The sequence below is a fragment of the Danio aesculapii genome, chromosome 5, assembly GCF_903798145.1.
Source record: "Danio aesculapii chromosome 5, fDanAes4.1, whole genome shotgun sequence".
Taxonomy (NCBI): Eukaryota; Metazoa; Chordata; class Actinopteri; order Cypriniformes; family Danionidae; genus Danio; species Danio aesculapii.
The window spans coordinates 23278025-23422203 of record NC_079439.1 but is presented as its reverse complement, the minus strand read 5'-3'; the positions used below and the strand labels follow the sequence as shown (position 1 = coordinate 23422203).

Sequence of the window (144179 nt, the reverse complement as noted above, 5' to 3'; positions counted from 1 at the left end):
AGATATTTACAAATTAGACATCTACGTTTAAAACAGGCAGTCGAGCTCCAGATAAGGACTGCAATTTATCAGTAATTCTTAGAGCATATGGCAGAGGGCACGAAGTTTCAGTGTATTATAAATGGTTAATGAAAAAGATGGGCTGTAGTTTCCATTCTGTGCTTAAAACTGTTTGGAGTAAAGTTCTAAATTGTACATTTAGCGATGAACGTTGAAAAAAATTTGCCAAAACTGTAAAGTAATGTCAAGAAATTTGAAAGACTCCACTGAAAGCTGGAGATGTGTGAGCGAAGAAGGAGACTTGATGCATGCCCTGTGGTCCTGTTCTAAAATACAGGAATTCTGGGTTAAAGAGCACAATTACATTCAGGATATTTCTGGATGCTGCTTTGCATTTTGTCCTAAAATATATGTACTGGGAGACCCGTTCATGTTGGGGTCTGGTGTGAAGATCTCTCAGTGGATTCAAATAAGTATTCTGATTGGAAGACAAATCATTATGAGGGGATGGCGTTCAGCAGGTCCACCATCATATCATTACAGAATTGGGAAAGGTGGCAGCATATGAAAAAAAATAACATATAGATTACTTGATAAATTGGATATTTACCAGAGAAGATGGGGAAATTATTTGGCATTTTTTGGAGGATGAATTAGGTCACCGTGGTGAGATGCTCGGTAAACATGCAATTATCTAAATTGATTTATATTTGTATTATTATTATTATTGAATTATTTATTTTTACTATTATTATTTTCTGTATGTGTGCTTTTTTTATTTTTTGAGTTTATATTATTTATCTGTATTTACTGCATTCACGATAGCAACATCTAATTACTGTAACTGCTGCTGTTGGAGAGGGGAGAGGAAAGGGTGGTGTTAAAAGGATGTAAATATGTGTAAACTGATGGTACTGTTAAATTATTTAAGAAAACAAAAAAAAAATTAATCATAAGAAAAGAAGCTGTGTACCTTTTTTGATGCTCATTTGAACTCTTATTATTATTATTGTGGCATAGTCAGAACTTCAAACAGCCGGAAGAAGGTTTTGACTCCATTTTAGCTTCCACAGGTCAAAGACTGTCTGACCAATGTAAAGCAGCAAATCCCAGTTCAATTTGTTAAGCTTCATGTTTAGGGGCTTGACAGGTCAAAATGTAAATGACAACAATAAACCAGTGGATAGATTTTCATTAACAGTACCTCATGCAAAACCCCCCGGAGTCTAAATAGATATAATTTTATTATGCTATTTGCCAAAGTCACTCATGTATTATAAAGTGTTTTCAAAGTTTTAAATACAGTGTATGGTCAATTAACATCACAATGAATTTTCTAAATTCTTATATTATTTATTATTTAAGCATAAAGGGGGAGGGGGGGTAACATATTTATACATGGTTATACATGGTGATCAACAAAGGAACAATTTTACTTAGGGCAAATAACACAGCAGTTTAATAAAAGCAGATATAGTTGTAAAGAACGGTCTGCTGTTGATCTATTAACAATGCATATTTAAAAGAGCACAGCTTATTTTCATAACAACCATCATAATCTACCATGAGCAGGTTTTATTTAATTATCATGAGCAGGTTTTAATTATAAATAATAGTGGTTTTTAATAATTGTGGCATAGTAATTAACACCATATGTATTAAATACTGTACATCCTACCAATAGTTTAGCATCAACAACATGTGTATTTAATACATCCAAACAATATTTTAGCACCAATAGAGAAGAAAAAATAGGGCTGGGCAATAAAATTGGTATCAATATTTATTGACCGAACACCATTGTCAACGATTAAACAGGACGTGCACAATGCACACACAGTGTGTAACCGGTGCACACGTGACCATTTCCAGGTACACCTAGTTAAAAAACATCTGAACTTTTCTGAATGCCAAGAGTGCACCGCGATTTATGCAAGTAGAACTAATCAATCTGCTTCACACTTGGTATGGAACATACACATTTCAGTAATAATGGCAGACTAATTACCTGAGAAAAACACAGCACATCCAAACACTTAAGCGCTTTTTACTTTTCTCCATAAACTTGCATTGGAGCTGCAGCAATGGTTTGTCTGTTTGTCATTCTCTGAGAAAATGGTTTATGGTTGCATAGTTACGAGAAATGCCATAGAAAATGGTGGAGGAATCCACAGGCTCGCGCTTGTCACTTCAGTTTATAATAATGAGGAGATTGTAAATTAAAAACGATGTAAGGATGATGCCAGAGTGGCTTTTTGGTTTCTTTTTTGTGCATCCCAGCCACTAGCTCCCCATCTAAAAGATTTCTTAGCCTAGAGCAGGGGTGGGCAAACTCGGTCCTAGAGGTCCGGTGTCCTGCATAGTTTAGCTTCAACTCTAATCAAACACACCTGAACATGCCAATCAGTGTCTCCAAGATCACTAATTATCTATAAGCAGGTGTGTTTAATCAGAGTTGGAGCTAAACTGTGCAGGACACCGGCCCTCCAGGACCGAGTTTGCCCACCCCTGGCCTAGAGGATAATATTGTCAACTTCACAATTTGTAATGTTGCAGTATGTATTTGAATAATGATGGCTGATTCCTTTACTTGAAAGCTCAGATTTGATTATCAATTTGTTTTGTTTACAGAGTTTGAGGTTTACTGTATCATTATTATTGATACTTTAGATGTTGATCTACCTTTACCATTGCACACACTTTGTAACATTTTATTCATCAAGTTTAAGAGTCTCTTTAACTCTTGTTGATTTTATTATAAAGAAATGAGATAATTTATTTAAATATTTTTGTTTTGACTATTAAAACTATTTGCCTTAGTAATGTTGGTAAATTAAAATAAAGTGGTTGAATAACAAAAAAATCCTCATGTTCCTAAATGTATTGTTAAAAATATTCAATAATTATCAACATTGAATGATATGAAACATGATATCATGATCATTTTTTTGCAATATCGCCCAGCTCTAGGAAAAACTAAAAAAATATTGAAGATAAAACGCAATTAAAACTGTTATTGGTATAATGTAGCTGTTGTTCTATTTTGTACCAGAACAGTGTATGAACACAACAGTTTTCAGTGCTACAGACTGACCTGGCAGATTTGTTCTACTGCTACATGAGCAGCAGAGGCCCATTCAGGTTTTGTCTAAATATAGCTAGAAAGTCCAGTGATGTGCTCATAATTGCACCTTTGTTTCACCAATAAATTGCAGGCATGACAGAATTTCTAGACCTGAAAAAAAATTCTCTACAAAATGGAAAGGTGACCAGAAATTGCTGATGGTAATGAACAGCCTGATGTTGTACTTGATGATCAAGACTATACATTTGACACAGAACTCTAATAGACACTGGCAGCCTGTTAAGGGAGCGAGAAAAAGGAAGGAAAGAATTTGACAGGTGGCCACACTGCAAGGGAACCAGGACTTTATCGAGGAGCTGAGAAAGGTAATTTCTCAAGGAAACAAGTCAAAAATCATAAAACTGTCAATAAAAAAAGAGATAGACAACTGGCACCTTCAGCTATTTTAGTATGCTTTACAAGAAGCAGTACACAAGCGAGATAATATTAAATATTTAATATTTTTTCAATGAAAGTCACATTTGTATTTTTTTCCATAATAATATTTAAAGCATGCAATTTATACAGCGCTTCTCTGAAAATCTCATTGTGAAACACACTATATAAATAAACATGAACTGAATGTCACATTAGGGCTAGGCGATAAATCGATTTTATCGATTAACTTGAGTCTGAAGTTCACATTGATTTGTTTAAAGGGCACCTATGATGAAAATCATCTTTTGTAAGCTGTTTGGACAGAACTGTGTGCATGTATAGTGTGTCCACAGTCATATTGCAGTAATAGAAACAAAATAAGTCTCTTTTTTAAATTTCCTGACATTAAAATAGGATTCAAATACCTCCCATTTTAAGGCCCATCGCAATGTGACGTAGGAGTGCGGTTTGCCCGGCCACTGAATTGATTGACAGCTGTGTATTAACATTTCTCCGTAGTAATGCATATAATCATATCAACAAGACAGGATATGCACAAAGTAACTGGGATTAAAAGTTCTGTTCAGTTCTCTGTGATCATCAATCATCATCAAATGTGATTAAAAATTAGTTTTACAAGTTTTAAAACCTTTTCAAAACAGCGCATGTTTGTTATGGATTACAGCAATTTTACCGTCTTTATCACCACAGCCACGTCAGTACAATTATAAAAGAAGACGCTTCAATCACGGTTTGTGGACGTTAAATCAGGTTTATCTTGTATAGGGATGCACCGATACCGATACTAGTATCGGGTAGATACTTGGTTAAAATACTCGTACTCGTATCGGATATGAAAGGCTGATACCACGCACAGATACTACTCAACAGTAATTCACTACATGGATGTGATTTGCTGTCCTACCTGACAATGCCTGAATGTATTAATTAGCCTAATGTATTATACATTAATAGCTTAGTCCTTATAAATGATCAGTTTATAAAATACATTATTAATAAATCTATAGGCTACTGAAGAATAAACCGAATATGAAATATGATCCTTGCACAATGATCACAGCTAAACAACCAGCACTCATTTTATATATAAACTCTAAATAAAAAATAAATAAGAAGTTTGAAATACATTGAACATTATGTAAAAAAATCTAAAGACTACAGGCTGAATAAAAGCATCTCATGAGAGCTGAACATCACTGCCGTCACCGCTTGCGTGTCAGTTTACAGCTTCTGAAAAGATCAGACAGCCTACAGATCACATAATCTCAATAAACACCATGTAAATGTATAAATATTTAGATAAGTATCGTTAATGAAATATTTATAACGATATGATCTTGCTTTTGGTGCGCGCGCTTTCTCTCTCTTGCCCAGGGGCAATTGACACGCGCTGATACACACTATGCAGCATACACTGGCAAGATGACAAGTGCTGAACTCCACGGGACCAGTTTTATTTGTTGCTGATTTGCGTGTCGTTCCTTTTTTGAAAATGGCTTTTATTTATAAAATCTCTCAAGTTAATATTGGCTATCGGGTAACACAATCTCCCTCAAAGATATTGGAGTTCAATAACGTGGTGCGCAGTATGACTATTGACCCGTACCTTCCTGTAAGTTTACACACTGCATACACTGGCCTACAGTGATCGATACATCAAATAATCATTGGGAAAGTTCTCACTGTAGTATTTCTCACTAACATTACGTGATATCTGCTTCCTTCAAGTCTGTCACTGTGCTGTTTATCTGGCACAACCGAGGTGGAGATTGAGGCACACTCTGACAGGCATGAGGGAACGGTGGGCGGGGAGAACTAGCATTAAAGGTGCATGCAACAAAAACAGCTACATTGTGTTTAGAGCAGAAAATCCCACATTCTGAAAGGTATAATAAATAATCTTATGGGTGTTTTGAGCTGAAACTTTACAGACGCATTCTGGAGACACAAAAGTCTTATCTTAAATCTTGCAAAAAGGGTAAAATAGGTGCCCTTTAAATGAAAATCAGTTTTTCACGCTAACGTGACGCTTCCCTCTGGGCTCCCGTAGTTCCCCCTGCATTGCCATAGAAACACACAAACAACATGCAGCGAGCAGAGGAGAACTCAGAGAAATGTTGCACACCTTGAAATTAAATTAAATAGAACATGGATGCACAAACATGTATAATTCAGGGCTCACAGTCACACATTCACGGCGAGACATGCATTTAAAACTGCACGCCACACCGTGAGAAGTCAATATGGGTAATATATATTGGTGCATTTGAACAAAACAGATTAATGAAACATATATATTTATTAATATAATATTTTAGTCACTAAAACAGATTTAGAAATGGAAAGATAATACAATTAAATTCAAGCTAAATATTTGAAAAAAAATTACAAACTATAACATTTCAACAAAGTTGTATATATTTTTAGTTTCTCTTGATTTTTGCTATTTTTTGAAAATTTGTATTAAATATTTTTCGCTAACATAAATGTCAGATAAGCTCCAGATTTGGCTTCAGTACTGACTAATCTAATCTATACTAACTAATCTAATGCACAAATATAACATTGTAAAGCATTCTATAGAAAATATTAAGTTAAATAAGAGATTTGTGAGGAGGGGTGTACTCATATATGCTGAGCACTGTAGCTGCAAAGACTTCATTGCTGTAAATATCAACACTGACAAAACTCACTTAGTGCATTAGACTAATCTACAAGACCCCACGGACATAAAAGCAATAAAATGCAACCCACAAGCCTAATGTGAGTAATGTACATGAACTGATAACACACAAAATAAAAATGAATAAACCTTTGAATGCATGTTCATTGAAAAAAATAAATCTTGAAAAAAAGTCCAGTTTAGCAATCATTATGAGTTTTACTTTCACTCTAATTGTACAAAATGGAGAAATTTATATTATTATTTTTATAAAAGTATTGTATGCAATTATAAATAGAGCTTGTGAAATTAGATTTTTAAATGGTGACCTTTTCTTTAGCATTTTTATATCCTATAATAATAATAATGATAAGGTTATATAGGTTATAGGTGCAGTAGGTGATTGTCTTCAGAAACATTTTTGTTGTGCTGGTTCAAAGTCTCTTCACATTCTAATAGTATTGATTAAAGTAAATGATCTAAATGTATTTATATGTATTTAATATTCTGGGTAAGGCATAAGACAAAAAAATGTCCATCCAATTAAAATTTGTCAGGCCGATAATTCCCTTAATTCTGATAATTAGCCCAAACAGCCCAAAATTATTTTAGTTAATCAATTTAATTTGTAACTCAATTGTTTTGTAGGGAAAAATCAGGGAGGCTGTATCGCCCAGCCCTATGTCACATCTCAATTTCACAACTGATGTTTTCTATTTTTTCCCCCCCTAAGTATACGATTGTTTCTGCCCCCTCATATTTTATTTTTACTGAGTAATATTGAATGTGTACCCTGACTAAACCCCATGTGGGAACTAACATTTACTGATGGAATAAATTAATTATGGTACTTTCCGGTGATGCTGCCCATCACTGAGTGACAGACTGTCTCTGTATAATTCAGCAGATTGAGTGTGACTTTACAAATGTTTTTGGAGATCAAAAGAAATTTGATGAAGAGAGGTCTTCTCTGGGAGGAAAAAGACAAGAGCTTAAGCCGAAAGTATTCAGTATTTATCCAGTCCATTAAGTTGAGGCATGCAGAGATCTTATCTAAAATTACTGATGCAGTGGCAGATGGGGGGGATGAGTTTATGTTATGAGTGCAGCAATGATAAGCGATCAGGCGTAGGTGGAGAAGTGGAGAAGAAAAGCACTTCTGATCCCGGTGGTAACCCAGTGGGTTGATAAGAATGGGTCTTTTCATCTTGTTTAGTTCATTGAGCGCAAACTACTAAAGTGGATATGACATGCATGCACTACACTGCTGATGAACGAAAGCTTAAATTGCTTTTCCTGTAAAATGAACACATACGGTCTAAGAATATAATGATCTAAGGTCATTGAATGTTCTGAAACCAAGTAAATACTGTGCAAGTGATTCAAAGAGATGATATGAGTAAAACAATTCAATAGAGCTGATTTAAACCTCATTTAAAATCCATTACACTATTGTTATTTGTAGGTTAGTTCACCCAAAGCCTAATATCCTATCATAATTTTTCACCCTCTTGCCGATCCAAAACACACACACACAAAACTATTAGTTACTAAGAGTTAATAGAATTACTGGTCACACTTTATTTTAACCCCTTTGGAGCCACAATTGACATCACATGTCAGCCCATGTTTTTTGTGGCTCCTGATAGGCTTTGGCGGTAATACAATATGGTATACCACAGGATTTAAAATTACCAAAGGTATCCGTTTCAATACCATTATACCATCATAAAAAACAATGCACCTACATAAAAGTCAAGGAGTAAATATTAAATATAATTTATTTAAGGCCTAAAAAATGTATGCGTGGTTGTCATTACGGGACAGTGTGGATGAGAAAGAGAGAGGTGGGGAAAGATGGTGACTGGTCGCGCACTAAGTGACTTACGAGAAGGGAGAGGCAGTAAATACGGACAAGACAATTTAAAAAAATTGTGCAACAAAAAGATGACCGCGAGAGATGGAAATACCTCGAACATAAGGTCGCATAAATGGTATTCAGTTTCTGAATGGTTTAGGCACCAGCCAACAGTGTGATGACGCTGCCAGAGTCTTACGTCATATTTTTCTTTATTATGCACGGTAATACCGTTTACCGAGGTAAAATAGGGAGGAGGTTTGATGGTATCAAAACTTGGATACCACCCAAGCCTTGCTCCTGAGCATTTCATCTAATTTAAAGCCTGCGGTCCATGATGGTGGATGACTGTCATCCAATCAAATGGCAGTAAGGTTTGGCATGTTCCACTACACTGAAAAGCAGCATGGCATCACTTCACTCTAGACACATTTACAATGTTTTTATTCAGATTTATTGACATGTTTCCTAATATTTCAAATATTGTATGTAAAAAAAGGAGGGATTGCACTTTCTAATTAAAGTTTAAAATGTTTTGTAACATTGCAAGTTTTAGATCAGAAAGGGGGGGGGGGGGTGTTACATATTTATACATGGTAGGATATCAACAAAGTAACCACTTCACTAATAAGGGCAAATTGCTATAACACAGCAGTTTAATAAAAGCAGATATAGTGGTAAATAAATGTCTGCTGTTGATCTACTGACAATGCTCATTTAAAAGAACACAGCTTATTTTCATAATAACCATCACAATCTACCTTGAGCAGGTTTTAATTAATTATCATGAACAGGTTATAATTATAAATAATTGAGTTTTATAAAAATTGTGGCATAGTAATTATCACCATATGTATTTACTACATCCTATCAATAGTTTAGCATCCACAACATGTGTATTTAATACATCCTAATAATATTTTAGCTCCAATAGAGACGAAAAATTAGGGCTGGGCAATAAAATCGGTATCGATATTTATTGACCGAACACCATTGTCAATATCGATAAAAAAAGTTCAGTATGAAGTTTTACTATGAAGCGCTATAGTTATAATAAAATGTGGCAGCTGAGCGCACCTTGAAAGCAATGCCAATATGCTTAGGGTATAGGTTTGTCATTTCCAATGGAGGTGCGTGACTTGCACAACGTGCACATGGGAGCAGCACGCACATGGTGTGCATTTTTCCAGTCGTGACAAATCAAAAACATCGAACTTTTTTGAATGCCGCGAGCACACTGCGATTCACGCAAGTAGAACTAACCAAACTGCTGCACAATTTGTATGGAATATACACATTTCAGTACTAACAGCAGACTAATTACCTCAGACAAACACAGCGCATCCAAACACTGCAGCGCTTTTTACTTTTCTCCATAAACTTGCATCGGAGCTGCAGCACTGATTTGTCTGTTTGCCATCCTCTGAGAAAATGGTTGATGGTCGCCTAGTTTCAAGAGACGCCAGGGGAGCACGAGCGCAGTCCATTGTAAATGGTCCAGGAATCCACGCAGACGTCACTTCAGGTCAGAATAACAACACATGCAAAATGAGTGCTGTATAGCAGCAGTGAGGAGATTGTAAATTAAAAAGGATGTAAGGATGTCGCCAGAGTGGCTTTTTGGTTTCTTTTCTTGTGCATCCCAGCCACTAGCTCCCCATCTGAACGATTTTTAGCATTGGGGTAATGTAGTCATTCAACTTCACAATCTGTAATGTTGCAGTATGTATTTGAATAATGATAGCTGCTTCCTTTACGTGAAAGCTCAGATTTGATTATCATAATTTGTGTTGTTGACAGAGTTTGAGGTTTACTGTATTATTATTTACAGCTTAAAGTTTGCTTTGATTGTTCAGTATTTTAGCTTTACCATTGCACGCGCTTTGTAACATTTTATTTATAAAGTTTAAGAGTCTTTAACACTTATGTTTATTTTATTATAAAGAGAACAGATATTTTGTTTAAATATTGGCTATTAAAACTATTTGTAATTTAAAACTATTTTGTATTTGGAAAACAATTAGTAATGTTGGTAAATTAAAATAAAGTGGTTAAATAACAAAAAATCCTAATATTCGGAAATGTATTGTTAAAAAGTAATCAATAATCGGTCAATTATCGATATCGAATGATATAAAACATGATATCATGATAGTTTTTTTGCAAGATCGCCCAGCCCTAATGTGGAGTGATGAGGAATATGAAGATAAAGTTGGTTATAAACAAGGTGCAGTCTATACAACAAAAATCTCAAATAAGTAAAAATATTGCAATGTTAATGTTTAGGATTTTGAAAATAAATTTCAAGACTATACCAGGAATCATGTACGAGTTTTTTTATATATTATGTTGGTATAATGTTCGGGAAGTACAACTGTTCTGACCTGATGACCATTGAAATGGACAAAAATATAGATGCTTAAAGGGTGTTGAATTTTAATTATTATAATTTGGTCTGATATATAGGAGCCTCAAGAACTGTGAAAACATACATTTTTCAGGAACTTAAAACATAATTCAGGTCTGAAGATTCTCGCTATTAATAAACTATTAATTAATACGTTTAGCTCAATAAAATACAAATTTGCTACTTGCTAATAGTTAGTAAAGATGTAGTTGGGTTTAGTGGGAATTGGTACTTAAATTAAAGTGTTACTAAATTACTTTATGTCCCCAGATTTTCTATTTTTGAGCAGAGAAAGACTGAATAGACCAAGAATTATATAATAAGAGTGTGATAATCTAAAGTGTGTTAAAAAGGACAAGAAAAAGAGCAAGAGATCACTGATCATATAGAGCTTGTGAGAAGTGTTTCATTTTCACTCAAGAGAACCTGACATCAGCCACAACATATTGCCCCACAGAGGTGCTGCAAGATCTATCGTCATGAAATCATTTTTCAGTGACCTGCACCTTCAGGTTAATAATACTGTGAGGCTGTGTGCAATTAGGCTAGAGGTGTGCACATTATTATTTTCCAGTCACTCGATTGAAAAAAAGAAGGAAATAAAAAACATGAACACAGCTTCACAATAAAAAATCTAATCTAACGCTTCACACGTGTTTATAAATCACCCAATAAAATGGGTTATTTATACATAAAATAAGAAATTAATTTTTTTCACATAAGATAATTGCTTGAGTTAAGGTCAGTCAGCATAGCTGATGTTGTGCTGCATTAATGTTCATAAGGATCACAGCTATGCTATATTTATTTATTAAAAGTTGGTAACAAGAAAGAACTTTGATGGTTTAACTTCTATCATGCAACAAAATAATAAATAGCATATTTGATACTTACCCATTCTGCTCGGATTGACTACAGAGACTGGGAACTGTGTGATGAAATTGTGCATGGCTCCTTACGGATCCTGGGTGGCACGCGAGAAGTGAACTGGAACGGAGCAACACTCGCACACACATACGATATGCCATGCTGTCCTGCTGTGCAAGTGTTAGTGCATGCGTGCCTTTGAATGAAGAGAATCTGCATGCAATTTTAGGATGTCATTTGCTTCAAGGACAAAGCAGCAAGCTCCAAGGAGAAGGCCGACCCTAGGGCGAGCAAGGTTGAACACACAGAGAACAGGATTGAGAGAGACCTTGGTCTTAAAAATTCATCAAGATTTAACCAAATAAACCTGCCTGCCAGGAACCACAAGCAAAAACACACATACATACTAGGACTGAAGTAGAATTGAAGTAAGGTCTAGAAACATTAACTTATAAAAGACGTTCGCACTCTGTTAAACATTTTAAGGATGCTTTAAAAATATCTATTATATTAAATTGTATAAAAAAGGTCACCTTGACTTGACGGATGCAGGATCAGGGTGCAGACAAGATGATGATCTTGGGATCAGATCAAATTATCCACCAGGAGAGTCAGATCAGAGCTCAGAGAAAAGGCCTCAATACTTTATGCAAATATCTTGGTTTTCTAGCATATGCAAATATTCTGACACTGCTCCGTGAACTGTGAACGCCAGATATAAAACGTAATTCAGGCAATCTGTCACCGTACCTTGCGTTCTTGCTCTCTTCTCCTACCATGCATTACAGATTACCTCTTTTTACCTGTTTTTATTTGCAGTCACAGGAGCACCAGTCATTTCTGCTAATTCTTTCCACCTGCCTGTTATTCCCTTTTCCCCCTATTTATAGCACGTCATTTCCCTTCATGTTTGTCAGTATGTTGTCATTTGTGTGTCTGTGCGAAGCACTCCGTTACTCACCTTGTGTTTGTGTCCAGGACTGCCATTGAGGGAGCATCCCGTTGTTCTGGGTTTTGTCCCTGACGCACCCTCAGAACATACTGACCTCCTGTCACGAGCAATGAAGAGGTGAACTCAAATGCAGAAGAAATAATGTCTTTATTTAAGGAGCGAGTCTCAGGGAAAGTACAAAACCAAATTAACCCAGTTGGGTGAACACTGAGGGTGCGTCAGGGACAAAACCCAGAACAACGGGATGCTCCCTCAATGGCAGTCCTGGACACAAACACAAGGTGAGTAACGGAGTGCTTCGCACAGACACACAAATGACAACATACTGACAAACATGAAGGGAAATGACGTGCTATAAATAGGGGGAAAAGGGAATAACAGGCAGGTGGAAAGAATTAGCAGAAATGACTGGTGCTCCTGTGACTGCAAATAAAAACAGGTAAAAAGAGGTAATCTGTAATGCATGGTAGGAGAAGAGAGCAAGAACGCAAGGTACGGTGACACAATCATCTCAAAAACCCAACACCCAGCAAAAACAACAGAACTGAAGGAAGCTCAACACTCCAGTGCATTTGTGTTTTTTATCATATCTGAATTATATGAAGATAATTATCAGATAATACTTCTAGGTTAGAAAAAAAACGTAATCCTAAAGGACAGGTAAGAGTTTGAATGGGTTTAGATTATTGAGTAAAAAATAGCCATCTCAAAAAACAAGATTTTGCCTGAAATTACATCATACACCTGCCAAGAAAATGTCATTCTGTCATATGCCTATGCGAGAATTTTTCTAGGAGGGGTAGTCACAAAAATCAGGGTGTGAATGTGCACTATGTATATGCAATTACAAAATCTGGTGTCACAATACTATACACAAACTCTCCCATTTGCAATGGGAAACACTAGTTCAAACACTATGAGATCAAGATCATTTGGTTTAAACCTTAAAATTAGTATAATTGGTGGTGGTATAGATTAGGGCTGCAAGATAATGGAAAAATTTAACATTGCGATATCTTGTTAGTCTGCATTATATATTGCAATGTGAAAACAATTTCACCAGATGACTTGAATATCTCTATTTGGAAAGATCTTATCATTTTAGATTGATTGGAACGATTCTGTAGGCTTAGACATCTGCATAAAATCTAATAAACAAATTTAAAGCTTGGATAAATACAATAAAGCAAAACACACAATTGAAATAAACAGTGTTTTATCATTTTCTGTGTCTAACAGAATGATAACATACCAATGATTATTTATAATGCAGACAAAACACTGCACATCCTGCGATGGAACTATTGCGAATGTTCACATTGCGGTATCAATGCTGAAATGTTATATTGTGCAGCCCTAGTGTTGATAGATACATGTCATTGGAAACAGTTCTGAACAAAACCAAAGCAGAATGAACTGTTCATTTCATGAGCAACACACAAAACTGATGTTGTAAATGAATAATCGTTTAAATAACTAAATGATTAACTGGTATATCAATGATACCTACAGAAAGAACTGAAAATTCCCCCCAGTAATGCACAGATGGACAAACATACATTGCACAAACTAAAAGTATTGTATAAAACCCTTTCAGAGGGCAAAAATAATAAGAATAAGGACTTTTTTATCTGAAAACATACTTCCCCAACAATGTTTCTTGGCAATTCTCATCCCCTATTTTGCAAAGAAGCTCTTTTCTGGGAGTTTGTTAGACTTCTGATTAGGCATGGGACGTTAACCGTTTTCAAGGTATACCGCGGTTTGGAAAAGTCAACGTTTTAAAACCGCCAACATTTTCTCTAATACATTTTTTTGGTTTGTTTTATTGGACAACAGAATCTTCAGCAGAAAAAAAAATATCCAAATAAGCCGTTTTAAATTGTAAAGATATCTGTGTTTTAACTACTGTAAAGATTTGTTTTAACTACTTAGCCTGATATTTACTGCTCCAAAATATTTTAAATGTTTCACAAAATAAAATATATTGTTTTCACAGGGGAAAAAACTTTTTGTTTTTTACCCAGACATTTAAAAAGAATATATTTTAGAGCAGTGATCACAATACCGTGATACCACGAAACTAATATTTTTATCCAAGGTTATCATACCATCAGAATCTTATACCGGCCCCTGCCTAGTTTTGAATCATTTGATTCATTCATTAAAAAATTGGAACAAATGACAGTAATGACAGTAAAATAACAACAAGTTGATTTGTACGTCTAAAATTTGAGGTTATAGTTACAATAGTGTCCACTTTTACATGAAAAATTAAGTTGGATAAGCTTAGACTGTAAAAATGGCCGTGATTTCAACAGTAAAAACTGTAAAAATGCTACTGTAAAAATGCTACAGTAAAAATCCGTAACCTGGTTAACAGTATGTATCCTTAATATATACAGCAATTAGCCATAAATTGGCACATCACTTTTAATGCTTTTTGTTGACTTTACTATGGATCTTTTTAGTTGTTCCCCATCATCTAATGTTGATAAACAATGTTTATTTCATGACTTTAATTTTATGCGTGTTACCATACAGGTGTTTAGTAGCTGTGTGAATGACGCTGAGCACCTTCAATAAACTGATATACTTTTCTGCTTGCGGGAAAAGCTGCTTGTGATGAGCTTTGGGTTCATTATGTAACTTTCTCATCATCACCTGTATATGGCTGTGCTGACGTGTTTAACTGTGCAACAAAAGTTGCGTAGATGTTGGTAATTAAAAATTCAGACATAATAACTCTATAAATTAATGAAATACGGTAGTTTACTGTAAAAATGATAAATTACTTTTACGGTTTGTACCATATTCTTAACGGTGAAATACTGGCAACCACAGCTGCCGTATTTTTACCGTAAATTTTACGGATTTATTTTTTACAGTGTGGCAACACTTTAAAATAAGGTTTCATTAGTTAATGTTAGTTCATGCATTTACTAAAATGAACTAAGAACGAGCAATACTAGCACAGCATTTATTGATCATAGTGTAACATGCATTTTTAAAAAATAAAGAAGGGCTGCTCGATTAAGGGAAAAATCATAATCACGATTATTTTGGTCATAATTGTAATCATGATTATTCAAAACGATTATCAGTTAAAGTCAAAATTATTCGTCCTCCTGTGAATTTTTTTTTATAAATATTGCCCAAATTATGTTAAACAGAGCAAGGAATTTTTCACAGTATTTCCTATAATACTTTTTCTTCTGGAGAAACGCTTATTTGTTTTTTGGCTAGAATAAAAGCAGGTTTAAATATTTTGAAACCTATTTTAAGGTCAATATATTGACCCTAAAGACAGCAGAATTCATTTTTGTTCTAACCAACACCTGAAATTTATATTTTAGAAACAGCTTCTATTTCTTGCAGCTTTACCTCAGGTACACTTTGCGTGCTTTATTCAGTGTTAAATGCTAATAATGTGAGTTTGAATGCCATTTTACCTGACATTTATTGCCATATACTGAAAGCGGCAGCAGATCACCTCAGATCTTGAAAATAAAATAAACCGTTTGAAATTTAACTTTAGAACTTTGACTCAATGTAAACTAACACATAACAGTGATTCAGCATGTACATGTAATAATGGTAAAGAAGTTTAATACGTATTAATGAGATTATAGACCTTACCATTTCCTTGGAATGCAGTAAGTGCACTTTTTTTGTGCTTCTGAGCTTTATTTTAATTTCTGTCGTGTTTCGTCTGGTCCAAACAGCCAAATTGCTTATCACCGCAAATCTCCTCATGTAGTGTGTTGTTATGACACAGGGTTACACAATTTAACCTGCTCACCCAATGTTTACGTTTGTAATATTTATATTATTTGCTAATTAATAACCTCATGTGGAACTCTGAATCTGCGTCTCACAGACGCACAGTTAAGAGAGCCTTTCTGACTGAATGAGTGAAATACAAATTTTTTATTAATATTTAATAATAATAACAATAATAAAAAATAATAATAATAATAATATAATTGGCTAAACTGGCAGTGGGTGGGTTAAAAGCTACAAAAACAAAGACAGCTGTTCCGGCACAAAACGGCCATTTTTAAAGCAGTATATCTGACTTTAGCATTGTTTTTCAGCTAAGCAAGTATGTTCACTGAGCAGGTTTCTTAAATATCTGCAAACATATTAAGGTATTTTTATGCTTTAGTCAAAAACGTACATACAGCATCTTTAAGGGCTCTTAGTTCTCACCACTTTGGATCAGCAGGAACATGACATTATGAAAGGGCTCAGCAGCTAATTGGTACTGATAAAAAGGAAAAAGCCCATTCACAAATTCTTCACTAGCAACTATCAACAGCCGTGACATTGAATACACAGGATAGGAAAAGTCTATTTTATAAATTACAACAGCTCTCCAAAATATACCATTGGTGAGATTATTACAGCTTGCAAAAATAGACAGCAGTGCCATTAGCATTATTAACACACCCATTTTGATTCAACTTGACCTGCTCAGAGCAAGACTAAAACCTGCATTTTCAGCATGGGAGATGGTGCACGTAAAACCACTTTAGCTAAATACTGTAATTTTGGGTTTAGTGTAATTGCTTGCAGAAAACCACTTCACAGATTACTTCCTCATTGTATGTTTGATATTTTTGGAGATCATTTATGCGGTTATTGTTCATCTAGGTCTGACAAAACAAAAAAAAAAACCTATCTAGGCTAACCAGTGAGCACAAAGTAATGGATGCAGCCTATTATTTATAAAGAATCAAATGGCATATTACATTACAAGGACAAACTAAAAAAAAAAATTAACATATTTTTGAATACTTTGGGATACTGAATCAATATTTTCATTTATTGTTTGTGTTTTATATATCCAATTATAATGTGATATACAGTTGAAGTCAGTATAATTAGCCCCCCTGAATTTTTAGCCCCTGTTTATTTCTGTTTAACGAAGAGAAGATTTTTTTCAACACATTTCTAAACATAATAGTTTTAATAACTCATTTCTAATAACTGATTTATTTTATCTTTGCCATGATGACAGTAAATAATATTTGACTAGATATTTTTCAAGACATTTCTATACAGCTTAAAGTGACATTCAAAGGCTTAACTAGGTCATTTAGGTTAACTAGGCAGGTCATGGTAATTGGGCAAGTTATTGTATAATGATGGTTTGTTCTGTAGACTATTGAAAAAATATATAGCTTAAAGGGGCTAATAATATTGACCATAAAATGTTTTTTTAAAAATTAAAAGCTGCTTTTATTCTAGCTGAAATAAAACAAATAAGACTTTCTCCAGAAGAAAAAATATTATCAGACATACTGTGAAAATTTCCTTACTCTGTTAAACATCATTTGGAAAACAATTTAAAAAGAAAAATTAATTCAAAGGGGGGCTACAAATTCTGTCTTCAACTGTATATAAATGTATTGATAATCCCTTCAACCTGCCAAAATAAGATCTGTTAAAATGAACCTGCTAACTTATCTGAAATACATGGAGCTTGTTTTTCTCAGCAATATCATTAAACAGCATTCAGTTTGAACAATTTCGTGTTAAAGAACACACATGTGGATTGAAATTAACTGGCTTTCTAAAATATAAAAAGAGCAGCTTTCTTATTAAAGGTCAGGCATTTTTGAGAGAGCAATACAGACTGGCAAGAAGATACACACAAAAAACACTAGTGTTTTACCATGTACAGTTCATTACTGATTCCAAATGTGTGATTCTGAGTAACATTGATCCATTCCTGGATAATTTACATAAAATCTGTTTTCCTTGTGATCTTTCTAAGAATACTGATCGATTTTAAAGAACATCTGATATTGAACATTTTGACCATCAGGTCATTCAGGTCATCGACCTTTAACCACGTAAATATCCTGGATTACATATGCGCATTAACAATACTGCAGTTTTCCTCTTTGTGATATTCATTCATTCATTTAGTATTTGGCTTTGTCCCTTTATTAATCTGGGGTTGCCACAGTGGGATGAACTGCCAATTTATCCAGCATATGTTTTACGCAGCGGATGCCCTTCCAGCAGCAACCCATCACTGGGAAACATCCATACACACTCATTCACACACACACACACACACACACACACACACACACACACACACACACTACAGACAATTTAGCTTATCCAATTCACCTATACCACATGTCATTAGACTTGTGGGGGAAAACCCGGAGAAAACCCACGTGAACACGTGGAGAACATGCAAACTCCACACAGAAATGCCACCTGACCCAGCCGGAGCTCGAACCAGCGACCTTCTTGCTGTGAGGCAACGGTGTGACACCGCTGAGCCACCGTGACGCCCTTCCTTTTGATATTTTTGTAAAAAATGAATCAATTTTAATTTAAATTAAATAAATAATAAATATTCTGAAACCTTTTTTAACTGAATCCTTGAAACATTTTCCCAGTGACTCAGTCAGGTAAACTGGACATGAACCAATGTGTTTCTCATTGTGTTTCTGACTAAAAGATGCCTGACCCCACATGAAAGGTTCAAGGAGAGTTGGTTCACTCTGAATAAAAGTGCTTCTAAGAAATACAGAACTTTATGAGGGGTCTTGCAGACACAATTGCAGATACACTCCTTTTTCAAAACCAGAAAAATGCCCCTCAGATATCGCATAAAAAGCCTTGCGTTGGCGCTGAGAATAAGGGTGCTTTCACACCTGTGGTTCTATTCATTTGAACTAGACCAAAAGCAAAAAATGCTTCACTGTAATATTGTTCTGCTGTTTTCTTTACTATTCACACCACACAGATTGCTTTGGTCCAAACCAGTTGAAACAAACCAAAATGGAGTAATGTCTGTGACAACATCAATTGCTGGCCAGATGTGTAACTGAATGCATTTCCTAAACTGCTTTTCGATTGGACAGAATAAAACATCCTAAGAGGCAAATGGAACTACCAATGTAATTTTAAGAAAACATATTACTATTACAAAGTGCACAAGAGACAGACAAATCCAAAGAAGGTTTAGGCTTATAAATAAAAAGGTCTCCAAACAGGTGAATAGCAAAGTAAACCCTTACTACAATCTGTGTATAGGGGTGTAATGGGTTTATCCTTGATTCATACGGATTACAACACACAGTTCGGAACACACGTGACCCACGGATTAATCAATTTTTTGGACTTGTAGATTAATCCTAAATTTGTAACGATCACAGAGAGATCGCCTCTCGTGTCATTCAAATCACATGTATGAAAGCATTTAGGCTTTCCTGTAAAATATAATGATGACGGAAGAAGTTTTGGTAGGTTATTTGAGATGTGGTGGGTTTCATTAAAGATGATTTCTGTCACTACTTGTTTAGCCTGCATCAATAAATTCAGTGTAAGTTACATGATAATCATTAAAAGATCAGGGTCTCAACAACCACACAACATATACATATAAATGAGAAGCAAATACATTTGTCTCCTCCCCTTTTTGGCTGATCCAAAAAAATGATCCGATCCGTGACTAAAAAACCCATTACGTGACCCGAACCCTGAAAATTGTGATCTGTTACACTACTAGTGTACAATTCTTCAATAATAACCGAACAGAAAGAGAACTGGGGTGGCGTGGTGGCACAGTGGTTAGCACTGTCAAGTCCCGGGCCAGGTGGTATTTCTATGTTGAGATTACATGTTCTCCCAATGACAATAAAACCTAAACATCCATACAAAAAAAACATATGGTGGTTCATTCCACTGTGGTGACCCTAAAGAATCAGGGACTAAGGCAAAGAAAAGCGAGTCAGAAAGCGAGTAAGTGAAAGCAAATGGAGGGAACTGGAATACACCGGTTGTTAAACGACTTATATTGAAAACAGGTGATAATGATAAAGGCATGTCATTGAATAGAGAAAAAAATCAAACAGAAATTAATGAAACCAAATCAATAACTGACAGTTCTGATGTAAGCTAATAGCACTGCTTCAGTCCAAATTTTCTCTCTCCAAAATTTGAGGAAATCCTCAACAAATTCCAAAATGTACATAAGTGACGATTGTGTGTTTTTTTTTTTTTTACCAAAGTTCCAATTTGAGAGAAGCATCAACGATTTGCTGTTGAAAGAGTGACATTTGAAAGAGAGATATTTGGCATGCTAAACGTCCAAACGCAACAGCAATGTAAAATGTGTTTTGACTGGAAATTACTTTAGCAAAGACCTGGGGCCTCATGTATCAATGTTGTGTACGCACATAAACTTTGCGTATGCCAGATTTCACGCTCACATTTGGATTTACTAACTTTATTAACATGAAATTAATGTGAGAATGTCCATTGGTCCACACCAACTTCATGTCTGGCATCTGTGTATTTCTTTTGTGTGTTGGTTTTATTTCCATTGGCGACTCCTAGAGGCAATTGTGTTAAATTGCACACTACAAAGTATCTTTGAGCCGTGCAATGCCAGCTATATGGGATGGGATCATCCGCATGTCTAGCAGGTATATAAGGTTTTCATATTTGCAGCGATTGCCGGTATTCCCAATGTAATCTGAGCGATCGACTGCACGCACATTGCTATAGAGGCGCCATCTGAAGATGAATTTGCATACGTGAATCGGAAACATTTCCATTCAATAAATGTGCAAATAATATGTGATGCTCAAATGTGATTGGGCAGCTGAAATGCCGGTGGCGCTGCCTTGATAAGAGCGGAGGGGTGCTGCTATACTGCGCTAACAAAGTGTTCCTCTAATACATCTGTGTCTCCCACAGACACGGATACTACTCCAGACAATAAAGTGTCGCCCACAATTGAGGCAACTCTCTCCTCAAAGGGTGTTAGTTCAGCATCCCCTGTTCCCCGCCTCTTCGGTCCACACTTTGACGGTGCGCCACTGTTCTCCTCTTAACCTGCACCGTTACATGGGACCATTTAATTTTTTAATTCACTCACAGTGCGATGTTCAGACCCCACTGCGTTAACCGTGTCAGCTAAATTCTCCCACTCTATTTTTTTTCTTTTGTTATTAATTCTGGAGGACAAACTTGCAAATAACACAGTTTTTCTCTGGTCTACCTACAAAAGGAGCACCTCCAATTCACATTCTGTGAAGTCTCTTTTCTTGCTTTGCCATTGCTTTTTCGTTTGGTTTTGCCAAAGTGGAGTCATTACCATATTTATTAGGGGGAGGAGGCAGGAAGGGGTTTTGCACTTGTGCATGTGCACTGTTTCACGTTAATTCAGATGTACAAAGAGAATATGAGTGGGATTCTGCGTATGCAGTGTTTCATACATCTGAATTTTTTACTGCGTACGCACATTTACAGCTTTGTCCATATGCAATGTTTTAGTATGAATTCAACGCAAGTCTTTGTACATGAGGCCCCTGAACACTTGTAATTTGCTTAAACCTTTTATTTGCTTGTTATCAATTTAAACATTGCTTAAACCTTATTATCTTATTTATAATTATTTAAGGTTCACGTGTTGTATGAAATTGGATGAAAGCAAAATATGGCTATTAGTAAAGCCTAATGATTTCTAACACGATTTTTCACCACAGCTAATTTATTTTTTGCATGAATTATATAGCAAAGGACAGCATCACTTCTTTGGTTGTTTGGTTGTGAAATATTCTCTGCAAATCAGGCAGAGATGTTTGTAATTCAATACAATTAAAATTCTCAAGATTTTGAAATTGAAAGCTCAAAACAGAGAAGAGCGATGATTCAAAACTCTGAAAATCATGCAGTGTTTTCCCACGTTCCTGGATAACAGTAACAGATTTTTAATAAGTAGGAGGACAAAATGGTTTAAAAAATATTTTCAGTCCTTTTGAGAGACACACTAACAGAAACATTTCATGTTTTACATCAGTCAGCTTTCTGAAGGCCGGTGTGAAGGATTTTAACCTTCAGTTGATAACGTGTTCATTACCATGAACTCAATGGCCTTGAGTAAACAGAGCAGTTCTTTAACCAAACATCTAAGACTCACTATTTAAAAAAATAACCACTCCAAACTCAAAAAACAAGCAGCAACACCAATAAAAATGTACACAAGATTCATAAGTTATCAGTAAGAGCACAACTTTCAGTCATTGGTCTGATTTGGATTCTGTACAGGTTCATTGTATCTGCATGAATAAAATTAGGGATACAAAATATTGGATTCTGGCTAATATCCGACACCAATACAGATATTACTGGTAGTCTACATATATTTTATATTTCAGCTTGTGTACTGTAATCATTTTGGCCTTCTTAAAGCAAAAGCTGTATTTGTTTATATATTTTGCTTCAGTCTTTTTGCTTCAGTCTTTTTCAAAAAGAATATGGATGTAATAAAATAAATATTAAATGTTTTTTAAAGAGAGAACACATTTCAAAATAACACTAAATTAGCCCTTACTGAATTTTAGGATCAGATTTATTATAATCTGATGTGCTATTAAACAGTTTAAATGCTACACTGCAACAGAGCTGTACACACGGGAAGCACGGCCACACATACAGCCTTTGCATGGATCAGGGACAGCATTTCCTTATGTCAGAGTAAATCAGTTGCCATGCCCTAGCCCAACAAATTATATGGTTTTACACATATTTATCCAAAGATAAGCATTGAAAAGAGCTTGTCACTAAAACTTTATGATGCTAATAGATCTTCAAACTGTAAGCGAAACTTCACCTCCATTGATATGCAGACCTCCGCGTTTTCGCATTGCAGGGGTAAATAATAAAAACTGGTGTTCGAATAGTTCAGTTTAATTAGAAAAGTCATTTGCATATAGCCCTTCACCTTTTATGTAATGACATTTTGTCCAAGTCATATAAACAAGAATAACTAAGCACCCATATAGCTACAACAAATAAGCCAATACTTTATAAATATTGATGAAAGCTTTGCCTAATGCAATGACTTGACGCCTCAGATACAGTCATTATATTGAGGACTACCAAACCAATCTGGAGGATTCTTTCTATCCTAAAGGCAGTGTCATGTATCATGTATGGATAATTAACCAATACACACAGCCAGACTTGTGACAGAGTGGTTTGATAAAAATGAAAGGGAAGTTAAGCATCTCCCATGGCCTGCACAGTCACCAGAACTAAATATAATTGAGCCACTTTTGGGTATTTTGGAGGAGCGAGTCAGGAAACTTAGTGACCTGGCTACTATGCAAGAAGATAGTATGAAGAATGGACCCCTGGAGTCTGTTCTTCATACCTCACTTAAATGAAGATGATTTGACAGATTCTGGATCTTTTAATCTTGATAACTGATCTCTGGCTAAGTTGGTTCTTCAAACAAGTTTGTGAATCAGATAAAAAAAAATGTCTGAATGAACTGATCTGAGATCGCTCCGCGTGTTGTGAAGGACAGATCGATCCTCGAAATCATGATCAACAATACAATACTGATGGAACAGCGGTGTAAATGACATCATCTGAATAATATTCAATTATTCATCTGAGCAAAATTAGATAAAATTCATAGTAAACTGTTAAATAGGATACACAATAACTTTCCACATTTGTTGTGGGCTGCATGTTTTACACTTTCATGCATCAAGAGTATTTAGCAATTTATTTAGTTGTGCTTTTAGAGTGGATTTTCTTTATTATTTTAGGCCTATTCAGTTTATTAATAAATGGCTGTTTAAATCAATTTTGCATAAAAAAAAGTTGATATTGGGATTTTTTGACTGATTGGGAACTTTTGACTGCATAATTTATAATTCCTATCCTTAGAAAAAAAAAAAAATAGAATATTGGCAATGTCTGTTATCATACAAAAATTGTATTAAAGCCAAGTTTGTAGCCTACCTTAACAGTATGCGTTTGTATCTAAAAAGTCCATATTAATAAATGATCTCTTTGAACCACCCCTGTGACAGTTTTTGTACTTTAATTTTGCAGTGTAGATTGCATAACAAATTTATTTATAATTTTTTAAGCTATTATATGTAATTTTTAAAAACTATTTTATTTTTTTTTTTGTATATAATCTATTTTTACTATAAGAAAATATCAGCATTCGGTACATACACTGTAAAATGCAGGGTTCCACATAATTCATTCATGTTTACACAACACAAATCAATTAGGTTAACACTTTTAACAAATTTATGCGGATTAAACATAAAAAATTAAGTTGTCCCAATGAAATCTCAAGAATAGTGTTGTTTCAGCTCATTTTAATTAAGTCGTTTGAACAAGCTAAAATGAATCTTTTTTTTGAGTGTACTTTCAGTATCACCTTTTGCTTGACTAAATTAAATGAACACAAATAGACTACATTAAATGCACACAGACAAAGAGTAAACAAAGCAGTGTTTAGTACCATTATCACAGTAATTGTTACTCACCTCAGAGGGATTCGCTCATGCAAATATGTCTGATAATGTAATAATCCATATTACTTGCTAATGTTTGAGAAATGTAGCCACAACTAGCCTCTTTGTGTTCCTTTTCTACTTGAATTGTTTACATCAAAGTTTTTGTTTCTCACATTGATTTGTTGCTGAAATATCAATCAGAGGACTCTCTTCAGCCAACAGCTGACACCCACACTACATGCTGAATCCGATCAACTTGATGTGACAATAACCCAACAAGTGGTGATGAGTGGAACACACCAAACCAGCTAGCCAGACTGACGCTGACCGACAGCCCAACAAAGCCGCGGTCAACCATCAGCTTGGTGTAGCCCTGCTCTAACAGGAATCGTCTTTAAATAATACAAGTTATTAGTTTTTAGAGATGTAACTTTTTAAGATTGTGTTAACTAATTCTAAAACTTTCATTATTTAGAAAAAAAATACCTGCTTAATATGTTGCTGGTACATGCTTATGTACTCTTGAAAAATTTACACTTCTGAGGTGACAAGTCTTAAAAGTACTGTTTTTCAGATGTTTCTAATGTTGTCAAAAATATACAGTGCATCTGGAAAGTATTCATAGTGCTTCACTTTCTCCACACTTTTTTATATTACAGCCTTATTCCAAAATGGATTAAATGTATTTATTTCCTCAAAACTCTACACACAATAACTCATAATGACAATGTGAAAAAGGATTTTTTTAAATTGTTGCAAATTTATTAAAAATAAAAAACCTGAAAAATCACATGTACAGAAGTATTCACAGCCTTTGCTCTAAGCTCTAAATTGAGCTCAGGTACATTCTGTTTCCACTGATTATTCTTGATATGTTTCAGCAGCTTAATTGGAGTTCACCTGTGGTAAATTCAGTTGATTGGACATGATTTGAAAAGGCATACACCTGTCTGTATAAGGTCCCAGGGTTGACAGTGCATGTCAAAGCACAAACCAAGCATGAAGACAAAGGAATTGTCTGTAGACCTTTGAGACAGGATTGTCTCGAGGCACAAGGCTGGGGAAGGTTACAGAAAAATTTCTGCTGCTCTGAAAGTTCCAATGAGCACAGTGGCCTCCATTATCCGTAAGTGAAAGATGTTTGGAACCACTAGAACTGGCTGGCCATCTAAGCTGAGTGATCGGGGGAGAAGAGCCTTAGTCAAGGAAGGGATCAATAACCTGATGGTCACTCTGTCTGAGCTCCAGAGTTCTTTTGTGGAGAGAGGAGAACCTTACAGAAAGACAACCATCTGTGCAGCAATCCACCAATCAGGCCTGTATGGTAGAGTGGCCAGACAGAAGCCACTCCCTGCATGGAATTTGCCAAAAGGCATCTGAAGGACTCTCAGACTATAAGAAACAAAATTCTCTGGTCTGATGAGACTAAAATTAAACTCTTTGGAGTGAATGCCAGGCGCACATTTGGAGAAAACCAGGCACCACTCATCACCAGGCTAATACCATCCCTACAGTGAAGCATTGTGGTGGCAGCATCATGCTGTGGGGATGTTTTTCAGCAGCAGGAACTGGAAGACTAGTCAGGATAGAGGGAAAGATGAATGCAGCAATGTACAGAGACATCCTGAATGAAAACCTGCTTCAGAGTGCTCTTGACCTCAGACTGGGGCGACGGTTCATCTTCCAGCAAGACAATGACCCAAAGCACACCGCCAAAATATCAAAGGAGTGGATTCACAACAACTCTGTGAATGTCCTTGAGTGGCCCAGCCAGAGCCCAGACCTAAATCCTATTGAACATCTCTGGAGAGACCTGAAAATGGCTGTATACCGTCACTTCCCATCCAACCTAATGGAGCTTGAGAGGTACTGCAAAGAGGAACAGGCAAAACTTCCCAAAGACAGGTGTGTCAAGCTTGTGGCACCATATTCATAAAGACTTGAGGCTGTAATTGCTGCCAAAGGTGCATCAACGAAGTATTGAGCAAAGGCTGTGAATACTTATGAACATGTGATTTTTCAGTTTTTTTTATTATTATTTTTTTTTTTATAAATTTGCAACAATTAAAAAAAATCTTTTTTCACATTGTCATTATGGGGTATTGTGTGTAGAATTTTGAGGAAATAAATGAATTTACTGCATAAAAAAATGTGGAAAAAGTGAAACATTGTGAATACTTTCTGGTTGCACTGTATTTATATGTCGATAAGTATTAATACTGGAATATTTCAAACGATACAATATTGCTTTTGGTTAGTATTGATAGCGGCTCTATCATGCTATCTCTTCTAAAGTAGCAGCAGTGGATGCGCTGCATGTGAAAGCACTAGTACATTACACTACACACCACAGCCCCCTCTCCTCAGTATATCCAGTGACAAAATGGCAAGTGCTGAACCTCTCCGACAAGCTTTGGTTGAGAAGGTTTTCAGTTTGTGAATAAACTAACAAATAAACAAGGAAGCACACAAACAGGCCAATATGCAAGCATTGCTATAGAGCAGTGCTAAGTAAATGCACTATTACAAGCAATTTATCTAAACACTTGAATGACCAACATGCAGAGTTGTATGAACAGTTTTTAGAGGTTGGTAACTGCTTCCATTTTAATGTCAACAATGCATTAAATAAGCACTGCCGATATGCATGTTAACCCTTTTTTAAAACCTGCTATTTTTCTTTCAAGTTAACATAGGTAGGCTAACATGATCTCCCTCAGAGTTATTTGTGTTCAATAGCACGACGTGCGGTATAGTACTACTGACAAACACGCCCATATATAAAGTTTACGTGCTGAAAAAAAAGGCCTACAGCTCTGGTTTGTTATGGGTTGCATATTTGAAATGACAGTGAGACACGCTGCATTTATTTTTTATGTAAAAAAATATATATAACGCAGGCAGTGCAGTGGCGCAGTGAGTAGTTCTGTCATTTCACAGTAAGAAAGTCGCTGGTTCGAGTGTAGGCTTGGTCAGTTGGCATTTTTGCGTGGAGTTTGCATGTTCTACCTGTGTTTGAGTGGGTTTCCCCCAAGGTCTAAAGACATGCGCTATAGGTGAATTGGGTAGGCTAAATTATCCATAGTGCATGTGTGTGAATGAGAGTGTATGGGTGTTTCCCAGTGTTGGGTTGCAGCTGGAAGAGTATCCGCTGTGTAAAACATATGCTGGATAAGTTGGCGGTTCATTCTGCTGTGGTGACGCCTGATTATTAAAGGGACTAAGCTGAAAAGAAAATTAATGAATGAAATTATAACGCAGCACAGCAAAATAATATTGATTAAATGGCTAAACGGTTATGCTGCCAGTGAAGCTGAAATAGGCAAAGCATGTATTTTTTTAATAATAATAAAATAAAGAAAGAAAGAAAAAACAAACTAGCCACCTTTTGAAGTTTTTTCCTTTTGGTATAGTTTTTCTTAAATGAAAAATGCAATTAATTGTATTTTGGTTTTAGATTTATTAGAAATTGAATAGCCTATTAGGCTACAACTTGTACATAAAAATTGGCTCTGCTTTTAATTTTTCACGATCTCCTTAACTTGATAGCATTTTTGGCTAAAATACATATATACCTGTTACTTTGAGTGCTGTATTTTGACAATTTTCGCAAAGGCTTCAGCTATTCTACCTGTCGGCTGTTCAACCTCAGTTTGACCACTTGACACTTTGTGCTTCAATGACTGGATGGCAGCGAGAGCGAGATGAGGTGAGATCTCATTTGATGTATGACTGTGTGTCACAGCAGGGACCTTTCAAAATATCCAACTGAATATTGGCTCTTCTAAATTGGCTTTTCATTCGGTTGAAAGCTGAAATATTGCTTTTGACAGATGACATCAGTTTCAGTTTTGGAAGAGAGCGGACACAATGGACACAAACATTCAGTGCACAATAATAAAGTGCAAAAAAGCAAGGCATAACTTCAAAAACAGTAATCACTAGTTTACACTATTTCTGTGGTGGCTTTGTTTCTCTACGGTAGGCTTAAAAATCTGAAAAAAAGATTAGGCCTATATCATTCATTCAGCGGAATGAACCACCAACTTATCCAGCACATGTTTTACACAGCGGATGCCCTTCCAGCTGGAACCCATCACTGGGATACATCCATGCACTCCCATTCACACCGATACACCATGGACAATTTAGCTTACCCATTCACCTGTACCGCATGCTTTGGATTTGTGGGGAAAACTGGAGCACCCAGAGGAAACCCATGCCAACACAGGGAAAACATGCAAAGTCCACACAGAAATGCCAACTGACCCAGCCGAGGCTCGAACCAGCAACCTTATTGCTGTGAGACGATCGTGCAACCCACTGCGCCACCGTGAGAAGATTAGGCCTATATGATTAGTGTATTAAACTTTGGGGGACTGGGGTAGGGTTCCTACTAGTATTGAAAAGGGTATAGTATATCGATATTCTTCTTGGTATCATATATCGACGTTAGAAATTCCAGTATCAACAAAAGACGTTACTAACTAGTATGTTAGATTTAAAGAGATAAGCTCCTGTACTCCAAAACAGTGGCAAATCAGCTTATCACCAAAAGTGACAGTTTATCACTTCCGCTTAAATGAATTATTGTTTTTTTTTTTTTTGACATCACCTCATACTTCAGTTTCTCATCAAATCTTCTGACCAATCAAATGCTTTATAGTATGACATGTCACGCCCCCTTCAAGATGCTTCTTATTTGGTTTCAATTTGATGGGCTGGATCTTAACTTTCACAGGCAGATCTGTGATAAAAACAAAATGATATTGCCTGCTTATTTTAAAGGGGGGTGCTACTATACGCCTTGTCCTGTTATCATGTTTAAGTTGATATCATGTCAAATTTAAAAACAAAATGCACTTGATGGGACCTTTAATTTTGACATCAGCTAGATTCAAGTCAGCTTTCATTGGCACAAGATACGTTCTTTTGTTAAATTGCAAGTAAACTCAACATGGCTTGTTACCTCTGCTTATAAAAAATGAAAAGTAAATAACTTGACACTCACACGCGCCAACCAGAAACTGAGTTTCTTTCACTAACGCTATTATACTATCTAATAATGACGTGTATAATGTATGAGAAATACTCATGCAGCCACAAAGTGCTTCGGTGTATTTCAGCTCCATTATACAGTAATGTCACGCTTTTTTTGGTTAACTTAGTCATCTTAGTATTTAATGACAGTAACCTTCGAGATCAGAGTTAATGTTGCAAGGCAACAGGTCTCCAAGGCTGTCTTTAGATTCATGTCACGTACATGTAATGTTTACTTACGCTCATACATATTCATTTTCATGTTTTATATTAAACATTCACCTACCTTGAATCAGAGTTAAAACAAAACAGGAAAACCGGCTTGCTGTTTTGGTTTTATGAACACATCCAGAGTTTTTTTAATCCATATAACCACGTGGAGTAATTTACGTTAAACTATCGCCCTCTGCTGTTTGGTGAAGGCGTATTTGCTGGGTTTCTGCGTTCATGGGCCAAATGCATAGGCTACTGCTTAACTGAATATTGCCATTTATGTAAATAATAATAAATAAATAAAAACTCGCTGTCAGGTTGTTTTTGTAATATCAGGCATAAAACGTTCCTGTTCGCTGAATATATGTGTACAGGTGTCCTCACCTCAGAACGCAAAACGCATGCGCATACAAGAGACAGGTTAAACAGTCCAATTTGGCGCCTGAGTTTGACGTATTGCCATGGCGGGGTCTTAGCACAGGTCATGGGCTAAACATTAACTGTAATATAATTGGATAATTTTCTCACGACTTTAGAAACATGTTTAGACGAGTCTCTGCTGTAATCTATATAATAACATGTAATGGCAAATTTGCAATATCTGTACAAAAAGAAAAAACTAAACTTTTTTGTTATTTTTTGTTAAACAAGTCAAAATAACATGAAAGAATAACTTCAGTTTAAAATGTGGGGTTCAACTGAGTCTCAGCAAACTTTTACTAAACTAAATTTTATATAGCTAAACTGTATGCCATGTTTATAAATATTAGTATATAATATGTAATACATATACAGATTTAGTGATTTGGGGTCCTAAGAAACAATGGGCTATATGCACAGCTAGTGTTTTTCAGCCAATAGTAAACTTTCAGTGAAAGGTTTCTGTGACTGTTTTAACTTTTAAAAGGTTCCTTTTACAGCACAGACATCACAATGTCATTAAAATACAATCAGTTAAATAAACTTAAGCATTCATTTAGTTGTTCAGGCATAAAATGAGATGATAGACTGCGTAACCACTAGCCCCATCAGTACCAGCAGGAACGCCATTCAAAATACTGAGGTAAAATAAATTTTCATATTTTAAAGAGATGGTTGTGAAAAATGTAATGTAATGCAGTGATTCTTGTCCGGTCGGAGACACACTTTATATCAATTATCTATTAGGTATTAGTAGGACACACAGAATTCCGCAGATTTTTAGCCCATCATTATTTCTGTTTATTTACTTGAGTAAATGTGTGTAAATCTATATTTATTCAGTTTATTAATTACAGTAATATTATTGACTAAAATGAAAATGTTCATCTAATTTATGTACAATGCAGTTTGTACAGTAATATTTTCTGTCTTTTAGTAGAGATATTATATAAGAGACTTGCTTTGTTTACCAAATAAAGTGAATATATTTACATTTGCATTTTAAACATTAAAGTTAAAAACATTATTTTTTTATTTCACATATTTGGGTTTTAGTTATGACACTCCCAAAATAATTCCGCAGAAATCTGCAGATTTTTAGTAAAATTCTCCGCAGATTCTGTCTGGCCCTAGGTATTAGGCAGTGAAGAGCACTTATTTTTAAAGAAAACAGATCTTAAATGTGGCGATATTTGTAATAGGCTGCCTGGCTAAAAGTTAAAAGTCTGCGTGCATATACCCCTTTCCAGCCATGGGGCCGACCAGTCCTAGACCCTGTGTATTTTTTTAAAATGTATTTATTTTTGGCTGTCTTTTTCTCAGAATCCATATTTTCTACATTTTTATCTTAATGCAATATCTACATATTAAATTATTTGTTTTCTCAATGAGAAATTCTAATAAATTCCCTGCGAAATAAACCATTTTGTTTTTAAAACTAAATCTACATCTGATTTGACTGCTGGATGGGGCCACTCAACTGCTGCTAATGCAGAGGCTTTACTAATGGCATGTACGGTTGATCCATGATTGGGGAGGGGACACACTCACACGCTTGTAATAATTGCATTGACATTTTATTTCTTGGGCTTACATCATAAAGCATTTGATAGAAAACTATGTTATATATAATTTTCAGAAATGTCTAAAGTGGCTGCTTACCTCGCTTATTGGTTAAGTCCATCCCAGCATATTAGCACTCGTAAACAAGCCACCAAAACATTAATACCAGGAGGTACACAGTGTGAAATTATCAATACATCTACTTTATATGGTTATACTTTTTCTAAATATTGATGCAGATGTATTATTAGTAATACAGCGATCCGTGTTGTACAGCCAGTTTTTCACTCATTACGTGCAAGGACATGTTAGTTTGGTTATTTAGCTCATAAGAGACAAACCACAAATCAATTTGCATCTCTGAGGGCAGAATAATGCTGCAAGAACAACACTAGCCAACGCACTGATGTTTTTGATTATTTTATTGACAGTTGGAATGGGGGGGAAAAAAATAAAGCAGCAATCTTTTCTGATTGGTTGACAAAAAAACCCACCTGCAGCCTTAGGACAAGAAACTGCCCAGTTAACAAGAACGCTCTATGTGATAAAAACAAGCTTCATATTTTAAGATCAGGTTCTGAATGAAGAATTCTTCCAAAGCAGCGTGGAAACATGTCATATTGCTTCTGTGCAGCATATTGCCACAGGAATAAAAAATAAAATGGATATAGATCATAAAAACAACAACTAAGGCACTGCCTACGAGTGCAGGGCTATTCAAAAGTGTGTACACTCTGGGTAAATACTGCTCAGAAATAAAAGGAGAAATGTAACCCCAGATGATGTTGTTTAACTCTCGTTCTATTTAAGGATTCTTTAAAATAATACTGAGAAAAATGTTCAAATGTCTCAAAAAAAACAACAACAAAACAGTCTCTTCTTTAAAAATAAAAACAGCTTAAAATAATAATAGGATTAAAAACTACACTAAAAATACAGTTTGATATTTTCTCTTCTTTTTTCCTTCAGTGAAAAGGCACAAACAGGGAGCGGCCACCAACCTGCAGATTTGAGAAACTATAACTAAGGGAATTATCAACAGATCTCTCTCTTTCTCTCGGTCTCACACACACGCATTCACACACACACACACACACACACAGAGTTCTGGGGAGTGGTTGAAGAGGAGCAGGTAACCATGATCCTAGGCATGTGTTTTAATCTATACTGTAATTGTTTTATTAGAAAGGCACATCGATACAATGTTAAACAATAGCTAGGCTATTAGACCATCACAACGGCACTGTGAAGTTTCATAATTCAACTATACCCTTTTGAAATACAGTCTTGGCACACTGACGTGTCTCTGGAGCGCTTTTATGGAGTCAATCTAGGGCCATATATACTTGCAAAATAAAAGAAAGTTATGCAAACAAAAAATTTAGTATTGAGGAAAAAATAAATAAATAAAATGTAAATCTCCTAAAAAAAATAATAAATTTGTGAAAAACATGAGTTTAATAGTTTTTTTATTGCAAATATATATATATATATATATATTTGTTAGCAAAATAATAATTTTTTGCTTTGTGATTTTTGGAGATTTGAATTTATTTATTTTTTTGCTCAATACTTTATTTTTTGTTTGTAAAACTTACTTTTATTTTGCAAGTATAAATGGCCCTAGATTGACTCCATAGGCTTTCTATCTTAATACTGGAATGTTTTATTCTTATACTTCAAATCCTACAGAATTCCCAGTTGTACTGAAGTTAAAACCCTTTAATTCGGTTAAATCAGTAAACCGTTAATGTTTTCCTTTTTTTTAAAAAAAGCAACACCTAGATCAAAACACAAATCCAACAAAAGAAAAAAAAACTCCCTTATCATAATGAAGTAACCCAAACAACACTCATGAATTAAAGGGATTTTTGAATTGTGCAGCATTATTTCTATTTTTGGCTTTATTTTCGGTTTAAGTGGTGCATTGTGGGTACTGTAGTTCCTCTGCAGGCATGATGCAAAAAGCGGGCTGTAGCTCCCCCTGCTGGCTGACGCTGGTACATTACATGCACTCAAACTCGTCGATTCGCTGTTTGGTGTTTCCGGAGCGGATCTGGCGAAGCGTCTTGTATTTGTCGCGTCCTGCTCGTACATTCTCTGCATGAATCATGTCATTCTGGGTCTTCTTGGTCTCATCACGAGCATTGGCAAGCTCAGAAGTAAGAGCCTGTAGGGGAAAAAAAGACATTTACTTATTTTGCAGTGGTGGAAAGAGTACTGAAAAATTATACTCAAGTACTTTTAATTGCCCAAAAATGTAGTGCAAGTACAGTAAAAGTATCTGTTGTAAATATTACTCTAAGCATGGGCAAAAAGTAGCCCTTTTAAAAGTACCCAAGAGTAGGGAGTAGTAAGTATTAAACTATGAAAGGTTGATGTTTACACGCATTTTGTGCATGTGTGTGAAAACGTAACATTCTGTAGTGCATTTAGTTATTGTTTAAGGCAGTGGTTCTCAAACTGTGGGCTTCCTTCTAGTGGTATGCAGAGGAATCGCTGAATAATTAAAGTAATAAAATGAACACACTTTTAGCCCTTTGATGCATACGATAACACCAATGTGATCAGTAAATTGATTTTAATAGGCTAAACCTGTTATTTTACTTTCAATTTTCTAATGTTTGTAATGTATTCTATTATTTGAAGCTAATTTCCTCTCGATATTTGTAACGGTTGCTGGGGGTATCCTGTATTTTTATATCCCAGTGTTGACAGGTATGGTTTAATCCTTTGCTTTTCTGACACACAAAGCCTACCCCAACGCTCAGTAAGCAGATCTAATTTCTAATTTAAGTATGTAAATTCAATTCATATATTTAAAATACAATATATATGTTGCATGTACAGTTGAAGTCAGAATTATTAGCCCCCTGTTTATTTTTTCCCCAATTTCTGATTAACAGAGAAGATTTACTTTCAACACATTTCTAAACATAACAGTTTTAATAACTCATTTCTAAAAACTGATTTCTTTTATCTTTGCCATGATGACGTTAAATAATATGTTATTAGATATTTTTCAAGACACTTCTATACAGCTTAAAGTGACATTTAAAGCCTTGACTAGGTTAATTAGGTTACCTAGGCAGGTTAGGGTAATTAGGCAAGTTATTTTATAATGATGGTTTGTTCTGTAGACTATCAAAAAAATATAGCTTAAAGGGGCTAATAATTTTGACTTTAAAATGGGTTTTAAAAATTTTAAAACTGCTTTTATTCTAGCCAAAATAAAACAAATAAGACCTTCTCCAGAAGAAAAAATATTATCAGACATACTGTGAACATTTCCGTGCTCTGTTAAACATCATTTCGGAAATATTTTAAAAGAAAAAAAATTCAAAGGGGGGCTAATAATTCTGACTTCAACTGTATATATGACTTGTTTGTATATTTAAAATTTTATTAAAAAGAGTTTATACTTGAATATGATGACATATAGCCTATATAGATAGCCTTGACTATAAAGTGATGCGTGTGAAGATTTTGGACATCTTCTTGGACACTTTCAAACATGTCTTGAAATTTTTCTTTAGGATGCAAAATTATTATTATTTGATTGGACTGTAATCGCAGCACTTTTTTTCTACTTCAGCCAATCCCCATAGACAAGACAAAAGTAGTGACTGCAAGTTGGAGGAAAATAGTGGAGTAAAAATACAGATACAGCACTAAAAATGTTAAAAAAATGTTACACATTTTTAAAACTACTTTAAATTACAATTCATAGGAAAAACTACTCAATTGCAGTAATTTGAGGATTTGTAATTTGTTGCTTTTTTGCTTTTACTGCATGCCAACCATTTCTGCCCATTGTATTAAAAAAGAGCAGCTTGACCATTCTGAAAAAGAACGCTCAATCCAACATAAACGTGTTACATGCTGTGAAGTAACTCTCACCAGCAGATGCTTCTGCACTCGTTCGTTCTTCTCAGCCTCCGTCATGCGCTCCTCCTCGCTCCTGTCCTTATAGGCGGCTGCGGAGGTCAGTTCTGCAGAGGCTTCTGCACTGCTCTCGTCGCCCTCATCGTTGTCATTTTCTCCATGCACTGGCTCTGTGACATGGGATGACATGACTTTGTTCTTCAGCTCCTCTTTAGTCTTCTCCAGGTCCTCCTGCACCATAGTGGCCTGGAAGAGACACAAAACATTATATCAACTCAGAAATGTATACGTTGTGAAGTTTATTTATAAACTAATTTCGAGAAGATCACGTGGTTATGATTGCTTACGGCTGGTCCCGCATTATTCAATTTATGATTCACCAATCAGACGATTCCTAAGCCACTTAAATTACCCTAAGTTCCTTATAGCAGTCATCTTCATTTTGAAGAATCCCCCCCTTCCACCCCTACTCCTCCTCCTTTCCTAGATGAGTGGCACCATGGTCCAGTGGTTAGCACTGTTGCCTCACAGCAAGACTGTCACTGGTTCTAGACCTTACAAAGCCAGCCAACATTTCTGTGCGGAGTTTACACATTCTCCCTGTGCTCACGTGGGTTTAACCCGGGTTACCCGGTTTCCTCCCACGGTCCAAAAACATGCAACCTAAGTTAATTGATTAATCCAACTCAGCACCATAGACATGCACCTAGTAAATAGTTATCTCTTAAGAGCAATCACTATCTGTTCATTAGCTACTAAAGCAGGGGAGTTCTCGAGATCTACCTGAGCTCAAACTCCCCTCTCGCCCTGCAAACGGGAGGGAGGCCTGGGCTCAAGGATCTTATGAGCTCAGGGCTCTCTCTCGGGACAGCCAGCCAAACAAGCTTTATAATCAATAATCAGCTAAGTGTGAACTATTGAAAATGCTAATTAAAGAAAAAACTGAAGTTATTGCATTTGGGAACAGAGATGAAGTTCTCAAGGTGCATGTGTACCTTTGCTCTAAGGGTCAAACAACAAAAAATAAGGTCAAGAATCTTGATGTTATTCTGGAGTCAGGTGTGGGTTTCAGTAGTCATGTAAAAGCAAGTAAATCAGCATACTATCATCTCAAAAACATTGCAAGAAATAGACACTTTGTTTCCAGTGAGGACTTAGAGAAACTTGTTCATGCTTTTATCAGCAGCAGAGTGGATTAATGTAATGGACTCTTCACCAGCCTTCCCAAAAAGACAGTCAGACAGTTGCAGCTCATCCAGAATGCTGCTGCCAGGATTCTGACCAGAACCAGAAAATCAGAGCACATCACACCTGTCCTCAGGTCTTTGCACTGGCTCCAAGTTACATTCAGAATAGATTTTAAAAGTATTATTACTTGTCTATAAATTACTAAATGGCCTAGGACCTCAATACATTACATATATGCTCACTGAATACAAACCTAACAGATCACTCAGATCTTTAGGATCAAGTAAATTAGAAATTCCATAAGTTCAGTCAAAGCAGGGTGAATCCGCCTTCAGCTACTGCGCTCCTCATTGCTGTAATCAGCTTCCATGAATGATCAGATATGCTCCAGCATTAGGTACATTCATGTCAAGACCTTAACCTTTCTAGTATTTCATTATTAGGAATCACTAATATAATTATTAAACAACTGTGCTACCTAATATTTTTGTGAAAACAATGTTAAAGTATATCTCAAGACTTATTGATGAATAAACATCTACAGCATTTATTTGAAATGTAAATCTTTTGTAAGATTAAAAATGTCTGATCAATGTAATCTGTATTTTTAAGAATGTTCCAAACTGTTCTTTTGGCCACGCCTAATATTTTTGCTATCACTCTGATGGGTTGGATTTGTTTTTTCAGCCTAATGATGGCTTGCTTGACAGCTCTTTGGATCTCATCTTGAGAGTTGACAGCAACAGATTGCAAATGCATATAGCACACTTGAAATGAGCTCTGGACCTTTTATCTGCTCATTATAATTGGGAAAATGAGGCAATAACACACACCTGGCCATGGAACAGCTGAGAAGCCAATTGTCCAATTATTTTTGGACCCTTGACAAGTGGGAAGCACATATGCAAACTGTTATAATTCCTACACAGTTCAACTAATTTGATGTAAATACCCTCAAATTAAAGCCGACAGTCTACAGTTAAAGCGCATCTTGATCATTTCAAATCCATCGTGTTGGTGTATAGAGCCAAAAATAAATATATGTTCATTTTCATTTCTGTTTAGTCCCTTTATTAATCTGGGGTTGCCACAGTGGAATGAACCGCCAACTTATCCAGCATACGTTTCATGCAGCGGATGCCCTTCCAGCTGCAACCCATCACTGGGAAACACCATACACTTCCATTCACACAGACACTATGGCCAATTTAGCTTACCCAATTCACCTATGCCGCATGTCTTTGGACTTGTGGGTGAAACCGAAGCACCTGGAGAAAACCCACACCAACACAAGGAGAACATGCAAAATCCACACAGAAATGCCCCAGCCAAGGCTCGAACCAGCGACCTTCTTGCTGTGAGGTGAGAGCGCTACCCACTGCGCTAAACCCACTATGTAAATATTTGTTCTTTAAAAACAAAACGTAAAATTATAACAATTAATATATAATAATAAAATCCAGTTATGTTTTATTTATTTACTTTAATGTTATTTTATTTATTATTTAGATCTACATCCATTTGAATAGTAGGTGGTGGTAGAAGCCTCAATAAATCTCATCCCATCCATTTTTGTCCCAACACACTAGAGCTTGTTAGAGTCACATGACAAGCTTTTCTGCTCAGTTTTGCGGTTTCTATTTTTGCACATCACACTGGTGAGTCCCATTTATAATGGTGTGGATGGATGGGTCTGACATTAGCTAGCTTGTTCTACAGTAAGCTGCGGTGAGTCACCTGTTGACAAGTAACTGTTTACCTTTGTCTGCCACTCTAATGCTTCATCCTCTTTCTTCTTTTTGGCATCTTCAAGCAGGGAGATCTTAGAGGTCAACTCTGCCAGTTCAGTTGCCTGTAGACACATACACACACACTCAGAATTGCATGGGAACAGATGTAATTGTGGGTTTCCTGCTGTGGTGGAATGATGGCAACTTCATGATTGTCCATAACCTACTGCATGTGGTTGTATTAGTGTTGTTGTAAGGCTGTCATAGTGACTAGAAATGTGCTGCCATGGTAACTTGTAGATTGTTTGTCATGTGAACTGACCAGATGCTCCTGGTTCTTCATCTGGCTCTCTGACTGCTGCAGCAGAGCCGATTTGGCCTCTTCTGCCAGACGGCGCTCTCGCTCCAGACGCTCAGCCTCCTCCTGAGCACGTTTTCGCTCCTGCTCCAACTCCAGTGCCTTGCGGGTCTGCTCCTCCAGCTCTGCACACACAAAATAATAACGGATTAACATCAGCGATCATTAAAGGGGTCCTGTTAGATGCAACAAGTCTCAGATGTACTCTGAATATTTCTGTATAACTTCAGCTTAAAATGCCTTAAGATTATTTATTATATCATGCTGGAAATTAAGCTTTTAACCTGAAGGAAAAGGCTGTTTTGTATGCTAAGTGCAAATGAGCAGCAAGAGTAGCGTGTGTCATTACAGCTCGCGCCTCAGTTACTCCAGCAGCAAACATACATCTGCATGTGTTATAAAGCCTTGAGTTTAAACTTCTCATGGTTTTCGGAGTCATGAAGCACACGTAATTCAGACGGCATGTCACATGAGTATTAAAATAATGTCACATGAGCATTAAAATAATTCTCTTTTAGGTCAGCTGTCAGATATAGTTAAGGCATTTGAGGGAATTCAGAAGCCTACTGTGCTTGCTGTTAGTAAATGTGGAGAACTCAAACATTTGTAACCTGTTTCTACAGAGACACCTAGTGGTCATTTTCTATTACTAGTCATTTATTCATTCATTTTCCTTTGGCTTAGCCTCCCTTTTAAAGGTTGCCACAGCGGAATGAACCGCCAACTATTCCACCGTATGTTTTACACAGCGGATGCCCTTCCAACTGCAACCCAGTACTGGGAAACATCCATACACAATCAATCACACACACACACTCCAATTTGGAAACTATGGCCAATTTAGTTAATTCAATTCACCTATAGGGCATGCCTTTGGACTGTGGGGAAAACTGAAGCACCCAGAGATAACCCACGCAAATGGGGGGGCATGCAAACTCCACACAGAAACGCCAACTGTCCCAACCAGGACTCGAGCCAGCGACCTTCTTGCTGTGAGGTGACAGTGCTAACCACTGAGCCACTGTTTCTAGTAGAAAATGGTGGTGAACAGTTAAGCAAAACATCAAGTGATTACTCAGAATGGATGGTGTTCCTGACTGGAATGCTGTCACCTTGGGTTTAAATTCAGGGTTTAGGTATTACAGTTGCATATTAAACATTAAAAATTTGTGTGCTTTTTTTGTTCTTGTAATGTGACTAATGTGGACATCAGTCTGAACTGAAATTGTGAATGTGTGTGTGTGTTACTTTGGTTCTGAAAAATTAACATTATTAAAAGACAAAGCCACGTTGTCTGACTAATTTTTTTTTTTAAGATTTACTTTTGGCAGATTTGGCATGTATGAAACTTGTGTGATGTGAAATGCCCCAATGCTGAATCGCCTTGAGCCTCAATCAGATCACATGACTTTTCTTGTCGGTTACGAAAGTCACCATGTCAGATTAAAATCTTGACTTGCCGTGGGTAACAAATGTTCCAGACTACACTTTCCTTCACAATCGTGATGTCTACAATGAGCATCATTTCCCAAAGTGGTCCCAAACTTATGTAAATCTTAATAACCACTAATGCTTGCAGACAAACTAATAACTACATTATTTAAGGGCATTCGTTACGACATGGATAGGATCAAACATATGATTCCCTTTTAATATCAAGATATTTTCTTTGAAATGTATATTTCCTGCCAGGGTTGGTTATTAAACACTCCCTTGCCTAAACTTGCCGCGAATAAGATGGAAAAAATGAAAGCATATCAGCACCAAGCAAAAATCAGATGCTCAAGACAAAAATATTATATATAAAAAAATTAGGAAATATACAAGAGAGGTTTGTGATACAACAATTACAGTGAAGAATTAAATCCTTATTTTCCACGGAGCGAAACAAATTATCCACCCGCACAGTTGAGTAGTGGACAGGCACAAACAAAAATATAATTCATATCTTTCTGAAATGAATTAAGTTTGCTATAATTTTATTTATCTTAATTTTAATGTCTCTTTTGTTGGTCAGTCATCTATAAACAAGAATAATGAATAACATTTGACGTGAAGCGCTTCAAAACAAGTTTGCTATATGCGCCAAAACACGAATTGTCTTGAGATTGTGTTGGTTTGTTAAATAAAATAATAATCTAGCCTAAATTAAATGAAAGTGAAATATTCACAGTTTCAGAGAAGCATATATTAAACTGTTTTCACTATTAATGACAAATTTGAATAAGCAGGAAATGCTTTTACAATGTATTCACAGCACCAAACATGTTCCCAGATTACAGATAAGAACACACCCTGTTGGAAGGATAAGAGAACTCAGAAACTTGTTGTGAGAATGGAGATGTTGCATATTTGTGACAGTCTGTCAGATAAAATTACTTTAACTACTTTTTCTAAAATATTAAAGTATTTTAAGTTTGCATAACCAATGATTAATGTTATTCAGCCTATTTGTTGATTTCCTGACCAGCGCAATAACGGCAGCACCTGCTGATATAACCGAGAAATTATGTGCTCCTATTGCTCAGTCTCACCCACGTGACGAAACTCATTGTGAAGAATGAGAAAAAAATGACATGACAATAAACATGCTAGACTTCCTGCGATGTTGTCATGAGGCATCGTAGACATGGTATCGGTTGTCGTGAACTATGCCACATTACACAAGAAGAAACAATTTAATCTTGTGTCACGACTCCCCTTTGTCGTTTACGAATACCCAAGACACCCCATGTAAAGGAAATTGTGACAACATCGTTTGATCTGACTAGGGCTTCAGTCAGGATCTCGACACGTCAGTTTTGCATCAGCTATCCCTACTATTGAGTGAACTTTGAATTTAGAACATTAGCATGCGCATATACCCGCTAAATTTGTTTAAAAACAAAAGGTATACATTAAGATTCCATTAATAAACAAATGAATCATTTTAAATCTCACCTTGCTGAGCTTTTCTTGTCTGCTCCTCGATCACTCTGAGTCTCTCCATCAGCTCTTCTTTTTCTTTTTCAATCTTCTCTTTCTCCTTTTCAGCCTGCTCTCTCTTTTTACGTTCATCCTCCAACAATGCCCTGTAACATTAAAGTGCATGTTTGTGTCAGAGAGAGAGAAAGAGGGGGAGAAACACACAAACAGACAGATGTACCAGAAGATGAATGTGTCCTTCCTGGCATTGTTCAGAGATTGCTGCTTCACAATGAACTAATCTAAACATCCAGCAATACATTTATCAACTTAACACACATGAACAGGCAAACACAAGTATAAGCATTTGACATGATATGCCTGATAAGAGCCTTCAAAAAATTGGCCTTTTCAAACAATTCGTTGATGAAGAAATGTTTTAATTGAACAGATAATTATTTTCTGCTTTTATTTGCTGGACATAACGAAAAAATAAAGCCTTCACCAAATGATTTTGCACAGGTCTTAAATAGTATTAAACATTCATGAACATAAAATGAATGGAGTGTGTTAATTAAAGAAGCCAACAATGAATCTGTGCTCATTTGGTTTAAAGAGTCAGTCTTTTTCAATTAGGTGATAAATGGGCCAGAATGGTTCTAGTTTGATTTAGAATGACATTATCAGGTCGCCATCTATTGGTGTAACAAATGTAACACACAAGAAAAATCACATCTGAATGAATACTTCTGAAGAGCATAAATCAAAATATAGTCACTTGAATGAATCCAAATCACCCCCAATAAAATCCAGGGGCGTAGCGGACATTTTAAAAGTGGGGGGACAGCTGAATGAGATCCAAGTTTACGTTCATATTATTATTATTATAATTAATCACCTGTTCCTAAATGGTCTGTCTCTAAAAGTGAGGGGGACGTATGCCTCCATGTCCCCCGGTTGCTACGCCCCTGATAAAAATCACAATCTTGTGTTAATTTAGCACCATTTCTTCACCTTTCCATCTTCTTGTGGTTCTTTTCCTCCTTGGCCTGTGCCTTCATCTGCTGGACCTCGATGGTGTCTGGTTTACGGCGTCTCATATAAAGCTCATGGTTCCCCATGCACAGAGCCAGAATCCTCTTATTAATGCGTAAACGCTGGGCATAGAACACAAAGTCCTAATGGGAAAGAGGGAGAACGGTAAAAACCTACTTCCAGTGATGCCTTAAAATACTACCTACATATGAAAACCCAGAGTTTTGGAGCCAAGCCAAAACATATAGTTAAGAAAGTGAGGGATAAAATGGAAAGAAAAAAAGCAGACGTGTCCACATCCAGACTCATATTTGTCTTTGATAAAATGTCAGAAAGAGAAACGTGTTTCTTCAATGGAAAGTCTGGTGTATACTTCAATTTCAACATCCTCAGATGACATCATGAAACATTACACCACTCCGGTGCTTCACAATTACAGCCTTTCCCTTCTCTAAAGTCTGTTTACAGAGAAATTGGGCTCAAACTGTGATAAGTCAGACAGCTGGAAAATCTAGCTTGACATACCGGGGCTTTTTTATCAATGGGTTTGATGACAAATTTCTTATCGTTGAAAGAAATGTTCCTGATCTCACTCCAGGGGAAACCAATTTTAGGTGTCATCCTGAAAAAGAGAGGAGAGGTGAGTCAATATTTTTGGCGCAGTATTAAATGCCAACATTTTTGTTGTGGTTGCTTTTTTTTTTTTTTTTTTAAACAAAATGAGAGCAGCTGCTAAACCTGCAAAAATAGGTTTCTGCTTTATGTGGACTCATTCAATAATTGTGCATTTTAAATAATTGTTTTGTATTAAAAAGGTTCTGCTAAACATGATCACATTACTAATATTCAAGAAATATCTTATTCAGGTTTATACTATGATATATGATTGAGTATTAATCAAAATATTTAAATCAAACCATATTCAATAATTGTTATGAATAAGAAAAGCTATACTTCTCAATTAAATTATTTATGCAGCCATTCAAAATATTGGGTCTGTAATGTTATTTTTTTGTCACTCAAGCTTCATTCACACAACAAGCGACTCGACTTTAAATGGAGAGCGAGTAACTTCAGGCGACCTCAGTCTACGTGAGCGACAATGACCATTGGCAACCAGGTGGAAATGTTGTGCGACGCGACAAAGTTGAGACAACTTTATGCAAATGAAGAGCAACTTTCTTGAGCAACAGCCAATAGGAGCACTAGTAGAATGATCCTTTCTCAGCTCGCTCAGAGTCCAGTTGCATTCATGCTGTGTATAGCTACACAGACCTGCGTTTGCAGCAGGTCGCCACCCAAAGCGACAGGCAGCTACAACGTCACTGCTAGTCTGACTGACGCATTATGCTTATGAAGGCTGCATTTACTTGATTAAAACGCATTAATATTTTACTTTTACTGAACTTTTACACTGCAATAGAAGAGTTAATATTATGAAAATGCATAAAACTTTAGGTCAGTTATTGGTGAAGAATAGGGTGATTGTTTCTCTGCTGTGCTTCATAAGAAATATTTCTGTGACAAGAGTTCCAAGTGTATTGTACTGTCAACATTTGTATAGTAATGCTAGTCATCATTTTAACACCAGGCACGCATTAAAAGGAAATGCAAAGCAACGGACTGTAATGTATAGGGGAATGAAAACATGGAATGAATTGCCATCAGACATTACATGCCTTGTAACAAGTAAAATGAGGTTAAAAAAATCGTTTAAGAAATATTTAATGGAACAATATTAAGTGGATTGTTGATCTGGATGTTATGTATGAATTTTGTATTTTAATGTTTTTATTGGTCTTGTTGTTATGTATTAATGTAATTTTGTGTTATGTTCGATGGACCCCAGGAAGAATAGCCACTACCTTGGTAGTAGCTAATGGGGATCCTAATAAATCAATTAAAAAAATATTGCATTTAAAATAACTATATTACATCTTTACATATTAAAAACTATTTATACATGCAAACTAAAAACATGAATTCTCAGAAAACCTTGTTGAAAACAGTGGTTTGTAGAAATATTGATAGTTTTTTTATTATTGAATATAAAGTAATACCATCGACTGTAGGCCTGTGAACAGATCCAACACCAGCATCAAATTTGCAGATGACACCACAGTGATTGGTCTAATCAGCAACAATGATGAGACTGCCTACAAGGAGGAGATACAGCATCTGGCCACTTGGTGCACTGACAATAATCTGCTCCTTAACACCAACAAGACCAAGGAGCTCATTGTGGACTTTAGAAAGGGACGAACAGGCTCACATGATCTCATCCACATTAATGGGATGGCCGTTGAGCCTGTCTCATCCTTCAAGTTTCTGGAGACCCACATCTCAAAGGACCTTTCCCGGACCACCAACGCCTCCAGCCTGGTCAAAAAGGCTCACCAGTGCCTATTTTTCTAAAGGCAACTTAAGAAGAACCAGCTTTCATTAGCAGTCTTGGTGAACTTGCACAACAGAAAGCATCCTGACCAACTGCGTCACAGTCTGGTATTGAAGCTGCTCTGTTTCTGAGCGCAAGGCACTGCAGCGGGTGGTGAAAACTCCCCAACGCATCACAGGGACCACACTGCCAGCTATAGAGGACATTTAGAGGAAACACTGCGCAGAGCATGCAGTATTCTTAAGGACACCTCTCACCCTGCTCACAGACTGATTTCTCTACTGCCAGAGGAACAGCTTTTTCCCCAGAGTTGTCTGCCTTTTGAACTCTGCTCTCCACTGACTCTTGCCTAATTACCCTTACCTGCCTAGTTAACCTAATTAACCTAGTTAAACCTTTAAATGTGACTTTAAGCTGTATAGAAGTGTCTTGAAATAAATATCTAGTAAAATATTATTTACTTTTATTATGGCAAAGAGAAAATAAATCAGTTATTAGAAATGAATTATTAAAACTATTATGCTTAGAAATGTGTTGAAACAATCTTATTAACAGGGGGGCTAATAATTCTTAATTAATTAACTGTATATGTTAGTTTAATAAGATATGCTAGCAAATACATTTGTGATGTGCTTTGTTTTATGCCCATTCATATCAGGTTAATAAATATAAAATGCATCAGTACTTGTCATTCTGCTCGTAGATGTTGAGTCCCAGAGCGTCCACACCGAGCCACAGCTCTGATCCCTTCTTATTCTTAATACTGAAGTAATTCACACCATACATCTCCAGATCCTGAGCTATCTTCAGATACTCCATCATTGAGTCCTCTCTGAAACACACAGATATGCATTATCAGGTTGTCTGCTTTGTGTGTGTGTGTGTGTGAGTGCATGTGTGTGTGTCTGCGTGTGCGTGTGTGTGTGTGTGTGTGTGTGTGTGAGATTGACAGGGTCACTGCAGTCAGCGATAAAAAAGAAAAATAGCAAGAGCACATTCCATTGTCTGTACCTCAACATGCCCTTGTGCTCCTCGTGCCAGACCTGAATTCTTTCCTCCCATTGCTCCTTATTCAGCTTGTGCTGCTCTAGAACTCTGCAGAGAAGAGATTACACACATGCACACAGGTCCAAATTAAACATCATCTTAGACTGATACTTTCCTTAAAAATGACTGAATAATAGAAAATGATGTTAACTGATATAAAACTACACCTCTAAACTGATACAAGTCTTTTAGCATTGTTCAGGGACATCACTGAGAAAAGTTATTCATATAAAACTAAAAACCAAATGATAATAATTATTTAACAGCAATAATTGTCTGACATTTTCAATGATTTCAAATACAGCTCTTGTATCAATTGGTAACACTTTTCATTTCACATGAACAAATAAACTTCTACAATATCTGTTTAATGGGCTCTATGCACGGCTAGTGTTTTTTAGCCAATGATAAACTTCCGGTGAAAGCTTAATGTGACTATTTTTTAATTTCATAATGTTCCTTTTTTATATTATCGATGTTGTAATGTAATTACAATAGATTCAGTTAAATAAACTTTAGCATTCATTTAGTTGTTCAAGCGTAAAACGAGATAAAAGACCGTGTAACCGCTAGTGCCGTCAGGATCAGCAGGCGAGCGCAGAAACTCCATTGAAAATACTGGGGTAAAATAAACTGTCATATTTTAAAGACATGGCAGGGGAAATTTTAATTTAATGCAGTGCTTCTTGTCCGGTCTGAGGCCAACTTCATATTCTAGATCTATCAGGCAGTGGAGATTATTGATTTTTAAAGAAATCAGACCTTTAAAGTGGCGATTTCATTATGGAAAGACAGTTCACTGAAAGCGATGGGCTGGCTGGCTGAAATTAAAAGTCTGTGTGCATATACCCCATTGTAGTTTGTTTCAAATCCGCTTGCCAAGCCGCTACTCACTTGAATTGAGAAAATATTCGTTTATGACCACTTTGTAGTCATACCACACATTAAAGTGAATTTTATATAAAATCATGCTGTACACAACAGTCAGTCTCTGGACTTGCTGCATCACAGACATTAATATTTTAACAATTTATTAAAAAAAATACCACTTTCTGGCCATCTAATATTAGGCAAGGACATATACATATACTGCGATCATGATTTTCAAAAGTATTACATCGCTTTGTAAACATATAATTATTATTAACATTTGTTGCGTCGTCCCATACAGTTTGATATAGCGCTTGGTCCCTAAAGCCACATCACATGATCATTCTTAACATGCGGATAATTAGAAATAATAATAAACGCTATGAAAATAATTTCATAAATTAAGTGCATGTGAGGCAATGCTTTACTAAATGTTAACAAGAAATCACATTGCACATTTTGCATATTCAAACACATTAGCTAATAAACATTATAACACAATATTAGTTTGTTATAAGCAGAGGATTTTATTATTATTATTAATTTTTTTTTTTTTTTTAATAAGAGTACGCAAATTTGTAGGCCAGTACGAAATAATGCACGTAAGTGACAGGGCTGGATATTTAAGAAACAACAACAACACTTTTCTTGAATGTTAAAAACACTCATATTAATATTATTCATATTTTTAATAATATCTAGAGTTCTCAGCATAATAGAGTACATCTCATTTTGAAAATGAATATTTTTTTTCCATTTCTCAGTGAATATAGGCAATGTATTTTGGTGCATTTAAACAAAACAGATTTATTAAACAGATATATTTATTCAAATAATATTTTAGTCACCAAACACATTTAGAAATTGAAAGATTAATTAAATTCATGCTAAATATTATAAAAAAAATTATAACATACTACATTTCAACTAAATTTGTACATTTTGCTTCTGCTGATTTTCTCTTTTTTAAATTAGTATGTAATATTTTTCTCTAACATATAAATTTGGGTGTACTAGTTTTTGGACCGTCATTGCAAGTTATTTTGTTAGATAAGCTCCAGATTAGTCTTTAGTACCGAATAATCTTATGTACTGTATATGCACAAATATAATAATGTATAGCCTATTAAAAATATCAATTTAAAAGCGAGATTTGTGAGGGGTGTTCTCATATATGCTGAGCACTGAACGCATTTTACTCTAATGGTCTGTCTATTTTTAGCTTTTCATGATCTAATTTACACAATTAAAATGTTGTGTTTAATCCTACACAAAAATGTGTCGTGTTTTACTTCAGCAACCACAACACTGTCCATTACGATTTCTAACTATCACAATTTTCAATCGTTTCCTTTCACGTTTAATGATACTTTTGAAAAATAAAATCTAATTATAAGGAGAAACACTACATATAGGAAAACAATCATCCATGCTCCCCCAATATTTCCACTGCTACAACAATATCTGCGTATACACACCTCTGTGGGAGCAGTTTCTCATTGGACAAGTATCCAGGAGTGTGAGCATCTTTGTTATAGTCTGCATATTTGGCCTGTACAGCATAAGAGGCCAGCAACACTGCAGTCTCAGGAGGGCAGTAGATATCATCATTCAGGATGCCCTCTTTAACCTGAAACAAACCAATAATGCAAATACTGTACAATTCCTTCACTATCCACCAGATAAATCACTCTACAAGACCCTGCATTCATTTCCATCTGCTTTCATTTGACCTGCGCTCTTTGATAATATATCGGAGACAGCATATGCAAACACACCTGAAGGAAGAAGAGTCTTTGAGTCGCCTCCTGGATCAGTTCCTCTGAAACGTCCTCTGGGTAAAACTTTGCTCTGAATTTAAACAGCAAAGGACTCTCCTTGCGGACGTCTTGAGCTGTAACCTGAATGAGGAACCAACGAGAATCACTTTCAGTTTGACGTTCATTCATTCCTCCTGCCTGTCAGCATCCATCTTTTGTTTCTTTAGCACAAATTAAAAAGGCCTTTCATCACATTTGCCGGTCAGATTTTATTTATCTCACTTTCTTTGAGACCATTTCCAAAGCATTTCCAAACTACATTAAATATTTCGGTAACACTTTATAATAACTGCACACTATGAATCATTTACTAAGCATTAGCATCTAGTGAATTTATAATTTAGCATCAACGCTACATTAATAAGCGTTAGTAAGCAGTTTATAACTGCCGCTACAAATGCTGTAATCTTGACTTACAACCACATTCATAATGTGCTTAATAATTGTATTTTCATACTTTGTTATTGACTTATTTTTCATTAGTAAATTAAGTATTGCATCATTTACAAACCATTTGTATTTAAGAGCAGTTGGAGGTTTTTAAGATTATTCAGAATGAGATATATATATATATATATATATATATATATATATATATATATATATATATATATATATATATATATATATATATATATATATATACACATATAGTAATGGTTAGTTACTATGTATGTTAATAAATGCTTAATTAACTCAACTTCATGCAGTTTTGTGACCTAAAGTGTGGACTATTTATACTTTATAAATCCCTTATAAAAGACAATTAAAGGCTCATTCTCAAATGAACAATAATCTTTGCAATCTTATCTAAAAAGTAAAATTACTGTAAAGTTCAAACATTACCAAATAACGGGAGTGGCAAAATATAACATAAAACTGGATAAAACAACAACAATATAATAATTTAACAATATAATAGGATGCAATGATTAAACTGTACAGTGATTTTACTTTAGATAAGGTTACAAAGATCTAATTTTCATTTGAAGTACAGTTTCATTTGTGTATCTTCAAACGAAAAGGAATGAATAATGTCTTTTTTTTTTTTTTTCCGGTTTAGAATTTAACTGAGCCTTAATTGTCATTTATAAGGGATTAATAAAGCATAAATAGTCCACACTTTAGATTAAGTCACAAAACTGGATGAGGTTGAGTTAATAAAGTGTTTATTAACATGCAAATTAACTATGACTATATGCCTGAATAATAAGATATAAAAGTTGATTTAAATAGTTTATTAATCATTTACTAACTCATTCTGAATGATCTTAAAAAATAAATAAATAATGCAATACTTAATTTAGTAATGATAAGTATATCATTAAAGTATGAAAATACATTTATTAAGCACATTATAAATGTGGCTGTAAGTCAAGAATAGAGCATTTGTAGCGGCGGTTATAAACTGCTTACTAACATTTATTAATGTAGAGTTAATGCTTGACAGTTAATAAATTTCCTATTTGCTAATGCTTTATAAATGGTTCATAGTGTGTAGTTATGATAAAGTGTTACCCTTTGCGATGCACATGATTCTACATCCAGTAATGAAAAAACTGTCTAAAAGGAATGACACTGAAAATTAATAACCGTTTCGAAAGGATTTAAATTACATTCACGTCTTTAAAAATAATTAATTTGCCTTTTCATCACTTTATTACTTTCTTTAAGACTTGCTGGGTAAAATAATTGTGCCATGCTAAGAAAACTGTAAACCTGAAAACTAATACCAATATAATATAATATAATATAATATAATATAATATAATATAATATAATATAATATAATATAATATAATATAATATAATATAATGCAAAACAGTGTCTGAAAGATATAATATATAATCAGTTTTGTTTTTTTAAGATTCCCATTAAAATCTTAAAACAAACTTTTCTGTTTTGACACCATCATCTGTCTGTCAGCATCAGTTTCTGCAGCACAAATACACAGAGCTTTCATTGCCTTTCCCTGTCATTTTGCATCACTTTCTATCACTCAACACTATTTCTGACACACGCTGGGTAAAATTATTGTGACGTGCTCAGAAAATCTAATTCATGTGTCGATCAATTGCAATGAAGAAATGACAAACAAGCTGGCATGATAAATAAACTCATATATAAATTGTATTTACAACACATTAACCTCGTTTCATCAGCACAACTTAACAGACAATGCCTTTCTTTCAAAAGTGCACTGATTAAAATAAAATAAAAAGACTTTCTCTGTCTCTATCCTTTATTGATGACAGTCTTTAAGACTCACTTGGTAAAATTATTATAGTATTTAAACATATTACTATTATTATTATTATTATTATTATTAATATAAGTGTTTATTGATAGGTTTTGTTGTCTATTATAATGAAGAAGAGATTAAAGAGGTGGCAAAGTTTCATTAAAAAGGTAATGATCAAACCTTTAATGAATTAACACTGAAATAAGATTACATTCCTAATAATGCAGTTTCTTTTAACTCAAAATAACCTCTAAGATATTAATATACAATTGAAGTCCCCATTTGAATTTTTTCTTCTTTTTTTTAATATTTCCCAAATGATGTTTAACAGATCAAGGAAATTTTCAAAGCATGTCTGATCATATTTTTTCTTCTAAAGAAAGTCTTATTTGTTTTATTTTGGCAAGAATAAAAGCAGTTTTAAATTTTTCAAAAAACATTTTAAGGTCAAAATTATTAGCCCCTTTAAGCTATATATTTTTTTCGACTGACTACAAAACAAACCATCATTATATAATAACTTGCCTAATTACCCTAACCTGCCTAGTTAACCTAATTAGGCCTTTAAATGTCACTAAGCTGTATAGAAGTGTCTTGAAAAAGATCTAGTCAAATATTATTTACGGTCATCATAGCAAAGATGAAATAAATCACTTTTTAGAAAGGAGTTATTAAAACTATTATGTTTAGAAATGTGATTAAAAAAATCTTCTGTTCAATAAACAGAAATTGGGTTGAAAAAAATAAACAGGAGGGCTATTAATTCAGGGGGGCTAATAATTCTGACTTTAACTGTATATTTTAGTTTAATAAGATATGCTACCAAATACATTTGTGACGTGCTTTGTTTCATGCCCATTCATATCAGGTTTATAAATATAAAATGCATCAGTACTTGTTATTCTGCTCGTAGATGTTGAGTCCCAGACCGTCCACACCGAGAAATTGGGGGGGGGGGGAAACAGGGGGGCTAATAATTCAGGGGCGCTAATAATTCTGACTTCAACTGTACATAAAGATTATGTATTGATGTTATTTTAAGTGGAAAATACATTTTCCCATTAGCTAATGTTGATCAATCATAATATTTTAAACTAATAAATTGTTAAACTTTTTTTTTTTTTTTTGAAGTACATCAAGATTGCAGCGGTCAAACAAATTTTCACTATTTCGCATATTATCATGAACAATGATATTTTTTCAATTTATTGAAATGTCAATATTATTACAAAAAGAAATAATAAGTTTTACATGAAGAACCACTGAAATTAAACAAAAAAAAAAATAGTACAAAAATAGATACCGAGTGGATACTAAAAAGCAACTATATGAATGCATGCACAAACCTTCTTGTTGAGTTTAAGCCAGGTGGAAAAGCCTTTGGTGTCCTGATACTGAAGTCCAAAAAACCACACCTCCCTCAGCCCAATGGTTTTCACCACCTATAAAACAGACATACATTCCTTACATAATGAAATAAACAGAATATATATAATATATTTGAAAGTTTAGTGCACTGTTGCTCAACTTTCTGCCCTCTGCAATGTATTTATGCATGTGTTTATGTCAAGCTTTCGATTTAGGAAAGCTTCCTAAAAAAAATAACTGTCTATCTATCTATATGGTGACATTAACACAAAAAATAATAATAGTTTTAAAATAAAATAAAAATAAATAAATAAATATATAAAAATTATATATATATATATATATATATATATATTTTTTTTTTATTTATTTTTTTTTTTTTTGGTGAACAATCCCTTAATAAACATTCGGGAAAAAAAGCAGCAGTTGACAGTGCCACCTGGAGGCCACTTGTTCAGTAAATAAACCACTTCTGTGTGCATTTAGCTTTAAAAAGCAGGTATACAAGCAAATTAGAGAGATGCTGTGAAAGGGTTGAAAGACACAGAAAAGACACTCATTACTCCCGGTCAAGAGCAGAGGGTGTGTGTGTGTGTGTGTGTGAGAGAGAGACAGAGCAGTGGAAAATGTTGTGAAATATTGGCACATAACTACTAAACCAGTCAGAGCGTATAGTCTCTGAAAATGGCGTAAGCAGAGACAGAAAGGAAATGAGAAAGTGATGATGAGAAAATGTGGAAAAAGACTAAATACAACACGTAAAACTCTTTTAGTCATGCTGTGTGATCAGGACAATTGCCAGGAAGTTGGACACACTACCAGGACACACATTCGACTGTATTCAAAACAACCACACACTAAAAGTACAACAGAGGCTGGGGTTTTCAGAAATTACTGGTCATTCATTTAAGACAATAATAGTGTCAAATGTTTCAGTATTAGCACTGACGAATGCAATTTTGGACTTACTTATGTTCTGACTGATAACTGCTTTAACTCAAACTCTCAAGCCAGACTTTGTGGGAATATACACACATTAGTGCCAAATCAATAAAAACATGCTAAAGATCAAGGAGTGAAAGGATGAAAGGATTGTTTTTCCTCATAAAAACAGTTAAAATATGAATTGAAATGTTATTCTGAACTATTTTAAAATGTAAAAGATTCCTGTGATGTAAAGCAGATTTAACAACATTCATTACTCACTGTTCACTGCCCCTTCACAATTCACTCTGCTGATTTGCACTCTGATAATATGCTAAGCTGCTTTAAAAAACCTATTCTGAAAACAGCTGTGCAGCTTAATATTTTGATCAAATTACTTGCGATTGCTTCATCTCATGCTAGACGATTCATCACTCTCCTTATCAATCAACCAAAGAAGGATTCTGTCAGTTGATTGACTGCTGCTGCTGCAAAAAAAATAATAATAATAATGCTAAAAATATGGCTGGATCCATCTGCTTCGGCTGATCTATCCTTGAAGCTTTATGTACTGGACATTATTAGTATACACCACAGCCAAAATAAATGGTAAGAAAACTGTAGAACATTGGTTAAATACAGTACAAAAGGTACAAAGAATGTATATTTGCTGAATAAAAGTAAAAACTGTTTTAAAAACAATCTTACTGACCCAAACTTGTGAAAGTCTGAGAATGAAGAGAATGTAAACAGACGGGACAAATATTTAGCCGTGTATAAAAAGATTAAATGTGTGCACTAGGCAGCGTACATGGCTTTATGTACTGTTAATCTGTATCAATGATTGCCTGTAAATACCATTTGTTAATTTTAACATTAGTATTTTATTTAATTAAACACCAATAATGAGTAGGGCCAGACAGAATCTACAGACATTTTTTTGCTATTTCTGCAGAGAATTTTGTAAAAAAAAAAAAAAAAAAAAATAATAATAATAATAATAATAATAATAATAATAATCTGCATATTTATGTGTAATAATTTTTATGAGCATCTAAAAACTTAATATGTGAAATAAAAAATAATATTTTTTTTACTTTTATTTAATGTTTACAATGCAAACCCATCTAGATCCACTTACAGTATTTGGTAAACAAATCAAGTCCATCATATAATATATATAAAAGACAGAAAATAATACTTTACAAACTGTGTACTGTAAATAAATCAAACGAACATTTTCATATTAGTCAATATTATTATTGAGATTAAATTAAAAACTGAATTAATATAAATTTACACACATTTACACAAGTAAATAAATAGACTCAGTGATGGGCTAAAAATCTGCGGAAATCTGTAGATTTCTGCGTGCGCAGATTCCGTTTGGGTTTATTAATGAGTAACATATTAGTTTTATACATTGAACAATCTTTTTTTTTGCAACTATTGTAAAATTATTGACTATTACAACAAGTTCAGTCCTTCTAACTCTGAACCCTCAACTCAAACTAAAGACTTGCCTGATGGAAACAAACGGGACTCTAAAACCTACACAACTGGCTGAAGAATGAAGGCTGTGTGTAGGTCTGCATGAGCGTGTGTGTTTGTATGAGAAATTAAAGGTTGCTCAGGAACAAAGCCGCCTATTATCGAGTCTCAGAAAGAGCGACTTCATGAACGTGACACAGTGACTAAGAGTGAGGAAGAGGGGACTGTACAGAATTACAGGCCGAGGAAGAAGCAGAGTCAGAAAGAGGAAGGATGGAGGGAGGGTGAAATCCCCCACAAGAAGGATTTCCAGTTCTTAAACTAAACATGCACACACAGCTTCTCTGACACGGCCTTCACCGCCAAATTGTTTGTCTGTTCGCAGCAAAAATTAAATAGCAGAACACATTTAATGTATAGTTATATTTAGGAGGTTATTCCTACAAAGAAGTAGAAAAAAAAAGAGGCCACACACGAACCTGGTCAAATAACTGTTTCCCGGTGGTGCTGGGTTGGATGGCAAACTCCAGCTCTGCATCCATCGTAGTCACACGAACGCTGATCTGAAAATCAACAAACAAATAACATCAAATGTCAATAAATGAAGATTGGAGGTAGTAACAGAGAGAAAACACCAACAGAGATGCAGTACACTGAAAAAAAGGATGTCAGCAAATAATTTATATGTTGAATTTAAACAAACAAATTACATTTAGTAATGTTCAACTTCATTTGTTTGTTTAAATTCAACCCAAATAAATTGTTTACAACCACATAACGTAAAAAATGTAGCAAATCCAGGGATATCATCATAGAATAACTTTTTCAGTGTACACAGATCAGGCCTGTCGCCATGGGAGGTTCGGAAGACCCACCCCTCACTGACAAAGGTCCAGAATTTTTCCCTATTTTGACTTTAAGACCAAGTGGAATCCACTTCAGTTAAGCAGTATTGGCCAATGCAAACTATTATGTTTCATGAGTCAAACATACAGCTGTGCAAAAAAACATCTGACATACACCAAGTCATCTTTGGCTACTGTATTTTTTTTTTAAACAGAGAAAACATTTTAAAACAGAACTTTAATTCTAAATCTTGAACCTTATTCTTGAAAGAAAACATGACCAATAAAAAAGTGTGAAGCACCAAAAGCAGCTGATATTAAAATCAATTTGAATACTATTTTGGCTATTGTTGTGATTCATGAAGAGAGGATAGAACAATTTTAAAGTTCTAAATTATTAATATTATTATTATTATTAAAATGGCCAGATTCAAACTCGGCCAGTTTGTTATTTGCCTAATAAATTACAATAGGCTACAGTTTTTAAATGTAAAACGTTTTTTCCTATTGATGATTTGATGTAATAAATTTGTATTTTAAAAATAAATATGTCTTTTTTTTTTTTCTAAATATTTAGGAAATATTTTTGGTACATCAAAAACTCTGGTTATGGTGACCACCCAACAAGCTAATTCAGCTAAAAATAGTGCTTAAAATGTAACCTAAATACAGTATTTAAATCTCATAATTAAATAGAATAAGAGGCAAATATCTGCAAAAAGGTTCACTTTTTTGAGAAAAAAATAGAACCACCCCTTTCGCCAGGCTGGCTACAGGTCTGCAGAGCATAAAACAAACTAATATTCGAGAATTCAAACGGTTTTTTAGTACAAAATAACTTTTCCTTTTTTAAGATTAAGATAAGTGACAGAATTTTTTAAATATAATTTTGCATAAAGATTCATATTTCAAATTAGGGCTGTTCTTTCATATATGAGCAAAGATATAGAGTAAAACTGTGGTAAGAAATGTTTCTTGAGCACCAACTCAGCATGTTAAGATCATTTCAGATGCGTCATGTGACACTGAAGGATGGAATAGCTGTTGATCAGTGGAATAAGTTTCATTTCATAAATGATTAAACATGAAATATTGCAGCTTAAAAGCTTATTAAATTCAGTTATAGTTACTAAATTCAACCTTGCAGAGCATAAAACAATCCTTTGCCAGATATTACTAATTTGACCAATCTGCTTGTGACGTATGAAATACTGTTTCCGGGTCCAAGCCGCTACTTATTTGAAGTGAGAAAATATTCATTTATGACCACTTTTTAGTCATACCACACATTAAAGTGAATTTTATATAAAATCATGCTGTACACAACAGTCTCTGAAATTATTGTATCACAAATCCAAAAATTTTAACAATTTCTAAAAAAATCTATGACTTTCTGGCCATCTGATATTAGGCATAAATCTATATATATTGCGTTTGTGATTTTTCGAAAGAATTACACCACTTTGTAAACATTTATTATTACCATTTGTTGAGTCTCCCCATACAGTTAGATATAGCGCTTGGACCCGGAAGGTGCTTCGCGTGACGTCAAACAAGCGAATAGAATGTACTGCAACACAAATGCTTTCGATACATATTGTGCCTGTGTGTTCAGATTTGTGAGGGTGCATGATTATATGTGTACTGTGTGTGTGTGTGTGTGTGTGTGTGTGTGTGTGTGTGTGTGTGTGTGTGTGTGTGTGTGTGTGTGTTTGTTTGGTAAATCTATGCTCCAAAGTGTGCCTTGCTATTTTAACATGATTGATTGTGCTCTGGAAGTCTGGATAAGATAAAAACAATAGAAGGAAACAGCAAGAGGGACAAATGGAAAAAGATATGCCCCGTCTCTCTTCTCTTGCTGTCTCTTTCTCTCCAGCTCACAGGATGCAGATCTACACTCCTCCAGCAACCATGGAGATGTGCCTCACTTCCTACTCTTACTAGACAATCAATCACAACACACCTACTAATAATAACAGATCGTTCAGAGAAATCTGAATGACTTTCCATTCAATTCTTAACTGAACAAATAACAGAAAACTGAAATTTCAGCTCTTTTAACTTTTACAAAATGTCGCTTCTTTACATTTATGAAAAATAGACATCTGTGTGAAAATAACTATTTGAGCTTGACCGACATGGTCCACAAAAAGCTCTTTTACTGGACTAAATCATTTTAACTGCATCGATCACATATGTGTGTGTGTCTGAGAGAGATAAATAGCTTAGTTTAGGTACACACCTACAGCTCAGCTCAGCTATCCCATAATGCCCTGCTTTATCTAGCAGCTGCCTGTAAGGCAGGCCAGTGTCCATACTGAGACTCTTAAAGAGACAGTTCACTCATAAATGAAACTCACTCACCATTTACTCACATTTACTGTTGAACACAAAAGAAGATATTTAGAATAATGCTGAAAAGTGGTATACGTTGACCTCCATAAATGCAATGGAAGTCAAAGCAGTTCAACATAGTTCAAAATATCTTATTTTGTGTTCAAAAGAAAGAAACTAAGATTAGGACCAAAAGGAGGGTGAGAAAATGATAAAAGAATTAATTTTTGGGTGAACTATCGCATTAAGACATCAACTTTCTCGAAGTCAATGACGTAGATTCCTGTTAAAGCTTGTGATAAGAAGTGCTAAAGAGAGGTTACAGCTTTGGTAGAGACCAATACTTTCAGCAAAAAAAGCAGCTTATATTTCACTTTATTCTACAAGACTTCAAAAGTTGTATTTTTTCCATTTTTAGAAGCAACTCTTGGTCACTACGGCATATACGGTCACACTATAAAGTCAGTTAAGCCTATAAGGCAAATAATATGGAACCTATACATACTCATGAATATATACATTTCATTTTGATTTCATTTTAATTCCACATATATTTTCTGCAAATATTTCAGTGTATTAAATATCTCGTGTTTGCTAAATGAAAGACACATTGTTGTATAGTATATCTAGTAACATTGCTTCATGGCCATAACAATATCTTTGATCATGAACACTGGGCTAAACCAATCAATATGCAGTTTTCAAATAAGAAAATCCAATATTTCAGAAATCAGGGGACAACTCACAAATATCAGTAATGGTGGCGATAAAGGCATTTTCTTAAATGTGCTGTAGGTGATTGTCTTCAGAAACATTTTTATTGTGCTGGTTGAAAGTCTCTTCACATTCTAATAGTAATGATTAAAGTAAATGAGCTAAATGTATTTATGTATGAAGAATGCATGTATGTTTTCATATTCTGGGTAAGGCACAAGCCTAAAAAAAATGTTCATCCAATTAAAATAAGTTGGGCAGATAATCCCCATAACTCTGATAAGTAGCCCAAACTGTCTGTCAACATTTGTACATCTGCGCACTCCTGTTCATGCAGACAGATCTGTCGTTTTCACGTGCACACGAGAGAGTGACAGCAGTAAAAACAAATGCTGAATCAAAACTTTTTACAATCAATATTGGAGTTATTTTTGCACGCTGGAGGAAGGATGACACCTTGGCTGAAGTGTTTCTTTTAGACAGGTAATGTTATGTTTTATGTTTTAAAACCATTTTAAATAGCGCTATTCTGCTTAGCCTGCTTTACTGAGGTGAAGTTGGTTTTATATTCACATCGGTTCATTTTTGAACCACGACAACCTGTGACGTGCTCGTTATATTGTTTACCATGTTACTCTAAATATTCGGTCTAAAATAGCATGTATGGCTTAGTAAAAAGTGTAATTTCTGCATGTCACCGGCCAACCACTAATCATACAGTAGCCGCTTTAGAACAAAGCGTGTGAGAAAGTGAGACCAGCGATGCTTGCATGCATGAAATATTGCACATTATGACAAGTTTTGCTTGCTACACAATTGAAAACGTGCTCGATATAATACAGTTTTTTGTTCAGAATTTTAGTATTATAAAGTTTTCTAACTGGCGAATGACATGGTCTAGTGGGTTGTCTACGGTCACCTTTACGGTGCACATTCGTGATTTCAGGAGGCGTGACTTTGGACGACAGGGGAGGGACTGTGTTTTCAATGCTATTATGCTAATGCTTAGCATTTTGGTAGATCACCTACTGCACCTTTAACAGACTGTACGTGAAGCCCAATGCTTTACATTACAATGCTGTCACACAGATGTCATAAACAGAGCACAGGTTGCAACAGGAATGCATAGCTAAACTGTTAGCTACATGAAAATATAAAGGCAGTACAACAGCAGCATGTAATGTATGCATGTGTGTAATGCCAGCCTATTGTGAGGTGGTCTCAACAGAGCTTCATTCAGTACTGCCAATTTGATATGGCACCTAAAACCTAACTGCTCAATGGCGTACAGAATGTTCTCGGAGGTAACTCATGCAAAGCTGCAGATTTAAAACAATGGTGCCATGAACATTGCAATTCCACTGTAACTAACATTTAGTATCGCTTTCTTTGTGTAATCTCTGAATTTAAAAAAACAAATAAACAACATGGACTGCACAGAAGGTTATGTTGACAGCTGGAGCGATTAAAAGTTTAAGGAAAGCTTGGTCTTGGCTGTATTAACTGTGAGCAGATCTATAATAATCTGATTAACGTGTTTACATGACTGTTTGCCATATTGGCACAGGAATATAATTTCTGTGACTATGAGCTAAATCCTATTAGTTTGATCAAAAGTACTAAATTAAGTTTAATTGCATATTCCCTAAATCTCAACATCATCCGTTTAGTACACTTAATTAGATTTGCTTTACTATTAGTTTATACTCCAATAATTCTGGCTTGTTTCACATAAATTTGAGTCAAGCTTGAACAAATCCAACTGTTGGGTTAAAAAATATATATACAAAAGGGTATTATACTTTTTTTTTGTCAGGACAGTAGACAGGAAAGCATTGGGAACAAGATCGGCAAAGAACCAGGGGCCAGAGTCAGGTAAAGTGCTAATATTTGATGTAACGGGAAGAATAATTACTCATGTCATTTGTGGTGCGAGTTGGAAATAAACAGATGAGGGCAGATTTTGGGTCCAGTAGTCAATCAGTGAGCAGCATTGTAGGCAAATGTGTGGCAACCGACGGACAACAAGCACTTGACTATGCTCTTATCACAACTTGAATAAAGATTTAAGCTCATCGTGGTGCTACTGGTCTCTTTCCTGCGTTACACTTAGGCTTTGATGGCAGCTTACCTTCTAGTGGTTTGTAGAGTTTTGAGAGAGACGAGTCACACTGATGATGATGTCATGCACATGCTCATACGGATGCAGTTAGTGTCGTGGTGTGTATCTCAAATGGGTAGGATTGGGTACGGACATTATTGCTGTTGTTGCATGACCGACCAAGGCTGCATCCAAAACCGATCACTACTCAGTAGGTGCTACATTTGAATTTAAAAGTACTACTCAGCCGTTAGAAAATTACGTTCTATACAGTATGTATGTTAGTATGAATGGAAATCTGACGTACTACATCCACCATTTTGACATGATCACATTACCTACCCACACGCGTGATGTCACTTCACTCACATTAATGAATTCTGTCGTGGGGCATCATGGGATAGCAATGCTCCATACGATGCACATTTCAGAATCTCGCCGGAAGTAGGAGGTCATCCGGGTACTTCTCGCACACTGGTTTTTGAATTCTGTTAATTCGGACATACTACCCGGCTCGCATACTGATTTTAGCGTACTATATAATATGGTAGTATGCAATTTCGGATGCAGCCCAGGTGTTCTTTTAATTATTGTGGGTGCGGCTTTACCAAAAAGGACCTGTGCAGGTCTTTGCCATGGGCATCTTAGATTAATGGAGTCTACTGAATATTTTCCCCAGCTTTTTTGCATGAATAAGTCCAAAATAAGTGTATTTAGCAAGATGTTTTTTTGTTTTTTTTTTCTAAATGTAGCATCGGATGAAATTTTTTACTTTTGTAGATTTTTTTGTGTTTAGTGCACATGTCCACTGAAGCATTTTTGCACTACAGAAACACCAGCTGAGCAATTGTTAATATAGGCAGCGCATTTCTAAAATGCCGGCTTTGTAGTCAGACACTGAGCATGCTTTACGCTTTATGTTGAGCGCTTGACATTTTATAAAAAAAAGGGATGCTCAACCCCTTTCCTGGAAATCGAACTTCCCGCAGAGTTCAGATCCAACCCTGATTGAACAACTAAACCAGCTAAGTAGGATCTGATAGCACATTTAGTAATTAAAAATGGGTGCATTTAATCAAGGTTGCATCTAAACTCTGTAGGAAGGCAGATCTCCAGGAACAAGGTTGGGCACCTCTATTTAAATGCTTTGACAGTTGCAAAACACTTGGTGGACACGTGTCCATAATTAGGTTTTTGAGTGTCTGTCAGCTCAGACAAGTTGAAATGAAAACATACAGCTTGGTTTTATAAACTACATGAGTGTATTTATGTGCCATAACCGGTGTGGTTGAATGTTTAGATGTAACCTGCTAGTTCTTAACATGTGCTCATCTCCAAGCAAACTATAGACTATTCCCTCCTCACGCGTCTTTCTTAAACAGATAACAAAGCAGCTAAAAACTGTGCCTTTCATATTTGAAGCAATCCTCCATGCAGTCTACTGCGTGTTTGGATGCAACTTTAGAGGCTCACATGTGTCCTTACACAGAATTTCTGAAGTAGTAAAATGGACTCATATTACACAGTAAGGAAGTGTCCCAGGAGGAGTGGAAAGAAAAATTGCCTGTGTGTACATTTTCCGGCTGACTGACTAACAACCTCAGGCAATATGAAGCTGGCCTTACATCAAAACTGCATTTAAAGGATGTAGGTGTAGATTTTTTTATACATATATAATTATTGTTTGTTTCATTTGGATAAAGTTAGCATTAGCACTTAACGTGACCTCAAGAAAGCTTTGCCATTTCAGCAGTGTCAAAGAGAGGCAGGTTCACTGTAGAGTGAGGCGTTTTCGACAGAGTAAAAAAGGGTTTTTATTTTACACTACCATTTAAATTTAACCAATGTAAATTATAGACTTTTGTTTTCACCTTTAATGCATTACAGTCCCATGTAGCCGTCAGCGTAATAAATTGGAGTGAGTTTAACCACCATCATTTTCCTAATGTAGCACTATTATATTATTTTAAATAAATCAAATCATATTGGGGACAAAAAAAAAAGAAAAAAAAAGAAAAAAAAAAAAAGAGAGATCAGTACATCCCTAAATAAGATGTGTTCATGCTTTAGACCAGAGGTGCCCAAAGTAGGGCCTGCAGACCAAAGTTGGCCGATGATAACCTTTAGTTTGGCCCACCATCCCATCTGAAAAGAGAGGGAGAGTGATGGGGAGTTGGTTGGGGTGAACGTCTGACAAAGATTATCATTTCAATTTAATGTAACCTGTAGTTTCTTTGTTTAATTGAGGAGCTGCCAAAAAATGTTGTGTTTCAATTAAAAGTTGTAATTGAATCAGACTTTTAAAATGGAAATATTGTCAGCTGCACAAGACATTGGTAAGCAAATCAAGGTAAAGGCAGGAGCAGCTCGACTAGTGTATTCAGCATTGAACTCTATTGCATTATAAATGGGATTGTTTATGTTTTTACTCTAATACATTCATTATAAAACAGTAAAATGATACTGAATCAATAATTTATATTTTAAAACAACATTTTAAAAGTTATTTTTAAATATTAGCAAATAAATTAGGACATTTCCCATGGCAAATTTAATGTAATACGATTTGGAATATTTCACTTTGGTCCACAGCCTTCAGTCAAGTTTGTTTTTTGGCCCTTTATAAAAAAAGATTGAGCACCCCTGCTTTAGACTGTAATAACTGACCATTAGTTATTATTCACAAAAAAGACTGAAATCGTGAAACCTGGGCAAGTTATGAAATGACTGTACTGTATTGTGAAACAGCACGTTTCAAATCCAGGTGCGTTTTATGTGTGTGTCTGAAATTAAATGTGCTTCCTTTGGCAACTATTCAGCACTCTAGGAATGACTCTAGCATGAGGTGATTGATTTGATTTTAGTCTTTTGCGTGTGTGTGAATAAACCCTACTTCTGCAGTTTCACAAGCTTACATCATCCAGTTGGAACAAAGAAAGAACAAGCAGAAATTTCCCAACAACTGTAGAAAATTTCTGCTCTTTCCTTTGTGTCTGGGAGAGTTCATAATATAGCCTACACAACTTCCAGCAAAACACTCACTCATCACTCTCTCAATTTCGCTTTCGCCCTCTGTGAGTAATGGCAGGTTTGTGTGTGTTTGTATGAGTGTAGCAGCACGTTTGGAACAGTATATCGGTCAGTTGAGGGACTCTCTCAATCCTGAGGTGGATTCAGGATAAAAATAGTTCATGGCTTCATGAAACAGGAACTAAGAATCTGTAGTTCTGCCTGGTCAGGGTGTGTGTGCGCACGATGGGTGTGGTCTACACAGTGGACCCACCAAAGGTTCTCTGACACTATTCTTAGAACATTCACCCTGCCTTTATTCATTAGCCCTCACACACAGACACAGAACAATGACATTTCACACAATAACACAAAGAAGCGATCTAGAATAGGTTCATAATAGTATTTGCATCTAAATTTAAAAAAAACAAATTACTTTATCCCCTCCAAAATGTAGTGTTTGATGATTTAATAATCTATAGAAATGTCAGTCTATTCTTGATGCCTTTTAACCTCAATAAAAATTGGAAAAATCTGACATTGAAATATATAAATTTTTTTGAGATTTATACTATGATATGAATACGGCTTCAGCAGATGATTGAATAGCTCTATTTGGAAAGAAATCATTAACTTAGATTTATTGGGAGAATAAACTTGTAGAGTAGTAAATCAAAGAATTTAGAGGAGTAAATAAATAAGATAGAGCAAAGGTAAAAGCGATATAAGTCGGACATTTAGGTACATTAATATGATATGATACGATATTATCATGATATTTTGCCCAAGATAATGATAGATCACGAAATCAGCGATATATCATCATCCACAATACATCCTGATATTTGTAAATGAAGAAGGAAAAATGCATGACAGTTGTAAGATGCATTTCTTTCATTGACAGCACATATATTTCTTAGAATTGCAACAGCTATACATGTTCGATCCGCTATTACAAGCGCCACCTCATACATATTTCTATTTTGTCCTGCCCCTACTGAATAATCAAATATAATGTAAAATGTAAACACTGTACATTCTTTATTGCTGATCAGCTTTAATAATCCCAACTCCACATTACAGATGCTGCGATGTGACTATTGCGAATGCAAACATTGTGATATCGATAGTGAAATTATATATCGTGCAGCCCTTAATATACACCAGTGGTTTTAACACTTTTGTAAGAGCGTTATTTTTGTACAAATTCAAGTATTTCACCAATCCACATTTTAGAAAACCATTTAATGTGTCCAAGCACAATAGACCCTCAATGTGTGGTTCGTTTGATTGTCTCATTTCATGTGATAGATATACACAGGGTTTCTGCATGTTTCACAAAGTTAATGTTAAGACTTTAAGACCATTATGTATGACATTTTAGACTTGTACAAGGCGAAGTTAGAAAAGGTTTTCACTTACCCCATCAAATTGTTTTTAATTTTAATACATTTAATAATATAATAATAATAATAATAATAATAATAATAATAATTTAGTTTGAATATTTTTATTAAAATTTCACATATATCCATTAACAAACCCTATAACCCTTACAAAGAATAGAAGAAAACATAGCTGTCAATTACTTAAGTCTACAATAGTAATAATTTAATAATAAAAAATGTCAGTCAGGTCATTATGTTCAGCAGTAAATAAATGACTTTCAAGTAAATGTTACTGTGAGGAAAGTAATTAAATTCTATTTTTAAATAAAAAGTTTTATTTAGATTGGGATTGTTGGTGATTTTATGGGCATTAATGGCCAGATTGAGTAGTTATACAGGAACAAAGGAAAGTTAAGACCTGTTAAAAAGATTTAGGACCTACAACACAACATTTCAGTAGATTTAAGACTTTAAGGCCTAAAATTTACCATTTGACATTTAATACATTTTAAGACCCCGTGGATACCCTGATATAATATAATAAAGTATATGACCGTTTATTAATCATCTGGTTCTCACCTTAATAAACTTGAGTTACAATTTCTCAGCAACAGCTTCCTCTGTAATGTTCATTATATAATGCCATGAAGCGATACACACAATGTTAAAACTAAAGAATTTTTCCTGGAATTGCTGATTCCACGAAGAACTTAAAAGTTCATTAGTGTTAAAAAAAAGTTCTTTATACTTTATATTACTATTTATGAAAATGGTTCTTTAAATATCCATTCACTAAAAGGGTCTATAAGTATACATTTTATTTATTTTTATGAGCGCATAGCTACTCCTACCTGATTTTTTTAGTCCTGCAACCCAGGGTATAAAAACTTTATTTACTTCCAGGGTTGTTTATATTGAAGTTGATCTTAAGCCACACCACAGTGGTGTTTCGTAAGATCTTATTTTTACGAGGTGGGTTGTTAGCCCAATGCTCAGCACTCAACCTGGAGGACCAGGACATACATACACATATACAACTGGCAATTTAGATAAATTAAATGCAAACTCCACACATAAATGCCCTTGGAGCCAACCGGGGCTCGAACCAGCTAACTTCTAGATTTGAGGCGACAGCACTAACTACTGTGCCGCTGTATAAAAAGTTTACATCTTTAAAATTCAACACATTATTTTCTTTAAGGGGTGCCAAAAGACATCTAGTGTTTAATCCTTGGGAGTTCTCCTTACCTGATCTATCCTGACCTTTCTCAAACAAATGAGAGAAAGGACTTTACTAAGCTGTACATTTCCACCTATATATACTGTATGTAGGCGTGGGTATAAGATTCTGATGGTATAACCTTGAAAAAAAAAAAATCACGGTTTCACAGTTTTACGGTATTGTGATTACTCCTCTAAAATGTATTATTGTTTAAATAGTCTTTTGAGAGATAATGTGGCAGTGTGCCGATTCTGTTTACTTTTTCAAAATTCTTTTAATGTCAACTTTTTTCCAGTGCCATTATCATTGCTAAATTTGTTGCTTTTGTTGTGTCACTTAAATTTTTGCAATAAATAAGTTTCTCCAAACTAACAATACATTTGACACGGTCAGTTTCGCTCTACACTTTAAAACCACTTGCACGCAACCTTACACATTTTGCAAGTGTTTTATTTTTCCCCCTCAATAAAGCTTGTTTGTTTGGTTTTTGCCTATAGACAGCACTTTCACAAAGAACATTTTCTAGGGAAAAATGTATTTTAAAAATCTTTCAGAAGCAAGGCTGCTGAAAACGTTAACAGGCAGTATTGTTGCACTTTTATGCACCACATTTGCAGATTCAATTCAGTTTATTGCTGTTTTTCAAGGTAGCCGCCTATGCAGTAGTTTGAAAAGCTGCTTACTCAGGTTTGGATCAGTTCAAATGTGAAATCCCTCTGGCCAGCTAAAATGCAAATTGTCAACAAATGACTTGCATTTCTTAAACTCCTCAATCAATTAACAAGCCCACATGCAATCCCACACAAAACTTGAAACCAGCACAAGTCATGAAAGAAATCACTCCACTGAAAAGGATAATTAGAGCAAATATTTGAACTAACTGGCACAGGTTCTTGTACTAAAATCCAAAACAGTTTAGAGAACACACTCAGCACAAATTTCCACTGTTCTATCCCATTTACAGAGAGAAAGAGAGAGAAGGCCTGAAAAAAAGCACTCAAACTGGGACAAAATGGCTGCAGTTTATATCAGGAAGAAGAGCAAAGATAAAAAGCTTGAACCTCAGTATTTTTATGAGTTCATTCTACCGTTACCCTCAGTTAACTGACACCACAATCTTACTGTGGCGGTGAGAGTCATTGAGTTTCTCTCAATGCTCGTCTGATTCAAGATAATGACCCTACAATACTTCCTTCAAATAATGATTGAGACAGCAGAATCACATTGCATATGTGGCCTGTCCTCACATGACCCGCTATACCTAATGCACGTTTCCCCTCACGTTTGTCCATGGTTAAAATGGAAAAGTGATCAATGACGGCATCGATAACTTGCTGTCGATAATTAGCTTAACTGCGTTTTCCACTTTTGCACACAGAGGAAACAGCAAAAATGGCTAGCGGCTTCTTTTATTGCTTAATCAGCTAATTACTGATCACATTTAAATATGCAAATGTTTAATGTTATGACAACAACTTTGACTGAAAAAGTCCGTAACAGTTTTTTTAAACGAACACATTTCCAAAAACTTCCAATCCTGAAAAATAGTAAAAACACAACCAGTCTTAAAGCTATGGTAACTCAACCAAATATGAATTCATAGGAATCTGAAACTGTTTAACAATAGGTGCAAAAAACACATTCAAATAGAAGACCCTCCAGCTGATTCACCAAAAGCTTCTGGGAGTATACATGAATACAGCCCATTTACTCTGAAGCTGATGTTCTTTAAAAATAAAACGCAAAAAAAAAAATTAAAATGACACCAGTATTTTGCATTTACATAATAGTCCTCTAAAACATCCTGCTCAAAGCTGTAAAATTTTTCATGTGACTGTCCAAAACCACTTGCAAATTCGCTGAACCATTTTAACTCACAATCTACAGCTTCACACAAACACCCATACTGACTCACATAAGGTTTGAAGTGAGATGTCGTTCAATGCTGCAGTTTTCCTCCATCGAATGAACTGAACTGTTCAACAAATTCTAGAACTTTCCCCTCAAACCCCCCTGGAGCTTTACCTTATTAAAGACCATTAATCTGTGTGTGTGTGTGTGTGCGTGTGTGTGTGTGTGTGTGTGTGTGTGTGTGTGTGTGTGTGCGTGTGTGTGTGTGTGTGTGTGTGTGTGTGTGTGTGTGTGTGTGTAGTTAATCCATTCACTTCGCACATACCAAAGACCTCCAACCCCACTTCTGACTTCATGATTTGGTCATGTAGAACAGTGTATTTAGGGATACAAGTTGTGCAGGTTATAATGGACTTGTTATTGCACATAATTACAAATGTTTATGGATCCAACTGCAGAGACAATTCTTAAAGATCTCAAATGACATGCAATGAATGATGACTGTCTGATGCTTCAAGTTCAGGAATAATTTTACTGACGCGTGTAGTTTACAGTCTAAGAGATTGAAGGCCATCAATATGGTGGTGGAGAGCTTAACGTGCTGCAATTTAAGAAAACACATGCAACTACAAAAAACGTCAGCAAATTAAGAAAGATCTTCATCCGTTTAACACACGTGCTGCAAATCGTCACAATGCAAATATATTTTTAAAAAAACATGCTGCGTTTTCACACAACGCAAACAAATATAACACGCTGCATTTACTCACAACGCAATTTATGAAAACACGCTGCATTTACTCAAAATGCAAACAAATTATGAAAACGCACTGCACTCTCACAACACTTTCAAATTGCACATAACACAACGGAAATGTTTCAAGAGGATGTTAAAGTGATGGATCCGGCTATTTATTTTACTGTTATTTGGGCTAATAAATTACAAAAGTCAAGGGAATCAGAATGTTAAATAAACAAACAAAAAAAACTCGCCTTTCAAAGATCACCTACATCTTCACTGAGCAATATAATCACGACACAGCACTAGAGCTGCACAATTAATCGAAAATATAATATACACATACACATAATACACATAATATTATTGTTGTTGTCGTTTTACTATATGTTTGAGAAAAAACAATAATAATTGCCGACTCATATTAATCTTTATTTTACATCAACAGAATCGTGAGAAAATTGTGATCTTTATTTTAAGCAAAAAAAAATTCGATTCTCAATTTAGCCAGAATCGTGCAGCTCTACACAACGCCATCCGTCACGTTTTTGCATCCCCTTAAAACATTTCCATAGTGTTTTGTTCTTTTTGTGTGGTGTGAGAAAACGCAGCACGTTTTCGTAATTTGTTTGCGTTGTGTGAAAATGCAGTGCGTTTTTTATGTGTTTGGCGTTATGAGGATTTGCATTTCGTGTGCTGTCAAATAGATCTTTTCTTAATTTGCTGGCATTTTTTTGTACTTGCACGTGTTTTCTTAAACTGCAGCATGTTAAGCTCTTTCGGCCACCATACATCAGTGCTCTAACTGACTCACAATCAAGCAGATGTAGAGTCTCTGGTTAGAACTCAGATGATCTAGACATCAGGCTTTAAGTGTGTACTTTTATCAAAACAATTATATCTTGCATATAACTTGTACTATATAGTTCGAAAGGCTATATCGGGAAAAAAGAAAAAAAAACGTGCACTAAATAACCTCAATAAAAGTTTTAGGGTCAGATTTTCTAAAGAAATTAATACTTTTATTCAACATGGATGCATTTAATAAAGTGCATAAATTGTGGCATTTTAATATAAATAATAAAAAAATTATATATATACATATATATATATATACACATATATATATATACACATATATATATATACACATATATATATATATATATATATACATATATATATATATATATATATATATATATATATATATATATATATAAATATATATATATATATATAAATATATATATATATATATAAATATATATATATATATATAAATATATATATATATATATATATATATATATATATATATATATATATATATATATATATATATATATATATATATATATATATATATATATATATATATATATATATATATATATATATATATATGCTAATATTACTGTTTTGTAGTTTGTATATTTTCTGATGCTTTGGGGTTTTTTAACAAATAAATGGAGCCATATGCAAGCAAACAGTGCTAAACATAATTGAGTGCACCCCATTTTGAAAATGAATATTTTTCTCAATGAATATAGGCAATGTATTTTGGTGCATTTAAACAAAACAGATTTATTAAACAGATATTTTTATTCAAATAATATTTAAGTCACCAAACATATTCAGAAATTGAAAGATAATACCATTAAATTCATGGTTTCCGCTACATTCATTCTTCCATGGCGGGGCGCCATGCCAAAATTGATCCCGTCACGTCTACATTACAGCTTCTCATTCAAAACATTCAGTCATGTTTTTTTTTTTTTAATAGCGGGTGATAATCGCACCAAAACGTATTAAAAGGTAAGTGAATTACAGCAGCAAACTTTTCTGTAACTGTAGTAGTGCTGTGCGTCATTTGTTTAACCCTTTAAGGTAACGTGCTGACTGACTGACGTGATGCTAGAGGTAATCAAACAAGTAAAGCCGTTTCACTATACTTCATGACTAATGATTCAGAATAATGCTGCTCTGTAGGTCTACTAGAGACATTTATAAATATTCCTAGCAAATCTAATAAATGTTGGAGACATACTCGTTACATAAACACACTAAATCGCACTTTAGCAGCATTTATTTGAGAGCGCACAAGAAGATCTGCGCTTGAGCAGCGTATATTTGAGGGGGCGTGCAAGAAGAAGTTTTGTGCACGAGCAGAGGAAATCGGCGCGCAAGCAAAAGGATTCACATGCTCGAAGGCTATTACATGAATGCGATCTAGTAATACGAATTGTAATAGTTGGCAGATCTGTGTAAAAAGGCCTGCCACCACAGCTGGAAAAAAAACTTACAAAAACTTACAAAAAACTTTAAAAAATTACAACCTACAAACTTTCAACTAAATATTTTCTTTTTTTTTTGCTTCTCTTGATTTTTCCTTTTTTTATATTTGGATTTAATATTTTTCTATAACATATATATTTGGGTGTACTAGTTTTTGGAGCGTTATTGTAAGTTATTTTGTTAGATTAGCTCTAGATTTGGCTTCAGTACTGACTAATCTAAAATATATATGCAAAAATATAATATTGTATAGCTTCCTTTTAAAAATATGAATTTAAAAGATAGATATGTGAGGGGTAAACTTATGCTGAGCACTGTAAACATGTCTGAAATTGGGAAGAAATGTCACCAGGAGTTTAAATTACATTTTGCTTAAACAACTATAAATCTATAAATAGATAAATAAATACAGATACAAACTGAGAATGTTCAAAGGCTCTTATTTTTTTCCATAGATGTATATACAAACATCTACAATTCAAAAAACAGATCTGGCTATAAAATGAACACAAAATTGCTCAAATAAAATTTTCACACAAGGATTATACGGTTAAGGTGACCTCCAGAAGTCTCTCTCTTCTCGCCTGCACACTCCCTCTGACCTGAACCTACAGAGGTCATAAAACTCCCACTCAGAACACAAAGAGGAACTGATGACTTAAGGATAAATGCCCATGTGTGAGTTCATGGGAGAATGCAGAGAGAGGAGTGTGCTGACTCTAAAAGAGGCCATTTTGGTACATTTGCTGTGATACACAGCTGCATTCTGGGCAATAGAAATCTGCAGCGGAAAAGGGGCCCATGCTCACCACACAAAGCTGTGTGTGTGAGGGTGTAGCGCTCGCTGCAGTTCTCTGAAACTCCAAATAAGGTACTAAGCGGCAGCGTCAAGCCTAGCAGGCCCCGAACAGGAAACGTTCAGACAGGAAGTGATGTAAGCAGAGTGTAAGCACAGAAACCTTGAGTCATTATCGGAAAGAGACTCTTGGACTTGCAGGAGTCTACAGTAACGGCCGAAAAAAGTTCTGACTCATTTTACATACTGTTCCATTCGCTGATCCAACCTCTAAAAATACATCAGATGTCTCTGATGACTGGAGAAAAACATCTGCTTACAAGAAAATGATTTATGCATTGTGAAAATCTATCAGGGAAAATAATGTCTAGTGTACAGAAGTCTGACCACAACTTTACACTCTTGTGTTTTCATGGCCTAAATGCTTCCGAGATTACATTTGGTTAACTTCTAAATTTACACTAAAATGAGCTTCCCTTCACTCCAACGACAAATAAAGAGGAAACTGATGATAAGCTATTGGTGTCAAAGCAGAAATATTCAATAATTAATGCTTAACCACAACAGAAACACTGGCATGTCTAATACTGCCATGTTAACATGCTAAAACAGAAGCATCATGTATAAAGTGTTTCGCATCTCATTAATTAATGTCTCATGAATCTTTAATTCTGACAGTTTTATTGGCATCAACTCCTGATTTGTTCAGGAATATTAAATGTTTTAATGACTTATTTATGAAGGCTATTATAGTGTTATATGGCTTTTAGTTTGATTTTAGAGAAGAACATATAATCTAGTTCTGTTTCAATTCATTAGTCTGTTTATAGACTTCTGTAGCTGTACTGCACAGTAAAACCCAAAAAGTAAAGGTAACTCAATCCAATTGAGGAAACCGATTACAACAAACCATTTAAGCTCAAAAACTAATCCTAATGAGTACTGGGAACTTACTCCATATAAGTAAACGAAGGAATTTGAGCACAGTTAAACCCAATAAATAAAGAGAACTCAAACCAACTGAGTACTGCAAAACCCAATAAGTTAAGGCAACTTAAACCGTTTGAGGAAATAGATTACTACAAACCATTTGAGTTTAAAACTAATCTAAAGGAGTACTGTGAACTTTAAGTTGAAGTAATGGAGGTATTAAATTAACTCATTACCTTCAACACTGAGTTCAAAACTCTTTTCAAATGAGTAGAATTAACTTTTTGTAAATTGAGTTAACTACACTTATTTCATTTGATTAAGTTGGGTTTTACAGTGTGTATATTTGGGTATTTACAATGGCAATTTTTAGAAATGTGTATATTATTATAATGCATGTCTTATAAAGTTCCTTCTGCTTTCTGAGTGGTTCTTATATTATTGTTATTATATATTATATTAGTATTAGCATTACATAAGCAACATAATATGGGGATAAAGCTTTCTAAATCAAATCGATAATCATTTCATTATTATTTCATGGTGACGACATATAATTTTCAACTAACACTAATGTGTACCTACTGCTTCAGCTACTTTTCAGAAAACAAATGTCCCTCCATCCTACTGTAGGTCTGTGCTCCTAAATATAATCCTTAACTAAACAATGATCTATTAATTGTGAGGTGTAACCAAAAAACAGGGACTTTAGCCAAAAAAGGGCAGTTTTCTTCTCTGTTTGGGTGAGCACCACGCCTTGGCATGGAAAATTGTCTAAGATTGCGGCATGGGCTCGCCTGGTCCTCCCTAGTGACAGACGAGCGGCAAAAATGCTAGAACAGCCGCTTGTAACACGCCTCATATTTCAAGTCTTGAATCCCTTATCTAGCTGATCAAAAATGCACCATTACATGGCAGAACACAGGTTTTAAAGGGAACAAAACACGCAGATTTGACTGAATCAATATTGTAGGAGAACTAGTCACTTATTCTGGTGATTTTTATTGGTAATTAATAATTATCTAAACTGTAATTTGTTTTAATATTTTAATGGAGACTTTCAATGAAGCGTGTCATCACAAATGACCACAGAGACCATGACTTAAAAATGTTTTGCTCATTTAAACTAATCCGTTATGAATCATTCACTGGTCTGAACGAGTGAATCGCTGGCTTAAATGTGAAAGCATCTGATGGATTTTCCAGTTTATCTTCTCATTCATAAAATGGAGCAACGAAGATCGCTGTCAATGTGTATCAAATTACTACTGAGCGTAAATAATTACTGACTTAGAGTGTTTTGAGGAAGACAACAATCTATATGATCACTCTGCATTATGTACAACCAACAATTTTAAATTGAACAGTTTTACATTTCTTTATGAATGCTTAATTTTGTACAAGAAAAACATAAGATTTACGATCATGATTGCCATGAATTATCTGCTTTTCATTTACTTAGCTTCATGTCAAAATGTGTAATGCTGTGATTTGCTTGACAATGTTAGTTGATTTATTTGGTTTAATCACTTGAAATCCTTAAATACTATTTTAAAACCCTTTTAAAATACACTAATGGACATTTAAAAGATAAAAGGTTTAAATACACTGAAAAAAATGATGTCTGCAAATCTGTTGGGAACAATTTAATGACATCTGAATTTAAACAAATTATATTTTGTAATGTTCAAATTAATTTGTTTGTTTAAATTCAGCCCAAATAAATTGTTTACAATCACTTATCTTTAAAGAAATTTAGTAAATCCTAAATGTTCCAAAATGATTTAATGATTCAAAATATTTTTTCAGTGTACATCCTGAACTGCTAAAAAGTGGGCAGACAATAATGCCTAATAACGTTGCATTCAATGAATGGTTTGAGATATGATATTTATATGATTCACTCTTTGCAAAATGACGTTCTTGTTGCCACCTACTGGCGTAATTTTGTAACTTAAATGGAGAAATTGACAGAGAAATAAAACTTTTTTTTTCTGACTGAATTCAAAAGATTCGAGCAGCTGGGATAAAACAAATCCTCACCACCACCGAACGCGTCCATTCACGGAGAGTTTGACGAAAAGCCAATCAGATTTGGAGGAGGAGAAGAAAGGGGGGCTACAGGTTGTCACCGAGTAACGGTTCAGCCCCTATACAACACAAAACGCCACTCCAGAGTTGTCTATAAAAATAAAATACCTCAAGAAAAACATTAGAAGTTCGCAGTTCTGGAAAATCCCTAATAAAATGCAGCATACATCATAACAATGTTACAGAAACGTCCTTTTAATTTGCAACGCAACAAGTTATTCTTCAGCGCGTTAGGTTCGGATGAACGACCGTCATTGTCCAAATAATTAATTCTTGCCATAAATAGTGCATTGCCTGTGGCCTACTGTTCACCCGCGGGAACTGGCTGGCAAACATGCCAACAAGAAAGACCATCCTCGCCCCTTTCGAGCGCCTACGCGTCGCTTCTGTCTCCTGTTTCACCAAAAATGCGCAGCTTTTAAAAGCGCCGAGAAATCTCTTCAGATCTCTGCTCGCTACAGTACAAACACAAGCCAGCGGCTTCCATTTGCCACGAGTACTCACCGTTTTCGGCATTTTGTCGGTATCTAGTCTCTTCCCTCACGAATGTGTCACAAACTGAAGCTGGTACAATGAAGTCAACAGAAAGCCAAACTTTTCCCATCGGCTGATGTCCACGCGCAACAGTCAACAAGCCTAGCCGCTCGTGTGTGGAAAAGCTTCTCCTCAAATCCCTTCCAGACCCCGGAGACAAAGTTTCACTTTTCGCCGCGTCTTTGTCGCTCAGAGAAGTACTGGTGGTCCTAGAGTCGATTTCCTGCTAACGGAACTGAGTTTTGAAAACCACACCCAGCCCAGCCGATGGAGGCACACCAAAGCGCGCTTGACTAAACTCCGCCCGGATTCTCACAGGCCCCGTTATACGCGCCCGCCGCCGCTCGGCCGCTGATGATGATGATGCTGCTTTGTGTGAACGCGCGCGCTCCGTGAACGTGAGGCGGGGGGATCCCACACTATCCCAGCAGTGACGTAATTTTCCCCTGAAATTCCAAGCTTTCCTTGGCTTCCTCTGTTGAATGGCAGGGTTTGGTACGGGCAGTGCGTTTCACTTGAGGAACACAGACTTTATATGGACAACAATCGAAGCCTTATGTTTAGGCTGATAAACCTTTATATCGATAAACATTTCATACTGATCAAAATGACGATCTGCTTTTAAAAACGAATGTTTTTTTTCTGTTAGACTCAGTCTGGACACAATAAATGTAATCTATAGCTTTTGGTAAAATACTTTTTATTTGTTTATTTATGTGGGTGATGTGAATAATATGGGTGGTGGATTATTTTATATTATTACTCAGTGTCACTTTGTGATATGGTTTGCACTAAAATGTTCAATAAAATATATTAGAAATAATGAATGTTTTACAATTAGATTTAATTAGAATTAGATATAATTAAACAAAAATGTATATTTTTAAAAACTAAACACTGCCTTGACCTTTGTAAAATCTTCTACTTTTAGAATATTAAACAAAAAACAAAACAGTGACTGCTTACATGCTCAGAAATGCAAAAAAAAAAGTTGAAACAATAGATGTTGTCAATAGAAGAACAATAGATGTTGTCATATCCATATTTATATTTCATGTCTAGAAACACACTCATAGGCCGGCTCCTAGATGTTGTAAATATTAAAAACTATATATCATCCTATATTATACATATATGCCTAAACCTATATGACAATATAAATCTGCTGATGTTCCTGTGCAAAATGTGGAAATATAATGTTACCTATTTCGCAAGAATTTAGATCTTTTTAATTTTGCATAAAATTTATTATTTTGTATTGAATTATTAGATTACTAGTTACTTTTGGATTATGGATAACATGATTACAAATTATTGACACAATTCCAGTAAATTATTCATAATTCATTAACTCTCCCTAATTCCTTTATAATTTTAATTCAAACTTTCCTTAAGAAATGTATATTTGCTCATACTGTTTAGCTTTCTTAATAGTCAAAATGTAGAATTGCCATGTACATGCCATTTAAATTCATTTGAGATCCATCCCCTCTGAATTGGTTACAAATTAAAATGTAAAAAAATATATATACAAGTAATACATTACCTATAATATGTAATCTATTGTGTTACTAAAGTTTGCTACATGTGTTTTGTAATCAGTAACAAACTAAAATGTCTAAATAATTTACTCTGATGGTATGTGATTACCTTGTTTCTACATTTTTATTTATATTTACCAAGTCCTAAAACATGGCGATCTGATGCTACTTTTTATTAGTGCTGCCGAATGTTAATGAAATTACTTCGAAATTCTCAATATTAATGTGATATCAAAACAGGCCTGGATTAATTATAAGAACTGTGGGTTTAATGTCCCTGAAACATTTAAAAATGGCTGATTGTGCTCATCAGCAGTGTAATGAAACTACTGAAAAGATTTGCTTACAACGTTTAAGGAAACTCCGATATATTAACACAGACTACACCTATAGCGATAGATTTTATACAAATAAGCTTTATTACTCCCAGCTCTCATTTGAACTCACTTTTCTAATGTAATTATTATTACATACGGAACCATTGTTCGTCGCTTGCACTAAACGGGGAACGTTTAACCTGCCGCACCGCTGGCGGGGCGTATGACTGTGATGTGTCCAGTAAACGTGAGCTTTACATAAATCGTATGTTTTAGTTTTCTACCAACTTTAACCGTGCTGACTTCTTTCCCCGCCTCGCACCCACGCGCTTTATCACTCGAAAAGGATACAGTCGACGATCTGAAGATGAAGAAAGAAACGGTGGGGAAGACGCGTCACGTCGTGCCCTGGATGAACAAAGCGGAGTACGAGCATGTGCTGGAGTATTTGTACTCGAAAGAGCCCGCGCTGCAGAAACACGCACTGCACAGGATCTCCGCGTGGAAGGGCAGGTAATATATATATGGCTGTGTGTTTGATCAGAGCGAGTGAATGATCTCTGATGTCCCACAGCACTACAGTGTTGCAGATGTTGTGGCGGCTCTTTGGTTGGTCACGTGACGTCTGATGCTGCTTCATCTTTTGTGTTGTGATGGCAGACGGCAAACTCAATAATCTCTAAATGTTCACATAATGAGAATGTTTCTTTAATAAAACGGTGAGGAATCCTTATATCACTTATTTGTTGATTGTCATATTGTGCAATCATTTTGGAAATATTTATTATATTATTTATATTTCAGAAATTTGTGTTGATAACATTGAAAGCAAAATAAATTATTTATTTTGAAAATGATGATTAAAAAAAATCTATATTTTGTTGATTTTTTTTTAGCATTTTAAGTAGTAAATTCATTCATTCATTCATTCATTCATCTTTTTGGCTTAGTCCCTTTATCGATCAGGGGTCGCTACTGCGGAATGAACCGCCAACTTATCCAGCATATGTCTATATGTCCAGCTGCAACCCATCACTGGGAAACACCCATACACTCTCATTCACACACATACACTATGAACAATTTAGCTTACCCAATTCACCTATAGCGCATGTCTTTGAACTTGTGGGGGAAACCCACGCCAACACAGGGAGAACATGCAAACTCCACACAGAAATGCCAACTGACCCAGTCGAGGCTCAAACCAGCGACCTTCTTGCTGTGAGGCGACATCACTGTGTCGCCAAAATAGTAAATTCTTAATTTTTAAATAAGTCTCCGAAAGATGTAAAAGCTCCATCTATTATATCTATAAGTTATTATGAATCTGTGTTTGCGTTTTGTGATTGTCATTGATTTTGTTTTTGTCTTATTTGAATTTCAATTATCTTTAGAACTTTTGTTTTTGATGCCTGTTTTTCCTGTAATTTGTTATTTACAAATGCACTATATATATATATATATATATATATATATATATATATATATATATATATATATATATATATTTTTTTTTTTTTATTTATTTATATGTCATAATTGCAAACCATTTTTAAGGGGTTCGCACACCGGATGTGCAGCACAATGCATTTTCGAATTCTAAACATAGATTTCTATCAGGGTATGCACACCAGCGCCCCCTTTTTAGGGTGTTGCACACCAGATACGGCGCTTAGCGCTGTGCCGTGCCACATAGTGTCATGCAGTTCAGAATTCTAAACATAGATTTTTATCAGGGTACACACACCGGCGCCGCAAGTCGTAACAACGAATCTCTGTGGCTTTATGCAATCTCTGACATCTAGCTGTTTTCTGTCTTGTCCATTTTAAAAGAATTATCATTAAAATGTTAGTTCACCAAAATCTGATAATTCTGTCGTCATTTTCTTATACTCATACTTGAAGTAACCGAAAGAATTAAGAAACTGGTAACAGTTGACTTCCTAGTATTTGTCTTTCCAACTATGGATGTCAATGCTTAAAAGTTTCTAACATTCTTCAAAATATCTCCTTTTGTGTTCAACAGAGGAAATAAACTCCTAAAAGTTCAGAAAGTAAATGATGAGTAAATGTTTTTGGGGGCAAACTATAGATTTATTTCGCTGATGTATTATTTTTTTATGGCAAAATAGAGAAGTATATCACAACACTTGTGAACACCATAGAACATATTTTTACATTAAGCATAAGCAAAGATTTAAATGGTAAATTCATGGTAAAAATAAAACATAAACTAAAGATATCGGGGAGAGGGACATAAAAGAAAAGATAGAATATGCAGCTATATGTTTTGATCAGTTAAATAAAATTTCTGTCATCATTTACTCACCCTTTACTGTTTAAAAGCTTCATGAGTTTTTTTTTTTTTAGTTTTTTTTCTGTGAAACACTAAAGAAAATATTTTAAAGAAAGATGGAAACCTGTAACCACTGACTTCCATAGTAAAAAGATAATTTATTTATTTTACAATTTTATTATCAGCAGTATTTGTAAATGTTTTGCTATGTCTTCAAATTGAGGTTGAATTGCAAAACACATTTTCCTGTATTCAGATTAGAACCACAAATGTAATTCACCCAAATCAAATAGAAAATATCAGATTTCTTGAGGTTTGGGTTTTTCAAGCTTTCATGAAAAAAGGATTTGAGTCGCGTATTGGGCAAAAAAAAAATCTTTTTGGGATGCATCTGTTGTCTGAATGTGACCCCTGACTTTCTCTCTGTGTCCACAGGTTTGGACAAAGCACGCCGGTGGCCGTGGAGAGCACAGCTGACCTCGTCCGGTGTCAGGTGCTGGACAGCACAGGCCAGCTGGAGGCCAATGACCTGGTGCTGCTCTATGGCATGGCACTGGTTAGGTATGCTCATCATCCATGACTTGCACTTGAATCTTATAAATCAGCCTATGTATATTTAGTGGAGTATAATTGTGTTTCAGGTTTGTTAATCTCATCACAGAACGGCAACAGAAGAAAGTCGCTAAACCCTTACGAAGGTTAGCCAGAAAAGTAAGTCAAGCTTTAACTGATAATCTTTCAGGATCTGAGAAATCTTACAGAGTTAGTGTTGCCAGATATATCTGACTTTTTCCAGTCCAAAAGCTGTCCAAAACCCACCCAAACGCACAAAAAATGCCCAAAATATTAGCTTGATAATTGACTTAATTTTTATTTATTTAAATAAGAAATTAGCCTAGTTTAACTTTCATAGTTTTTAACCATACAGCCAACAACCAACAGTCACAATGGTAAAATTGCAACATAACTGGTTCACATAACAACACTGCGTTTATTGTGCTGTAGATTACACTACCTATTTGCCTATATATTGTAGATTTATTTGTTTAAAAATGATATTTAAATAGTTTATAAATTCTTTGAATTAAATATCCTGTGAAACAAAATAAAGTACTTTTAGATGTTTCAGTCTGCAAATAATTCATCTGAATTTTTTCAACTTTTATTCAACAAAACAATGACTTGTTTGACACAACAGAAGCAGGAAACAGGAGTTCCAGCTTCCACAGCAGCTCCATTTATTCCTAGTAAGGATTCAGGTAGATGCGTCCAATTTGACGTTTTACATTGAGGTGCTGCTTGTCAATCAGGCCACGCTTCTATGTTTATTCTTGCTGTCAATTGTGGGAAAAATGATCGATAAAAAGTTTTATGATACTTTCGCATGAAGGGGAGTCAAATTTTGATACAACTTTCCTTCACCTGCTTGCGGGTGGGCTAACCAAGTTTGCGCTACCCATTGGTTACTACTAACTGAATGGAGTAAGAGCACACAGTTACGTTTTGTAAAAAAAATTGGATTTACAATTTATGTTTGAAAACCGCCCAAATTTTGTCAAATCGGTCAGATCAGAGTTCCCACTGGTCTTGGAATATCATGGAATTTTAAAAGCTTTATTCCAGACATTGAAAGTCATGGATTTTTTTATTTGTTTGTCCAAGTCATGGAATATCAGGGATTTTTGTCATTTTAAAATTTTACTTTTCACTTTTTTAAAATGTATTTTTTTTCTATACTGTCATTTTATCCCATTGTTTCATGTTTGGTTGGGTCATTTTACAGTGCCTTTTTATTCATCTCCAGCAATCACTTGGTGTCACACAATCTAAATGGTGTCATCATTTTGCTCACTCACGTGCTCTAAAACTGTTTGACATTCTTTGGTTGAAAACAAAGGAAGATATTTAAAAAATGCTGAAAACCTGTAGCCATTGTCCTCCATAGTATTTGTTTTCTACTATGGAAGTCAATGGTTACAGGATTTCAGCTTTCTTTAAAATATTTTCTGTTGTGTTCAACAGTAGAAAAAACTCTAAAAGGTTTCAAACCACTTGAGGATGAGTAGATAGTGAGTAAATTTTAATTTATGGGTGAACTATCTTTAAGTTCAATGCAGTCACCAGACCATATTTTCTGTGTCTGTTTTTCTTTTTTGACGCCTTGTTATTCTATTCATTATAGGTCATGGAATCTGAGAATTTGACATTTGGCTAAGAGTAAGAACCCTGTCTGTTTTTCTATTAACAGTTTTTCTTTCTGGCAGATTAACATCCCAGAGTGGGTGGTAAACCTCAGGCATGACCTGACGCACCGCAGACTCCCTTCACTGAAGTGGTGCAGAAAAGGTGCAAGACCTTTCAGTTCCCTTACAGACACCAAAACACTGTTACATGTGCATGCTTTCACTGCTCCCTTTGTGTTTATGTTCACTTCCATTTGTATCGTTCAGGTTGTGGTTTTGTGCTGGACTGGCTGCATCAGGAGTACTGGTCCCGTCAGATGGGCAATCGGCTCACAGAGGACTGGAACTCTTCATCAGATGATGAGGGTGAAGATGAGGTTGTTAAAAGGCATGAGGGAGATCTACTTAGCAGACAGAGAGAGATTGAAGCACACAGTAAGTAGCCTTTTGGTGTAGGGCTGGGCCGATTAAACCATATTATATCAAATCGTGATAAAATTTGCCAATAACAATGATAAGCTCTGGACTTTTGCTCTGTATTGATCTAAGAACCAATCACACAGCAGAAATGTGCAACAATGGGAATCTAAAAGCGTGTTAATTATAGAGATGTATCGAATTTTCGGCCACCATTTAATGAACCCTCTAATTTTTGTGGCTTCAGTCGTTATTGGGGTACTCTTTTAAATATGGAAGCATTAACAACTTGTATATTATCGTTATTATTGTATAATATGGGAAATAATTATCGAGATTGCATTTTTGCAATAACGCTCAGCCCTACTTTGGTGATCGATTGGTTTGGCATTTGTATTGGAACGTAAGAGAGTGACTGCAAAGTGACCTTTCCATGCATTTTAGTTTGAAAGTCTGATGTCAAGCAAGAAATGCCACAAATTAATTATTGTGTGCCCATGAAACTCAAGCGCAATAATGAATTTTTAAAGAACTTGATGTTAAATTTAGTCCTGTAGATAAGAGTAAGTCACTGGCGGTGTGAATGAACCAAAGTTATACAAATCAAAGAGCAAATATTCATGTGTTTTTTATTCAATGATTATGTAACATTTAAGTTTAAATGAACAAGAGCTGCTTAGCTCAGTAATTTACTGCTTGTTTTCCCTATAACTGTACTTATTGGATACTATTGTATTAACTTGGTTCTGGTTACAATAACTGAAATGAGAGAATTTTTTCCCATTTTCTGTCCAATTTGTTTTGATGATTTCAATTTTAAAAAATCTCATTAATTTAAAAATCATTTTAATTCATTTAAATTAATGATTTTAAATTTAATCTAAATAAATTTCATAAATTTATATTATTTTAAGTATAAGTTAAAATTTTATGAAACATTTTTAATTACACCTGTTATTTTAATCTGGATTTGTTACATTTATGAGAAATTTGACACAAAATAAGATTGTGTGGTTTATATATAAATGAGATCAAGAAAGACAGATCTGTACTAATTATTTCCTTATATCTCTACCTTTTAGAAAAAATCAGAGAACTACTCATCTCTTATGAACGAGAACAGTTTCAGGTAAGTGGGTCCAATCTCACAGTGCACATGGTATCCCAGATTGTACCAGCAGAGAGCAGTGTGAGCCTGAGTTTTAGATACAGCAGTTCAATGACATTAAAGAGATGGTTCACCCAAAAATAAACATTTACACCACTGCTTAATTGTTAATGAATCATTCCTGGAACAAAACCAGGAATAAAGGTTACCATGACTGAAGTCCACCAAACAATTTCAGTTTTCTGGGAACATGACGTCAATAAAAGGTGGTAGCACAAAAAAAGCATCACATTTCAGAAAGGTCTTTAGTTATTTTGTGTCATATAATGCTATAGTTCAGTCATGTATAGTAAAAACATTACATGTTAGCTACAAACATAAATCGTATGAACAATCACTATTCAGTTCACTTCACTATTGTGTGCCAAGTGAAAAAATAATAATTAAGTGCTTTCACGCTTGGTTCAGTTGCCTGGACCGAACCCAAGAGCGATTGCACTGGGTCAGTCCCGCTTGTCGCCAAGGTAAGTGATACACCTACGGTTCTAGGGTGCGTACCTAAGTTCAGAAGACACATTTACAGTAGCTAAACGTATCGTACTTTAACGTCAGACGAACCCGGGTGTGGACCAAAAGTGCTAGTGTGAAAGCACCCTAACTGACTCACTCAGTCTTATCTTCAAGAGGAGCCCACAGTTACCTCTTCTGTCATGTTTTCTGGCTGACTTGAGATCACTTTGCTTCAGTCTCCCGCTATCCTGATCCATTCCATTCATTCTGATTTCATTCTTTCCATCAAGCTTATTATCAGATTTACTCGTGGCTTTAAAAAAATGAAAATATGCTTGACTGCATCTTTGCCATTTTAAAAATACATATATTATTTAGGTAGGCCATTATGCCATTATTTATTTTCGCTGCTCACTGTGGGGGAAACGAATGAGAGTGATTGTAAACATAAGAAAGCCGATTGGTTAAACATGCCAATAGTTAAACACGACTTGTTAGTTAGACGTGCTTTAACTTACGCATGGTGACCATCATGTGCATGCACACACACAATCCACACTGCCTTCGCTTGCACTCATTAACATTCTCTCTCATACACACACACACACACAGGTATTCACCACACACAAGTTAATGCTAGATAAATGAAAATAAAAACCGGTATGCAAAACATGAATATCTGACATTTTCAGGAACATGATCCGGCTCAAAATAAGCACTGATTTACACTTATTTTACTGTGTTGCAAATATTCCCAAATCTTAATCAGTCTCTTTATGTTGAACACAAAAGAAGATATTTTAAAGAAAGATCCATAAAAACATCCATATTACAAAAAACATGTTATGGAAGTCAATGGTTACAGGTTTCCAACTTTTATCAAAGTATTTTCTTTTGTGTTCAACAGTAGAAAGAAAGTCAAGCAGGTTTTGACAAGTGAAGAGTGAATAAATAATATTTTTAGTTTTGGGTGAACTCTCCTTTTAAATAAATGTTCAAGCTCTTTCTAATACACAACTTGTCTATGAAAATACTTGTTTCCCTACAATATAGCATGTAAAATAAGCAGTATGTCAAAATACTCTGTGCACATTTTGATTTAAAACTGTATAGAGTGTTTGAGGGATAGACTCAAGAAGCTACATTTCTTAAAAACGTTGAAGTTACCAGTGTTTGAGTAATTGGTGAAGGCTTGTTATTTCAAGTCAAGATCTGGTTAATAATCTTATATCCATTGTTATGGTGTATTTGGCAGACATATGAAGAACTGGCAAAGCAGGGCGGGCAGGGTGGCGTGTGGCCAGATGCCAGCGCTGACCTCAGCTGGATCTTGACGCAGATCAAACACTTCACCACAGAGTCCAGGTGTGTGTGTGCACGCGCCCGCATATGTTTGAGTGAGCAGGTCTGCAAGTGTATGTGTCTCATGGCCATCTGTTGTGTCTGTGCTGCAGAGATGTTCTCGGGGATGTTTTAATTCAGGATGGATTCCTGATTCCTACCACAGAACAGCTGGAGTCTTTAAATGTTGATCCCTCAGGTATTCATGTACAAGATTTTCTTTAATATATGATATAGGTAGAATAACTAAATTTGCCTTCTCTTTTTTTTTTTTTTTTAGAGGACTCTGTTGATGTGTTCTCTCCATGCCTTCCTCGAGTGTTTTTCCACTTCTGGTTGCCATTATTGAGGGTTTTAAATTCGTCCGGCTTTATAAATATGATCCTTGACAAACTGTTCAGTGAGCTGTCGAACGAGCCGTCCACTCAAAGAATGTACTACATCGCCTGCTGGATCTCTGAAATTGTACTCTGCAACAGCAAAAGTATGAATCCAAGATGTCTTCTACAATGTCAATAGGAGCTACTTTAGTCAAACTAATAGTGGAAATGGAGTGTTCACTTTAAAAGAGGATTGTCATGTCATAATCATTTATTGTAGTAATTTTCAATTTAAAAATGCAATAATTTTGAACAAAAAGTAGAAAATAAAAAGATTGCACTAGCGTCATAATAATAATAATAATAATAAATATGAGGACTTCCATTTTTTTTTTCTATCCCTACCTATTCTGGCTGAAATTTTGTATTAGTAGTGCTTCTCATGATTATTTGCCTCTTTCTGATAAATCACCTTTTGTTTGCCTTATTTACACGTTCATTTGGAGAATTAATAAATAATCTAAAGTGAATTAATGTAAATGAAACCTTTTCAAACTGTTAATATGTTAATTTAAACTTATCATCAATCAAATGAAACTTAAAAGCTATTAAAGGGTTAGTTCACCCAAAAACGAAAAATTATTTACAACTCAACCACATTTTCCAAACTCCTGCGTCCTTCGTTCATCTTCAGAACACAAATTAAGATATCTTGGATGAAATCTGAGAACTCCCTCATTCTCCATAAAGCACAAGGGTACAGACTCTTTCAAACTCCAGAAAGATACCAAAAACATCTTCAAAGCATATGCCTTCAGCGGTTCAATTGAAATATTACCAAGCTACGAGAATACTTTTGTGTGCACATTAAACTTCATTCACTTTCTCTGTGATGAAACAAAGGTTCATCAGAGGTTATACATCAGATATGCAGCAAAGCGTGACGCATGAATGTGCACCCTATACTGACACTGAGGAGAAGAAACTTTTAAATATGTTATTTTTGTTTAATGTCTGCACAAATGAATTATTAGCTCGATAATTTTCCAATTGAACCACGAAAGACATCTTGTCTGTTTTGAAGATGTTTTTGGTATTTTTCTAAACATTGAACAAGTCAGGAACCTTGCTGTTTATGGAGGATAAGGGAGCTGTCGGATTTCATCTAAAATATCTTAATTTGTGTTCTGAAGATGAATGAAGGTCTTGGGATTGGAACAACATGACGGTAATTGATAACATCGTTTTTATTTTTGGGTGATCTGCAATCTTGTTGATTTCAAAATGGGGTATTTAGCATTGTCCACTTGTCATTAAATCAACAAAACTGCCTCTTTATACCAGATGTAAACAGGGGCTGAATGAATGTTATTTTTTTACATTTTTTTGAAAAGTATGTTTAATTATAACCCTCTCTGTCGTTATGTGTGGCAGCTGAAACGAAGGCTCACAGAAAACAAAAAGTCTCAAAAGAGAGGATCTTTGTGAACCGATTACATTTTCGATGGCACAGTCTGATTTCGGCATGTGTGAATGCACCATGTCCAGCGACACCATTCCTTCTGCGACAGTAAGTGAATCTTTGCATTTTCACACACGCACACACACACAACTTGAGAGAAATTAATTAATCTCACTTTTCGTTTTTTTTTTTAAGGATTTTGAGTGACATGGACAAGCCCCTCCCACCTGATGCCCAGAAGAACCTGCTTCAACTGTGCAGCATTTACACACAGGGTTATCATTGTGACCCATCCGCTGGACCATCAGACCCTGCTGAGCCTGTGTACACCCTCCAGAACCTTCAGGAGAGACTGAAGAGTAAAACCTCGCAGAACAGAGATGTCCACTCCTCTAACCACACCCCCAGAACAATGCAGACTCCACCCACTGAGGAGCTCCAGGAGAAGCTGAGCGCAGAAACTTTGCAGGAGAGAAACTCGGCACTACAAGGATCAGCATGGACTGTCTGCACAGGTGACACACACCTATAACGCAGTTTTAATTTTTTAAAACCATTTTAAGGATAAAATTATTAGCCCCTTTAAGCTATATATTTTTGATAGTCTACAGAACAAACCATTGTTATATAATAACTTTCCTAATTACCCTAACCTGCCTAGTTAACCTAATTAACCTAGTTAAGCCTTTAAATGTCACTTTAAGCTGTATAAAAGTGTCTTGAAAAATATCTAGTCAAATATTATTTACTGTCATCATGACAAAGATAAAAGAAATCAGTTATTAGAAATGAGTTATTAAAACTGTTATGTTTAGAAATGTGTTGAGAATCTTCTCTCCGTTAAACTGAAATTGGGAAAAAAATAAACAGGGAGGCTAATAATTCTGACTTCAACTGTATAGATGCAAGGCATTAATGTTTCATTGTGGAACCCTGTGTGTTAACGAAAACTACTGAAAAAATATGTATATAAAAATAGATTAATATTAGGTTAAAGTCCTAAACTCATTTTAAAATGTGGAGTTGAAGAACGCAAATGACTAAAATCAAATTGAAATAAAATAAACATAAAATAAAGACAAATATATATTTTAAATTTATTTTTAAAATTGAAATTAAAGCATATCTAAATCACAAAAATTTATTTAAAAATACATTTTAAATATTCATAGAAAACTGAATATTAGTATATAAATAAAATTAAGAGGCTTGTTGAAATACCAAAATTACAAAACTGATGTAAATTAAAACTAAATAGAAATATTTCAAAATATATAACACCTGTAACAAAATGCCTAAATTCCAATGAAAGCAGGTTTTGTTTATTAAGTATAAAATCCTAAGGTTTACTACTTTACTTCTAGATTTACTTTATTTTGAGTTGTTCACTAAAATCTAATGTCCTTGTGTTCAATCAGATAAAGTCCCCTGGAAACACTATCCGCTAGGAAAGGTTCCAGGACAACCAGAGGACCCCTCATGTTTAGTGGTGGAGTCGTTTTCCACATTCACTGTGTTTGACCAGCAGGTGGAGCTGGATCAACTCCCACAGCAACATGGCAACAGGAGGTCAGCTGCTCTGAAGCTTAAACAGAAAATAGGGCTGTATCTTAAGTTCCCTCCTATATGCTCATTCACTATTATCTACAGTAGCCTACTACTAATACAGTCCACTTAATGAAGTCAATGAAACGAGAGAGTGGGGATGGTGTTTTGTTTGTGCAATGCTAGTTGATAAATCTGTCAGACGAATTAGATTTTCAACTTGTTCAGACCCTGTGATAGTTATTTAACATATAGCCTGCAAGTATTTTTGATTTCTGCCATGTATACAAACGTTAACAATTAAATAATTTATTCAGAAACATTCTGCTGTGGACGCCATCTTGTGGTCAGACACGGAGATTCGACATGCAAACTGCATTATAGATACTCTTTAGCCGTAGCATTGAGTGTACATCGATTATACACTTGCTATTGTGGGATTGAGTGCACTTCAAAATGTCCACTATGATTCCACTACAAAAAGCTGCTCTCAAAAATAGTGCACTATTTAAGGACATGGGGGGATTTCAGATACAGTCTAGAACTAGCTATAACATGTTATGTTGCAATGTGTTTTTAACGAAACTGTATTTGTACCCACAGCGTTCCCATTCAAAGCAGAGGAGCCAGTGGATCTGATGGGCTGCTTTGGACTCACAGTGATATGAGCAAACTGAAAGCTGGACTCACACTATTCTGAGCAAAACACTCGAGATACCAAGTGGCCTGAAGATACTGAACCACCATGAACCCTGTCATGATAAAAACAAGACTTTTGAGGGCCAAACTGGACTGAGGCGATTCCAAACACACTCACTAATCTAATCTCTGTTACTTTGGTGGTTTACTGCACAGTTACTAATATGAAAAGTTTGGTTCACCCTATTAAAAACATTCTGTGATTTATTCAGACCCAGAAATAAAGATATTTCTGAGCTGAGAGATTTCTGACACCCTGTTAAAAGTCTATTAAGTCAAATCTTTGACACTTTTAAAACATTCATTAAAAAGGTGTGAATATAAATACTTGTAAGCAGATTGATGGAAGTCTGCTGACTGGATATAATCAGTGTATATCATAAGCAGGTTCAGTTTGGGCTGTATTTCAGATAAACATTGATCAGCAAACACAGAAGCTCAGTGATATGTGCTTGAAAAACGCCTTGTTGGTTTGCTTGTTTTAAAGGAATAGTTCACCCAAAAATTTAAATTATCATTATTTACTTTACATTTACTTTATTTAAGCCTGTTTGAATTTCTTCTGTTAAACACAAAAGAAGCTGGTAACCTGTAACCATTGACTTTCGTAGTATTTGTTTTTCTGGCTATGGATCTCAAGGGTTACAGGTTTTCAGCTTTCTTCTAAATATCTTCAATTGTGTTCAGAAGATTCATATTTATAACCTCTTGAGAGTGAGTACATTTTCACTTTCAGTGCAAACCATCCTTTAAGCAGTCAATATTGAGCTTTAGTGGCCAAATATAAATGCAGCATTATTTTGCTGATCAATTATTTAAAACGCCAAATGCTATTAGCACCTAATCAAATGATTGTATAACTTCAGAAGACTTGCATTAAACCATTTTTTTTGTTCTCTATGTGAAAAGTTTGGGTGAAGAGACTTTAAGTGTAACCGAAATATTTCAGATGTAGTCCTTTATATTGTGTTTAGAAAATGAATGGGTTTAATGGGTGAATAATATGAGAGCAAAGTGAATTAATGACAGAATTTTCAATTTAGGATGAACTGTCCCTTTAAGCCCTTATTGTTTTCTATTTTTATATATATATATATATATATGTATATATATATATGTGTATATATATATATATATATGTATGTATGTATAGTGTATGTGTGTGTGTGTGGAGCACTATTGTTTGCTCAGCTCTTCAGCTGTTGACACCCTTTCAAACCATCCGGAAGTGAAACTTCCACGAGCAGTGTCTCATGAGTTTCTAATGAAGAAGTTGGTGATGTTTGAGAAATGTTGTAAATTACATGACATTATTTTTTTGAATGCAAAGTTGCCAAATAAACTTGATTTCGATAAACTTTTTTTTTTTACACAGTCAATATTCACGGAAAACTGAACATGCTGTTTTTGCTACTTCATGGCTTCTGTTATGGCCGACTGAACATCTTTTTTACCTGTTCTGAAAAAGCTTGAAATACACAACTCCAAAACCAGAAGCAGCACAATACTGTCTGAAGAGGATAGTTCACCCAAAAATGAACATTTATTCACCCTCAAGTGGTTCTAAACTTTCATTAAAATTGTTTGTTTGCTGAACATTTAATACGATATTCTAATACATTTTGGAAAATGGTACCCATTGACATCCATGGTAAGAAAAATATTGCTATGTAAGTCAATAGCTAGCAGTTTCTTACATACTTTAGAATGTATGTTTTCAACAGAGGAAGGAAATTCAGGTTTGGAACGAGTGGAGGGTGAGTAAACAATGAGAGAATTTTCATACTTTGTTGAATTATCCCTTTAAGCTCACATTATTACTACACTGCATGACAAAAGTCTTGTCGTCAATCATAGTTGTAAAAGCAACAAATAATAACTTGACTTAAAGTTGATCATTTGGGAAAAAATGGCAGAAGGTAGATTTTTCAGCTGAATCATCTGTTGAACTGCATCTCAATCATCACAAATACTGCAGAAGACATATTGGAACCCGCAGGGACCCAAGATTCTCATAGAAATCCGCCAAGTTTGCTGAAGGAAAAATCATGGTTTGGGGTTACATTCAGTATGGATGGCAACATTAACAGCATGAGGTATCAAGACATTTGTGCTGCCCATTATATTACAAACTACAGGAGAGGGCAAATTCTACAGCTGAATAGCGCTCTTTCTCATACTTCAGCCTCCACATTAAAAGTTCCTAAAAGCAAAGAAGGTCAAGGTGATCCAGGATTTGGCAGCCCAGTCACCAGACATAAACATTATTGAGCATGTCTGGGATAAGATGGAGGAGCCATTGAAGATAAATCCATAGAATCTTGATGAACTCTAGTAGTCCTGCATAAACGCTTTCTTTGCCATTCCAGATGACTTTATTAATAAGTTATTGAGTCATTGCAGAGATGAATGGATGCAGTCGTCCAAGCTCATGCGAGTCATACACAATATTACTTCCTTATCCACTGCACCATGACTTTATATTCTATACTGTACATTATTTCTTTTGAGTGACAAGACTTTTGTCTAAGCAAAGTCAGACCTTACTGTCCTAATTAAATCATTTAAAATCAAAGCATGATCATATTTAATTTATGTAAAATAAGCTTAATCTAGAGGCCTTTGTCTTTCATTTAAGCCACTTCTGATGCTAAATGATCAACTAGAAGTCAAATTATTATTTGTTGTTCATAAAACTTGAATAGGCAACAAGACTTTTGTCAGGTAGTGAACAGATAGTTACATGCAGTGGCCCCAAAATGTATTTGGTCACTTGGAAATAAACTACTGTTCAAATGTTTGGGGTCTTGTGAAAGAAAAGAATACTTTTAGTCAGCAAGGATGCATTAACTCAATCAAAAGCAATAGATGAGGCTTTATGGTGGAAATATTTCTAATTCAAATGTTCTTTTGGAAATTCTTCTAATCAAAAAGATAAAATCAGTACAATTGTTTCCAGAAAAATAATAAGCACATTAAGTAATATAAACTTCATATACTTACTAAAGAATTTTATTGCAATAACGAATAATGTAATAATTGCAATAATAAACCAGTTTTATCAAATAAATGCAGCCTTGGTGAGGCATCTTTTCAGAAACAGCATCCAGAATTTTATGGACTCCCAACAGTTTGAACAGTTTTTTTATGTTGATTCATATTATATAAAATATCAAAACAAGTGGCATTCATCAATAAGAAATATGGCAGAAGAAGAACACTTGATAAAAGAATAAACCACATATACATACATATATATATATATATATATATAGAGAGAGAGAGAGAGAGAGAGAGAGAGAGAGAGAGAGAGATTGATTTAAAAAAAATAAATAAAAAGCCTTTAAGACAGTGGTTGTGGAACAATTTTATTTTATAAAGGAATTGGGGGAAATTCATAAATACACAAACTGATCATAAATAATAAAAAAGTGGCTCAGAAAAGTTTCCTTTTTTCTGTTAACAGATGCCACTTGGTTTGATATTTTCTATCTAAAGCAATGAAATACAAAAAAAATACTCTTTGGGGCCTCAGTTCTAACTAAATAAACTTCAGTATTTTGCAATATTACTATCACACTTCCTCTGTATTCATTCCATTTCACTATCTACAGTTAAACAAGCAACCAATAGGAACCACAGTCATGATAACGGTTAACCAAATAGAGTCTGGCTTTATTGAGAGGAACAAACACCTTTTGTCATTGAGACTTACATTTTGTTTGAGTCCGCAGACCCAAAGCGTTATAAAGTTTATCCACCTTATGTCACTTTCTTTTCGTTTAGATTTTTTGGTTCGTGTTTTTGTCATATTGAAAACAAGTTCAAAAGCAACACGTTTCATTCAGTAGAGAGCAAAACATACTATTGTATGTAATCATCATCATCATCATCATCACAGCACGAGACTCAAAAGTGTCAAGACCACTCGGTCGACCTGCGAAGGCGCCAAAACCCCACAATACAAAGAGGGGGGAGGGGGAAATGTTAAATGAACGGCAAAACTCGAATTTAAGAACACGTTTTCAAGATCATCCACACTACTTCACAAATCGCCGCAATTTTATAAGAGCAAACATCGAGGATAATATCTTTCATAAAGGAGCTGAAATAATAAGAATAGATCTGTTAGTTCCTGAGAATCAGTCTGTTGGTGAGAGAGTGTGTTTGTGTGAGCGAGTTATAGCTGGTGTATTCGATATCGATAAAACATACATGTACAGATTACATCAGCTCTGCAGCCAGAAGAAAACCTCTCTTCCGACAGTCTAAAATGCCCATTTGCTAGTTATTTTCTCATCTCAATTTGTCCTGTACGTTTTCTTGGGACACTCTAGCCAAAACGTAATCAGAAAAACAGTTCAAGCAGTTAAATAAGGTTGTCCATTCAGACGCCAATTGAGATTAAGAGCTGAAAAGAACTTCTCAGTTAGAGCTTCTGCTTGGGAGAACAGAAAAGCTCAATGCTGTACAGTCAGAATGTGCTCCACTCTCACAAACCAGAAGTCATTTCAATTATAAGGCAGGTTACGAGGTGCGCATGTTCATGTGTTTGTGTGGACATCTTTCAGTACGAGACTCCAATAAAGCTCACATTTCACTTGTGTGTGTGTGTGTGTGTGTATGACGTCAACTTTCATTGCTCAAACTCATCTATTTGCTAAAAAAAACTAAATCTGTGCAAATTCCATCCAATTAAAGTTTCATCTTTAACCTGGAATGGCACCTCCATGTCTTGGTAAACTATGTTACAGGTGAAACGGTGGTGAATTTACCATAAATTCACACAAGTGCGAACACAATAGTCAACATTTTACATTAGTTATATTGGTACTAATGATAGCATGTGATCAGCTGACTGGTTGACAAGGCAACCCATGTTGTCTAATATGTGTGTGTGAGAGAGAAATCCTGTTCGGATAAGCTGGTAAAGAGTGTCTTAATGTACTGTGTGTGTATGTGAACTGCACTAATACTGTGCAAATACAAGAGGTTCGACATTAATCTTCAATATTTACAGAGGAAAAATATATTAGGAGCACACTGATGTGTAAGAATGTGTCTCTCTTGAATCTATACCTTTAACAGAGAGAGAAAGAGATGACAAGCCTACAAATCTTTCAGTCAAACAGAAGTTCAGCTCCACTGAGGTAAGCTAGCGCTTTTCAGATCATCATCAAACCACACATTTGAGGAATGGAGAAGTGAGAGAGGGATGAGATGATGGAGAAAGAAATGAAAAAGATAGAGATAGAGAGATCCCTGTCTGTAGTGGTCTGCCCGGCAGGAAATAAGCCATCTCTATGGGCTACTCGAGTGACACACGGTATCACTGACATTATGGCATTATATTTCTTTATCCTTTTTTTTTTTAAACAAAACTAAGCTTCTTTTAAATATATATAGATATATATATATATACTCATATAAGTGATACTGTACAGCTCAGAAATATATATTTTTTTTACAATCAAGAAATAGATACAATTTGTATCAACAAGCAAAAGGTCGTTTCTGGACATTTGATGTGTGGTAGCTTGCTGCTCAATGGCACGGGGGTCTGAACCTCAGAGCGTAAGCAGCAGGTAGCAGTCTATTCATTTACAAACTAAAAGAAGCTTTGAGACTGAATAAGAAACTATTTTTTTCTAGATTTTTCTTTACTTTTTTTTTTTGGCTCCAAGGTTCAGAGGGACAAAAAAGGGCAAGACCCAATTGTAAAAATACGTAGGTCAAAAAAAGACATGTTTAGGCCTGAAACATAGTCATGGTCAAAAGTTTACCAAATTACAGGCATAAAAGTCTTTCAGGGAATTCATACGTCATACTAAATATCCAAAATCCTTCGCAAAATTCTTCATTTTAATTCATTTTCAAACTGATCTTAATTCTAGCTGAATTTCACCTCATAAATACACATATATATATATTAAAAGTCATTTCATAGTACATAAAGTTTTGCCAGTGCTGTATTTATTACTGAAGTCTCTAAAAGGGTTCGTTCACACAAAAACCTGCTGGCAATTTATGCATTCAAGATTATTTCTCCAGATGTACATTAAAGAAGATTTTAAGCTGAAACTTTGGTTAACTTCCCATTTGAGGAAAGAGATATAAACAAAGCAAAAGCTGAATAATACTGGTAGCTCTATAACAATATTATAAAGTGAAAAGTTTGGTCTGTACAAGACAACAATGTTCTTTCCTACGTTTAATATACAGCATAAGTCTGTAGATTAGGAAGGCTGCAGCTCTGCAGTTTTGCTTCAACCCTAATCAAACACAGCTGATCCAACTAATCAAGGTGTTCAAGTCTACTAGACTATTAATCAGGTGTGAGTTGAAGGTAGGGATGCAAGAATTAACCCATTTCACTATTAACCGCGCTTTAATAGTCATGGTTAATTAATTGAAAAGGCTTCTCAACACCACGTTTCTGCATGGAACAAAACTACTGCAACTGAGCAAAGTTAGGCCAACAATGACCTAGTTTAAAGTTCCTTGCTTGTACACCGAGGCTAATATACACACACACACTGGATTAACTATGGCTGAGGCTATTAACCAAGGGCCATTCACATATTGCATCTTTTGCGCATGCAAGTTTGTTATTTCCAATTAAGGCATGAGGCTTGCGTGCGTATATTGGGAGCAATGCACACACGGCAAACAGGGCACGTAAGGGCTGCGACTCACTGGCGCTTTCCAATTTATCCATTGTTCTGTCGTTTATTTTCAGCGTAAAATTATTACTTATGTTTAAATGACAAAACCTGTTTTTTCCATTTATTTTAAGGTTTAGAGAAATGGACTATTGTTTGTTTTTATTATTATTATTTGTGCTGTATTTGGTTACTGAGCAGCAATAAATAACACTTTAAAATATGAGGAGTTTTCTTGTGATTTTCTACACTAGTAGTGTTTTAAAATGAATGAATGGATTATAATCATGATAACTGTGAAGCCGTGATTTATTCCTCAGACTATAATCGTACAACCAAAATCTATAATGATTTCATGGCATTCCTAGTTGAAGGGGGTTGAAGCTAACCGTGCAGAGCTGTGGCCCTCCAAGAATTGAGTTTGAGACCATTGATCTACAGCTTTTGCAAATGCCCATCCAGAGCTGAGACTTTACTTTAGTTTTGACTCTATAAGTGCAAGTAGCCGTTCACTTGCACTGTATAAATCACCAAGGTTCAGCTAAAAATCTTTATTGTTCCACTGAAAAAAATGATAACAATGTTGTTTGGTTTTTAAAAAGCAAATTCTGGTGTGAACAATTACTTTAAAAGTGTGAAATTGATATTTATTTTCGCCTTCCTTTAATTTCACAGCTTTAACAATGGAGATCCTACTTTAAAACTAAAAATAAATACCACCGGAGTCTGGCATGTGCTTCAATAAATATGTTTCTGGCCTAAAACATGCTAATAAAAAATAAATATATCTAAAAATATGATTCAGAAAAACCTATCGAGGAAAAATCTTTAATAGCCTTCAGAAAGGCGAGGAGTCTGTTTTCATTTTCGAGAGCTGGGAGGTTGGGCTTTGTGTCCAAGTTGAAGCAGAATCGGGGGCGGAAGAGAGGCAGCAAGCGAACTGTCAGCCAAATGTCAGAAACAACCCAACAACAGCCTGGTGTTCCATGTGTGTGTCGCACAGGAAAAGACAGGTAGGCAGTGTGTCACACCTTCCCACGAGCAGTAACGGGGCCCCACGGGGCCACACCTGTGCTCATGAAAAAAAACGAAGGAGCAATTTAAGTCTTTTCAAAAACACCCAGAGCATCTCTGGACTGATAACATTCACTCTCCTGAAGATATGTTCATTTACAGGGCGGAGAAGATGAAACGGGGCACTGGTCTCTAGGCATCAATCAGGAAATAGATGCTGCACAGGAGCATTTTGCCAAAGAGACACATCCACCTCCCCAGTTTGTGAATACTGGAAAATAGTTGACTGACGAGCCGAACGCGAGTGACGCTCTCTGTCAAGCATAGTGCTAACATGCTGTCTGGGAGAGATTTACTGAAGCCCATGCTTACCAAATGCTCAAACATCTCTCTTAAAATCTACAATACAACCACGACATTTAGGAAATACATATGGATAACTTCTCCAACTAGATATACCTTGTACTTTCTGATCAGAAAAACATACACTGATTATCTTTTTGGCTCAATCTTTTAAAAATGGCTTCGTAAATACACATCTGTGCACAGCCGAGACAAAAACGACACAGGGCAGGTTTGCAGTTTCACCCCAGCCAATTGCAAAAACATTTGAACCTCTCCATCCCAGCGCTCGCTCGTATAAAACAAATGCGACCTCCACAACTGCCGAGCGTTATTCACATTAATGTGTGATGAGGTCACTCCAATGTAAGGCCTTAGAAGTCATGCTTTGAGGTACGCAAGCGATCGATCATTCCCTTTCCGAAAATCACACTTCATCATCAATCAAGCACACTGAAGAAAATAAAAAAATACACCACAGCTTCACGTCGTATTTACACGCGAATGCAAGTGAATACACATATACATACACAATACTATTCATATTGTGCAGGATCATTTCTGATCGGTTTTACCAAAGAGATCTGTCACGTGACTCTTTTTCAAAGGATAAATGTTATCATCACCCACAAAATAACACATTCTGAAGATCTGCCATCGAACTGGCAGGCGAAGTTGCGCTCTCAGTGTGAACACACTTCTAAGTCGGCTTTATGAACGAGAAATATTCTGGCCACCCAAGCCTCAAGAACAATATGGCCCATCTCAGGAGCTGAATAGTGGAGAAAGCGGGACTTTGGAAACTATTTGTTTTTTTTTTAAGGTTTTTTTCTTTCTTTTCTATGCTAAACTTTTTAGGTACAAGATCCATGTTTCCATATGGCTTAACTGAATACTAATAACCAACGCAGCATCAATGCTATCAAGCTAGCCAACCTCCTAACCAATACATCCAATCCAGTTGTAATTACATCTGGAGGATGATCCTCAAAGCTAAACAACAACAGAAATGCTCCAGGCGTTCAATCTCTCATTCACTAGGACATATATATCATTGGTAGCAGCCTTCTGTGATGTGCTTAGTGACAAGAGCGCAGTTCAGTGACAATGACGGCAGCCAGCTGCTGGGGATCGGTCATGTGAGGGTTCTTCTCCATGACCGAATGGACCACATATGCCGGGAAGATGTTACAGAGGTTTCGGTAGGTTTGATATTGGTGTTCTGGAATAGGGTGCCGCTCTTGGTGTTCCCCTGCTGGCCCACGAGTGGCAGGGGGTGGAGGCGGCACACTATCCCACGGGGACCTCCAGATCTGCTCCATCTTCTCGGGCATGCTGCGGACCATCACCCTCTCACAGCAAGGCATGAGGCCTCCGGTTAATCCATAGCCTCCGTAACTGTAGGGTTCATTGCCACATGGCAAAGGGTCCCAGCTGGCATGCTGCTCTCGGCAAAGCGGCGGTCGGCGTTGGCGCAGAGGGTTGCTCTCGTAGAGCCGCGAATCAGAAATGCTGTCCATGCGGGTCATGCCTAAGGATCGGCCCGGCTGTGAGGGGCTGACAGAAGGCAACACGTTCTGGGGGAGAGGAGGGTAGTCTCCTGGGCAGCTGGATCGAGCACCAACAACCGGGTGTTGGGTGTGTGGTGCGAGGTGGGCGGAGGTTTGCTTCCGAGGTCCGGGTTTGGGCTCATCCGTACCATAGCTCTGCACACGTGTCAAGGCCTCATGGTGGAAACCGTGAGCAAAGGCTTGAAGGCGTGTTTGTGCCGAAGGTTGCGTTGGCGCAGATTTCATGCTGTCGTCCAGACTGCCCTCCAATGAGTTGAGGTACATTTCTCCACTGTAGGACGAAAAAGAGTCCGATGAATGGCTTCGGCCGGGTTCTGGGCACATGCTGGGAGCTCTGCCAGGATATCCTCCACCCACTCCTACAGGCTCTGGCTGCTCAAGACTGCAGAAACTGTCTTGGAGGCTAATGGTGGAGAAGTCACTGAGCATGGAGTAGTAGCCGTGGTCACTCACAACCGAGTCGTACTTGGGAAACGGCTCGCCGTAAGCCACAGACGCGCCCTGGCTATTGGTGACTAGGATAGGGGGATACTGGACACTGCCCGCGTGCTCCAGCGAGCTGTGCGTAAAGTGCAGAGACCCTGGAACAGGGCTGCTAGCTGATCGTGTGTTCAAAGCGCCAGCTGCATGACTCTTTGTTAGTGGCATAGTGGGGACGCTAAGAGCAGACACTAAAGACGGTACAGAACTGGCCTCTGCCTTCCGCATTGGACAGAGTCTCTCTTCCTGCTCACATGCAACCGACCGGATACTGGGGTCAGACTGGCGCTTGGGTGCCACTCGCTTTGCCTCTGAGCCACTTTCTCCCTTGTTAGCAGCCCCAGAGGTTCCACATTTTGCGAGTGCCCCCTCACTCATGGTTTTTACAGCAGAGAGTTTAGCAAAAGCTCTAAGCTCATCTGCGACAGCCCGTTGTGGTTGGTTGGCTCTTTCTGGGTGGTAGTACTTGCACTTATGGCCATACGTGCACTTCTTACCTGTGATAAAATCAATATTGGTAGTTGAGAAAATGTTACTTTTTTTCAATTGATAGCAAAAATGATTCTTTAAATATTATAATATGCAAAAAACACATAGATTAACAGTGAATGAAAATTAATTGTATGATTTTATATATGAAGATTTCAGATGCAAAAACCTCTTAATGTCATCTGAAATTTTCTCCTAAAATTAGTATTTTTCTCAGCCTCTTATGTTTATGTTCAGTTATTTCACTTTAAAAGGCAACGAAAATAACTTATTTGTGACTATAAAAGTAAGATTATTGAGCCTACACACAGGAGTCGGGGAAATGCTAATTTTAAAAGAAAATATCAAATGGCATTTAGAGGATTTTGCTCTTCATATATACACAATCTGATATTGCATTGTTAATACAGCACATATAAATATTTGTAATATTCTGTGATGTTCTGAAATAAAGACATAAAATAATTCCCTACTTTTGCTGTACTGACCATAAGGACACGGCTGCTTCTTGTGCTCTGGAACCACTGGACGTTTGCGGAGAAAGTTTTCCAGACTGGGTCCATGTCTGCCTAAAGGATCGTCAGGAGGCATGAACCTAAAAAACAAGACAACAGACAAAAATTAGCACAACCGTTAGTTATGAATAACTATTTAGATCAACAATTGTTAAATGAATCAATACTCTATTTGTTATAAATATGAGACCAGATAATTATTCTTTTTTAATAGCATTATCAGCGACCGTGAGGCAAATGTTAAAAAAAATGAAACTGTAACGCTCTATATTCATAATTCATGTTAAAGCATTAATAGTTTTGCATGTGTATGGCCTGAACCTTCATAGTTGGTGCATGTGTTATACAAATAGCATTTGAACTGCACAATTAAAAAAAAAATAATTCACATTGTCATTATGAGGTATTGTGTGTAGAATTTTGAGGAAATAAATGAATTTAATCCATTTTGGAATAAGGCTGGAACATAAAAAATGTGGAAAAAGTGAAGCGCTATGAATACTTTCTGTATGCACTGTAAATGCATCATGTCTAATCCCTAACACTGGTAATTAAACAACACAAGTGAGACTTAAGAGCTGAAACAGGAGACAGTCCAGTAAAAAGTGTAAGAGGAAAAACTGCGAGAGAGAAAGAGGAACGCCATAAGGGTGCGAGGGTGGAAAGCAGAAGACACAAATGAGCGAGCGAGAGAAAACCCTGTCACCACGGTAACTGTGTGCGAACATACTTGTCGTTGACGAAGCTGTACATGAGGAGTCGCTCCTCAATAAATTTCTTCCACTCCGGTTTCTCGTTCTGCAGGTCTCTGTAGTTGTCATTAGACACAATGATCCCGTCTGAGTCACAGGCTAGCTTGACGATAAAGCGGTCATCATAGCAAACCACTCGCCGGCCTTGAACTCTGCGGGACGGTGTGAAGACGAGGATCTTTTCCTTCTCTAATTTTCGGAGGATCTCCTGATCTGAGGATGAAGGTGACATCACACATCATCACTTCCTGTGACCTCACGCGCAGACATACGCAAACTTGTGTAAACATCACAGCACAGATGGACAAGCTCACTGGACACATGGCAGCTCTTGGAGACATTCATTCAGGCAAAAAAGGATTTCTACTGAAAAAGATCACTTCATCTGACAACATGGTAAAAAAAAATCAAGAATCAAGAATGTCATTTCATTTTAAATGTCACGTGAAAACACACATTTGTAATACTTTAAACTAAAGTTATCACAATGCTGAATTTCAATACCAATAGATACTGAAATTTTAAAAACGTCCATTTCCCGCTAACATTTGTGCGCTATTGAGCACATTCTTAAACAAGAGAAATGACTGTGAATGGCCATGAAGGTCATCAGTTCACTGAACTTACCGCTGTTTAATGAGTGTAACCACAGATACAGAGACACTTGAGCATTTTAAAGCTGTGATTCATCAGCAGATTGCTCGTATGTCACCTTATGGACAAACCAGCTGATCGACGTGACTTTGAAATGCTCCAGTGTTCCTGTATCTGTGGTTACACTCATTAAACAGAGGCGAGTTCGGTGAAGTGATGACCTTCATGGCCAATCACAGACATTTCTGTTAAGCATGTAAACACAATGGCAAATCAGCTATGTTTAAGAACGTGCTCAACAGTGCTCAAATGTCAGTGGGAAATGGACGTTTTTAAAATTTCAGTAATGATTGGTATCGAATTCCAGTATCGTGACAACACTACTTTAAACAAATGTAGGAAATTAATTGATTAAAGGGATAGTTCACCCAAAATTCACTATTCACTAATTTACTGATCCCTTGAGTGGTTTCAAACATTCAGGAGTTTCTTCATTCTGTTGAACCCAAAGGAAGATGTTTTGAAAAAAGTTCAAAACCTGTAAAATATCTTCCTTTGTGTTCAATAGAAGAAAAAAAAACTGAACAAGTGAAGGTTGAGTAAATAGCTACGTTTCCATCAACATATTTTTATTAGCATTTAGGATATGCACATAAAATTTTAATTTTTTTTTATTTAATTTTTTTTTTAAATCAGTTGATGGAAATGCCAAGTTGCACATCAATTGTGAAAATGCGCAAAAGAAACATAAACATAAACTTGTTATTCGATAAGAAAAGATGCACATAAACTACGATGAAAGCCGAATAAATTCCAGTATGCGCATTAAAAAAAAGGTCATGTGATTTTGTTTTAAGAGATCATGTGAAGGTAATAATGTGTGTGAATGGATAAACCAGCAAGCTGAGGACATTGTAAAACATCTAAAATGTTGTGTTGGTCATTCTAAAACGCCATAACCGTTTCAGTATTAGTGTTATTATATTATTAATTACCTCCAGAACTGTTAAGAGTGTCTGTGCTCGGCATCCCATGCCTTCAAATGCCACCACGCATTCATTGCATGTCGGCATTGTCTTCTGAGGCGCAAGTCGTTTATTAAATAAGGAAAAAAATTCACACAACTTCTCCTACCACAGCAAATTCCGTTTTTACTGTTGATATTTGGTGCCAGTTAGTGACGATTTTGTTCTGTTTGACTCGTTGGAAGGAAACGCTGCTTTATTTGCACATCTTTTATGCGATATTCCAGTTTTGTGCATAAAGTTAATTAGCATTTTTGGATGGAAACATAGCTACTGATGACAGAATTTTCATATTTGCCTGAAGTATCCCTTAAGAATAATTCTAGGTCACTATTTATCTTTCGTATTATTTATTTAGTGCACAGGTGTCAAATCCAGTTCCTGGAGGGCCACAGCTCTGCAGTTTAGTTCCAACCCTGCTCCAACACACTTACCTGTAGGTTTCAAACAAGCCTGAAGGCCTTAATTAGTTTGACCAGGCATTTAATTAGGGCTAAATCTTAACTGTACAGAGCTGTGGCCCTCCAGGAACTGGATTTGACACCTGTGATTTAGTGCCATGTCAGATTAATCAGATTTCAAGGCAAAAAACAAATAATACATATTAAATAAAAAAAAAACACAATTCAAACAGACAAAGAAACACAAATTGCATTAAATTGGACATTTTACATTAATATATAATAAAATTCAGGGCAAATATATGGCAAAATTTAACTAAGCAATTCTTTAATTTGAGTTCACTTCGTAAAAAAGCCTTCTACAAACATTAAAGCAAGACAATTCAATAAAATGTTTAACCAAAAGAGGAATCGTGTTACAAAACATGCACTGAGTATTATCATTTATCAAATACTTAAATGTGTGGGACTACTCGTAAATCTGCGAATAGGTTCAGTTTTGTCTCCTTTAAAGGTTCAAAATGTTCTGTAGATACTTCTCAAATCAAGCCTGAGAACATGCTCATCAGGCTTGTTTTACATCAAACCTGTGAAACTTATTTAATTACATTTTTCCTTCAAAATGTTGGAAGAAAATGAAACAGAAGCATTTAAACTGGTACTGGTAGTCTCTGACTTTTGGTATTTTGCGAACCCACAGTTGCACATATAGATAGGGTTAACTCACTCATCACCGTCTCTTTATGCACATACTTTTATTATTTTGTATATTTATATCCACTTTTCTGGTACCTTTGATTGGTGCATCAGGTCTTGACTGTTCTTTCCTCCATGCTGGGACGAAAACTGTGATGTCTTTGTGGCCCTTCTCCAGAAACCAATCAACAGCCAGCTGAATGCCCAGGCATGAGAACACCTCTTTGTTTCCATGGCTACAAAATAATATTACCAACATTACAGACAGACACACACACACACACACACACACACACACACACACACAAACTCTCAAATCTCGCACTGATTGGACATTTCTCAATACTGAGAGCATTTCAAAACAGGAACATCACGTTTATTTCACTAAATGACTTCCTGTAATAGCATCAATTTCAGAAGTAAACAACAATAGTGAGAATTTAGTGACTCTCTAGTTCACAGTTCCCCAGGTTGTGACTAATTCTCTCAACGACATGTTATCTGAGCCTTAAAGGGATAGTCTAGCCAATAATTCTGGCATCTACGAACTCTCATTCCAAACCTATATATTTATATATTTACACACACATTTAAATATAAGATCAATAAACTCACTACAGTTTGACAAATATTGCAGCTGTTGGGCAACATAATGTACTTTTGAGGCGTTTAGGCGAGAATGAAGTTGTTTAGATTGTAACTATGCAGGTTATTTATAATGATAGTGCTTATTTTAAATATGTATCATTTAAAAGCTGAGCAGAGCAAAGACAGTTGATGTTGTCCATCCACAAAATGACGACAGAGAACGCATTATAAGCCCTTAGAGGACAAAAACAGCGTAATTTCTAAGTACAGCTGATCAAATCATTATTAAACAAGTCGATCTCTCTCTTTTGTATGTTGCAGTGCTGTATTTATACCATAGCAATTGTACTGTATCGAGTGTGAGATGAGACTCACATATCAGGAATTTATGCATTTTGTGTTGACCACTTTTTGTATAACCCCGAGTTACTTTTTAGTTGGCCATCTGTTTGTTTCTAATGCGTTTCCTGTTTTCGTTACTGATTTCAGTACTAGTTTGGTAAAAAGAAAGAAGAAATGCCCGCATGTGTTCCGCGTTTTTCCTTATCGCAAACACAACAGTAATCTGATAGTGCTTGCTTTGGCTTTTTTAGGCTTATTTATTGTGATATCCTAATTGCAACAGAGAAATACTGGGGAATCTCTGTAGACTAATGGCATTTAATTAACCTTAAAATGCGGATTTTGAGACTCTCCCTGTTTGATTTTCTATTTTATATACACAATTATTCCATCAAACTGTTGTATAAAAGCAATATCACACTCATAGCAGTGCAATGGGGCTGTATGTCACGGATGGGAGAGAGATATTTGGAGAGAGATATTTGGTACTTACCTATATGCTAATTTTAGCTATTTAGTATTAGATTCGTATCTGTTAGACCATTAATTGTATATGTATATTAAATGTGTGCTTAAGCAAATCTTTATGTATTTATCATTCCAGTTAATATAGGATCTAAAAATAACCCATTTATTTTCAAGAGGAGCATTCCTGGTCCTTGTGTGCACTTTTTGAGCAGAACTGGTTTTAAATGACTTGATCATAATTTAGGCGGTTCATTCCGCTGTGGCAACCCCGGAATAATAAAGGGACTAAGCCGCCAAGAAAATGAATGAATGATCATAATTTACATTTATATATTGCATAATTATTGCATTTCATAATAGCTTGTTCTGCTTCTAAAAAACTTTCTGACTATACTGGAGTCATAATCCATTTAACTTCTACCAAACATTTTATCTGTAAATATGCCATAAATGGTTTTCCAGCAGTTCATGAAGTTAAACGGGATTATTAGGCTAAACACAGAGCAGAGGATTTGAGCATGCATGTGTAGCAACTGCAGAAGGTGTATGTTTTTAAACAATATATGAAGAAAGAGTGTGATCGTCATTAGCATTTACCTCATGGCAACATTAGATCCGTCAATCACGATTGGTCGGAGGTTGTCATACGTGTCTGATGAGTCTTCCTCCAGCGATGCCTCTGGGCTTACGGCTTCTTTGGCTCCCACTGCCCGTGGTGCAAAACTGGCACTACCCGCTACTGTCTGACTCTCTGGATCTCCTTTATTTCCTAACCGCACCAACTCAGCCAATACATCATTGATTAGCGCATTGGCCCCCAGTTTACTCAGCACAGACTCCACCTGTTCTCCAGAGTAGCCCAACTTCAAAGCAAAGTCCATTTTGGTTTGATAATCTCGATCGCTGGTTTGACGTAAGGACATTGGGGATGCGGAGGAGGGAGGAGCAAGGGATTTCTGGGACGGGTCGGTGCAGGTGTCATCTGCTCGTAACTCTTGTAAGGTGCTGCTCTGGCTGAAGCTGGGACGGTCCAAACAGGACGAGCGGCACAGCTGCCGGTGAGGTTTGGCTGCTATGAGCAGGTCTCGTCTCCTTCCTATTGGACATTCTCCTGACCCAGCTGAACTGACACCTCCAGAGCTTCCACTCCTCGGCCGCACCTCTCCTTCGCTCTCCGAACTACTTCCTTCTTCGCCAGCTTCTTCATCCTCTTCCTCCTCCTCTTCTTCTGGAGACTCGTGACCGGCGGCTGCGGGTGAGGGCTGGGGGTCGCGGCAGCCGCGGTGCTCCATCTTCAGGCGCTGCAGCATAGCGCATGCAGCTGTTACCTGTGCATGACCTCCCTGAAGCTCCAGTGCATGGTCCCTCACCTGCACCACGGCGCAGCTTTCGTACTCAATTGCTGCACGTAGGGCATGCAGTCGCCGCTGCAGCCACAGAGTCAACCGCTCACGGTGCTTATGCACAGGACTGATTAGCGACACAATGTACTCCTGAATGAGAAAGAGAGAGAGATAACAGACATTGAACAGCTGAACAAATAACTGTTTTGTATTTTTATTCAATAACATAATCCTTTTGTAAGGGCCAACATTATGCCACTGTTTTATACAGTTACAAATGTAACAACTCTTTTTATACATCAATGTATTCATTACACCAATAACACAATTTTCAACAATATGCCCTGTAGGCTGTTTTTAAAGGCTGTTTCACCATTGCATTCAATCAGATTATGGGCTTGCTAGTAACTGGATCCAATACAACAACAAAAACATGTTGCAAATACACAATTCTGAAACTGTTGCATAATCAACACTTTGAATATTACTTACATTAGCTATTATATTGTTTTTTTACTTTTCTATTTCTTTCATTGTCAGAGAAGAATCAACGGTTCAAACACTGCTGATGCACTGTGACAAAGGATGCTGGGGCACCTTGCCCTGCTCACAATACAATGGCCTGAACAGGACAGTCTGGACCGTTAACTTATTATCTGAACGGTAGCGACAAAGAGAGCAAAACTACACTACAACAACCAGAATTACACAAATGTTACAGCCAAATTACGATACAACAATCGACATCATCCTGCAATTCTTTACGGGTTTAAACTGAACTGTAATAATAATGTTATAAAAAGGTACATATTACCAAAAACTGTTATTCAAAGATTGCTGATCAAAAACATATTCTAAGAACAAAACTAGCCTTTTCAAAAGATTTCTTAAGGATAAGGAGGTGAAATCTTACTTGGGTTTTTACCGTCGAACGCACATCCTTTCAAAGTCTAGTAGTCAATTTCAGCGTACGAAACCACTTTCGCTCAACACATGCGCACAAGTAAGAGTTATCCTTGATCACTGTCTGCAATATTTGACTTCAAAAGTTATGTATGGCAAAGATGTCTTTGTTCTCGTTTAACCTAGAATGTCGTGAATCTGCTACAAAAGCTCTCCTCAACGCGGGCGTCTATTGTTGCTGAAGTCTCCGGCGCTTTTGTTGTTCTTGTTCTGTCTCCGTTTCTCTGCCATCTGTGAAGTAACGGCCGGGAGTCCGGGGCCAGTGTTGCCACCTCGTGGACTAACTCATTGTTGTAAAAAAAAGATTCAAAGCGCATGCGCGAACGGCGCATCTTTTGTAGATTGTGCGATAAACACAATAGAAATACGGGCTGCGCGCGCACTTATGGTGATGACGACATTCGCTAAAATTCAGCTTTGTCATCCAAAGAAAACTGAATTCTGTCATTTAATCCCACTGCCACAATAGTGACCGTAAAAGGTTAATCACCTATAAAGTTAAAAAAAATGCAGCTAACAGGTGTTTTGTGCATTTCTGAATTAAATAAGTATCACATGGCTAACGCAACCTGACACATGACCAGAGCAGTTTACTGGGTGTTTGCACCAAGAGAAGATGATAGCAGCATCAAAAAGGTTAGTAAAGTATCATTAAGGTGTTTGTTTTTATAAATTAGGATTTCACAATTACTCATTGTAGTGGAGTATGGTCATGAAATTAGCATGTTGGTGGCAACAACTGACTGGTAGGGTAATGACCTGCATTTTACTAAACATATACTTACACAGAGAGGTCACACTAAAGTGTTGCAACGACAGTAATATTGCACTCTGAAAAAGAATTCAGATGTTACAAATATGTTAGAATACTGATTTATTTTTAATGCTAAAACATCGTAAATGCCACTGAATTGAATTAAACCATCATGTTTTGCCGATCATTGGTGTTAAAGTGATCAATTATTGTCATGTTTTGACTTTGAGCACTAAAGATGGCCAAAACATATATACATTTTGTATTAATTTCAGTTTGTCAAAATATTACACTGTTTGCTGTTTACTAAATACTTCTTTGTATGATTAGCAGCACACACATTCATAACTATCTAGTTTTTCCTTTGGATTTATCCATCTCTGGATGAAGATACAGTTGAAGTCAGAATTATTATTTGTTTTTTTACAGAGCAAGGAAATTTTCACAGTATGTCTGATAATATTTTTTCTTCTGGAAAAAGTCTTATTTGTTTAATTTCGCCTAAAATAAAGCCGTTTTGAATTTTTTAAAAGCCATTTTAAGGCCCTTTAAGCTATATTTTCTCGATAGTCTACAGAACAAACCATCATTATACAATAACTTGCCTAATTACCCTAACCTGCCTAGTTAACCTAATTAACCTAGTTAAGCCTTTAAATGTCACTTTAAGCTGTATAGAAGTGTCTTGAAAAATATCTAGTCAAATATTATTTACTGTCATCATAGAAAAGATAAAATCAATCAGTTATTAGAAATGAATTATTAAAACTATTATATTTAGAAATGTGTTGAAAAAAATCTTCTCTCCGTTAAACAGAAATTGGGGGAAAAAAAAACGGGGGCAAATCATTCAGGGCAGTTTAAAAATTCTGGCTGTATGATTCTCAACTGTATGATTACATGGATTCATTAAAATAAAATATTATAATATTATAAACACCTTTAAACTTTAATGTTTAAAAAATTATTAGAAAACATATTATTAGATATACTATTATACTATTAATAGATTATTTTAAATGTACAACCCCTCTTACTGTTTTTTCCTGATTACATCTAACACTTGAAAGTTGTCTCTGAACTGCTCCTTTTCTATATAGCTAACTCATTACTTGGTGTACATTGAAGCCTGCTGGCTAATAGAGTTGTGGATATTCTTAGAAGACAATGGCATGACGCACATGCACTCATGTCCCAAACTGTGAGTCATGGAGTCTTTACAAAAAAAGTATATATATTTTAATATTGTGACATGTTATAAGTTAGAATTAATTAATTAGTAGAATTGTTAATTGTTTTGCATGTTAATCTTTTTATGTAATGTATAGTAATGATTATTTAGAAATATTGTTATTGTTCTACTGTGATCACACATTTCAAAGAAGCTGAATTTTGTTTTCCCTTAATAGTAAAAACCATATATACACTGCATATACATTTCTTTCATTTATTTACTTTCAGCTTAGTCTCTATTTCAGAGGTTGCCACAGCAGAATGAACCACCAACTATTCCAGCATATGTTTTATGCAGCGGATGAACTTCCAGCCGCAACTTTGTACTGGGAAACATCCATACACACTCACTCACACACTCATACACTACAGACAATTTAGTTTATTTAAGTCACCTATAGCGCATGTCTTTGGACTGTGGGAGAAACCGGAGCACCCGGAGGAAATCCACGCTAACATGGGAGAACATGCAAATTCCACACAGAAATGCCAACTGGCCCAGCCGGGATTCGAACCAGCAACCTCTTCCTGTGAGACGACTGAGCCACCGTGCCCACTATACATACAGTTGAAGTTAAAAGTAATATATTAAAATATACAGACCAAAGACAATTTCACAGTATTTCATATAAAAAAAAAATTATTTTGCGGAAAAGTTTATTTATTTTATTTTGATTGGAATAAATTTTTTTTGTATTTTTGTAAAAAAAAAAAATTGAATTATTTTATATTATTTAATAGCTTCCCTAATTATCCCAACTCACCAAGTTAACAAAATAACCTAGTTAGTTAACCAAATACTAGTAACTTTTAATAAGGAGGAAAAATTCATGTACTCTCATTATGGCGAAGACAAAATAAATTAGTTAAACATTTAAAAATATTAAAGGAATATTAAAAGAATAAAGATTTCACTGCTGAAGGGCTAATAATTTTGACTTCATCTCTATGTATGCATCATAGTGTCCACAAAAATACGGAGCAGCACAACTGTTTTCAACAAAGATGATAATAATAAGAAATAATTATTTAGCAGAAAATTATATAATAGAAAGATTTCTAAAGGATTATGTGACATTGAATAATGACAATCACATACAGTTGAAGTTGAGTAATAAACTCCTAAATGATTTGCCCCCCATGTATTTTTTCCCTAATTCTGTATAATGGAATGGAATATTTTTTCAACATGTTTCTAAACGATAGTTTTAATAACTAATTTCTAATAACTGTTTTTTTTTTTTTTGGCCATAATGACAGTACATGATATTTTACTAGATATTTTTCAAAATACTATATAATAATTCGGCTTAATGTGACATTTAAAGGCTTAACTAGGTTAATTAGGTTAGCAAGGCAAGGTAGGGTAATTAGGCAAGTCATTGTATAACAGTGTTTTTTTAATTAAAAACTGCTTTTATTCTAGCTGAAATAAAAAAATACTTTTTCTAGAAGAAAAACAATATAGGAAATACTGTAAAAAAATCCCTTGTTCTGTTGGAAAGTATTTTAAAAAGAAAAAAAATTATTTTGACTTCAACTGTATATTCACATTAATTTCATTTCATTTTTCCTTCGGCTTAAGTCTCTTATTTATCAGGGGTTGCCAGCATATTCCAGCATATGCTTTATGCATATGGATGCCCTTCAAGCCGCAATCCACTACTAAGAAACACCCATACACAATCTCTCATTTACACCCACACATACACTACGGCCAATTTAGTTTATTCAGTTCACCTGTAACACATGTCTTTGGACTGTGGTGGAAACCGGAGCACCCAGAGGAAACCCACACGAACACAGGAGAACATGCAAACTCCGCACAGAAACGTCAACTGGTCCAGCGGCGATATGAACCAGCGTCCTTCTTGCTGTGAGGTAACAGTGCTAACCACTAAGCCACCGTGCTGCTGTATATTCACATAGAAAATAGTTATTCTAAATTTAAATACAATCACAATAATAGTTTAATTGCGTATCAAAAATAAATGCAGCCTCGGAGAGCAAAACATTCATAGCATTTTACTTTTGAATAGTTTTTGTATACTATCTATTATACAGACAAACACACATAACCAATTAATGTGGTCAGACTCCACCAAAGTGCAAGTGGGAATAGTCACCGTCACATTCTTCGACTCTCACGTCAGAGTGTTGTTTCGGTTTTGTAAACCATTTCAAAATGACAAAATAGAGAAGCTGCTCTGGGTGGGGCTTCAGCTGAACTTCCTTCAGGGGAAATGATACTGTCCTGATGACCTTCTCTCAAAGAAAACACAACCTCTGCTCAGCTTCAGACGCCCTTCCAACCCTTCAATTACATCCAAACCTGAGCCCACTTTCCTTCGGCAGAATTCCTGCACATCATTACCAAAAACGTCTTCAAGTACAGCATCAAATAAGAATCAATAGAGCTGATATGCACCCTCAAATTCAAGCACGTGTAAAGCGAGTGCGAATATGTGAACCTGCATGTGTGTTTGTTTTTGTGTGGGGTGAGCGGGATGTGTGTGTGTGTATATGTGTAGGATGTGTGTGTGTCTTGTGTGCACAGAGAAAACCGATAGCACCATCCAGCTACAAGAGGCTCCTCTGCGCTCATGACACCGGTTGCCTAGCAACGCAGTCCTGTCATCAGCTAACTGCTTTTTAGCAGTCACGACTAACACAACGCAGTGTTCTCTGGGAAAGCCTGAAACACACACACACACACACGCACACACACAAATACACAACATATTACATTTACTCCACTCACAAACATACAGCTCTTCATGCCGAAGCACACATGCATGCAGCACTAATAAACACCTACGCGCATCACATGTGATGAGGGAGACTGTTTGTTTGCATTGATATGACTTGAAAGTGACGTTGTTTTGAATCTGTGTCTGCAGATGTGGCGTATTGAAGAATGTGTGCTCCCCGGCGTGACGGAGCTGCTGTTCTGAGTCGTGACGCTGACTCCAGCAGCATGTTCCCCTGGGCACTGAAGCGCAGCGTCTGCCACGGGCCGAGCTGAGGATCACAGCTTCAACAGCAGCTCTCAGATCAGCTGTGTCACGGTGCTCCACCACAGCCCAATGAGGAGGAGCTGTTCTCAGAGCAGGGAAACAAGCTGCGGTACACCTGAAAGGTTATGGTCTTTAATAATCGCTACAGCTTGAAGTGAGTTGCTGTTTACAGCGTTATGTGTGGATAGGACAGTACAGGAACACAATTTATCTTTATATAGTATACTAATATATAATATATATAATTTAATATATAGTATATTATATACAGTGCTCAGCATAAGTACACCCCATTTTCAAAAATTTATATTTTTATCCATTTCTTAGTTAATATAGGCAATGTATTTTGGTGCATTTGAACAAAAACAGATTTATTAAACAGATATATTTATTAAAATACTATTTTAGTCATCGAAGATATTTAGAAATTGAAAGATAATACAATTAAATTAAAGCAAAATATTGCTAAATAAAATTACAACCTACAAAATTTCAACTAGATTTTTCCTTTTTTTTGCTTCTATTTATTTTTACAATTTCTCTATAACATATATAATTGGGTTTACTAGTTTTTGGAGCGTTATCGTAAGTTATTTAGTTAGAAAAGCTCCAGATTTGGCTTCAGTACGGACTAATCTAATGTATATGCACATATATAATATTGTATAGCTTCCTATTAAAAACGTGAATTTAAAAGAGAGATTTGTGAGGGGTGTACTTGTATATGCTGAGCACTGTATATATATTTAGACGTGTAATATATTGTTCCCTATTAATTATGATATTTCATGTAATATTATTAGTAGGAATATTTTATCATTAAATGTATACTTTTGTTTATGATTATTACTATTATGATCAATAATAATAGGACAATAATAAAAGTACAATATACAATAATTATACACAAAAAAATAATTAAATAATTAATTGTTAACAATTGAATAATGCTTATTATTATAAAGATGTTAAAAAGCATTTGTGTGATAATTTATGAAATATTCCAAGATATCACAATAAATATTTTGATAAAAATGTTCAATTAGAGAACAGATAAACGGTTTCAGGCACTGAAATAGTAAAAATTAAATATTGAGACACAGTTAGTTACTTTATTAAACTCATTTAATATATTAATAATTAATTTAAAAATATTCATATTATTCTTGATGGTTATTATAATAAAACATTTTTTTTTATTATTATAAAAATGTTAAAAGCATTCATACAGAATTAAGTATATTATATTACTAATATATAAAAAATATTAAATGTTTATCATAAGTCTATAAAATTTCTGTTGTTATAAATATTATTACTATCATCATAAAGATGTTAAAAGAATTCAATATACAAAATAAATATATAATTATTAAAAATTTACTTTAAATAAGTCTGTATCATCATCACCAAAAAGATTTTAAAATAAAATATTAAGATATGATACTAATTTATTGAACTATAAAAATATACACTTATTATTATTATTATTATTATTAGACAATAATAAAAATACAATATACAATAATTATGCAAAATATTAAATATAATTGAAAAATAATTGTTAACAATTGAATAATGCATTATTATAAAGATTTGAAAAAGCATTTGTGTGATAAATTATGAAATGGTCCACGATATCACAATAAATATTTCATTATAATATTTTCAAATAGATAATAGATAAACTGTTTCAGGCACTGAAATAGTCAAAATGAAATAATTAAGCTCAGTTAGGTACTTTATTAAACTCATTTATTATGTTGCCTTTTCAAATAAAAAAAATTAATTATTGTTGATGGTTATTGTAATAAAAAATGTATTTCTGTTTTATTATAATTATTATAAATATGTTAAAAGCATTTATACAGAATAAAGTATAATTAATATATCACTAATATATAAAAAATATTAAATGTATTTTATCTGTTGTTATAATTATTATTACTATAATCAATATTATCATAAAGATGATAAAAGAATACAATATACAAAATAAATACATAAGTATTAAAATTTTACTAGAAATAAATGTATATTATCATTGTTGATGATGATCATCATCACCAAAAAGATTTTAAAACAAAATAGGATATAATACTAATTTATTGAATAATAAAAATATACACTTATTATTATTATTATTATTATTATTATTATTATTATTATTATTATTATTATTATTATTATTATCATCATCATCATATCAAGATATTAACAATCATTGACGTAAAGGATATTATATTAAAATGTTACTTGTTTTTAAAATGACCAGTTATTGTTGATGCGTATAAAAATAATAAATACACATTTGAACACATTAATGCTGTAATATTTTTAATATATCTGGAATATCTTTAACAGGTTTGTATGCATCATCACATTATCCTAATCAGATGCATTATGCAGTCAGTGCCAGCAGACAGCACACTGAGAGACTGTTCTCAGATCAGGCCACAGAAAATTCTTTATATATATATATATATATATATATATATATATATATATATATATATATATATATATATATATATGGTATAGATGTAAGTGATCAAAGCAATGCACAAATGAGCACAATGTAACTGAACAGCTGACGTTATTCCCAGTAAAAACTCACACCTAGTTTTAAATAAATAGGAGAAAATCTGAGGTCAGCAGCTCGTTCATACGCCCATGTTCATTAGGGACGCGTCTGACGTAAACTTACGCTTTCTCTGTAAATCACCCAGCCTGCCTTGGAACTGATCGGGAAACTGCTGCTAAAGTGTGTGGGAGAGATCTGTGTGCAGGGAGCACGTGAACGCACAAGGCAGAACGCTGAAATATTTCTCTCCGGGTGAAAAATGTGTGAGCCCACTGCTGTGTTAAACAGAGCCAGAGAGCACAGATCTGACACAATCAGCTTTCTGCAAAGGCCAGACATCGTATAAAACCCAAAAGAGCCAGGAAAGCTCATCAGTCTTCTGTCATGCAAAACAATCCACTGACTGCAGACAGAAACTGCAGCACGGAGAGCCGGAATGGACAAACAAGCAACCCATCATGTGGAGCGGACAGCTGTATTTTAAGGGTTAGTTCACCCAAAAATTTTATTTTACTCACTCTCAAGTGTTTCCAAACCTTTATGAATAGATATAAGAAGATATTTTGAGGAATGCTGAAAACCTGTAACCATCGACTTCCATAGTAGGAAACACAAATACTATGGAAGTCAATGGTTACAGGTGTTCATCTCTCTTCAAAACATCTTCTTTTGTGGTTACCAGAAGAAAGAAACTCCTAAAGGTTTGGAACAAGAGAGAGTAAATGATTTAGATTTTATCCCTTTCAGTCTTCTGTAAACATCCCAATACATCAGCCAGCAAAAACAGGACAACATATTCAACAAGCAAGTCTCCCTCCTTCTCCTTTTCCTCCCTCGCTCTTCCCCTTTCGTTTCTGCCTTGTTTTCCTTCTCTTTTTCCCTTCTCTTCTCCTCACCTCCTCCACAACACAGGCTTACAATCAGCAAGGCCACCATGCACTCGAGCACACGCACAGGTTTGTGCCGGTTTGTCTCATAGCAACAAGTGGAGTCTCTTTGCTGGAGCTCATGGCGAGATGAAGCACATTTAAGGCCCACGGTGCAGCTCCGAGCTCAGACACTCAGTCTAAAGACACAGTGGGTGGCAGCATCTTATGGTGCAGTTATGACAAAATAGTCAGCAGGAGGTAAAAGCATGCACTCAGACAGAAGGCCTCGTCCTGTACCTGAAGCTGCACTGTTTAGGACACTTGTAATGCTTTAGGAGATGCAAGACTAATGCAAACACAGCAGCAGTCAGTGCGATGACATTGGCGTGTACGCAGAATGCCAAACAAGAGATGACTGGCTTGATTCTGATTGGCCCAAGCAAGGACACTGAGAATGTGTTTGTGTTTTTGTTTGCTCTTTCCTCTGGACTAAAACATGATTAATTTAGTCCTGGTTTGCTTTGTGTCGTTTTTAAGACTAAACCTAAAGATTTTTGCAATGGAACTTACTGATCAAACAAAACAGTGCTGGTGTGATGATAAATGCTGGTATATTTATCAGTTGAGAACTCGTGAAGAGCTCATTAAATGTGTTATGAAGTCAAAACCCATGTCCTGCTTTGGTTAGTTTAGATGCATGTTTTGTTCATATTTAATTAATCTGCAGCAGAGTACATTAGGAAGCAGACTGACACTGGCAGTGTTCACACTTATTATAATAAATCATACCCGAGTTTGTTTTAGCCAAGTGTAAACATACCCTACATGCTTCATGCTTGCGGAGGATAAAGTGTATTTTTTTTTAAGTTTATCGTTTATTAATTACATTCCTATAAATATATAAATTGTGGGCAAATGATTTAATAATAACTCATAATGTCAAGTTAAAGACCAACTTGTTGACTCAGCTTCCCATAAACACCTCATAAATCACGCGTTGCTTCGGCCCTAATAATGTCAACAGGTTTCTGTGAGAATCAGGTTTAAAGATAAAGTAGTAAACGTAACTATCTACTATATAAACTATCGTGTCTGTGGTGGGTCATTATTTGGCTGTAGCCTCAAAAGTCAGCGAGTGCGTGTTTGCGCGCCGCCTGTCAAACTGCACTCAGTAAATCTCTGTAAAGCGTGAGTCGTGAGCATCAGTTCTGGCCGTTATTCGCTGCACCTGAAGCATTTACACAGGATTTATTCTACACAGTCATGAAGGAAACAAACAAACTTCTTAATAAGGCCTGTGAAAGTGAACCCAAAGCTGAAAATATATCAAAATAAACAGCTTAAATGGCAATGTGGCTGCTCGTCGGTCGTGCTCGCGCAGCTCTCCTGCGACACACGCGCTCTCACACACACGCACACACACACTCACTTTAGCTTTAGTGCAATCTTCCTCCTTGCCGTCCTCGATGTTTACGATGATACTGGAACCGGCGTTGGGGCTGTCGCAGCTGGACTCGGCGGCGCTGCAGCTCACTCTGACCCGGAAAACCCGCTGGATGTGCGGGATGCAGCGCTGGAGCGCAGGGCCTGCACCGGCGGGCGCGGCGAGCTCCAAAACCATTTATCAGACGGATAAATAAGCGATCACGACGCGCTCCGGAACAGTGGCACGCATTCGCCCTGCGTCCTGCTTCATGGGTGGAGCAGCAGGGGAAAGAAAGAAAGTGACGGGAGGATGCAAGTTTGTCTGCGGCCGAGCATAACGGCAAACGTACGGGACGCGCTACATAAGCATCTATCATCCATCTCCATCCCTCCTTCTCCTCTCGCCCTCCCTTCCTCACTTCCCTCCCTCCCTACAGCGGCCCCGACTGCACCCACCGCCTCGCTTCGGCAACACGTCGGACGCCCCCTGTCGCTGCGCTCGGACGGGCAGAGCCGCAGAAAGTGCGTGTTTTGCTGCCTCCGTCTCAGCGTTTTGAAGCACGTGGGTGGACGGGACTCCGGTAATGCAGCAACCGAGGGTTAAAAATACACCGGACGCGCTGAGCGCTGAATGCGCGGTCCGCTATGACCGCCAGACTCCCAACTTTAGTGTTCGTAAGCTTGATATCATTGAGCAGTTGTAATTCTGGAATCGTTTTTATTGATTTATCGTCTTGTGAGCCAGTACTGGGCATCAGCGCCGACACGACTGTTTAAAAATATTATTTTAACAACAGGTTTCGATAGCTATATCCAAATCTCTGTTGTATTAAAATTACGTCTGAAAATGTCTGTTAAGCGATGCATTTTCCTCCCTATAATTGAGATGTCGAGCAGCGTGTATTTTCTGTTGTCTGTTTTGAATCAGAAGTGATGAAGGTTGATTCGTGAATGAATCATGAGTCGATTCTTTTCAACATATTGCTCAAACGACTTCACGATTCAGTGTGAATCTTTCTGACTGTTCAGTGGCGACCTGAATCATTTGATTTCTCGAAAAGGCTCAAACAGGTTCTTAAGGTGTTGAAAAGCAGCCTGTGTTGACATTTATAAACTACACAGTAACATCAAGCGGTTACAAATCATTCATTTATTCCTTTTCTTCTCGACTCCAGTCAGGGGTCGCCACCGCGGAATAAACTACCACAGATATTTCACCCCTCTATATATATATATATATATATATATATATATATATATATATATATGTATATGTATATGTATATGTGTATATATATATATATATATATATATATATATATATATATATATATATATATATGTTTATTTATTATTATTATTATTTTTATTATTATTTTTATTTTTTTAATTTTTGTCAGCGTATTCACCCTCAACTCATTCAGGTGACTTCTTCAGCAGAACGTTAGAGAAGACTTCACTCCAACTGAGTCAGTTGCAACCAGTAGGCTACATTGATGTCTTATAAAGTGTGTGCCTATTAATTAGCTGTGAGTTACATTATTAACTTTAATCCAGAGTCTCAATAAACAGTTTTTTAAATTCATGTATGGTGTGCAAACTTAAATTTGAAATGACCATGTTTGTTTACAACGGTGTGTTCATCATGGATGCTGCAGTCTTTATTTTAAAAAAGAAACAAACACTCATAATTTGCTGAGGCTGTGTAATACAGGCCGTAGGGGGTTCAAATAATTTCTTTTTTAAATTAACCAGTTTTCCCCACAGACATGCGCTTCAGGTGAATTGGGTAAGCTAAATTGTCTGTAGTGTATGAGTGTGAATGAGAGTGTAAGGGGGTTTTCCAGTGATGGGTTGCAGTTGGAAGGGCATCCACTACATAAAGTAAATGCTGGATAAGTTGGCAGTTCATTCCTTTGTGGCGACCCCAAATTAATTAAGGGACTAATCTGTAAGTAATGAATGAATGAATACTTTGTAATAAAATAGTATGGTAAGCACATATTTTCAGTACATCAAAAAGTGTGGTTATGATTACCATCTGACACTCTGATCTAGCAAAGTTTAGTGCTTATAATGCCACTAAAATGCAGTATTTAAACCTCACATGAGGTAAATAACTGCAAAAAAAGGCCATATTTTCAGAAAAAAGAACCACCCCTTTCAATAGTGTGGCTACGGGCTTGTATTATATGTTATAATGATGTAATTAATCTTCTTTTTTTTTGCACAAACTGATTGTTTCTATTGGTAATACCTCAGTATATCCTTAGGAGACACATACTGATTTTTGTTTTGTCTGTAGGCTCTTTGACTTTTAAAGTGCCAATGGACATTGACTAGGACTTTATGAATCACCAAGGACCACAACATAAGATAAAAGTTTGCTTTAATGTCTGACTGATGATAAAGTCACTATAACATTTTGAATGGCCTGAGAGTGAGCAAATGAAGAGCAAAATTACATTTATTTTGGTACTTTTTATTTTTTTGTTGTTTTTTTTTGGTATCTACACCCCTGCATTAACACATTATTTTGCTAATGTACCACGATATTCTGGAACATCTATATTTGGGTAAAGTGGAATAGCATGTTAATACAAATAGCATAGTGCTCACATATTTTAGTCAAGTGTATTGACCATTTCAATGTGGTCATGAACATTTCCTGCTTGTTATCAAACTATTTCATAACTGTAACCAGAGGCAATTCGATCATAACTTCATGTTTAAACAGCTATCATAAATTTTTTTATCAATATGTAGATCATTATGGATACTCGGAAGTTATAGAAATTAAAAATGTAAAACATGATATACGTTGGGACAATTGTTTTTGTTTACATCTCTCAAAATTACCCATAATTATAACTGAATCTAGTGTGGTGTCGTGAAAAAGTAGCCTATAACTGCTCTATATACACAATAAATAGATGTTTTTGTTTTTCTAGATATGTTTTTGTTTGTTTTCTGATAAGCATATCATATAAATCAACTGCCTAATATTTCGAATAGTTTACTCCAAATATTCTTTAATTCCATATAATCTGAATATCACGGACGTCTGACAAACACTTGAGTGGTTTTATTTAGCGCGCGCTCCCTTTAAACCTCGCCGAGCATTGTGGGAAATGTAGTCAGCGGGTGTTGCTGTTGTCCACAGCTGGTTAGCATTTCTATTGTCTTTCTTATGAGAGGGATATCCGCTACAATCGTCTCTTCTTTTTTTTATTCCAACACAGGTCTTACAGTTTCTTAGTCCACCATGGCGGACGAGCAAGAGATAATGTGCAAGCTAGAAAACATCAAAGAAATAAGGTAAGAAAAGCCGAGATTGCTCCTAAAGCAGACACGCTAGCACTGTGTCCAACATCTGGCCAATTCGCCTGGATCGCTGTTTAAAAAACGCATAAAGAACGTTTAAATTCATTGAAACAGTGATTGATTTGCGTGAATTCTCTACCATTAAAACAATTTGAGATATTCCTTCATTACAAGGCTCTTTGTGTCGGTCGTGATGCTAAAGTAAATAGCTTACAACATAAAAACACGTAGCTTTGCTCTAAATCTGAAAACATCTCGCTCTAATTCTGCAAAGTCTCTGATCACACCGTTATTTTAGCGTCTGAAAGCATCCTGTTGTGGTTAGAAACGAAACTGCAGAACAAACGGTTCATTTCCTGCGGAACGAAGCTTAATCATTTTTAAAGCCTTTAATGATCGTCTGGTGAAGTATTGATGTGCACAAAATAGGCCTAAAACATTTTGGGATGGCATCACTGAAACCACATTACAGATGTCTTATTCATTTAAAACCACATGCACCAGATCCGATCAGTCCTCATTGTTATAGCATTGCCATGCAGTGGCTGGATGCTCAGTTTAATATGTGTGGGTTTACAGGAATAAGACAATTCAGATGGAGAAGATCAAATCTCGACTGAGGACTGAGTTTGAAGCTCTGGAGTCAGAAGAAAAGCACCTGAGAGAGTACAAACAGGAAATGGATCTTCTGCTGCAAGAGAAAATGGCTCACGTAGAGGAGCTGCGGCTCATTCATGCCGACATTAATGTGGTAAACAGATCATGTGTCATACAAGATGCGTGCAATGTATATTATAAATAAGATAATCACTTGGTAGCCATTGATGAATCTGTTCTTCTTAGTTGCTTTATTTGTAATAACTTATTTTTTCACTATTCTATCACACATAATGTGCAGAAAGTCAACTTACTATGATTTAATGCATGCAATGTTTATAATAAAAAAAACAAAACATCACATACAGTGCTCAGCATAATTGAGTACACCCCATTTTGAAAATTAATATTTTTATCCATTTCTCAGTGAATATGGGTAATATATATCGGTGCATTTAAACAAAACAGATTTATTAAACATATATTTATTAAAATAATATTTTAGTCACAGAACATCTTTAGAAATGGTAAGATAATACGTTTAAATTCATGCAAAATATTGCAAACAAAATTTACAAACTACAACATTTCAACAAAAGTGTATCTATTATTTTGTTTCTCTTGATTTTTGCTATATTTGATAATAATATTCTTCTATAACATAAATTTAGGACCAGTATTGTAAGTTATTTTGTTAGATAAGCTCCAGATTTGGCTTCAGTACTGTCTAAACTAATGTATATGCACAAAAAAATATTGTAAAGCATCCTGTAGAAAATATGAATTTAAATGAGAGATGTGTGGTGGGTGTACTCATATATGCTGAGAACTGTATCAGACATTAGTTCATTTATTTGATAGATTCATTTATTTAAATTGTATTATTCATATTTATCAGCTATCCATCACATTTTCACTTTTGGCAATTAATCCAACTGTACAAAAGCAAAAGACAAGATTTTTGAGGTTTAAAAGAGACTGACATTTTTATTCAGAAAGGGTGCATTAAATTGATCAAAAGTGAGAGTAAATCATGCATAAAATTACTGCAGTATGTTTGAAGACTAAAGAATCCTGAACTAAAATGATTCTTAAGCACCAGATCAGCATATTATGATTTCGGAATGAGAAGACTTGAATAATGATGCTAAAAATTCAGCGTTGACGTAGGAATAAATCACGTTTTAAAATACAAAATGTATGCTTTTTTAAAGCATACATTTAACCTTATTGAACTTAAAACTTTGGTAACACTTTAACATGTGTTCTTGTTCCACATGTGTACTGTAATAGTAACAGTAAATTATGCATAATTACACTTAAAGGTATAGTTTACCCAATAATGAAATTAACTGACATAAATAGGTAACACGTTATTTTGGTGGTCCATTTAGAGTATTAGTAGACTGTCTGCTTAATATATGTCTTCAACAGACATTTAACTGACTATAAGAAATTTTGCAAGTACATCAACTAACCCTAACCCCAACCTCACAGTCTGCTTATAATCTAATGAGGATTAGTTGGTATACAGATGCAATGTAACTTAAATTCAACAAACGCACCATCAAAATAAAGTGTGACCCATTAAACATTTGTTGTAATTATTGTGTAAATAAGTGTATTTACATTGTAATTATGCTTAATTAAACACCTGCTTGTAATTACATCTGTAATTAATTTCTGTGATTACATTTATAAGTACACTGTTGACCATCTCTTACACTTTAACCCAACCTTAAACCTGCACATACCACCAAACCTGTCCCAAATCCTACTGTTCTACAATACATTATTAACATATTAAGTATATTGAGTTTATATTTTTTGTAAGCACATAGTAGTTAAGGCCACTTAATATAAAGTGAAACCATTTTTTTTATTCTGTTAAACACAAAAAAAGGTATTTTGAAGAGTAATTGTTGCTGGCACCCATCAGGTTCTGTAGTAGGAAAAGAAATTACTATGAAAGTCAATGTGTGCCAGCTAGCAACATTCATCAAAATATCTTCTTCTGTGTTCAACAGAAAAATGAAACTCAAATAGGTTCTAAACAAGTGAAGGATGATTAAATGATGATAGAATGTTTAGTTTTGGGTGAATAAATAAAACATTTAACCAACCCTGAAGCAAATTAATTTCTAACACCAACTCTATAGTAAGTACGAGTTAATTAATAATACTCAGTATCTAAATGTTTAATTAAATGGTAACAAGCATGCCATAAATCAAAGTGTAACCAAAACTTATTTCAGAAAAAAACAAAATTGAACAGTATTGCATTATATTTTACTCTAGCACCTCACTACACTCATCTGAAAAATACTACAGCAATAACTGTAGTGTTTTGAAGCACACCATAGTAAAATGTATTATACTATCTACAGTTGAAGTCAGAATTATTAGCATATTTTTTTTCTTTTTTAAATATTTCTCAGATGACGTTTAACAGAGCAAGGACATTTTCACAGTATGCCTGATAATATTTTTCTTATTTGTCTTATTTGTTTTATTTCGGCTAGAATAAAAGCAGTTTTTAATTTTTAAAATTAACCATTTTAAGGTCAAAATTATAAGCCTCTTTAAGCTATATTTTATTTTCGATAGTCTACAGAACAAACCATCATTATACAATAACCTACCTAATTACCCTAACCTGCCTAGTTAACCTAATTAACCTAGTTAAGCCTTTAAATGTCACTTTAAGCTGTATAGAAGTGTCTTGAAAAATATCTGGTAAAATATTATTTACTGTCATCATGGCAAAGATAAAATAAATCAGTTATTTGAAATGAGTTAATAAAACTATTATGTTTTCAAATGTGTTGGAAATCTCTCCGTTTAACAGAAATTGAGGGAAAAAAAATAAACGGGCTAATAATTCAGGGGGGGGCTAATAATTCTGACTTCACCTGTATATTGTAGTATTTAAAACTCTTTGCTATTGAATGCTACTAGTATTATCTAACAAGCTGATAAATTGTGAAATATACTGTAGTAAACTTTAGTTTTTAGTACAGTAAGCTGTGGTGTATTGTAGTATAATATACCCTGTAGTTTTTAGAAAACTATACTATTAGGTAATTTGCTTATATTACTCTAGTTGTTGCGTTACCATAGCAACTGCAGAATCACCCAAATTAATTCAAGTGCACTCAAAAAAGAATTTTTGCTGCTTATTTAAAACGTGCTGAAACATCACAATTCATGAGATTTTTGAGGGGGGACAATTGTTTTATGTTCAATCCACATTCATTCATTCATTTTCCTTTGGCTTAGTCCCTTTAATTTTCAGGGGTTGAACTGCCAACTTATCCAGCATATGTTTTATGGAGTGGATGCCCTTCCATACACTCTTACATGCACAAACATACACTTTATTTAATTCACCTGTAGTGCATGTCTTTGGACTTGTGGGGGAAACCGGAGCACCCGGAAGAAACCCACAACAACATAAAGAGAACATGCCAACTCCACACAGAAATGCCTACTAACCCAGCAAGGACTTGAATCAGCGACCTTCTTGGTGTGATGCGACAGTGCTAATCACCGTGTCACCCTAGTTCTATCCACATAAATTTGTAAAATCAATGAAGTCAACTCAATTGGTTTGTGTTGGGTCGACATGAAGGAATTGTGTAAAACCCAGCATTTTTTACAGTGTACTTTATTATAGTATGGTTAAAAAAATCTGCAGTATTTACTATGATGACTATAGTTTTTTTTTTTTCATATGGGTGTCTATGATCTGACCTAGTGTTACCGGGTTGGACGCCTAACCATTAGGTTAACAACATTGTGATTTATAGACTGGCTGTATTTCTTCTCCCAGATGGAAAACACTATCAAACAGTCAGAGAGTGACTTGAACAAACTGCTGGAGTCCACCAGACGTCTCCACGATGAATACAAGCCCCTGAAAGAGCATGTGGACGCCCTGAGGATGACCCTCGGCTTACAGAGACTGCCAGACCTCAGCCAGGAAGAGGAGAAACTCTCACTGGAGTCAGTAACACTGTTCCTGTGTGTGTGTTCGTGTGTGTGTGACTGGGGAAACTCCTCAAAATGAGTCACCGGCGTGTGGGAGTGTGTGTGTTTGCAACAGAGTAATTCTTAAAGCTGAGTCAGAGAAATTGCGAGATGGAGAGTGTGTAATTGTGTACTGTGTGTGTGTATAGGAAGGCTAAACTGCTCACTGTTTGTTTGTGTGCTCTTCCTCGTGTTGCAGCTACTTTGAAAAGCAGAAGGCTGAGTGGCAAACAGAACCCCAAGAGCCTCCTATTCCAGAATCCCTGGCGGCGGCAGCGGCTGCAGCCCAGCAGCTTCAGGCCGCTCGGAAACAGGATGCCAGGCAGACAGCAACGTTCCGGCAGCAGCCACCACCGATGAAGGTGCGCAGTCTTTTACATTGCCTGCATGTCTACAGTAGTCAACCATTTGAGTGGATTCACTTAATACAAGAATGGGTGTTGAAGAAAGGTTTTGATCCACTTTAAATGTTGACTACTACACTTAAAAATGACTTTTGCTGCTTGTTTAAACTGTTTATTAAAAATGAGTTGAGGTAACACAATTCTTAAGGTTTTTTGGGACAACTTAATTGTTTTATGCTTAATACACAATCAATAACTAACGTTAACTTAATCAATAAACTTTCATTGATTCATTCATTTTCTTTTCGGCTTAGTCCCTTTATTAATTCGGGGGTGCCACAGCGGAATGAACCGCCAACTTTTCCAGCACATGTTTTACGCAGCGGATGCCCTTCCAGGCGCAAACCATCACTGGGAAATATCGATAAACTTAAACCTTTTATTTTTAGTCTGTTTAATTGATGAAAGGTGAGATGACTAGAAAAGTTAGTACGTTTGAATAATTTACTGAATTTAAGGCAGCAAAAAATGACAGTAGGTGTGCAAATGCTCATACATTAGCCGTCATGTGTGAAATAATATATAATAGCTTATATTTACACTTTGCTGGTAAAACAAATAATGTGTTGCTTTAGTCCAGAGATGGCCAAAGTAGAGCCCATGAACCAAAGTTGGCCTATTGTAACCTTTGATTTGGCCCACCATCCCATCTGAGAGGAAAGTGAGAATGATGAAGAGGGTTGGGTTGAATGCCTTTAACACAGAGATCGTCATTTCTAATTTGATGTAGCTTTTTATTTTATTTCTGAGCTACAAAAACAAACAAACTGAAAATAAATGTTTCAATTAAATGTTGTAAATGAATCAGATTTTTAAAAATGTAAATACTGTCACTTGACAGATAGAGGACTATGCAGAAAACATCGGCGAGCAAAACAAGGCAATCACTAGTTCTTATTCTGTTATAAATGAGATTTTGATTTTGAGAAAGTTTTGTTTTTACTACAATAAGTTTATTATAAAATGTATAAATTACTGTATTAGTTAATACAAAGCAGTGTTTTCTGGTCATTTTTAACCATTTTTAAATAAACTAGGAAATATCCCATAGAAACTATATTTACCTTCGACACACTAGCCTCAATCAAGTTTGGTTTTGGCCCTTCATAATAAAAAGTTTGGGCACCCCTGCTTTAGTCGTATGGTAAACGGTTCAATGAAATTATTTATGACATTGGCTTTATTGTAATACTGCAGTCTGACTTCAATTTAAGAACTTCATTAACATTTTTAATTAACTAAGCTTCCCATATCAAACTACAGTAAACCTTTACAATGCTACACTATCTTTTATACACTCATCATTTAAGTTTGGTTTCGATGCACACTCAAGGCTTGGTGTTATTTTTATCTTAGTTTTTTTACACATTTATTAGATTAAAATAGAGTAAAAACAGTAATATTTAGAAATATTGTTAGATATTTAAATGTTGGAATTTTCTGTTTTAATAAATGTGACCCTGGAACACAAAACAAGTCATATGTGTAAATTTATACATCATCTGAGAGCTGTCACACTAAAATTAAGCAAAAACAAATAAAGATTAATCTAGGTGCAAGTGTATTTGTTAGGACCAAAGGTCATAGATCAAAAGGTGCAAAAAAAAACAGTCCAAACAGGAAAACAAATGACCCAAACGCCATAGTTGAACGCGAGCAAAAATAAGTCCCAAAAACAGCAGAATGGCTCAGGAAAATCCAGCGAAACGCCAAACGAGAGTACTGATGAGACACCATGAACAAACAATAACGAACTGACAACAAAGCAAAGAGTTAGAATATAGGTGCAGAAAGTAACCACAGCTAAAGCGACTGATCAGAACAGCTTATCGGCATTATGCAATGAAACACGTGGCCACAACACAGACACGCAACAACAACTGAACGTGGCGGAAAGCAAAACATAACCATGTGACAACAACACAGACAACCACAGAAAGAGCGCACACACCTACAACCCTGATAAAAGCTGAATTTGTTTTTATTGATGAATGGTTTATGGATTGGACAGTATGTGTTCTGAGGGTTACAGAAAATCAAAACACTGATAAAATCACATTTAAACGGCACCTATGATAAAAAAAATCATCTTTTGTTAGCTGTTTGGACAGAACTGTGTAGGTAAAGTGTGTGCACAGTCATATCGGGGTGATGTAAAAGAAAATAAGTCTCCTTTTTTAAATTTCCTGACGTTAAAAATAGGATTCAAATCCCTCTGATTTTGAGGCCCACCACAACGTGATGTAGGAGTGCTGTTTCCCCGCCCACCGAATTGATTGACAGCCGCGTATTAACATGTCTCTGTAGTAACATGTATAATCATATCAACAAGACAGGACGTGCACAAAGCAACTGGGATTAAAAGATCTGTTCAGTTCTCTGTGATCATCAATCATCTTCAAATGTGATCAAGAATAAGTTTAAGACATTTTCAAAACGGTGCATGTTTGTATTAAAGTAAGTTGAAGATTGTTAAATTGATGTAATTCATCACCACAGCCGCATGTCAGTTTAATTATAAAAGAAGACGCTTCAATCCCGGTTTGTGGACGTTACATCAGGTTTATCTTGTACGTTAGCATAAGGGATATCCATACAGCAGTGGATATTAACATGTATCCTGTCACATTTCTGTGCAAAAACAGTGCAAAGTGTGTGTCCGTGTCCGCAGTGTGTCTGTGCATAAACTTTGTAACGACATTGTGTGTGACTCCTCGTTGCAGAAAGGCTTGAATTAACTCCACAACAAATACATCAAATAGTCATTGGGAAAGTTTTTACTGTAGTATTTCTCACAAACGTTATAATCCTTCATATCTGTCACTATGCTGTTTTTCTAATGCAGCAGAGGCGGAGATTGGGCACAAGGGAACGGTGGGCAGGGAGAACTAGCATTAAAGGCACAGGCAACAAAAATGGCTACAATGTGTTGAGCAGAAATTCCAATATTCTGAAAGGTATAATAAATAATCTGATGGTGGTTTTGAGCTGAAACTTTCTGGAGATACAAAAGTCTTATCTTAAATCTTGAAAATAGAAAATTTATATATTTAAAGTAGAAAATGTATTAAAAAAAATTTCATGAAACATGATCGTCACATGATATTGTAATAATTTAATCAAAGAAAATCAATAACTTTGACCAATACAATGCATTTCAGGCTGTTACCAAAAAGATACTTCTGCAACTTAAGACCAATAGTCCACGGTCACATTTAAAAATGTCATTGATTCTGACTTATTACTAGGGCCAGACAAAATCTGCTGCCATTTTTTGCTATTTCTGCGGAGAATTTTGTAAACAATCTGCAGATTTTTGTGGAGTGATTTTAGGAGTAGCATAACTAAAAACTTAATATATGAAATAAAAAAGAATTCATTTTTAACTTTTATGTAATGTTTACAATGCAAATCTAGTTAGATCCACTTATTTAATCAACAAAGCAAGTCCTTGTATATACTAAAAGACAAAAATATTACTTTACACAGTACTAAATATATTAATTTACTAAAATAAAATTACTTTTATATGTTATATTATATTTATTTTATATTATATTTACAAACTAAATAAGATGATTATTGTTTAGTTAGTTACCAGCTTTAATTACCAGTTACTTGTAACTGTTCTGTTTTAAAACAACATTGACGCAGAGTTGTTACAGATTAAAATCTTTAAATAATATTGTATTGGGGAAATAAATAGATTTAGACTTTGTATATAACTTTTCCGGTTTTCACTGTTTCTATTCAATTAAAGTTTACTTCTATAGCGCTTTTCAGAACAGTTTGAATACAGCTTTACAAAAATTATTGTAACCTTCAATACTATTTATTTAAGAGCTATTTTATTTTTTGGGTTTTGTATTTTATATTACATATTACACTATAGTCGGAATGATTTGAAGAGTGTCATAACTAAAAACTTAATATATGAAATAAAAATAATACATTCATACTTTTATTTAACATTTACAATGCAAATCCAATTAGATCCACTTATTTGGTAAACAAAGCAAGTCTCTCATATGATATCTACTAAAAGACAGAACATATTACTTTACAAACTATATTGTAAATAAATCATATGAACATTTTCATATCATTATTATTAAATCGCAATAATATTAGTGAAATTAATTTAAAAACTGATATAAATCTACATTAGGGTGTCCGCGGGGTCTTAAAAAGTATTAAAAGTTGCTAAATCAAATATGAGAAAATTAAGGCCCTTAAAAGGTGTTAAAAAGTCTTAATCACATTTTTACAAGGTCTTAAATTCTGTTCAAGTGTTGTCCAAAGTGTTTGACTCCAAAAAACTCATAAATATATTTATTGTACTCCTAATATTAACAACGGTTTGCTCAATTCACATGATTGGTTCGGGCCGGGGCACGTCCAGGCATGCTCCTCTGTCAGGGTGATGTCACATAATTTGCGACAAACGCAGGAAGTTTGTAAGTTTATGTACCTCTGGTTGGAGAAAGACGAGTTTAAACAGTGGCTAAAGCCTGTCACTGAAAACAATTGCATAATTTATTCTTTCAAGCTTTGTTTCTTCTGACCTTATCTGAGTTCTGCTGCATGGTTGTGCTCCATTGATTTATTTAACTACAACTGTTTATTAAGTTAAAAGTTTGATACTGATTAGAAGTTGAAGTGGTGATGAGGTCTAAAAATATTCTGAGAAGGTCTTTAAAAAGTCTTGAGACGGTATTGAAATTACTTTTAGGATTCCTGCATATACCCTGTACACACAAAATATAAATGTACACACATTTCCTGAAGTACATAGACTGAATGATGGGCTAAAAATCTCTGCACGCAGATTCCGTGTGGGCTCAGTTATCACTTCAGTCTTTAGTGACACATTTTTATTATTTTTGAAAATCCCCTTGACATTGAGATATTTTGGGGTTCAGAAATCTTTAATTAATTCAACATTCCAAAGTATTTCTTTAAAATAAAAATCTTGTGTAACACTATAAAGTTCTGCATAATATTGAATGAATTTGAATGAATATCTTTTTTCAGGCTTGCCTTTCCTGCCACCAACAAATCCACCGGAATGCACCGATCTGTCCTCTCTGCAAAGCCAAAAGCCGCTCACGCAACCCTAAAAAACCCAAGAGAAAACCTGACGAGTAACACACAGCGGCGCTTTCAACAACCCTGGACAAAACCTGACCAACACACACAACCCCAACAGAAAATGACCCACTCATATAAACACACTCACTCATGCTCTCATGCATGCACATTCCCATACACACGCAAACACACATTTGCATTCATACACAAACACTCCATTGTCCTGAAGAAATGGACCATCTGCAGTCTGATAACTCGACCTCTTATAGCGATCCTGTAGTTCAATCTGTCTTCCTGGACATGAGGTCGTCGTTTTTCATTTCAGTTTTCTATAAGTGAATCCTTGATATCGTGTTTGTAGCGTGTCTGTATTTAGTCGCTAGTGGAAAAGGATGCTGGTTTAGAAATATTGGAGTGTACTGTCGTGCGTGAGGTTTAATTCTAGTGCATTAGTTCAAAACTAAACTCTAAAGTGGCTTTAGTCATCAGAGCTGTTTGTGCGGTATTCATTTAATACTTTAATAATGTTAATTAATGATTAATGTTTACATATTTGTTTTATTTTATGATAGTAGTGCATATTGTTTTTCTTGTATTATGTTCTGATGGTTTTGATGAAGACATCGGAATGCAGCAGAATTAGTTTTTACCTTTAAACATCTTAAAACTGTGGTGCTAGTGGTATGTGATGGAGAAAAAGAGGGAAAAATAAAGAATGAGATGCAACAGTGAAATATTGAAGATATTTGGAAAGTGGCATATTTCTGAATTCTCCTAAAACTGTTGTTCGATTTGACAGAATGAGCTGTTTATTTGTATTTGACTGAAAGGGCATTATGAGCTTGTTTGAGTATTCAGTATTGAATCATTGTGTTTATGTCTCATCTTTTTCTGAGAATCGTTTTTTTTATAATAATAATAATTAAAATCTGTGAAACTAATGAACCTTGAGGCTCTTGTCATGATTCATTTGTGGAATAATATTATTCTTTTCAAGTTGGTTATGGTATCTGATTGATTCTTCCTCTCTGTCTCCATTCTTGTCATGGGCTTGATATTTATCTGGAATTTGACCTTTCACCCATGACCCCAACAATGCAATAATCATTCTTTATTTGCTAATCTCTTTACCAGTACGAAGGACAAGAGACATTCTTTTTGCGCTGTTCTCTTGTTCCTGATGGGGGCGATATTTACACTTTTAGAAAAATCACCAGCTTCGTCTTGTATCTTAAAACGTGAAATGAATATTGTTTAGTTAATTACAAGCTTTAATTGTACGTTCCCGCTTTTTTGTTACTGTTTTGTTGAGTTTTTAAAGCGATGAACGTTGGCACAGAGTTGCTTCAGATGAAACATCTTTAAATAATTAGTATTGATGAATTAATAATTGAGTATTGGGAAAATAAATAGGTTTAGACTTGAAGTCTAAATCTGCCTAGGTTTTCACTGTTTCAATTCAGTTAAAGTTCACTTCTATAGCACTTTTAAGAACAGTTTCAAAATACCTTTAAAAACATAATCGTTGTCCTTTAATACTATTTAATTAAGAACAGTTTTACTTCTGGGTGTTGTATTTTATATTACACTATAGACCTCAAAGGTTTTACATTACAATTTTTTAAAAATATTTTTTCAGCTCACCAAGGCTGTTTCTATTTGATCAAAAATACAACAAACCTGTAATGTCGTGAAATCTTTTAATTTGGAATAATGTTTTTTTTTTTTGTTTTAATACACTGAAGTACATGGAAATCACACGATTCTTCAGAAATAACATAATTTGATGAATTTATACCTTAAAATATGTTTACTAGTAATAATATACTCACTTTCTGTTTAGCAAAGATTCCTGAAAAGTGCAATGAATGTATCAGAATTTATACGTAAACCGTTAATAATCATATTATGAATTATCAAAATACATCAGAAAAAAAATCCAATGATGTTAAAAGGATCATGTGACACCAAACTTTGAACCAAAGTATTGCATCTTTACATAGAAAAATGCTGAAAATAGTTACTGAAATCATATTTTTTTGATCAAATGAATGCCTTGGTGAACAGATCATACTTTAAAAAATATGGTAATCTTTCAAAAACATTAACCGCTATAGCTATTGTATATTTAATATGTAGATTAAACAACCTTGCATTGCATAAAAGGTTCTCAATATTTAAATGTTCTTCCCATTATGGAGAAAGTAGTTCCTTTAAGAACTTTTAGTTCTTATCTGGCATTTAAAAACCTTTATTATTAAAGTGACTGCAAAACTAAAACAGAAAACACTTCAGGATCTTTGTGTTTCGCTGTTCAAATTTCAGCATTGAAGCTAAAATCTGTGATTGTGCAATCCAAAAAATTATGTTTGTCGTTGGTTCAAACTACTTTTTTTAAAATGAGCTGAAACAACACAATGTTTTAGGGTTTTTTGGGGACAACTTGGTTGTTTTATGTTCAATCTACTTAAATTTGTAAAAAATAAGTTAACTTAATTCCCCAAAGTTGTCCTAACTAAAATCGATTGTGTGAAACTCAGCATTGGCTCAGTTTGCTTTTCTGTGTGGAGTTTGCATGTTCTCTCCATGTTGGAGTGGGTTTCCTCCAGGTGCTCCTGTTTCCCCCACAGTCCAAAGACATGCGGTATAGATTAATTAAATAAACAAAACTGGCCATAATGTATGTGTGTGAATGAGTGTGTATGGATGTTTTCCAGTACTGGGTTGCAGCTGGAAGGGTATCTGCTGTGTAAAACATATGCTGGAAAAGTTGGCGGTTCATTCCACTGTGGCAACCCCTGATAAATAAAGGGACTAAGCCAAAGGAAAGGAACTCAGCATTTTTTACAGTGTGTGAATGAGAAAAAGTAGACATGTACTTGTAGTTAGTAGTTAGTATAGCATATACAGTACCTCATAAGATTTATGTGGCTGCATTGATTCATGTATCTTTAGCTTCTGCTTTTTCACATTAAGCGTTTTACATGATAACAGGATTGGCCGAAACTCAGTAGGTTCGTCTACAGCTCGTTAATGATCGCATCTGCATCTGCTTAAACTCCAGCTGGGCCGTCCAGAGCCTAATCTCACTCACACACCCCTCTTTACCTGCGCTAATCCCACTCTCAGGGGCGTGAGGAGATCTGCATCTTTTGTCCTGTGCCCTCCTGCCGTTTCCACACACAAACACCGAAAACCTGCTCAGCCACACACACGGCTGGAAAGCTTTACAATCACAAATAGTGTCAAGAAAAACTCAAAGCTCTTCGCAGGACAAAGAGCCTCTTACCATTCAGAGAGATCTTCCGTTTAATGGAAGATAATGTGACTTCACTGCTTTAATTTCAACCAGATGTATAGAATCAAGCCAATTCTGCTTGAGATTTACATGTATCTTATGAAATATAAATGATTTATTGTACTTTATGACTTTAAAAATACTTTCAATAAGGAAAGAGAGTAAATAACTTTTTAAAACAGCTATTGTGTGTGTGTATGTGTGTTTAATGTGATTAGTTGACTTTACCTAAAAAAAGAAGGTAAACATGTTGCTTATTAATGAAATAAACTGTGTGTGATTACAAAAATTAAGTTGTGTCAACTTAATTTCTTAAATTCAACTCAACAAATGACTTTTAAGGCCTTGGGTTTACTCACTTTTTTAAAATAAAGTGACCAATTGCTTTTTTTACAGTGTATAAGTGTATTTTCACAAGTTCTTGTGTGTAACGTTGAGTAAAAATGAAAACAGAGTCAAAGAAATTGCCTATGAAAATAAAATGTATTCTCTAATCTTTTATAAATAACATTACAATCTGTGATTGCTGAAGAAACAATCAAGCGTTCATGCAAATACACTCCTATGAGAAGCAATAATATGACCAACATATTAATATCAGTGTTGATTGTTTGTGTATGCAGGTAAATATATTTTTGGAAGCCATTTAAAGTAGAGATTCATAATCCATGTGTAGTCCCAAAAATGTGTATATGAATGGCATCAGATAGTGACAGTGGGATAGATGGGCTCCGTGTGCATGGGTGCCTGAGGAAAAGGTTGTCCGAATGCTGACCGGCTGTCCAGAAACGCGGGGGCCATGAGCATGCTGCGTTCTGGAGGCAGAGCGTAATTCATGTAGGGCTGATAGAACTGTGGCGCCCCCTGAGAGAGTGGAGGAACATATTGCTGGGGCTGAGGAGCTGGATATGAGTTTGCCATGGGGCCGTAGAGGTTCACGCTGAGCTCTGATGGAGGAGGACGAGCGTTTGTCGTGGAGGAGCCAGACGTGGAGGTGCGGGACGGGGTGGAGTTGTCTACTGACGGACCTCCAGACTCCAGCAGGCTGGTCTGAGCAGCGGAGGGTCCCACTGGACGATCGCTTGCTTTGGGCTTCACACACTGGCAGCAGCAGACTGATACAATCGCACCGACCAGCACAAATGACAGGAATGCGCTCACCACAATCACAAAGGGGAGATATGTTGGTACTGAGGAAGATAAGAGATGAAATGAAATTAGATGTGAGGAATGTTTAAAATACTCACGAGAGTTTGATGACAATTTGAGACTGTGAGTTACAAAAATGTCATCATTTCATTCATCTGCAATAAATGTCTTTCTAAAAGATTAGAGGAAATATACACTACTGGTCAAAAGTTTGGGGTCAGTAGGATTTTTAAATGTTTTAAAATAAGCTTCTCCTGCTCACCAAGGCTGCATTTATTTCATCAAAAATATAGAACAAATTATAAAATTGTGAAATGTTATTGCACTGTAAAATAACTGTTCAAAAGTAGATTATCATTTAATTTAATCAATTATTCCAGTGATTTTAAAGATGAATTTTCAGCATAATTTCCTTCAGAAATCACTCTAACATTAATTATTACTATTATTAATATTATTAATGGTAATAGTAATAAAAGCGATAATGACTGGAGTAATAATTTCATTTGAAACTACATACAATAAGTAATAAATAAATATTTAATAAATAAGAATGTAACAATTTTTTATGTTTAATAAATGCCGCTTTGATGAACAGAATAATGTAATTTAAATTATTAAATAAAATTAATAATAATTAAAAAAAAACTAACCCCAAACTTTTGACCCGTAGTTGACCGGAATTACAAGGAATTACAAAAAAACAACAACAAAAAAATCACAAAAACCTGCAATAGTGTCCTTAAATAGTTTTTTTATCCCGATTTTTTATCCAATAACATTTATTTTGTGTGTGTGTGTGTGTGTGTGTGTGTGTGTGTGTGTGTGTGTGTTTGTGTAAATTAATGCAGTTAGGTTTATTTAAATCATTGGCTTGAATAAACCCAAACAATTTAATTGTTGCCACTATTTAAATATTTTAACTGTAAAAATGTGCCCAAAAAATCTACTTCAGGATAAAAAACGGCTCAAAACAATTTACATATTTAAACTTTAGATAACGTTATATTTTACTCATACAAATAGGTAATATTCTATCAAATATTATAACTACATATCCTATCAGGAATCGGTCATTTTTGTTTTAATTGTATTTTTAGATATTTTTTGATGAGCAAAAGTTCTGAAAATGTATTTGGTCAATTGAACTTTCTTTAACCCTTAACTCCCTCACCAAGAAAACTCCTCTTAACACACTTTTTTTTCAACACATCCCAAATATCAACCTCTACCAAATGGTTGATATGTCGGTTTATGGTAAAAGTACCTGCATTAAAACAAATACTATGAAAGGTCTGAAAATATGAAGTGTAAGATGAATTTATTTTTAAAATAATCCAAATATAATTTTTGAATACTAAATCATCTTTATTTTTTGAAGTATGCCATTAAATATTTCAGATTCTCATTTAACATGTTTTTTTTTTTTTTACAATAAAACTAAAATCAAGTTTAGTAGTGCAACAAGATAATGTTTGTTTGATTTTTTTTTATAATCCAATATTGCTGCGTAGTGTAAACCATTATTTAAAACAGTCATTCTTTAAAACAGTCAAAATATGGTCAACCATCGAGCAGTCAAATGGTTAATACAACGGAAATGGCTTTGAATAAAAGTTGTTTGATTTAGTTAGTTAACTAGAAAATATAAGATATTTACACAAATACTCACCACTTTCGGTCACTTTTCTCATGTTATCCGTGCTTTCGGACTCGGTACCGGTGTCGCAGGTGCTCTGATCGAGGCGCGCCTCCGCGTACGTACAGCAGTACCTGAGCGCGCACGTCCCGCAGCAGTACCGCGCGTCCTCACCGTCATAACGCTCGGGACACTGAAATCCCCGGTGCCAAGAGTTGAAGGAATCTGTCCAACCGTGACAATATTCGCCTGATAACGCAAAAGACAACGGTAGAACGACTGATAACAGGAGAAAGAGCGCGCAGGATGTCGACGACCTCATGTTTTGTGTTTGTTTTATATCCTGAAGTTAAGTGAAGTCTCTTCGAAGTTTCCACAAGCGAGTAGCATCTGATCCGGAGTTTCTGTGTGCATGCGGCATTTAAGTGCTCGCTGGACCCCCATCCCCCCGCAAACACACACACTTACACACGTACATGTACATTAGCAACCCCTCCCCCCATTGCCCCCTCGTTATCGCTCATCTGCATTTAAATTTAGGCGGGGTTTAGTGATAGGCAAGGTTGTTTATTTGTATGTTTGCACTGCTAATTACTGTATACAAAGTATGACAAGGGATGATGAGCTCACTTTAAATGCATTTTAAGGAACACAAATGAAAACTTTAATCACATCAAAATCTCTTTCTTTTTACAGAATATGTGAATTTTACAGTATAACATTAACAAAAAGTTTACTCTACCTTTTTTAAGGGGAAACCGTAATAAAAACCTAAATAGTCACAATTTGTATGTCAGATACTTAGCTTAGATGCATATAGCATGCCTATTCACGTCTTCAGATGGATGGAGCCTTTTGCATATGTGTGCCTATGTGGGGTTAAAGGTTACAGACTTCTTGTCTGTCTCTGTTTTCTTTATCTGAGACAGGAGGTCAATTCACTATCAATGAACATCTAAACACACACTCAGTTTGCAACTATGAAACTAATGCAGTGCTTCTTGGATTGGAATTTAAATTACAAGAAAAAGAAGAACTGAAAAGCAGCACTGGAATAGTTTGTTGTACAAAATTAAACACAAAACTCCTGAAAATATATACATTTAAGTGTATTAATAATGATATAAAGCATTGTGAATATCACTGTTAAAAGCGATTTGTTGACTTTACTTTAAAAAGTTAGTAAACCCATTGATTTAAAAGTAAATGAACTTTGTGATTAAATATAAAATTAAGTCAACATAACAGTTGCAAGTTAAAACAGGTATACTCACTCTTTTAAGTAACACATTTTTTTTCAGTAAAAATAACTCGACTTAGTGATGACCAATAACTCGAATAACTCGACCAGTGATGCCCAAACTAGGGCCTGCGGGCCAAAGTTGCCCCATGGTAATCTTTGATTTGGCCCACCATTCCCCCATCTGAGATGAGAGGGAGAATAGGGTTGGGGTGAATGCCTTCAACAGAGATTAAATATTTTTTTTCTATTTATTTTTTAATATTATTAAATGAGTATGTTATTGTGCCAAATAATGTAATACAGTTTGATATATTTAGCTTTGGCCCACCACTCAAATTTGGTTTTTGGCCCTTCATAAGAAAAGGTTTGGGCACCACTAATTTAGGCAAATCAGAGCATAAAACAAAAGTCAGTTAAAACTGTTCATCTTGTGCTTTAATTGTTTCTTGTTTATTTACTCTGTGAAATTGCATTTTCAACTTTAATCCAAGATAAATTGTTTCAGGCTACTGCGATTGTCAATAAAAGTTGATTAAAATAAATAAATATAAAAAAAATTTGAAATTTGAAGTAAAATTTAAAGTGATGTTCATTCTCAATGTAAATGAACCTATTCCTAATGTAGTTTGGGTAATATTTATTGGCCAAGTATTTTATTATTTATATAATGTATATAAACCATTAACTCGTTTGTGGCCAAATTGTAAAAATGGTTTCATGCATGTAGCCTTGTTAATAGTGTCCTTATATGTTTTGCATTAATTTTCTCCAGGTTTCTGATTTTTTTCAAGAAAATTGTATTTGAATATGCGGCAAATATAGTTGGGCAAATATGTTGTAAGAACCCTTCAATGTAAAATTTGCATAGGAGGAGAACATTTGGCATTCTTACTCAAAACAACTGCTTTTAACTGATAAATTTATATTTCAAAATGCATTTATTCAGTTAAACCTAGAAAACCATTCAATATGAACCCCTACTGCATAATTACAGCAGTCAAAGAAAAAAATTGCACAAAAAAATCAAGACTCAAAGAGCCCAAGTGAAGTAAATACTGCTCTCCACAATGGTGATATGAGTATTTTCAGTAAATCTTCCTATGACAGAAATAGTCAAACAAATTAGTAATAAGTGAAGCTGCTGATGCTGTTTGTGGAGTTGCTTAATGATCCTAATGAGCTGAGATTTTGAGAGATTTAATGAGTTTTCAGTTGAGTTCCTATAAGCCCATGTCCACATGTTATTTTTGTAAACAAAAAAATCTCCAATTTCTAAAAAACACAGACCCTGTCGTTTTTGAAATCTTCACCCTGACAAGAGATTCAAAATTTTGGGTTACGGTGTTTGTGTTTTTGTGTGGATGAACCATCAAACAGTGTAGAAAAAGCTGTGATTTAGACAATACCCATGTTTGTGTGTACAGCAGGGCCTAGGGTTGTGACTGAATTTAGTTTTTGCTTTTTAACAGCAGGAGTTAATCATTCTCTGTTCAGTCAGCAGTTTAACTCGGCTCTAGTGTTGCTTTAACTCCCTTTGTGCCAGTGGGTGAAGTTAATTTTACTCTGAGGATTTAGCTGTGTATCAAAGTATGTATCAAAAAGGGCTACTTTTAGGTAAATATATCAGTTAAAGGGTTAAGTTAATTTTAGATGGGGTATTATGAAAGGAAAAGACATTAAACAAGACCAATAACCTTTATTTATTATCTTATTAACACATTATTCCTTAATTTCCCATCATTTATGTACTTTCAAGGTATTTGACCACCGGCAACTAATTGCCACATGAACTTTTTAGTATAAAAAAATACAGATTTATTGAAAGATTTGTTTTGTTTGGATGAATTTAGAGACCATCATGATTATGCTGATATTTGTGAGCAAAAAATATTTTCAGTAATGTGAAAATTGCCTTTATTTGGGAGGGTTTGCCTCCATTTTGCATTCTGGAATTAGGGGTAGGAAGTTGAAAGCCACACATGACAGGAATTCAATCAATTCCTTTTTTTCTTTCTTGAAATCTTTTATTGGGTTGTTTGCTTGCATGTCATCGTGACATGGATAACATGTCGAAAATTACTTATAAAAGGAAAATGACAACTATGAACTTGGCAACTATAGTTCCCGGTGGGCTTAAATGGGTTAATAGATCTATATTTCCATGCTAGCAAACATTTTAAACTCATTTTAGTGTTCACCAAACTCACAGACTGTTCAAATAAATCAGTGTTATTTTATTTTTAATCAATATAATATCTAACCATCTACTAATACTCAGGTTAATGAACATCCCCGAACATTTGTCATTTCAGCATTTCTAAATATACCATTCATTCAAAAAGATTTGACCTCCATTCAGATTTTACCTACTGTACCCCAAAAACAACAACAAACACTGTCGTTCACAGAAATCCTTGTTGCAGCTGGGCAGACCTGATTGTATCAAGCTATTAACAGAGATTAGTCCTCGCACAAAAGACCGTAAATTGCCATTGTCTGAGAACTGACACATTAGCATCAGGTCAACAAAGCCTGTCTCCTGTGGGTGTGACAGAACCCATTGCTTTATTGTAGTTGTGAATGATGATATTTAAAAAACCTGAAAGTTATTGAATATGACTGACTCATTAACTTAACTAGATGCTGTGAAAGTATGGGAGTATCTCATGGACTGAGACTAGAGGACTGTTGTGTGTGAGAGTATGTGTGTGTGTTTATGCATGTATCGTACGTGTGTGTATGTGTGTGAGCTCCAGATGGTAAATGTATTTTCTAAAAAACAAAATAACTGTAACGGGACACCATTTGGTGGCATTTCTGGGAGGATTACAGAACTGGAATGGAGACGAGTGAGAGAATAATAAACAGTGGAAGTGAGAAATAAAAGAGACTGTGGAAGGAGAGACTGTTAGAGGAACCGAAAGAGGAAGTTGAAATAGTTTCAGCTTTTTTTAAATATCATCATTCACAGCTAAAATAAAGCAATGGGCTCTATGCACAGCTAGTGTTTTTCAGCATATGATGAACTTTTGGTGAAAGCTTCATTTTCAATTTTATAAGATTCCCTTTACAGCATATATGTTATAATGTAATTCAAATATAATCAGTTAAATAGACTTAAGCATCCATTTGATTGTTAAAGCGTAAAAAGAGATGAAAGACCGTTCAAACGCAAGCACCGGCATCAGCAGCAGGCTAGCACAGAAACTTCATTGAAAATACTGGGGTAAAATTCAGCTCCATGTTTTAAAGACATGGCGTGGAAAAATATAATTTAATGCAGTGCTTCTTGTTTAGTCTGAGTCCCACTTCTTATTGTATCTCAGCCCGGCAGTCAAGATAGCTGTTTTTTTTAAAACGCAGCGATTTTGTATGAGATTATAATTCACCGTAAGCACTGGGGCTGGCTGACTGAAATTAAAAGTCTGTGTGCACATAACTCATTGGAAAACAAGTAGTAAAGTTATATACTTTCATGTTTTTGTCTGTTTATTATGGTTATTACTAGTCTTTCTGCTGCATCAGATACAAACTTTTAAGTATACATTTTAAACAGATTTAACATCATATATTTATACTGTATGTTGGTATAAGGGGAAAACAAAAGAGGTTGGGGTGTTCCTACACTGTAAATATATCCATAAATCAGCAGTTTTCTGTATTTTGTGGTTCATGTTTTTATTTTTCCCCATTTATTTATATATTGTCTGGGTCAGTGTTGTATATTACGGTCGAAAACCTTGTAATAAAATGCCAGTACATTATCTATCATTTTGCAGACTTAATTCTCTATATGTTATTTATTATATATTATATTATTTCTAACTATTAAAATGTCAATAAAAGTCACTTTGTTCAACTGTAGAGTTAAATTTTCAACATCAAAAGTTAGACATAGCATAGCAGACATAGCGGAGATCAACATCCAATGCAATTCACAACCATAAATAAATGGAAAACAATTATGAATCGTTAAATATGGAAACTGTTAATTAGCAGATTTTTTTTTACAGTGTACGGTTCAATTACAACTTTAATAAAAGGCTTCCAGGCTACATAACAATTTTCTTTTTAAGGGAATGTCTTTAAGGGAAGGTCAATCTTTTCAAGCTGCAGGGAGCACATTACATTTTTTATCAGTGCTGAGCAGTGGGGAGTTTTTTGTTTGTTTGTTTGTTTTGGTAAAATGAATATGTACTGAAGTGTTACAAACCAGAGCACTGCATGCTGAAGTTTAGCTCTAAATCTGACACCAAAAATAAAGCCAAAATTGAGTCAGGGTCCAGTTTTTCACCATTTTCTGATTAAAACGGACAAAACTTAAGTCAGGCAATTTCACAACTAATTAAAGAAACTGCTCTTGAATGGAATGAATTGGGTGAAAACGATGAGAGGAACTGCAGTTTGCACTCTTTTGTGAAGTGAAACTTTATGAAATTTTTAACAGCTAAACTGATTACAGAAAAATAGGATTGTTTGTGGATAGAAAAGCTTTTTTTGAGAATTCTGTGCTAATTTTATAGGCTGATTTGGGTAAAGGGGCTTATTATTAAAACAAGTAACTCTGAAGCAAATTGTTGAAATGGAGAATAAGCTTTTTTTGTATTTCTTTCCAAATCAGCTTTAAAAAAGGTTCCAAGGTTCCTGAATAATCGGCTCTCAGTATCATCTAAGAACTAAAGCATTTGTGCATTTTTGCAATGTATATTTTCATAATAGGTGCACACATGTGACATGGCTGTATTTTAGATCTAAATATAGATAGCTTGCTATTGGTGCAGTTTTTGCCCCCTGCATTTTATTAATGCTTTGGGGCATTTTTAAAAGCCTTTGTAAGGGCAATATTTTTAGTTACATTTTTAATAGCATCTACTGTATATGGACTTGAATGTCAGTTAAGTACATATATCCAATTCCTTCAGTCAGTAAAAAAAAAATTAAGTGTTACCAATGCAATTTTCTCAACAATTAAAAAGTACATTATATATATGCATTACATAAAAATATGCATTACCTTTTGCAATGGTTATTCATCAGGATGATTAAGAAAACAACAAATAAATGTTTTTGTGTTTGGGGAAAAAGAACATCATATTTCTGGCTCCATGGACGAACATGTTGGTACATGATTGTGCTCACATTGAAAGTTCAGGAATGAGAGACATGAAATGATACAAGTCAGATTGAGCTGACTTAAGTGTTCAGCAGCATTCAGACCATTCTAGATTCTATCATTAACCTGAAGGGTCTGATTCATGTCTGTTTTACGTTATCGGATTCTCTACTCTGGGTTGAGAGTCCTGAAACACATTAGCTTGAAGGCCCATCTCTCAGAAATGTAGTTTTAAACAAACTCTATGACTGACTCTGAAAAGACTGACTAGGCAGATCTTCTGAATCAGTAATAAGTATGAAGTAATTTCTGTACAGTATATGAATTTTAATACATATTACATCTGTCATATTGCCATGTGGCCTACAGCATTAATTGCACTGCTGTTAATTCTGTTCACAAACTTTTTCCCTGTGACCTCATAGGATAGTAAAGTGTCTACTGGATGTACAGTTTTAGAAATCATTCATACATACACCTCTCACAGTCTCTTCTTTAGTTTCTTT

At 35.3% G+C, this 144179-nt stretch overlaps 6 protein-coding genes across 8 annotated transcripts in view; 2 read left to right on the top strand and 4 right to left on the bottom strand.

Annotated features, from left to right (window-relative positions):
- The window catches only part of fdx1b (ferredoxin 1b), a 23129-nt gene extending 11627 nt beyond the window's left edge, over positions 1–11502 (bottom strand). The window contains exon 1 of the mRNA XM_056456879.1: positions 11345–11502. Within this exon, the coding sequence (XP_056312854.1) occupies positions 11345–11478 (134 nt within the window). The 5' untranslated portion in view covers positions 11479–11502. The remainder of the gene's footprint in view (positions 1–11344) is intronic.
- A 20715-nt stretch (positions 11503–32217) lies between these two features.
- msna (moesin a) lies at positions 32218–76224 on the bottom strand. Of its 2 annotated transcripts, XM_056457612.1 has the most exons (14): positions 75891–76224; positions 55548–55631; positions 52632–52727; positions 49001–49123; positions 48701–48852; positions 46317–46400; positions 45991–46137; positions 43436–43532; positions 42890–43053; positions 41912–42042; positions 38936–39096; positions 38643–38735; positions 35711–35941; positions 32218–33980 (listed from the first exon to the last, which is right to left on the bottom strand). In XM_056457612.1, the coding sequence occupies exons 1-14, from the start codon at positions 75900–75902 to the stop codon at positions 33816–33818; spliced, it is 1740 nt and encodes a 579-aa protein (XP_056313587.1). In that variant the 5' UTR covers positions 75903–76224; the 3' UTR covers positions 32218–33815. The 2 variants fall into 2 exon arrangements, with proteins under 2 accessions (XP_056313587.1, XP_056313588.1); XM_056457613.1 differs by lacking the exons at positions 48701–48852; positions 49001–49123; positions 52632–52727; positions 75891–76224 and having other exon boundaries at positions 55548–55606.
- A 1753-nt stretch (positions 76225–77977) lies between these two features.
- las1l (LAS1 like ribosome biogenesis factor) lies at positions 77978–90720 on the top strand. The gene is made up of 13 exons (XM_056457611.1): positions 77978–78291; positions 80510–80635; positions 80716–80785; positions 82339–82420; positions 82525–82692; positions 83757–83803; positions 85548–85657; positions 85747–85832; positions 85914–86117; positions 87388–87523; positions 87611–87930; positions 88834–88984; positions 89564–90720. The coding sequence occupies exons 1-13, from the start codon at positions 78146–78148 to the stop codon at positions 89658–89660; spliced, it is 1743 nt and encodes a 580-aa protein (XP_056313586.1). The 5' UTR covers positions 77978–78145; the 3' UTR covers positions 89661–90720.
- Positions 90721–93313: 2593 nt separating this feature from the next.
- zc3h12b (zinc finger CCCH-type containing 12B) lies at positions 93314–118173 on the bottom strand. 2 transcript variants are annotated; one of them, XM_056457609.1, is made up of 6 exons: positions 117791–118173; positions 106196–107091; positions 104297–104436; positions 101463–101697; positions 100691–100812; positions 93314–100225 (listed from the first exon to the last, which is right to left on the bottom strand). In XM_056457609.1, the coding sequence occupies exons 1-6, from the start codon at positions 117980–117982 to the stop codon at positions 98757–98759; spliced, it is 3054 nt and encodes a 1017-aa protein (XP_056313584.1). In that variant the 5' UTR covers positions 117983–118173; the 3' UTR covers positions 93314–98756. The 2 variants fall into 2 exon arrangements, with proteins under 2 accessions (XP_056313584.1, XP_056313585.1); XM_056457610.1 differs by having other exon boundaries at positions 100706–100812.
- A 2744-nt stretch (positions 118174–120917) lies between these two features.
- zc4h2 (zinc finger, C4H2 domain containing) lies at positions 120918–132176 on the top strand. The gene is made up of 5 exons (XM_056457608.1): positions 120918–121104; positions 121690–121861; positions 125540–125712; positions 125936–126098; positions 131175–132176. The coding sequence occupies exons 1-5, from the start codon at positions 121052–121054 to the stop codon at positions 131286–131288; spliced, it is 675 nt and encodes a 224-aa protein (XP_056313583.1). The 5' UTR covers positions 120918–121051; the 3' UTR covers positions 131289–132176.
- Positions 132177–135023: 2847 nt separating this feature from the next.
- shisa2a (shisa family member 2a) lies at positions 135024–137752 on the bottom strand. The gene is made up of 2 exons (XM_056456878.1): positions 137351–137752; positions 135024–135719 (listed from the first exon to the last, which is right to left on the bottom strand). The coding sequence occupies exons 1-2, from the start codon at positions 137637–137639 to the stop codon at positions 135232–135234; spliced, it is 777 nt and encodes a 258-aa protein (XP_056312853.1). The 5' UTR covers positions 137640–137752; the 3' UTR covers positions 135024–135231.
- Positions 137753–144179: the final 6427 nt, after the last annotated feature.

Coding starts and splice junctions, on each gene's coding strand:
- zc3h12b (XM_056457609.1), bottom strand. CDS start 117,982: ATGGTTTTGGAGCTCGCCGCGCCCGCCGGTGCAGGCCCTGCGCTCCAG. Junction 101,698..104,296: donor ACCTGATGCACCAATCAAAG/GTACCAGAAAAG, acceptor CTTCATCCTCAG/ATCAGGAGATCCTCCGAAAA. Junction 100,226..100,690: donor TTATGGTCAGTACAGCAAAA/GTAGGGAATTAT, acceptor ATTTTATCACAG/GTAAGAAGTGCACGTATGGC.
- zc4h2 (XM_056457608.1), top strand. CDS start 121,052: ATGGCGGACGAGCAAGAGATAATGTGCAAGCTAGAAAACATCAAAGAA. Junction 121,105..121,689: donor GAAAACATCAAAGAAATAAG/GTAAGAAAAGCC, acceptor GTGGGTTTACAG/GAATAAGACAATTCAGATGG. Junction 121,862..125,539: donor TTCATGCCGACATTAATGTG/GTAAACAGATCA, acceptor TTCTTCTCCCAG/ATGGAAAACACTATCAAACA.
- msna (XM_056457612.1), bottom strand. Junction 49,124..52,631: donor GGCTTAAACTCAACAAGAAG/GTTTGTGCATGC, acceptor TTCCTCATTCAG/GTTACAGCTCAAGACGTCCG. Junction 46,401..48,700: donor GAGAAACTGCTCCCACAGAG/GTGTGTATACGC, acceptor TCTTCTCTGCAG/AGTTCTAGAGCAGCACAAGC.
- shisa2a (XM_056456878.1), bottom strand. CDS start 137,639: ATGAGGTCGTCGACATCCTGCGCGCTCTTTCTCCTGTTATCAGTCGTT. Junction 135,720..137,350: donor GAGAAAAGTGACCGAAAGTG/GTGAGTATTTGT, acceptor TATCTTCCTCAG/TACCAACATATCTCCCCTTT.
- las1l (XM_056457611.1), top strand. CDS start 78,146: ATGAAGAAAGAAACGGTGGGGAAGACGCGTCACGTCGTGCCCTGGATG. Junction 86,118..87,387: donor TGTACTCTGCAACAGCAAAA/GTATGAATCCAA, acceptor TATGTGTGGCAG/CTGAAACGAAGGCTCACAGA. Junction 87,931..88,833: donor AGCATGGACTGTCTGCACAG/GTGACACACACC, acceptor GTGTTCAATCAG/ATAAAGTCCCCTGGAAACAC.